Source organism: Staurois parvus, unplaced genomic scaffold (genome assembly GCF_062004578.1).
Source record: "Staurois parvus isolate SC_StPar_1 unplaced genomic scaffold, SC_StPar_1.0 ptg002849l, whole genome shotgun sequence".
NCBI lineage: Eukaryota > Metazoa > Chordata > Amphibia > Anura > Ranidae > Staurois > Staurois parvus.
The window spans coordinates 55001-176900 of record NW_028320645.1 but is presented as its reverse complement, the minus strand read 5'-3'; the positions used below and the strand labels follow the sequence as shown (position 1 = coordinate 176900).

The 121900-nt window shown below is 47.6% G+C and overlaps 3 protein-coding genes across 4 annotated transcripts; 2 read left to right on the top strand and 1 right to left on the bottom strand.

Moving 5' to 3' along the window:
* The first annotated feature begins 1850 nt into the window (after nucleotides 1–1850).
* LOC149429042 (cornifelin homolog) lies at nucleotides 1851–11643 on the top strand. Its single transcript, XM_089666798.1, has 3 exons — nucleotides 1851–2021; nucleotides 4658–4836; nucleotides 6059–11643. The coding sequence occupies exons 1-3, from the start codon at nucleotides 1889–1891 to the stop codon at nucleotides 6284–6286; spliced, it is 540 nt and encodes a 179-aa protein (XP_089522924.1). The 5' UTR covers nucleotides 1851–1888; the 3' UTR covers nucleotides 6287–11643.
* Nucleotides 11644–31441: 19798 nt separating this feature from the next.
* LOC149429041 (placenta-specific gene 8 protein-like) lies at nucleotides 31442–91568 on the top strand. 2 transcript variants are annotated; one of them, XM_089666801.1, is made up of 4 exons: nucleotides 31442–31547; nucleotides 74590–74710; nucleotides 85784–85962; nucleotides 90452–91568. In XM_089666801.1, the coding sequence occupies exons 2-4, from the start codon at nucleotides 74599–74601 to the stop codon at nucleotides 90632–90634; spliced, it is 474 nt and encodes a 157-aa protein (XP_089522927.1). In that variant the 5' UTR covers nucleotides 31442–31547; nucleotides 74590–74598; the 3' UTR covers nucleotides 90635–91568. The 2 variants fall into 2 exon arrangements, with proteins under 2 accessions (XP_089522927.1, XP_089522926.1); XM_089666800.1 differs by lacking the exons at nucleotides 31442–31547; nucleotides 74590–74710 and adding an exon at nucleotides 75606–75700.
* Nucleotides 91569–113035: 21467 nt separating this feature from the next.
* Nucleotides 113036–115684, bottom strand: LOC149429040 (E3 ubiquitin-protein ligase TRIM39-like). Its single transcript, XM_089666799.1, has one exon. The coding sequence runs from the start codon at nucleotides 115682–115684 to the stop codon at nucleotides 114134–114136; it is 1551 nt and encodes a 516-aa protein (XP_089522925.1). The 3' UTR covers nucleotides 113036–114133.
* Between the last annotated feature and the right edge of the window lie 6216 nt (nucleotides 115685–121900).

Sequence of the window (121900 nt, the reverse complement as noted above, 5' to 3'; positions counted from 1 at the left end):
TTATCCGAAAGTATGGGCGCTATGTCCATTCTTCTAGATCCAAATGTGGATATTCACGTGAGTACTGCCCCAGCTATCCGAAGGTATGGGCGCTATGTCCATAGTTCTAGATCCAAATGTGGATATTCACGTGAGTATTGCCCCAGCTATCTGAAGGTGCGGGCGCTATGTCCATAGTTCTAGATCCAAATGTGGATACTCACATGAGTATTGCCCCAGTTATCCGAAAGTATGGGCGCTATGTCCATTCTTCTAGATCCAAATGTGGATATTCACGTGAGTACTGCCCCAGCTATCTGAAGGTGTGGGGGCTATGTCCATTCTTCTAGATCCAAATGTGGATATTCACGTGAGTACTGCCCCAGCTATCCGAAAGTATGGGCGCTATGTCCATAGTTCTAGATCCGAATGTGGATATTCACGTGAGTACTGCCCCAGCTATCTGAAGGTATGGGTGCTATGTCCATAGTTCTAGATCCGAATGTGGATATTCACGTGAGTACTGCCCCAGCTATCCGAAAGTATGGGCGCTATGTCCATAGTTCTAGATCCGAATGTGGATATTCACGTGAGTACTGCCCCAGCTATCCGAAGGTATGGGCGCTATGTCCATAGTTCTAGATCCAAATGTGGATATTCACGTGAGTACTGCCCCAGCTATCTGAAGGTGCGGGCGCTATGTCCATTCTTCTAGATCCAAATGTGGATATTCACATGAGTGAATGAAGGACCATAGACTAAGGATGTGTGAAAGTTCATTGGCATAGTACAGTCTGGTGAATATCCACAATAGCAATAGAGCCATCACTAAGGTCCAGCTGCTCCTCCCGGTGTTGGTGAGCGATGATGGTGTGCGGTGATGGTGTGCGGTGATGGTGAGCGGTGATGGTGAGCGGAGATGGTGTGTGGTGGTGATGGGCGGCGATGGTGAGCGGCGATGGTGAGGGTAGATGGTGTGCGGTGATGGTGAGCGGTGATGGTGTGCGGTGATGGTGAGCGATGATGGTGGAGGATCACAGGGAAGAGTATTGATGTGGGGCCCTCAGTGGCAGAGGGTAGATGGTGAGCGGTGATGGTGTGCGGCGGTGGTGAGCGGCGATGGTGTGCGGCGGTGGTGTGCAGCGGTGGTGAGCGGCGGTGGTGTGCGGCGGTGGTGAGCGGCGATGGTGAGCGCCGATGGTGTGCGGCGATGGTGAGCGGTGATGGTGTGCGGTGATGGTGAGCGGTGATGGTGTGCGGTGATGGTGAGCGGTGACGGTGTGCGGTGACGGTGAGCGGTGACGGTGTGCGGTGACGGTGAACGGTGATGGTGAGCGATGATGGTGGAGGATCACAGGGAAGACTATTGATGTGGGGCCCTCAGTGGCTATAAGTGATGGTGGGTCCTCAGACCGCAGTGTAAGATGTGCTGGCTGACACCGTTGCCTCCGTGATGACGTCAGCTATGTTGGCAACGTGGTGACATACACTCCTACATGTTTCACCCAATAAACTCAGCCTTCTTCAGGGATCCCTCACTATGGTCTGAGAAGCCGCCATCTCCCTTCCCCCAGTGATCAGACTTTACATTGTAACTTTGTAGAAGGAGGAGGAGGCATTTCCTCAGTCTCCCCTCCCCCAGTGATCGTACTGTACATTGTAACTTTGTAGAAGGAGGAGGAGGCATTTTCTCAGTCTCCCCTCCCCCAGTGATCGGACTGTACATTGTAACTTTGTAGAAGGAGGAGGAGGAGGCATTTCCTCAGTCTCCCCTCCCCCAGTGATCAGATTGTACATTGTAACTTTGTAGAGGAAGAAGGGGAACTTCCATGCATGAGGATTTGCGGGGAGTTGCGGAGTTGCTGACACATGTTGTCTCTTTTCAGATTCTGTTGTCACCGGCCAGAAGATGATGACCAACGTGGCCATCCAGCCCATTGGGGCGCAGCCGGTGGCCGTCTCCCAGTCGGTGACCATGACCAGCATCCAGCCAGAAGCCTGGGGTTCAGGGATCTGCGACTGCTGCGAAGACATGGGAGTGTGTAAGTGACATCATCAGACCCAAGAAGAGGACTGCAGGGGTCCTTTGTGGGGTGACCAGCAACGCCCCCTAGTGTATCCCCCTATGTATAGCATATAGTGGAGCAGCATTTTCCATATCCAGTTCATCTCCAGGACATTTCTGGCACATTTTGTTTACATGATAAAATCTGTATTTTTTGCTAAAAAAAATGTCTTGGATCCCCCAAACATTTTTTTTTTAAATCAGAGGCCCTGGAAAAAAAATTGCTGGTTTTTGCATTTTATTTTATGTCACACGGTATTTGCGCAGCGGTTTTTCAAAAGCAAATTTACATTTTTTAAATTTTAGTGCAAAAAAATACAATATATCGCCCGATTTAAAAAAAATATATATAAATGATGATGTTATACCGAGTAAATAGATACCAAACTTGTCACGCTTTAAAATTGGCCACGCCCCATGCAACAGCGACAAACTACGTAAATTTTACAATTTGTAGGCGGAGCTTTTAAAGGCTTTTACAGGGGACCACTTTAGATTTACAGAGGAGGTCTGCTGCAGGAAGTACGGCGATCCCACTGACATTGTGTCACACCAGGCAGGGGCTGGACAGGTCAGGCATCTGTTCCTACCAGGCATGGACTGGACAGGTCATACATCTGGTCCTACCAGGCAGGGGCTGGACAGGTCAAGCATCTGGTTACATTAAGCAAGGGTTGGACAGGTCAAGCATCTGATAATATGCAGGGGCTGGACAGGTCAAACATCTGGTCACACTAAGCAGGGGCTGGACAGGTCAAACATCTGGTCACACTAGTTAGGGGCTGGACAGGTCAAGCATCTGGTCACACTAGTTAGGGGCTGGACAGGTCAAACATCTGGTCACACTAGTTAGGGGCTGGACAGGTCAAGCATCTGGTCACACTAGTTAGGGGCTGGACAGGTCAAGCATCTGGTCACAATAGTTAGGGGCTGGACAGGTCAAGCATCTGGTCACACTAGTTAGAGGCTGGACAGGTCAAACATCTGGTCACACTAGTTAGGGGTTGGACAGTCCAAGCATCTGGTCACACAAGGCAGGGGCTGGACAGGTCATGCATCTGGTCCTACCAGGCAGGGGCTGGACAGGTCATGCATCTGGTCCTACCAGGCAGGGGCTGGACAGGTCAAGAATCTGGTTACATTAAGCAAGGGTTGGACAGGTCAAGCATCTGATAATATGCAGGGGCTGGACAGGTCAAACATCTGGTCACACTAAGCAGGGGCTGGAGAGGTCATACATCTGGTCACACTAGTCACAGGTTGGACAGGTCAAGCATTTTGTCACACCAGATAGGGGCTGGACAGGTCAAGCATTTGGTCCTACCAGGCAGGCAGGTCAGGTCAAGTATCTGGTCACATTAGGCAAGGGTTGGACAGGTCAAGCATCTGGTCACACCAGACAGGTTCTGGACAGGTCTAGCATCTGATAATATGCAGGGGCTGGACAGGTCAAGCATCTGATAATATGCAGGGGTTGGACAGTTCAAAAATCTGGTCACACCAGGCAAGGGCTGGACAGGTCAAGCATCTGGTCACACCAGGCAGGGGCTGTACAACTCAAACATCTGGTTGCACCAGACAGGGGCTGGACAGGTCAAGCATCTGATAATATGCAGGGGCTGGACGGGTACAAACATCTGGTCACATTAGGCAGGAGCTGGACAGGTCAAGCATCTGATAATATGCAGGGGCTGGACGGGTACAAACATCTGGTCACATTAGGCAGGGGCTAGACAGGTCAAGCATCTGGTCACACCAGGCAGGGGCTGGACAGGTCAAGCATCTGGTCACACCAGGCAGGGGCTGGACAAGTCAACCATCTGGTTGCACCAGACAGGGGCTGGACAGGCCAAACATCTGATAATATGCAGGGACTGGACAGGTCAAGCATCTAGTCACACCAGACAGGGGCTGGACAGGTCAAGCATTTGATAATATGCAGGGGCTGGGCAGGTCAAGCATTTGGTCACACCACACAGAGGCTGGACAGGACAAGCACTTGGTCAAAGTAGTCAGAGAAGGAAAGGTTTTGATCAGACTATGATGGGACTGGAGGGGAAGGATCTAGTGCGATTAGAGAGAGACTGGAAGGTTGAAGTATCTGATCAGACTAGTGAAGGACTGGGATTGGTTAGACTATTCATCGATCAGGGATCTGATCATGCTAACCAGAAACTGGAGAGGAAGGGAATGAGTCATACTAAGCAGAGACTGGAGGGAAAAATCTGGTCAGACTAGGTAGGGATTGAAGGGAAGGGAACTGAAAAAACTAAAAGTCTAGAAGGGTGAACCATCTGACCAGAATAGGGAGGGACTGGAGTGGAAGGATCTGTCAGGTTAATCATTGACTGGGGGGGTCAATGATCTGAAGACTGGACAGGAACTGAAGTTTTGGTGAAGAATCATATTTTCTACGTCCAGAATTGTCAGGCTTAGTCTGTGAACAGGCAAGGTCTGGTCTAACAAGAGCCAATGGACAAGCTTCAACAACCAGAATACAAAAACCAGGGGAAGCCAAGTAGCTACAAGAAGCATTCAGGGACCAGGGCTAACAAGTTGATGGTGATCGCTATGCAGGCATTTTTCTTCAATCCCTCCTTCTTTCCCATGCAGGTTGCTGTGCCTTCTGGTGCTTCCCATGCTTCCAGTGCAGTACGGTCAGTAACTTTGGAGAATGTCTGTGCCTCCCTCTGCTGGATCCAGGATGTTGTGCCTATGTTGGGAGCAGCATGGTCTGTCCTCCCATTTCTATGGCCATGAGAGCGGCTGTGAGAGAGAGATACAAAATCCCTGTAAGTTTATATTTGGTGGAGGCTGAGGGTGCTATGGGTCTCAGAACTTCATAGAGTAACCATTTTTTAAAGTAGCAGAAACTTCTCATGGTGGAGCATTAGGAACATGCATATGAAGGAGACTGGGACTCATCCAGGGGAATTCAGTAAAGTATTATCAACACATTTCTGTTGATAGTTTCCTTTTAGAACTACCCGCACCTGATTCAGGAAAAATTTTGCGTCATTACAGGCAATGGCGAAAAATTCAGGTAGTTCTAACTACCACCATTTTAGGAACCTGTTGCTATGGCAATCACAGATTCTTAAAGAATTTCCATCTGTTCACAGATTTCTGGGGGTAATTTAGACCAGTTTTGAGCTGGTGCTCCAGTGATTAGAGTAGGATATGTCTATTCTAGGAAGCTGTCATGAATGTGACCACCCAGGGCCCCATTCAGGAGATTTCCTGGTAGAATGCTAAATGTAAACCAAGGGACTGAGTCTAGTAGTGATGTCATTGTCCAAATACGGTGGTCCCTGGGTGTCACTGGGTGGGCAAAGCCTGATGGGGAACACATCTCAGTCACACTTAGTCTGTTTTATTTTTGATTGACAGTATGTGGATCCAGAAGCCTTTGTTAGACAGAATAGCAGCTTTGGATTCACCCACTGCTGTGCTCTGTCAATCACCAGCAAGATGGACCTGCTGGGCAACTACTCCCTCAGCTCTCCATCAGGGTCTGCCCAGATAGTGGGTGGCTCAACAGCCAAATTGCTTGTAGAAGGATGAGACCTCATTGAAGTGTTGGGTTATAATGTTTAATACCCCTTTAAAAAAAAAAAACTATGCCTGGGGGCCTCTCTCTGAACACAAGGTGGTCAGATGAGGGTCTTCTGAGGCTGCAAAAAGATGGGACACAAATCTTAAAACGGATACATCCCATCCCATGGTAGGTCTGGTCTATTGACTGACTGGGACTGCCATGGAGCTGCCAGGACTGTAAAATTAATGGGTTCCTTTGTCATCTCATATTCTTTCTGTAAATTGCCTTGATGAATAAGAGCATCTCCTGGCTCTATTGGTTTGGATGTCAATTTTGTATCAAATGGATTTGAAAATGTAACTGAAAACATATGGGTTGTTTACTCCCTGATGGAGGCACCTTGGGTTCTTTATGGTTTAACTCTTTTTACATTGTCTTTACTTTGTCCGCTGACCTTCTTCTCTCCTTCTGGACAGGGCTCCATCTGTTCTGACTGCTGCATGCTCTACTGGTGCTTCAGTTGTACCTGGTGTCAAATGGCTCGTGAGATCAAGAAGCGCAAAAAGCCCGTCAACTTTGTGACAGCTCAGACAACCTCCGTGAGCGTGGCTATGAACCCTCAGCCTTACCCACAACCTCAGCCCTACCCACAACCTCAGCCCTACCCACAACCCTACCAGCCATACCCACAACCCACATACTAGAAAACTGCACACAACCCACCACATGTCACTTTAAGAGGTTACCATAAGTGTCTGTAAAATATGAGTGCACATCTAATCATAAACAACATGGCGAGATTTAGTGGGCTGTCTGGGTGCAGAATAACTTAACTCAACTTTTACTGAAGTGTATTTGTAGCCAAAACTTTTTTTAATTTTTTTTTAGTAGAGTAGGGTATTTCCATTAAGGTTTTCGTATATCCAGATCATGCTCTAGCTCACAGGTGTCAACCTGGCGGCCCTCCAGCTGTTGCCAAACTACAAGTCCTATGAGGCATTGCAAGACTGACAGTTACAAGCATGACTCCCAAAGTTAGAGGCATGATGGGACTTGTAGTTTCGCAACAGCTGGAGGGCCGCCAGTTTTACACCCCTGCAGTCTAGCTAATAGTAGTTGGTCTCATTCAACTTATCTGTTTCTGTGATGGTCAATACGTTTCACAACCTTTCCAAGTGGTTTCATCAATTGAGGAAGCCAAGTCCAATTCAAGGTGACTAACTTCAGGTAGCTGTAGGGTACAGTTAAAGCTCCTTCTATGTGCATTTCTATTTGTTGTCCCCTGACTGAGATACAACAGTAAATATGAGAAAATCTCAACAATGTCAAGGTCAACCGCCAAGTGTCCCCAATGGAAGACTGTCTCTCACATACTGTATTGATAATAACGGTCACATAGACCAGGGGTCTTCAAACTTTCCAAACAAAAGACCAGTTTACTGTTCTTCAGACTTTAGCAAGGCCAGATTGTGGCAAGTGGGGGTAGAAAATGACCCAGGCCTGGCATCAGAGGGAGTAAACAATGCCTTGGGTGTGGTGTCAGTTTCATAGCACCTATGGTCAACAGGAGGAGGAATAGTACCCCATTGTTGGCATTAGTAGCCCATCACTGGCATTAGTGGGAGGAATACTGCCCCACCATTGGTATTACAGAGAGGAATAAAGCTTTAGTAGTAGGAATAGTGCCCATCATTGGTGTCAGTGGGAGGAATAGTGGCCCATCATTGGTGTCAGTGGGAGGAATAGTGCCCCATCATTGGTATCAGTGGGAGGAATAGTGCCCCATCATTGGTATCAGTGGGAGGAATAGTGCCCCATCATTGGTATCAGTGGGAGGAATAGTACCCCATCACTGCTATCAATGGGCCACACCATTGGTTTCAATGGATGGAATAGTGACCCACCATTGGTCTCAGTGGGAGGAATAGTGCCCCATTGTTGGTGTCAGTTGGGGAGTTATGCCCCACTGCTGGGTCAGTGTTAGAAATATTGCCTCAAATCAGTGGAAGAAATAGTGCCTCAAGGGCTAGATAAAGGCTAGCAAAGGGCTGCATCTGGCCCTCAGGCCACAGTTTGGAGATCACTGACCTAGACAAATAGAAAGGTTTAATTTCCTCAATTAGAATACACAGATGGCAATATAAACCTCAAACAAAAATATTCAGCACACCAATGATGGGAAAGCCCAAACTTTTACTAAGATCTTAGTAGCAAAACTTAGACATTTCAGAAACACGATGATCTCCTATCCCACGGTGACACATTTAGATTCCCTAGCCCTGACAGTCTGTCACCTTGATAATACAGACCATCATATCTGAAACATCTGTGTATTTTACTGCACTGTATCTATGGTTTGCTACTAAAATATTATTAAGAGTTTGAGATCTGCCATCATTGCTATCAGGTTAATGTGGTAGTGAGCCCTTGTGGAAAGCCAACTCTGGGTTCCCCAGGCCACATAGTCCATGCCCCAGCCTTCTTCACCAGAACCCCTGAGGGTGGGGATAGACTTTCTGCAAGCTGGAATCAGGTCCCGGCCCCCAAGTTTACCCAGCTGACAATGCGGAGACCACTCACTTATGCAAAGTACAGATGGCAGGACACAGAAGAGGATCCAGGAAATAAACCATGGTCAGGGTGGGCAAAAACTGTAGATAAAGCCAAGGTCTGACCAGGGGCGGACTGACAACTCATGGGGCCCCCGGGCAATAGGGAACAATGGGGCCCCTGTTTCCTTGCCTAAACTCAAAAAAGCCTATGAAAAAGGTACCAGGGGCATCTCATGGGCCCCCTACTGACCCTATGCCTTCGGGCAGTGCCCGAGTTTCCAAATGGTCAGTCCGCCCCTGGTCTGTACACAGGAATTCAGACACAGAATACAAATAATACAAGGCAAAACAGGAGCTCAGATAAACTGGGAAGTTGCTCAGGCAGCACAAGCTGCACTCAGCATGCCAGTATATAGAGAAGCAGACTAGGAAGTGGGCCAGGATAGAAGGAAGAGGGATATAAATCCACAGTAGAGCAGGCAACACCCATGGGTGAACACAGAAGCCAGCAGCACATGTGAATGGAATCACAGGTCGAGCAGAAGCACTGCAGCAAGGAAGTAAGAATTTCACAAGCAGGAAACTCCAGGGTAAACCGTGACAGTTGGTTTGGTGGATATTTTTATTTTGGAATTTAGACAGTGTCTCCATTGGCTGTTCACCCTTCAAAAGAAACGTAAAAGATGAAGGTGCAGGATAGATACCTCAAGAAATCAAAGCCTGACAGAGGTTATAACCCTTCCACGCTTCAACCAAAATTAAAAAAATAAAATAAAAAGGCTTGACTGGAGATATACTTTAATTGTTTGAAACTAGGAAGATCAGTTACTTGAAATAGTTATAGTTGGTGTTAGTTAAACAGTAGTAGTCATAATAGTAGTAATAATGACAGTTTGTGTGAGCGAAGTAGAATTCAGGTGAAAACTGTACTCATCTCAGTGTCCATGGGCCTCCAGTTTACTTCTCCGAAGTCCTGATTCAAGCTGCTTCTTGAAATGGTAATGTAGGCCTGGCATGAATTATCCAAGTCATGGAGCCTATAGGAAGGCAAGCTCATGTTGCCATCAGGTAGCACACAATAACAAAATTGTGTATAAATCTGGACATTGTCTCCAAGATGGTGGAACAAGTAGAAGAATGATATGGTTGGACTTCATATCTGGTTCAGGAATGAGAAGCCATGGCTTGCTCCTAACATTTAACAGCACAGGAGCAACCACCAATAAGATCTGAGGAGAATCTATCAGATAACATGAAGGGAAGAGTCATACCATGCACGGAAAAATGTCTTCTAGCCCTGGAGACAAAACTGGATTCTAGGTTGAAAGGCAAAATTCTTAGAATTAAAAAATGATACAAGAGTCAATAAGTGGATGTGAAACGTTTGATGAGCTCAGCTCTTGTACAGGGTTGGAAGAAACTAGAAAGGTTTTGGGAAATACATCAGGAAGGAAGAGATAAGATGCACACCAAGATGGGGTGGATACAAATTTGCACAGAACCTTGTGTCTTCCAGTGCTCCATCCACTTCTTAAAGGGCAACATTGTTGCTGATAGAAAAACAGGGTTCTCAGGGGCAGAGACACACTTCGATTCTGAGGACAAATGCAAAATTTTGCATGACGTAATGACAATATTAGGTGGTGTGAGATCACAAAATTGTCTGAGAACATGTCGTCGCAGTTGTCAGCTCCATCACAAGCCTGGTGGTAGTGGTGACCCATCTCCTAGTCACCAACCTGCACCCATCTCCTCACCTTCCCCTGATATGTCATGACTTCAAATGAGGTGCCATAAAATTGATCCAGTGTCTTTGGATTTAGTACAACTACGCCAGAAACTCCCGTAGCTGACCAGTCTTCTGCTCCAGTACCAAGCAAGAAGGTATTAAGGGACTTTCAAGGCACTGTGCTAAAACATCAAAAAAATGTGAAATGTGTCTCTTACTTTTTGAAGGTTTGTTTCTTGTGGCACCTTTGGCCTATTCCCTGAGATGTGGGTTACCTTAATTTTTTCAAACAAGAAGTTATTGCCTCCTGCCAGTGAGTAACAAGTGAGCAAACCATTGAAACTTCAAGAAAGGAGACATACCCTCCCCCCTCGCCACCCTTGAATCATGGCAGCACTCGATCCTTATATGTTCTATGGCCACAGTGCTATATAATCTTGATAAAGCTTGCCGTGTCTTTTCATAGTTCCATGTACAAATCTGAATGCTGTAGGTTTGCTTTTGGTCCATGAACATACCATGTGCACGAAATTCCATAGGAAGATAGCACTGCAAAAAAGGGGGTGTGGCCAAAATATTGGCATTTGAAGAGGTGTGGTTTTATAGTGACATGCCTCTGAGGTTAAATTACAATAATACGGTCCTCAAAACAAACAGAGCTGACTTGGTCCCACACTGGCACAGATGGCACCACTATGGTAAATGGTGGTGATACACGAGCAAACGAGGTTACATGTGCTCACTACACACGAGCAACAAACAGGCAGTCATGGTAATAAACAACATATAGAAAACGGGGACAAATTGTGGGCAACAAACAGGCAATCATTGTAATATCTCGGAAATAAACAGGTGGTCATGATAATACAGGAGCAACATATGTAAAATTGAGACAAACTGTGGGCAACCAATGTGCATTCATGGGAATATGTGGGGAAACAGACAGTCATGGCAATTCTCAGGAAACAAACAGTTAGTCATGGCAAAGAATGGGCAACGTGAAAAATTTGGACAAACTGTGGGCAACAAATGGGCATTTACGGGAATATGTGGGAAACAGACAGTCATGGCAATGCTCAGGAAAGAAACAGGTAGTCATGGCAATAAAGGGGCAATATGTGGAAAATGAGACAAATTGTGCAGTCATTGCCGTTGCAGCACACGGGTAACCACCAGGAATCGCCTATGATACACTGAGAACAAAATGGCAGCGGTGGCTATACAATACAGATAACAATAACCAGAGTTCAGTCCGCCTCTGATTTGCCCCAACATACACAGGGCCCTTTGCCTTCACACGAGGACTCAAGCTGTGTATTGTAGCCCTTCCCTGGCTTCACACACCCTTTCCTTGGAGGAGGGAAGAGCTGGAGGTGGAACGTACACCAGCCACACCTCCTCTGGCTTTCCCCTCCTCTGAAGAGCTGGCTCATTGCTGTTGCAGACCATCAATCGGTGGCTGAGCCAGAGGGACCTCCCAGTGGATCAGTGACCTGATCCCGCTGATTATCTGAAGTTCCCAGATCGACTCTAGAGGGTTCCCAGGCTTTCCAGTAACATGTTTTATAGCACCGTTGTGTTGTTGGCTTTATTGCTATATGCTGAGAGTATTCTGTGATGTAGATGATATGTTGGTGGTATGTTGTGGTCCAACACTATCGGCAGACTCCGCCTCTATCTGCTCATGCGCACTATTCTGTATATATTATCTCTGCCTGTACAGTCACAATTGTTGCCTCAGCCGCACATTTCACAATAAATTGGTGACATTTCCTTTGTGCGTCATGTGACTACTTGTCTTTTTTTTTCTCCAAACACGGGACACAAGGCGTAAACCAGCATTAGTACCGAAGAAAGCTTTCATAGAAAACACCATGAAAGTCCTAGAGCAGGGTTTCTCAACCAGGGTTCCACCGAACATTAGGGTTTCTTCAGAGGTTGCTTGAGCAATGAGCAATTTCTGCCTCTCAGATAAGTTCCCGCTGACACCATTGATCTTTTTTGCTATCTTCCCAACAACCACAAGTGAGAGGAGCATTCTTCCCACTGACCATCACAGCAATGTGTCATGAGTTGTAGATATAGTCGTCTATAGCAGGGGTCCCCTGAGACCGAAAAGTAATTTCAAGGGCTCCTCAAAACTATATCTACAACTCATGACACCAATGTGTCATGAGTTGTAGATATAGTCGTTTTTAGCAGGGGTTCCCTGAGACCAGAAAGATATTTCAAGGGTTCATCTGCATTGACAAGGTTAAGGAATGTAGATCTAGAGCAGGGGTCTCAAAACGTTTTAAATAAAGGTTTTCTCCAGGGGTTTTAAGGGGTTCCTTGAACAATGAGAAATTTCTGCTTCTCAGATAAGTTCCACTGACACCACACCAATGTGTCATGAGTTGTAGATATAGTCGTTTTTAGCAGGGGTTCCCTGAGACCAGAACGATATTTCAAGGGTTCATCTGCATTGACAAGGTTAAGGAATGTAGATCTAGAGCAGGGGTCTCAAAACGTTTTAAATAAAGGTTTTCTCCAGGGGTTTTAAGGGGTTCCTTGAACAATGAGAAATTTCTGCCTCTCAGATAAGTTCCACTGACACCACACCAATGTGTCATGAGTTGTAGGTATAGTCATTTTTAGCAAGGGTCCCCTGAGACCAGAAAGTAATTTCAAGGGTTCCTCTGTGTTGAAAAGGTTGAGGAATGCTGATCTAGAGCAGGGGTCTCCAAAGTTTTTAATCAAAGGGTTCCTCCAGAGGTTTTAAGGGGTTCCTTGAACAATGAGCAATTTCTGCCTCTCAGATAAGTCTCCCACTGACACCACTGATCTTTTTTAGCTATCTTCCCAACAACCACAAGTGAGAGGAACATTCTTCCCACTGACCATCACACCAATGTGTCATGACTTGTAGATATAGTCGTCTTTAGCAGGGGTTGCCTGAGATCGGAAAGATATTTCAAGGGTTCATCTGCATTAACAAGGTTAAGGAATGTAGATCTAGAGCAGGGGTCTCAAAACTTTTTAAATAAAGGGTTCCTCCAGGGGTTTTAAGGGGTTCCTTGAACAATGAGCAATTTCTGCCTCTCAGATAAGTTCCACTGACACCACACCAATGTGTCATGAGTTGTAGGTATAGTCATTTTTAGCAAGGGTCCCCTGAGACCAGAAAGTAACCTCAAGGGTTCCTCTGTGTTGAAAAGGTTGAGGAATGCTGATCTAGAGCAGGGGTCTCCAAACTTTTTAAACAAAGGGTTCCTCCAGAGGTTGCAAGGGGTTCCTTGAGCAACAAGCAATAAGTCTCCCACTGACACCACTGATCTTTTTTAGCTATCTTCCCAACAACCACAAGTGAGAGGAGCATTCTTCCCGCTGACCATCACACCAATGTTTCATGAGTTGTAGATATAGTCATCTTTAGCAGGGGTTCTCTGAGACCGGAAAGTTTTTTCAAGGGTTCCTCTGTGTTGAAAAGGTTGAGGAATGTAGATCTAGAGCAGGGGTCTCCAAACTTTTTAAACAAAGGGTTCCTCCAGAGGTTGCAAGGGGTTCCTTGAGCAACAAGCAATAAGTCTCCCACTGACACCACTGATCTTTTTTAGCTATCTTCCCAACAACCACAAGTGAGAGGAGCATTCTTCCCGCTGACCATCACACCAATGTTTCATGAGTTGTAGATATAGTCATCTTTAGCAGGGGTTCCCTGAGACTGGAAAGTTATTTCAAGGGTTCCTCTGCGTTGAAAAGGTTGAGGTATGTTGATCTAGAGCTGAGGTCTTCAAAAATTTTAAACAAAGGGCCAATTTACTGTCCTTCAGGATTTGGGGGGGCCGGACGGTGGCCAGTGTGAGTAGAAAATGTCTCGGCATCAGTGGGAGTAAACACTGCCCCATTGTTGGTTTTAGCAGAAGGAATAGTGCCCCGTTGTTGGTATCAATGGTAGGCACAGTCCCCCATTAATGGTGTCAGTGGGAGGAATGGTGCCTCATCATTGGTGCAATTTGAGGAATAGGGTCCCAAGGGCCAGATAGAGTCAAGCAAAGGGCCGCAGTTTGGAGACCACTGATCTAGAGGATTGAACAGCGCTGTGTCTGTCCAGATCTTGAGACCAGCTGTCAGAGAATGCATGCCCGCGGTGACTAGCTGATCGAGGAAAGGATTTTCTTTGGTGTAGGAGGGAATGAGGGGGCAGTGGCGTCCTGAGGCAGGTGCGGGGGGGGGGGTGCGGTCCGCACCGGGTGACACCGACCGCACGGGGTGACACCGGACCCACTCCACAAGAAGGTAAGTTGTAAAGCAACCCGACGATCCCCTGCAGCATGGATCCGATTCATCCTGCGGGGATCGTCGGCTTTCTTTACAACTTACCTTTTCTTGGAGCGGGTCCGGTGTCACCCCGTATAGGTTGCATGCCAACGATTCTGCGGGGATCATCAGCATGCACCTTAATTTGGGGTGACACCGGACACGCTCCAAGAAAATGTAAGTTGTAAAAAAAAGCCGACGATCCCCACAAGATGGATCGGATCTGCGGATTGAGCATAATGGATCAAATCCAATCCATTATGCTCAATCCGCAGATCCGATCCATCCTGCGGGGATCGTCGGAGGGGGTGTCACCAAGTGTTACCGCATCGGGTGACACCAACCCTAGGGACGCCTCTGTGAGGGGGAGCTTACTTTGAGCAAGTAAAACCAGATGGGTTGGCCACACACAGGCAGACACAAATATTCCATGCAATCGGATGCACTCTAAGGCAGGGATGTCAAACTCCCCCGCCCTCCAGCTGTTGCGGAACTACAAGTCCCATGATGCATTGCAAGGCTCACAGTTCCAAGCATGGCTCCCACAGGCAGAGGCATGATGGGATTTGTAGGGTTGGGGAGCAGTCTAGTAATTAGCACACGCTTCTAGGACCCCTCAAGCTACCCTACAAGCTAGGATCCTCGAGTTAATCACTCCTACGGTCACTTGCCACCCCCATAGCAGTTTGTGTCCTGACCGGTCCACCAGGCACAATCTACGAGCAACCTGCCAACACACACTGCAACTGCATACAGATTAGCAAAGGAGCTCAGACCGAACATACAGATGCTGGTAACCCAATACAACGATCTCTCTGATGACGATGATTATTAATAATAATAACAATAATAATAATAATATTTGTATCATTATAACACCCTAACAAAAATAAATAAATAATACAACAATAAATAAAATATTAACTCCTGACCCAACCCCTAACCCTAACCCTAATCCTAACCCCTAATCCCAACCCCTAACCCTAATCCCAACCCCTAACCCTAACCCCTAATCCCAACCCCTAACCCTAATCCCAACCCCTAACCCTAACCCTAATCCTAACCCCTAATCCCAACCCCTAACCCTAACCCCTAATCCCAACCCCTAACCCTACCCCTAACCCCTAATCCCAACCCCTAACCCTAATCCTAACCCCTAATCCCAACCCCTAACCCTAATCCTAACCCCTAATCCCAACCCCTAACCCCAACCCCTAATCCCAACCCCTAACCCTAATCCTAACCCCTAATCCCAACCCCTAACCCTAACCCCTAATCCCAACCCCTAATCCCAACCCCTAACCCTAATCCTAACCCTAACCCCTAATCCCAACCCCTAACCCTACCCCTAACCCCTAATCCCAACCCCTAACCCTAATCCTAACCCCTAATCCCAACCCCTAACCCTACCCCTAACCCCTAATCCCAACTCCTAACCCTAATCCTAACCCTAACCCCTAATCCCAACTCCTAACCCTACCCCTAACCCCAACCCCTAACCCTAATCCTACCCCTAATCCCAACCCCTAACCCTAATCCTACCCCTAACCCCTAATCCCAACCCCTAACCCTAATCCTACCCCTAACCCCTAATCCCAACCCCTAACCCTAATCCTAACCCTAATCCTACCCCTAACCCCTAATCCCAACCCCTAATACCAACCCCTAATCCCAACCCCTAACCCTCATCCTAACCCTAACCCCTAATCCCAACCCCTAATCCCAACCCCTAACCCTCATCCTAACCCTAACCCCTAATCCCAACCCCTAATCCTACCCCTAACCCCTAATCCCAACCCTAATCCTAACCCTAATCCTAACCCCTAACCCTAATCCTAACCCTAACCCTAACCCTTAATCCTAACCCTAACCCTAATCCCAACCCCTAACCCTAATCCTAACCCTAATCCTAACCCCTAACCCTAATCCTAACCCTAACCCTAACCCTTAATCCTAACCCTAACCCTAATCCCAACCCCTAACCCTAATCCTAACCCTAATCCTAACCCCTAACCCCTAATCCCAACCCCTAACCCTAATCCTAACCCTAATCCTAACCCCTAACCCTAACCCTTAATCCTAACCCTAACCCTAATCCCAACCCCTAACCCTAATCCCAACCCCTAACCTTGCCTCTAACCCTTAATCTTAAGAAAAAAAAAATTATAATAAAAAAAGAAATAATAGCTGATGGAAAAGATTAAAACATCTTTCAAATCTAGGAACAAATGATGCAACTGATGATATTTTCTCTATTAGCTAATAAAATAACTCCAAAGCTCAAAGATGCCTGAAAACTGCTTTATGAAAATGCACATAAACGTGCAAAAATCACACGTAAAAAAAATTGCTCAAGTGTGAATGCACTTTCCCTCCTCAGCCTTGAGGTTGGTTCTGCCATGTGAAGTGACCATGGGTTAAATGGGCCATGAATAGTTTTGACGGGTGGCTCAGGGATAGGTTTTCCAACATCAGCATGCCGCAACAAGACCAATCAGCGCTTGGTATTTGCGTTCAGGGGATCCATACATGTGGGTTCTGTACACCCGACGCATACCTCTAGATGACGCATAGCTGAGTCTAAATGGGTCTACATGGAAGGTTCCCTGAGTTGGGGGTGAAGGTTCCCAGGGTTGGGGGTGAAGGTTCCCTGGGTTGGGGGTGAAGGCTCCCTGGGTTGGGGGTGAAGATTCCCTGGGTTGGGGGTGAAGGCTCCCTGGGTTGGGGGTGAAGATTCCCTGGGTTGGGGGTGAAGGCACCCTGGGTTGGGGGTGAAGATTCCCTGGGTTGGGGGTGAAGGCTCCCTGGGTTGAGGGTGAAGATTCCCTGGGTTGGGGGTGAAAGTTCCTGGGGTTAGGGGTGAAGATTCCCTGGGTTGGGGGTGAAGTCTCCCTGGGTTGGGGATGAAGATTCCCTGGGTTGGGGGTGAAGGCTTCCTGGGTTGGGGGTGAAGATTCCCTGGGTTGGGGGTGAAGGCTCCCTGGGTTGGGGGTGAAGGCTCCCTGGGTTGGGGTGAAGGTTCCCTGGGTTGGGGGTGAGGGTTCCCGGGGTTGGGGGTGAAGATTCCCTGGGTTGGGGTGAAGGCTCCCTGGGTTGGGTGTGAGGGTTCCCGGGGTTGGGGGTGAAGATTCCCTGGGTTGGGGTGAAGGTTTCCTGGGTTGGGGGTGAAGGCTCCCTGGGTTGGGGGTGAAGGCTCCCGGGGTTAGGGGTGAAGGCTCCCTGGGTTGGGGGTGAGGGTTCCCTGGGTTGGAGGTGAAGGTTCCCTGGGTTGGGGCAAAGGTTCCCTGGGTTGGGGCAAAGATTCCCTGGGTTGGGGGTGAAGATTCCTTGGGTTGGGGGTGAAGGCTCCCTGGGTTGGGGATGAGGGTTCCCGGGGTTAGGGGTGAAGATTCCCTGGGTTGGGGGTGAAGATTCCCTGGGTTGGGGTGAAGGTTCCCTGGGTTGGGGTTGAAGATTCCCTGGGTTTGGGGTGAAGGCTTTCTGGGTTAGGGGTGAAGGCTCCCTGGGTTTGGGGTGAAGGCTCCAAGGGTTGGGGGTGAGGCTTCCCCAGCTGAAGTTGACAGCGTTGACCTTTCAGCCTGTCCCCTTGCAGGTAGGAGAGGTCTACGTGTCATTGTTATCTGTCACCATGCTCAGCCATTGGCCACCTCCAGCTCTGACTTTTTGCATTCTCTATTGCTGTTCGATCCCGTGGGCCTCCATTGGAGTCACGCCGTACCTCATGCCGAAACCCCTCACATCATTGGATAATACGGTACATTTTTTTTTTCTATTAAAGTTCCCTCCACCACTAATGCAGGCTTGCTCCCTGCGTGACTCTACTCACCTGTCAGCTGGATTCCCCTGAGATACCAATGAAGGTGAAGAAGACACAGAGTGATGAAAGCGTTGATTCATGATTAACCCCAGATGTGCCTTCTCCTGCACGTAGCTATCATATGGACCTGAACATTTGAGACCCTTTTTGTATGAACTTTATTGGACTCTCTTGGGGTGCAGTAATTCTAATTGTTGCTCTACAATACATCTTTCCTTCTACTCATTGTAGGGCTTCCATATGAACTCGTTCAGGTCTCAGCTCCCATGTCATGAGCGTGTTTTGTGTGTACGAGATGTACTGCCCTGGAAACGCCAAGATTGGCACCTTCTAGTCCCAGGAGTGACGGGGCCCCGGGCTTTAGACTGAAAGAAGAAGAGACTTCAGAGCGACGATCCTCTCCCCAGAGTATATAGTGTTTGTAGCACTGGAGATTTGGGTCCCCCTTTAGTCCTGCACAGCCAGGAAACATGCATTTTCCACACACATTCCAGGGACAGTAACAGTCCTGAGATTGTTTTTCTTTTTACGTTTTATTACGGGTATTTGAACGTGGACGGGGTAAAGGGTGTGTGGGATGCCCAAGGAACAGCAAACTGAGGACAACGTCCTGGCAACTATGTAAAAGTCCACAATATGAAGTTCCCTTCATGTCCCGACCCCATGACAAGTCTCCTGCTTGGGGATTGGTCAAGATCCCTCAAGAGTACAGACTATTATTATTATTATTATTATTATTATTATTATTATACAGTATTTATAAAGCGCCAATAATTCGCTCAGCGCTGTACATTACAGAGGGGGACAGAACATGTGACAGAACAATACCAATACAATGCAAAACATGAGGGGATCGAGGGAGCTGGAGCTTACAATCTAGGAGGGAGGGGGTGGTGGCACAGGAGGAGATAGCTGTGGGGGATGGAGTGGTAGGAAGAGTGGAGGAGGTTGGCAAGTTAGCAGGGGGTGGGGTAGGCTTCCCTGAAGAGATGGGTTTTCAGGGTGCGCCTAAAGGAGAGGAGAGTAGGTGATAATCTGATGGGTTGGGGCAGGGAGTTCCAGAGGATGGGTGACACCCTGGAGAAGTCCTGGAGGCGGGCATGGGAGGAGGAGACCAGGGAACTAGAGAGAAGGAGGTCTTGTGAGGAGCGGAGTGTGCGTGCTGGGCTCCTCCTCACCCCTGCCCACTGAGTTCTAGAGACTTCTCCGAGTCTGTAGATCGGGGGGAGGTATCAGTGAGCTGATCTGCAGAGCCTCTCAGCCCTGACCTGAATGTTACCCCTCAGCCACCTAACCAATTAAATAATTAGCTAGCTCCCCCTGTCTAACTAGGAGGGTACTACATAATGGATATTGGTCCTGGAACCACTCTTACTACCGTGTGGCTAGACGCAGACTGTTACAGGGGGGGGATGTAGGTAGTGGCATCCCTAGGGGGGTGCGGGCCTCACTGGGAGACACCATCACAGGGGATGCAGGAGCAGGATGCTGGCACAGTGACAGCTGCCCTCGCACCGGTGCAGCGGTAAAATGAGTATCCCCTGAAGCAAAATCACATCCCATTGACTTCAATGCAAAACCACATCCCATTGACGGCAATGCAAAATCACTTCTTATTGAATTCAATGCAAAATTGCACCCTATTGACTTCAATGCAAAATTCCACCCCAATGACTTCAGTGCAAAATTGCTTCCCAATGACTTCAATGCAGAATTGCATCCCATTGGCTTCCATGCAAAATTGCATCACATTGACATCAATGCAAAATTGATTCCCAATTACTTAAATGCAAAATTGCTTGCCATTGACTTCAATGCAAAAGCGCATCCTATTGACTTCAATGCAAAATCACATCCTATTGACTTCAATGCAAAATTCCGCCCCAATGACTTCAGTGCAAAATTGCATCCCATTGAATTCAATGCAAAATTGCATCACGTTGACGTCAATGCAAAATTGATTCCCAATTACTTCAATGAAAAATTGCTTCCCTTTGACTTCAAAGCAAAAGCGCATCCCATTGACTTCAATGCAAAATTGTGTCTTATTGACGTCAATGCAAAATTGCATCCCATTGACATCAATGCAAAATTGCATTCCAATGACTTCAATGCAAAATTGATTCCCATTGACTTCAATGCAAACGCGCATCCTATTGATTTCAATGCAAAATCACATCCCACTGACTTCAATGCAAAATTTCCCCTTATTGACTTCAATGCAAAATCACATCCCATTGACTTCAATGCAAAATTGTGTCTTATTGACTTCAATGCAAAATCGCATCCCATTGACTTCAATGCAAATTTGCTTTCCATTGACTACAATGCAAAATTGCACCCCAATGACGTCAATGCAAAATTGCATCTCATTGACTTCAATGCAAAATCACATCCCATTACCTTCAATGTAAAAATGCCCCCTTTTGACTTTCATGCAAAATCGCATCCCATTGACTTCAATGCAAAATTGTGTCTTATTAACTGCAATACAAAATCGCGTCCCATTGACGTCAATGCAAAATTGCTTCCCAATGACTTCAATGCAAAATTGCTTCCCATTGACTTCAATGCAAAAGCAAAATGCAAAATTCATATTCATGTAAATTCATGATACTAAGAAAAAATATTAATATTAAACAAAAAATATATTTGAAAAAAAAGTCTCAGTTTCGGTTGTTGCCCAAGTACATTCTGAATTTTCAGTTTCGGTTGTTGACCTTGTGCAGCCTGAATTTTTGGTTTCTGTGGTCGGCTAAGTGCATCCTGAATTTCAGTCCAGAATTTTGGCGCACCACTAATATTGGCCATCAACTTGGCCATTTTTTTTAGCAAATTTGAGGTTTGTTTCAGCTCGTTTTTAGAAGGTTTGTTGATAACACCATAGAAGTGAGCGAACTCTACAAATCTGTCATCTGTGCTTTCTGGAATTCCCCAGTTTCTAGCATCTTAAACATTGGGGTAGAAATCAGCTGAAATGACCATCAATAGATCAAATGGATTGGTTACTTGTTAGGGAGTAGTCACTGAAATACGGGGGGGGGGGGATTGCTATGGGGGAAAAGTAACGAAAAACCTGCAGTACTGCCATACAATTGTATGCCCAGCGATGGTCCATTGAAGATCTATGATGGGTTTCTTCGATTCCCATCCATGACCATTCGTATGACTTTCCCATGTGGGTCTGGCTTTTCTCTAGGTGCCTCATTTTCATCCCACAATCCAAGAATACTCTGAGGGTTTAATTATCCAGATCTGTCATTGAAAGATCTGCAAATGTATCTGCATCTTGATCAAGAAACTCAATGGATGGTCATGACCAAAAATGGTCACCATAATGGGCATTGACTCAACTGCTCCAGATACGAGGCACCCCCCCAAAAAAAAACAATTTTGCAAAGGTGGGCCGCCATCGACATTCACGCCCACCAGCTGCTACGGACCACATAGGTTCACAATCCAAACCTACTCTGAGGGTTTAATTATCCATATCATTCATGGAAAACTCTGCAAATGTATCTGCATCTTGAGCAAGAAACTCAATGGATGGTCATGACCAAAAATGGTCACCATAATGGGCATTGACTCAACTGCTCCAGATACGAGGCACCCCCCCAAAAAAATAACAATTTTGCAAAGGTGGGCCACCATGGACATTCACGTCCACCAGCTGCTACGGACGACATAGGTTCACAATCCAAACCTACTCTGAGGGTATAATTGTCCATATCTGTCATGGAAACATCTGTGAATGAATCCACATCTTGCCAAGGAAGCGCAATGGACGGGGCGATATGGGGGTTGGTTAGCTCACAGGTTGTGAGTGTTTTTAAAGGGAGTCCATGTCAGTCAGAACTGTATGTAAGGGCACAGTAGGCCACTTATATTCCAAAGGAAAACAACTGGTTGCCCATGTAGGGGTCCTTCTCCAGCAACCAATGTTAGCCCACCTGGCTGCACTTCAGCAGCACCTCTGCTGTTAGTACTGGTGTCCCAGACCTCGGGTTCTCACACACCTCTCAGATACTCAGACTCCTCCCCAGTCCCAGTGGACTTGCTTGTCTCCTCAGTTCTCCCAGTCTCTCCAGACCTGCACAGCTGTCCTGACTTTCCTAGTCCTGTGAGCAAGAAGTCCCCTCAACATAGGGTCTCGTCTCCGAGTAGGTCACCCCTCCTGGTTGGAGCACACCACTATCTCCAGCCACTGCCCTGAGCTCTCATCAGGTTTGACGTATAACAACCCTGCACACCTAGGTGCTCACACACTGGGTGCATGTGGGCAGCGCCGCGCGTCCTGCAGGTGGGGGCACCTTTTACTCAGGCTCCTCCCCAGTCCCAGTGGACTCTCTAGTCTCCTCAGTTCTCCCAGTCTCTCCAGATCTGCACAGCTGTCCTGACTTTCCTAGTCCTGTGGGCAAGAAGTCCCCTCAACATAGGGTCTCGTCTCCGAGTAGGTCACCCCTCCTGGTTGGAGCACACCACTATCTCCAGCCACTGCCCTGAGCTCTCATCAGGTTTGACATATATCAACCCTGCGCACCTAGGTGCTCACACACTGGGTGCATGTGGGCAGCGCCACGCGACCTGCAGGTGGGGGCACCTTTTGCACAGATCACGCTCATCAATACCTGGGGCCAGGTGGGGACCACGTTCATGTGGAAATCAAATGTTAGGGCAGTTCCCTGGCTTAGAGACGAACCGTATACAGTGTGCAGTAGTTAATTACAGAGTTCCTCTGTAAACGTGCTCTCCTGCGTCTCTACATGCATTACTGTGATGTATGTTGCATTAGGAGGGACCCCATTGTGCCGGTGCCCTCTCCACCAGTCTAGCGTACCTCTGTCACCTCACTCCCAGTGACAGAATAAGTTCCCGTCGTGCTTAGCATGGTCTTCATGCCTATACTAGATTAACTTCTTCACTCTCTCGTACCATGTGGTTGAGTCATGGGTCCCCATAATGCAGGTTCAGTCAAGGAACCGACCACTGGGGGAGGAAGCCAGATCACCGACCCCCTCGCTACTGGAGAACCCTTCTCCATGCCAGGTACCACACTTGATGACTGGCTGCAGTGTACTAGTTCTTGGTTACCCGTTGCAACTGCGTTCCTCCTCCTTGTCTTTTCGAGTAAACCTTTGGTAGTGGCTTTGCTTCATACCCCATATGTGCGTTACTGACCCTGTTCTGTCATATGCCAGGGACCATCATGCACCGCTTTGAATGACCTCAGACCAGGCTTTACATAGTTCATGCAACTTTACATGAACATCTGCGAGTAATCCAACAAGAACATTTAGTGAATTTCTACATGTCCCTCTCTAAGTGAACCTCAGTAAGATGGTGGTAGTACATAGTTGGTATTTTCCCAAAGCTTGGCATTTTTCCGGACTCCCAGTGTCTTCTAAGAGACTGTTTGGCACAGTAGTCTCACTCATCATTCCACGATAGTGAGAGTGGTCCTTGAACCCATCCTCTCTCATTTTGTACAGGGTTGATAGACAGGGTCCAAAAATCCCGAGAGAAGCATTACGGAACGTTAACCCCTTGTCATTTTGAGTGAACCTTTGGTAGTGGCTTTGCTTCATACCTCATATGTGCGTTACTGACCCTGTTCTTTCATATGCCAGGGACCATCATGCACCCCTTTGAATGAACTCAAACCAGGCTGAACATCTGCGAGTAATCCAACAAGAACATTTAGTGAATTTCTACATGTCCCGCTCTAAGTGAACCCCAGTAAGATGGTGGTAGTACATAGTTGGTATTTTCCCAAAGCTTGGCATTTTTCCGGACTCCCAGTGTCTTCTAAGAGACTGCTTGGCACAGTAGTCTCACTCATCATTCCATGATAGTGAGAGTGGCCCTTGAACCCATCCTCTCTCATTTTTGTATCACAGGGTTGATAGACAGGGTCCAAAAATCCCGAGAGAAGCGTTACGGAACGTTAACCCCTTGTCATTTCGAGTAAACCTTTGGTAGTGGCTTTGCTTCATACCTCATATGTGCGTTACTGACCCTGTTCTGTCATATGCCAGGGACCATCATGCACCGCTTTGAATGACCTCAGACCAGGCTTTACATAGTTCATGCAACTTTACCTGAACATCTGCGAGTAATCCAACAAGAACATTTAGTGAATTTCCAGTGCTATATGTCCCTCTCTAAGTGAACTGGGCATCCCTCAATAAGGTGGTAGTACACAGTTGGTATTTTCCCAAAGCTTGGCATCTCTCTGAACTAATGGTGTCTTCCTAGAGACTGCTGGGCACAGTAGTCTCACTCAACATTCCACAATAGTGAGAGTGGCCCTCCAACCCATCCTTCCTCTTTTTTCTATCACAGGGATGATAGACAGGGTCCAAAAATCCTGGGAGCAGCTTTGAGGAATGTTAACCCCTTCCCCAGCCTGGGCCAGCCAACTACCATACTGTAGGAAACCTGCCCACAGACAGGCCTCCAACCAAACCTGGACACAGGATTGAAGGTTGCATCCCATCCGATACACTAGAGAACCTTCAAACTCCAGGCCCGGGATTACAAAACCTGGAACGCAGCTTTCTCTGCTCACAGTACAAGCACTGGAGCATCTCATACTGTAACTTAGAGTGTCCTGTCCATATTCATATCTATTTCTTCATCTCACACCGTGGCAGGGCCTCTCATGGACACAATGATCACGACCATAAATGGTCACCTTTTCTTCATGGAGGCTCAGCGTCACATGTGGGTGTTTTTATGGAAATGAAGCCTGCCTGGGAACACCCACTACCCCAGACCGATATCCACCCATTAAGGCAATCTCCATTTGCATAACTCCTCCCACTGCATGCATTAGGACTGAGGACTCTTGAGAGGAGGACTGAGGACTCTTGAGAGGAGTATTGAGGTAAGGTGCTGTGAGAAAGAAAGAAAAACATTTTAGTGCTCCTTTACCCAACTTCTTCAACGGGGGAGAATGGCCATTTAACTACCCAGAGTTCATTGAGCTCCCACAACCCCCTGGGTTCCCATCTTCCATTGGACTGTTGGACATACCCAGGGGATATAAATCCAGCCTTTTGGGCTCAGTAGGACCGCGGCTGATGGAGCAGCTGTGACCGGAGTATGTAGCTGAAACCATGTATGGGCCCTCGTGTCGGAGTTGGCCAGCCACCACTGTGTGCAGCCTGTGCAGGGTCCCTGTCCTCAGCTTCCTGTGACACCTATTGACGTCAGTCTTCTGAGAGAAGAAGGAGACATCAGGCCACCTGGAAGAACAACTATCGGAACACTGTACAGACTTGGTTCAAGTAAAACGGAACTTCTCTCTCTATCAACATTGACCATGTGTAATCCTTATGCTGCAAGCTACATTTCTTCACTTACTTCCTCCTCTCTGGCCTTGGCAAATTATGTCTTACATCTCAGGAGTCTTTATGGGAGGAGGGGCTTTCTCAGCTCAGCACACCTACCTGCCTGCATACCTGAGCTAGGGGCAAATAGATTCCAGGAAGGCAATGCTACAACTGCCCTTATTCAAGATGTCCATGGCTAGAAATGCTGGGGAGGGGGGTGGTGGGGGCGTTCAAAGTGATTTCTCAACCAAATAAAGCATGGAGACATGGATGGATGAACGGATGAATGGATGGATGGATGGATGGAGACATGGATGGATGGTGACATGGATGGATGGTGACATGGATGGATGGAGGGATTGAGAGAGATGAATGGATGGATGGAGAGATAGATGGAAAAAGGGATGGAGACGTGGATGGATGGAGGGATGGAGACATGGATGATGGAGGGATGGAGACATGGATGATGGAGGGATGGAGACATGGATGGCTGAAGGGATGGAGACATTGATGGAGACATGGATGAATGGATGGATAGAGACATGGTTGGATGGAGGGATGGAGACATGGTTGGATGGAGGGATGGATATGTGGATGGATGGATGGAGACATGGATGGATGAAGGGATGGAGACATTGATGGACACATGGATGGATGGAGGGACAGAAACATGGATGGATGGATGAAGGGATAGAGATATGGATGGAAGGAGAGATGGAGACATGGATGGATGAATAGATGGAGGGATGGTGACATGGATGGAGACATGGATGGATGGAGGGATTGAGACATGGATGGATGGGTGGATGAAAGGATGGAGACATGGATGGAAGGAGACATGGATAGATGGTGGGATGGTGACATGGATGGATGAAGGGATGGATGGAGAGATAGAGACATGGATGGATGGATGAAGACATAGATGGATGGATGGATAGATGGAGGGATGGAGACTTGGATGGATGAAGGGATGGAGGCATGGGTGGAGGCATGTATGGAGGTATGGATGGAGACATGGATGGATGGAGGGACGGACGGAGACATGGATGAAGGGATAGAGACATGGATGGAAGGAGGCATGGATAGATGGAGGGATAGAGACATGGATGGATGGAGAGATGGAGACATGGATGGATGGATGGATGGATGGATGGATGGATGGTGACATGGATGGATGGATGGAGGGATGGAGACATGGATGGAGGGATGGATGGAGACATGGATGGATGGAGGGATGGAGACATGGATGGAAGGAGGCATGGATGGATGGAGGGATGGAGACATGGATGGATGGAGAGATGGAGACATGGATGGATGGAGGGATGGTGACATGGATGGATGGATGAATGGATGGTGACATGGATGGATGGATGGAGGGATGGAGACATGGATGGAGACATGGATGGATGGAGGGATGGAGACATGGATGGAAGGAGGCATGGATAGATGGAGGGATAGAGACATGGATGGATGGAGAGATGGAGACATGGATGGATGGAGGGATGGTGACATGGATGGATGGAGGGATGGATGGATGGATGGAGGGATGGAGACATGGATGGAGGGATGGATGGATGGAGGTATGGGTAGATGGAGGGATGGAGACATGGATTGAGGGATGGATGGATGGAGGTATGGATGGATGGAGGGATGGAAACATGGAAGGAGGGATGGAGGTATGTATGGATGGAAGGATGGAGACATGGATGGTTGTATGGTTGGATGGAGGGATGGAGACATGGATGGATGGAGGGATAGGGATAGATGGATGGAGGGATGGATGGAGGTATGGATGGATGGAGACATGGAAGGAGGGATGAAGACATGGATGGATGGATGGATGGAGCGTGTTAGGTTTGCAGTGCTCAGGCGCAGTGTGTTTCTGCTTTAACTGGCAGTGTGTGCTGGCTTGTTCTATACTGCCACCTGGTGACTCAAGGTGAGAACCTCTTGTGACTTGTCCAGGACTAGATTCACTCCAGCTGCCTCTCTTCTGTTGGTACCGACCGATCAGCGTTGGTACTGATCCTGCTTTCTGACAGTAAATACCAAGTTCTTCATGATTGTGGGGCTGCTCATTTCTTCTGATAATAATCACATTGTACGAGGGGCGCTCAGGTCCAACCAGGCCTTCCATTTTCCAGGTATAAAGAGGGAGTCCGGCGTGGCGGTACTACACGTAGTAGTTGTGACGGGCATGGCGTCAGACCCCAGCCCTTCTCCCCAAACTCATGACCGAAGGACTAGTCAATCTAAAACCGTGCTGTCACGTACGTAACAATGCCACACCCAGCTGCACCCTGCACACCGACGTTCCCGCTAATTGGATCACAATCGATGTACCGGCAGCCTGAATTGCTACTGGGTCAGGTTAATTACGCAATTAACTCTTCACACTGCCACCACCTCCTTTTTATACAGAGAAAGAGGAAACTCAGCAATACACTAGGATGATTGGTTAACCGTCAGTATCCCGCTATCTCTACAGACCGGTTATACAGAGGGTTAAATACTCATAGTAGCATTCTTTAGCGGCAGAGACTCGTAAATTACATTCAGGAGCTATAGAAACAGTTCAACACTTTTAGAAAGTAAGATTTATTACTAAAAGGTCAAAAGGGTGCAGTAGAAATATTTACAGAAAGAAGATGTAACCAATATATATATAAATATACAGAACACAACAGCACAGCAAACAGATGACAGAGAGAAGTTTAGGTAAATACATACTTGCCAAATAAATGCCTGAGGTTAGGCAGCTTCAAGTCTGATGAGCTAAAAAAGGGATTTCTGGTCTCGCATTGGGTTTCGTTGTTGCCGCGAGATTCTCCTTTGCTTTCTGTCCGATAGATGTTATATCAAAGACGGTCCTCACTTGTCTGACTGAACACAAAACATAACACTTCTTTTTTCTACTCAAAATCTCTTCCCACAACGGACAAGCCAAGCCGTATTTGGCAAAGAATTGTTAGGCAGGGACTCAGCATCATACGCTGGTTGCACTCCTGAGGGAGGGGAATGAGGAGATACATGAAGCCTTCTTACTACAGGGAGAGTTGATATCTACAGCAGACTTCAAGCGCAGTACGGCGATGAGATGCTCAAGTCACAGTTGAATGGTAGAAATGTTTCTAAGATGGCCGTACATCCGTCAATGACCATCCTGGCCGTGGCGGTTCCCTTCCTGTGAACATTCAGCACGTGGAACGTCGGATCCTGGATCATCAATGCAGAACCTGTCCTGAAATCATACAAGAGATGGATATTTCTGTGGGAACGGTGAAGACCATGATGAGGAGGTGAAGCCGGCTGTCCTAGGAGGGTTCCAGCATTCTGACAAATCTTTCCATGCGGAAGCTTTCCAGGCATTAGTGACACGCTGGCAGAAGTGTATAAATGTAGCAGGGGAGGGTGCCAAAAAATAAATGCAGTTTCCACTCCTTGAAATTTGTTCTTTTATTGTATAAAGTCCCAGTTAGACTTGAACGCCCCTCCTATAATGAGGAAAGCATTTCATCTGAATATGCAGTCATGTTTGTACGGCAATCATTCACCAGCCATCATCGAGGAGGACAAGCACTTGATCCACTTACACCGGGATTTCAGAGGAACAGGATGTCTAAGTGGATCAAGTGCTTGTCCTCCTCGATGATGGCTGGTGAATGATTTCCGTACAAACATGACTGCATATTCAGATGAAATGATTTCCTCATAGATACAATGTTGCAGTTATTCTTGGTTTAACCACTTGGAGACCGCCAACAGTACCGCTGATGGGCGGCTCCACCCAGGCACCGTGGTGTAACCGTACATTGCGGGGATGATGTGTACTGGCGCACCCCTAAGGAGGTCCTGATTCCTCTATGTGGATCTTCATATCACTAGAGGGGTCACCGGCGGGAGGAAGGAGGTCCTGATTCCTCTATATAGATCTTTATATCACTAGAGGGGTCACTGGCAGGAGGAAGGAGGTCCTGATTCCTCTATATAGATCTTCATATCACTAGAGGGGTCACCAGTAGAATGGAGGAAGGAGGTCCTGATTCCGCTATATAGATCCTATTACTAGAGGGGTCACCAGCAGGAGGAAGGAGGTCCAGATTCATCCACATAGATTTTTATGTCACTAGAGGGGTCACCAGTAGAATGAAGGAGGTCCTGATTCCTTTATATAGATCTTTATGTCACTAGAGGGGTCACCAGCAGGAGGAAGGAGGTCCTGATTCCTCTATATAGATCTTCATATCACTAGAGGGGTCACCGGCAGGAGGAAGGAGGTCCTGATTCCTTTATATAGATCTTTATGTCACTAGAGGGGTCACTGGCAGGAGGAAGGAGGTCCCGATTCCTCTATATAGGTCTTTATATCACTAGAGGGGTCACCGGCAAGATGAAGGAGGTCCTGATTCCTCTATATAGATCCTATCACTAGAGGGGTCACCGGCAGGAGGAAGGAGGTCCTGATTCCTCTATATAGATCTTTGTATCACTAGAGGGGTCACCGGCAGGAGGAAGGAGGTCCAGATTCCTCTATATAGATCCTATCACTAGCGGGGTCACCAGCAGGAGGAAGGAGGTCCTGATTCCTCTATATAGATCCTATCACTAGAGGGGTCACTGGCAGGAGGAAGGAGGTCCTGATTCCTCTATATAGATCTTTGTATCACTAGAGGGGTCACCGGCAGGAGGAAGGAGGTCCAGATTCCTCTATATAGATCCTATCACTAGCGGGGTCACCGGCAGGAGGAAGGAGGTCCTGATTCCTCTATATAGATCTTCATATCACTAGAGGGGTCACCGGCAGGAGGAAGGAGGTCCAGATTCCTCTATATAGATCTTTATGTCACTAGAGGGGTCACTGGCAGGAGGAAGGAGGTCCCGATTCCTCTATATAGATCTTTATATCACTAGAGGGGTCACCGGCAGGATGAAGGAGGTCCTGATTCCTCTATATAGATCCTATCACTAGAGGGGTCACCGGCAGGAGGAAGGAGGTCCTGATTCCTCTATATAGATCTTTGTATCACTAGAGGGGTCACCGGCAGGAGGAAGGAGGTCCAGATTCCTCTATATAGATCCTATCACTAGCGAGGTCACCAGCAGGAGGAAGGAGGTCCTGATTCCTCTATATAGATCTTTATATCACTAGAGGGGTCTCCGGCGGGAGGAAGGAGGTCCCGATTCCTCTATATAGATCTTTATATCACTAGAGGGGTCACCGGCAGGAGGAAGGAGGTCCTGATTCCTCTGTATAGATCTTTGTATCACTAGAGGGGTCACCGGCAGGAGGAAGGAGGTCCTGATTCCTCTATATAGGTCTTTATATCACTAGAGGGGTCACCGGCAGGATGAAGGAGGTCCTGATTCCTCTATATAGATCTTCACTAGAGGGGTCACCGGCGGGAGGAAGGAGGTCCTGATTCCTCTATATAGATCCTATCACTAGAGGGGTCACCGGCAGGAGGAAGGAGGTCCTGATTCCTCTATATAGAACTATCACTAGAGGGGTCACCAGCAGGATGAAGGAGGTCCTGATTCCTCTATATAGATCTTTATATCACTAGAGGGGTCACCGGCAGGAGGAAGGAAGTCCCGATTCCTCTATATAGATCTTTATATCACTAGAGGGGTCACCGGCAGGAGGAAGGAGGTCCTGATTCCTCTGTATAGATCTTTGTATCACTAGAGGGGTCACCGGCAGGAGGAAGGAGGTCCTGATTCCTCTATATAGGTCTTTATATCACTAGAGGGGTCACCGGCAGGATGAAGGAGGTCCTGATTCCTCTATATAGATCTTCACTAGAGGGGTCACCGGCGGGAGGAAGGAGGTCCTGATTCCTCTATATAGATCTTTATATCACTAGAGGGGTCACCGGCAGGAGGAAGGAGGTCCTGGTTCAGGTTTGTCTTTATGGTGTCTATATTTGTGTTACAGATGGAGCTGAGATTTCATTCTTGTCCCGGCAGGAAGTTTGGTAGGAGTCTGGCACACATAGTGATCTGGGCGCAGGGAGGTGGAGAAGTATCTGGATGGAGGGGGTGGAGAGGGATCTGGATGGAGGGGGTGGAGAGGGATCTGGATGGAGGGGTGTGGCGAGGGATCTGGATGGAGGGGGGGTGGAGGGAGATCTGGGAAACAGCCCAGTAAATGTGATGTAAAGTTTGGGAAACGAAACTCAGAGTAGTCACAGATCATTTTGCACAGTGCTCCCCCGACCACAGGCTCAGCACCAGGTAAGAGGCAGAATATTACTTCTAACTGCGTTATCATTACATATTTTCTACTCTACCAAGACTCCATCCCTCAGAATCTGTACCCCCACAGCATCCTTTTTTTTAAAAGGGAGTCTCATTTCTCTTGCCACATTTCTTAGGGCTCATGTACGCTGCAGCTGCTAATCTGACATTTAGGAGCAGTTGAGCGTTTTGTTCAGCAGCCCCTGAACTCTCCTTGATGTTCTCCTTGGTGTCCGTGTACACATCGTCATTTACAGTCGTTCACAGGCAGTTGAGTTTACAGTCGTTGTCTTGAATACAACAAAATCGCATTCAGGAGCAGATTTTACCGGCGTTTCAAATGCCAAACTCTTGTAAGCGCGTGTAAACGCTTGTAAACTCGTTTATGCGTGTTTGTGTTTAGACGTGTTCTTTGGCTGATCCATATCCAGGGCACAATTCACTAAGCGGTATCTTAGCGCACCCGAGTATGGGGTACCAAGTCCTGCGGTATTTTAGTAGTGAGAAGCATGCGTTGATGTTTCAGCTCTCAGCGAAGTTCCCACTGACAGCTGAATATAAAAGAAAGAATTGCCGGCAATTAAAAAATAATAAAAAAAATGGCGTGGGGTCCCCCCTCCCATCCATACCAAGTGCTTCTGTCTGGTATGGATTTTGGGAGGAAGCCCCACGCAACATTTTTGAAAAAAAATGGCGTTGGAGTCCCCCTCAAATCCATACCAGATCCTTATCTGAGCATGCAGCCTGGCAGGTCAGGAGAGGGGGGGGGGGGCGAATGAGCACCCCATCTCCTGAACTACACCAGGCCACATGTCCTTAACATGGGGGGGTAGTTTGGGGTGGGGGGGCTCCCCACCCAAGCACGGACAAGGGCCTCTTCCCCACAATCCTGGGCTGTGGTCGTGGGGGTCTGCGGGCGGGGGGCTTATCAGAATCTGGAAGCCCCCAGATCCTGCCCCCCATGTGAATGAGTGTGGGGTACATGGTACCGCTACCATGTGTAGTGTGACAAAAGACAGGAGACATTCTTTGACAAGTCCTTTATTAAAAGAAGGAAAATAAAAGAATGTCCCCTGAAGTAGATCCAACGTCAATCACGATGCCCACCGCTCCCAACGCTGGCTCCCGGCCGTCTGCCTCTCCGCTGGCTTGACAGATCTTAAATATGTAAGGGGCGGGTCCACCGGTGACATCACCCATGTGACCCCGCCCCGTGTGACTTCATCGACTGGGGCATGCTAGGTCAATGATGTCACACGGAGGCGGGGTCACATACGTGATGGCCCTGCCCCTTACATATTTCAGAACTGTCAAGCCAGCGGAATTCTCATGGAGGGGGGCAGGGATCTGGGGGCCCCTCGCTAAAGGGGGCTTCCAGATTTCGATAGGCCCCCTGCCCGCAGACCCCCACAACCACAGTCCAGGGTTGTGAGGAAGAGGCTCTTGTCCCCATCAACATGGGGACAAGGTGCTTTGGGGGGGAAGCTCCCCCTATCCCAAAGCACCACCCCCATGTTTAGGGCATGTGACCTGGTATGGTTCAGGAGGGGGTGCTCACTTGCCCCCCCCCCCCTTTCCTGACCTGCATGCTTGGATAAAGGCCTGGTATGCATTTTTTTTTTACATTTTGGTGTGGGGCTTCTCCTCAAAATCCATACCAGACCCAAAGGACTTGGTATGGTTGGGAGGGGGGACCCCACGCTGTTTTTTAATTATTTTTTAATTGCCGGCAATTCTTTCTTTTACATTCAGCTGTCAGTGGGGAACCTCGCTGAGAGCTGAAACATCAACGCATGCTTCTCACTACTAAAATACCGCGTGACTTGATAAAATATCTCCTGCGGTATTTTAGTCGCCTTTTTTAGTGGATTCAAATGCTTTTTTTTTTAATACTATGCGGTATTCTTCCCCATACTCGGGTGCGGTAAGATGCCGCTTAGTGAATTGTGCCCTGGATATGGACCAACCAAAAACCGCATCTAAATGCAAACGTGCATAAAGGAGTTTACACACGTTTACACGCATTTTGCGTTTGAAATGCCAGTAAAACCTACTCCTGAACGCGATTTTTGTGGTTTCAAGACAGTGACTGTAAATTCAACTGCCTGTAAACGACTGTATGTACACGGACACATAGGAAAACATATAGGAGAGTTCAGGGGCTGCTGAAAAAAATGCTCAACTGCTCCTAAACATCAGTTTATCAGCTGCAGTGTACATGAGCGCTTGTACTAGGCATGTCCAGAGAGTGAAGGGTTAAACACAGGCTCCTCCAGGGGCGGACTGACCATTTGGAAACTCGAGCACTGCCAGGGTCAGTAGGGGGCCCCATGAGATGCCCCTGGTACCTTTTTCATAGGCTTTTTTGAGTTTGGGCAAGAACACAGGGGCCCCATGATCCCCTATTGCCCGGGGGCCCCATGAGTTGTCAGTCCGCCCCTGGGCTCATCCTTGTTTTCTTCAGCCATCACACAGCTGTAATGTAAAAGTAGACCCCCTTAAAGACCCCCATAAAGAGTACCTGCCACCTGCCCAATGTTATCACATAGGGGGCTTGTTAACCCCCCCTTGTTAAAGAAAAAAAAAAAGTAAAAAAGAAAAATTCATAATAAAATGTATAAAAAAACAAACAAATAAAACGTTGAACATGAACCCTGTTGGCTTGCACACACCCACAAACGCACATGTGTAAACGTATTATTTATACACAATCGGGTATAACATTGTGTGTTTTCACTAAAATTCATGTGTGCTAAAAACGTAAAAAAACAATCCCTCTGGAGGGGAAGCGGTTAAAACCAGTTTCTGTTGCTGAGTTGAAGGAATTTCACCACTTTTTGTCCTTGGCCAGTTCCAGCGGGTTGCTTCGTCCTTGGGGATGACCTGGTATCTGCAAAAGCAAAATGTCTTGTTATTATCTGCAGATGTTCTCCGACATTGCGATCTTCACACTTTGTTACATTCTCCCCGCAGAAAGGGAAGTGATTGTTACATTGTGGCCGCGGGTACAAACACTCAATCTACTGCACACGGCACGAGGCCAGGATCACATCTATGCAGCTTGCGGTTCATGCGTTTTTCTGCCACGTTTTGCATTTTTGAACACGTGTTGTTGATACGTTTTGCTTTTTTTTTCTCTTAATAGAAAAGTCTGACAGTTCTGTTCATGTGGTGTGACTTTTATGTGACTTTTATGTGACTTTTATACACTCTTTGGAACTCAAGTGGCATCAAAGTCACATGAAAGTAATGCAGGAATCTTTATGTGTCCAAAGTTGCATGTTAGGGTTCTGGTAAAGGGTTGGGGTTGGGGTTGGATGTTAACCTCTTGATGCCGACGTCACGCAAATATGCAGCCTCACAGAATGGGGCTTTTTTCTGTGGGGGCTGCATATTTGCGTACCTGTCTTTGTGCTGGGAGTGCGCCGCACAGCGCGTACCTGTCTTTGTGCTGGGAATGCGTCGCACAGCACGTACCTGTCTTTGTGCTGGGAGCAAGCCGCACAGTGCGTACCTGTCTTTGTGCTGGGAGTGAGCCGCACAGCATGTACCTGTCTTTGTGCTGGGAGCGAGCCGCACAGCGTGTACCTGTCTTTGTGCTGGGAGTGAGCCGCACAGCGCGTACCTGTCTTTGTGCTGGGAATGCGTCGCACAGCACGTACCTGTCTTTGTGCTGGGAGCGAGCCGCACAGTGCGTACCTGTCTTTGTGCTGGGAGTGAGCCGCACAGCATGTACCTGTCTTTGTGCTGGGAGCGAGCCGCACAGCACGTACCTGTCTTTGTGCTGGGAGTGAGCCGCACAGCGCGTACCTGTCTTTGTGCTGGGAGTGAGCCGCACAGCGCGTACCTGTCTTTGTGCTGGGAGCGAGCCGCACAGCACGTACCTGTCTTTGTGCAGGGAGCGCGCCGCACAGCACATACCTGTCTTTGTGCTGGGAGTGCGTCGCACAGCCCGTACCTGTCTTTGTGTTGGGAGCGAGCCGCACAGCGCGTACCTGTCTTTGTGCTGGGAGTGCGCCGCACACAGCGCGTACCTGTCTTTGTGTTGGGAGCGAGCCGCACACAGCGCGTACCTGTCTTTGTGCTGGGAGTGCGCCGCACAACCCGTACCTGTCTTTGTGTTGGGAGCGCGCCGCACAGCACGTACCTGTCTTTGTGCTGGGAGCGCGCCACACAGCACGCACCTGTGTATGTGCTGGGAGTATGCCGCACAGCACGTACCTGTCTTTGTGCTGGGAGTGCGCCGCACAGCCCGTACCTGTCTTTGTGTTGGGAGCGAGCCGCACAGCACGTACCTGTCTTTGTGCTGGGAGCGCGCCACACAGCACGCACCTGTGTATGTGCTGGGAGTATGCCGCACAGCATGTACCTGTCTTTGTGCTGGGAGCGCGCCGCACAGCATGCACCTGTCTTTGTGCTGGGAACGCACCGCACAGCGTGCTCCCAGCACAAAGGCCACAGTGTCACTGAGAGCACCGGGTCCTGTTCTAACCATCGGGACCCAGTTCTCCCAAATCCGGGTCACATGATCGCTGTGAGAGCCTCTGATTGGAGGAAATTAAATGTAATCTCCAAACACGGAAAGGTTTCTTCACAGTAAGAGCTGTGAGAATGTGGAATAGACTCCCTCCAGAGTTGGTTGTGACCAGCTCAGTGGATTGCTGTAGGAAAGTCCTGGATCCTTTCTTGGATACACAGAATATAACTGGATATAACATTTATAGGGAACGTTGATCCAGGGAATATCTGATTGCCTCTCGGGGGATCAGGAAGGAAATTTTCCCCTGCAGGAGCAGATTGGATCGTGCTTTGCTGGGATTTTTGCCTTCCTCTGGATCAACTGTGGGTGTAGGATTATAACTTTTTTTTTCTATGGTTGAACTGGATGGACTTTTATCTTTTTTCAGCCAGACTAACTATGTAACTATGAAAGATACATTATATCTCTCTAACTCCTGGCATAGAGGGTAAAATTTTTTTGTAAAAAAAAAAAAAAAGATAAATAAATAAATATCAAAACATAAAATAAAAAATGAAGAAAAAAATACCTAGGTCAAGGTTTAATCTAGCTCATTGCCAGGGTTAGTGTTTGGATCAAGGTCAGGGTCAAATGTCAAGGTCAAAAGGTCAGGGTCAAAGGTCAGGATTTTGAAAAAAAAATTGGTATCAGTGTCAGTTAGTGTCAATGTCAGTGTCAGTTAGTGTCAATGTCAGTGTGTTTTAGGTAAGAAAAGACAAAAACAAAAAGTGCACTATAGTTTCTGGGCTGTACTCCGGGTACAAACAACAAATAACATCCATCTATGGTATCACTGCGATTGCCAAGAGCTGGAGAATTTGGGGTTTTTCTTTGGTGGTAGGTTATGGTAGTAACAAGAAACAAACAGCTAAATTAAAAAAAAAAAATTTTACTATTTTGGTCCAGTTTTCCTTTGATAATAAAAAAAATCAGAAGATATCCATTTCCATTTACCACCAAATGAAAGCCCAATTTGTCCTGAAAAAAAAACGCGCTATAATTCACCTGGATGTACAAAGTAGTTGTGATGATACGGACGGTTTTACTAACATGTGTCAATGTTGCAAAATTGTGCTTATGCATTTAGATTTGTTTTACCCTCAGGAGTGAAGGGGTTAAGGTTAGGCATAGCAATAATTAACCCTAAAAACTACCGCTAAACCTAATCCTAACCCAAACTCTAACCTTAAACCTGATCTTATCTCTAACCCTAATCTAATCTCTAACCCTAACCTTGATCTAATCTCTAACCCTAACCCTGATCCTATCTCTAACCCTAACCCTGATCCTATCGCTAACCCTAACCCTGATCCTATCTCTAATCCTAACCTTGATCCAATCTCTAACCCTAACCCTGATCTTATCTCTAACCCTAACCCTGATCCTATCTCTAACCCTAACCCTGATCCTATCTCTAACCCTAACCCTGATCTTATCTCTAACCCTAACCCTGATCTTATCTCTAACCCTAACTCTGATCTTATCTCTAACCCTAACCCTGATCTTATCTCTAACCCTAACCCTGATCTTATCTCTAACCCTAACCCTGATCCTATCTCTAACCCTAACCCTGATCTTATCTCTAACCCTAACTCTGATCTTATCTCTAACCCTAACCCTGATCCTATCTCTAACCCTAACCCTGATCCTATCTCTAACCCTAACCCTGATCCTATCTCTAACCCTAACCCTGATCCTATCTCTAACCCTAACCCTGATCTTATCTCTAACCCTAACTCTGATCTTATCTCTAACCCTAACCCTGATCCTATCTCTAACCCTAACCCTGATCCTATCTCTAACCCTAACCCTGATCTTATCTCTAACCCTAACCCTGATCCTATCTCTAACCCTAACCTTGATCTTATCTCTAACCCTAACCCTGATCTTAGCTCTAACCCTAACCCTGATCCTATCTCTAACCCTAACCCTGATCTTATCTCTAACCCTAACCCTGATCCTATCTCTAACCCTAACCCTGATCCTATCTCTAACCCTAACACTGATCTTATCTCTAACCCTGATCCTATCTCTAACCCTAACCCTGATCTTATCTCTAACCCTAACCCTGATCTTATCTCTAACCCTAACCTTGATCTTATCTCTAACCCTAACCCTGATCTTTGCTCTAACCCTAACCCTGATCTTATCTCTAACCCTAACCCTGATCTTATCTCCAACCGTAACCCTGATCCTATCTCTAACCCTAACACTGATCTTATCTCTAACCCTGATCCTATCTCTAACCCTAACCCTGATCTTATCTCTAACCCTAACCCTGATCTTATCTCTAACCCTAACCTTGATCTTATCTCTAACCCTAACCCTGATCCTATCTCTAACCCTAACCCTGATCCTATCTCTAACCTTAACCCTTAACCCTAACCCTGACATGCGACTTTGGACACATAAAGGTTCCCACACCACTTTGATGCTACATTGATGCTATTTGAGTGCCAGAGAGTGTAAAGTCACATCAAAGTCCGTTTAAAGTCGCACTGCGTGAACAGAACTGTCGTACTTCCCTATTAGACAAATTTAAAAAAAAAGCAAAACGCATGAAAAAAAGCATTAAAAAACGCAACACTTCTGTTTTTTTGGTACGTGTCCATTGAAGTCTATTACACACAAAACTCAATCAGCTGCAGGAAAAAAGAGTCCCCGACCCTTTTCAAAAAAATGCAGCAAATCAAGACCCACAGGTGTGAACTGGATCCATAGGACTAGGACAAAGCGACTGTAGTGTGTTTCTGAAAAATGCACAAAGCACTAAAAAAAACGCATTTGTGCGAACCAAGAGTAAGTGTCAACTGTCCCAGATTTGCCAGGACAGTCCGGCATCTCAGCGCTCTGCCTCTCCCAGTGCTGTGACCGGGGCCCTGTCCTGGAATCGTAGCATCACCCTTATTTCAGTTACCTAGGAAAAGGCATAATTGTGGGAATCAGGACCACGAGTTCCTTCATATCTACAGGCAGGACCACCCCTGTAAAGTGGCAATGATGGACAATTAAATGTAATTACCGGATTTTTTTTTTTTTCTTCACTATAGCTCACAGAATCAGCTGTCACTTTCCCCCCCCAGCTAAAAGATACAAAGTTTCCTTTTAGTTTATTTCCGAGATAAAAGAAACAAAGTTTCCTTTTAGTTTATTTCCCGAGTTAAAGAAAGTTTCCTTTTAGTTTATTTCCCGAGTTAAAGAAAGTTTCCTTTTAGTTTATTTCCAGAGATAAAAGAAACAAAGTTTCCTTTTAGTTTATTTCCCAAGTTAAAGAAAGTTTCCTTTTAGTTTATTTCCAGAGATAAAAGAAACAAAGTTTCCTTTTAGTTTATTTCCCGAGTTAAAGAAAGTTTCCTTTTAGTTTATTTCCCGAGTTAAATAAAGTTTCCTTTTAGTTTATTTCCCGAGTTAAAGAAAGTTTCCTTTTAGTTTATTTCCCGAGTTAAAGAAAGTTTCCTTTTAGTTTATTTCCCGAGTTAAAGAAAGTTTCCTTTTAGTTTATTTCCCGAGTTAAAGAAAGTTTCCTTTTAGTTTATTTCCCGAGATAAAGAAAGTTTCCTTTTAGTTTATTTCCCGAGATAAAAGAAACAAAGTTTCCTTTAGCTTGGGGGAAAGTGACAGCTAATTCTGTGAGCTATAGTGAAGAAAAAAAAACCCAGTAATTACATTTAAAAATCAGCGCATTCATAACTTCATATTGCGAAACAATTTGTAAACCGAGGCGTTATAGTCAATGGATTTTCATTTGTAAACTGAAAATTATATTATCCGAGGTACATATATATATATATATTAGTAATGGCGGCGATCAGCGACTTATAGCGGGACTGCGGTGGCATTCTGACACTGGGGGGGGGAACTGACTAACTACCACTGACATCCTTAGTGACACCAATACAGTGATCAGTGCTAATAAAAAGCCCCGACACTGTACTAATGGCACTGGGCAGGAAGGGGTTAACATGAGGGGCGATCAAAGGGTTAACTGTGTGTGTTTTACTATGTAGATCATCTGCTTTGTATGGCTCGGCTATGCAGAGCCATACAAAGCAGTGTGCAGGAGCTGACAGGGGAAAGATCTGTATTGTCTACAAACAGACCACTCCCCCGTCAGTGTTCCTCAGTGATCGGCGGGTGCCGGTGGGGAATCTCCGGTGATTGATAGCTGAAGCCGCCGATGCCGGGCGCACGCCCCCCTACCCGGAAATACAAAGTTACGTATATAAGTGTGATTTTGCGCAGCCCTGCCGCCCTGTAGCAGTACTTCAGCAGTCGGGCGGTCGGGAAGCGGCTAGTCAATGGTTTAGCCGGATATATATGTGACAAGGAAGACAACTTAGTGTAACAACTGACCTCACATAGATTCTACGCTGATTGGATTGGCCTGTGTATGGTATTCCTGATCATGCCGAGGTACTCGATGAGCTTTGAAAATCTGGTTGTAGAGAGATGACGGGGACGATTGGTGTAGTCGTTGTCACGTTGCAGAGTTATTGATCGGTCCCTACGCTGATTGGATTGGCCTGTGTATGGTATTCCTGATCATGCCGAGGTACTCGATGAGCTGTGAATATCTGGTTGTAGGGAGATCACGGGGACGATTGGTGTAGTCGTTGTCACATGTTGCGGAGTTATTGATCGATCCCTACGCTGATTGGATTGGCCTGTGTATGGTATTCCTGATCATGCCGAGGTACTCGATGAGCTGTGAATATCTGGTTGTAGGGAGATCACGGGGACGATTGGTGTAGTCGTTGTCACGTTGCGCAGTTATTGATCGGTCCCTACGCTGATTGGATTGGCCTGTGTATGGTATTCCTGATCATGCCGAGGTACTCGATGAGCTGTGAATATCTGGTTGTAGGGAGATCACGGGGACGATTGGTGTAGTCGTTGTCACGTTGCAGAGTTATTGATTGGTCCCTACGCTGATTGGATTGGCCTGTGTATGGTATTCCTGATCATGCCGAGGTACTCGATGAGCTGTGAATATCTGGTTGTAGGGAGATCACGGGGACGATTGGTGTAGTCGTTGTCACGTTGCGCAGTTATTGATCGGTCCCTACGCTGATTGGATTGGCCTGTGTATGGTATTCCTGATCATGCCGAGGTACTCGATGAGCTGTGAATATCTGGTTGTAGGGAGATCACGGGGACGATTGGTGTAGTCGTTGTCACATGTTGCGGAGTTATTGATCGATCCCTACGCTGATTGGATTGGCCTGTGTATGGTATTCCTGATCATGCCGAGGTACTCGATGAGCTGTGAATATCTGGTTGTAGGGAGATCACGGGGACGATTGGTGTAGTCGTTGTCACATGTTGCGGAGTTATTGATCGGTCCCTACGCTGCATTTCCAGACTCTTGGTTCTAATCCTTCGATATTTGGAAGTCATTGCTGGTTTGAATATCTAATCATTATATTGGATGATCGTTCTGTTACTCTGAATTGATTATTATTGATCATCACCTATTAGATTTCATCATTTTGCACTGATTGTTATTATTAGGAAATAGATATTTTTGCACATTATTGCTTCTTATTTCGTTTTCAAATTAGTGCAAATAAAGGCCTCGGATATCAGTTGATTTATGAAGATCAGTAGGGAATCGCCTTCATTCCAGATCCCGCCTGTTTTCAGAAATTGTAGACGGATTATTTCCTCAGAGCTGAAGTCTCTGACAGGACCAACCCATAATGTGGGCGTGGTTTGGGACCCCATAGGCTTGGTTAGGATCCAGTGTTCTCAGGAGACATGACCACAAAAGGTTTTGGTTTGCTGAAGCAGTAGAGGCCGGTCACTTGTCCAAGTGAGTGTTACCGGGGGACTGGTGTTGTCTCCACGCCTCCTGTTGGTTTTTGCAGTGGGTGGAGACTACTGGGCCCCTCCCACAGCTCTGCTCTCTCTCTCCTTGTGTGGGGTGACTGGTCTTGTCTCCACTCCCTTATTTAGTTTCCAGCAGGCAGCCTGTGGTGGGAGGAGCCTACTGGACCACTCCCACAGCTCTGCCCTCTCTCCTTGTGTGGGATGACTGGTCTCGTCTCCGACCGCTCCTGTAGTTTTCTGTAGTGGGTGGAGTCTGATAGGCCACTCCCACAGCTTAGCTCCCACCTTGTGCAGGGTGACTGGTCTTGTCTCCGCCCCTCCTGTAGTTTTCTGTAATGGGTGGAGTCTGCTGGGCCACTTCCACAGCTCTGCTTTCTCTACCTGTGCAGGGTGACTGGTCTTGTCTCCGCCCCTCCTGTAGTTTTCTGCAATGGGTGGAGTCTGCTGGGCCACTCCCACAGCTCTGCCCTCTTTCCTTGTGCAGGGTAACTGGTCTTGTCTCCGCCCCTCCTGTATTTTACTGTAATGGGTGGAGTGTGCTGGGCCACTCCCACAGCTCTGCTTTCTCTACTTGTGCAGGGTGACTGGTCTTGTCTCCGCCCCCTCCTGTAGTTTTCTGTAATGGGTGGAGTCTGCTGGGCCACTCCCATAGCTCTGCTTTCTCTACTTGTGCAGGGTGACTGGTCTTGTCTCCGCCCCCTCCTGTATTTTTCTATAGTGGGTGGATTCCGCTGGGCCACTCCCACAGCTCTGCTTTCTCTACTTGTGCAGGGTGACTGGTCTTGTCTCCGCCCCCTCCTGTGGTTTTATGTAGGCAGCTTGTAGTGGGTGGAGCCTGAAGGACCCATCCCACAGCTCTGCTCCCTCCTTGTGCAGGATGACTGGTCTTGTCTCTGCCCCCTCCTGTAATTTTCTGCAGTGGGTGGAGTCTGCTGGGCCACTCCCACAAGTCTGCTCTCTCTACTTGTGCAGGATAACTGGTCTTGTCTCCGCCCCCTTCTGCAGTTTTCTGTAGGCAGCTTGTAGTGGGTGGAGCTGTTGGGCCACTCCCACAGCTCTGCTTTTTCTCCTTGTGCAGGGGGACTGGTCTTCTCTCCGCCCTCTTCTGTAGGTAGACAGCAGGTAGTGGGTGGAGCCTGCTGAGCCCCTCCCACAGCTCTGCTGTCTGCACAGGCTATGTACAGCACAGGGGTGATGTCACTGCTACTTTCACAAGGTATTATCTGAGTTTGCAAAGACATTTAGAGCACATACAGTGGATTTATATCATTTGTGACTATTGAGGAATACGTTTTTTTTTTGCTTTTATGCCCAGAGTTCAGCTTTAAGACATAAGGAGAAGCTGTGCTCACTTGTAATACCCAATCATGCCTTTGCAAAGAATCCTGCTGGCGTCATTTCCTGGCACACGATTGGATGTTCAAACTGAACTCCACCCTCTTTACTAACATTTCCAAAGTGAAGGGTTTCTGCTCCTCCCGTTCACACCAGAGCGATGCTTCTGCGTTGTGTTTTTCGTGCATTTTTTGTGTGTTTTCATGATGCACTTTTGCAGCGGCACCATTCATATTGAACGGCTTCCCTCTCCAAAGGAGCTCATATGCCAGATTCTGGCACAGAGCCCGGTGCGTTTTGCTGTGATTTTTGTCACGCGTCGGTTGCGGTGAAATCGCACCACAGTTGGGGTGCACGTAAGAAATAAGCGCACCTCATTGCGCATTTTGCCGTGATTCTGGAGTCACAGGCAGGTTTGTGAGATTCTGCCCACGATTCCAATCCGGGACTTTAGGGAAGGGTGTTTGTAGATGTTGGTGTGTTTATTTTGGACATGTTGTGTAACCTCACCAAGCGGCATGCCAGAACGCAGAGCAAAGTCTGAGCATGGTACACAATGGAGGAACAGGAGGGTGGGGGATGGGGGATCTGGTGGCAGAGCTGAGAAACGAAACTAAGCTTTATAAAGACATGATATAGCCGACTTCCGCATCAAACGGCGAGGCGTCCTCCAGCAGCAACAGCCAGAAACAGCGCAGCATCAGGTATGAAGGACGATACTATACCGAGAATTCCACCGGATATTTGGGTGGGTGAAATGCCGAAACCTGGGCAGAGCGTTCACCTGTTTACAGAAGGGTTCAACTTGAACCTCATGGTCGACCTTAACCCAAAGCTCATCATGGGGGACCTTCGGAGGGGTCTGTGTGGGGTTTTTTTCCAAAAGAAGTTTGCAATGAAATGTCATTTACTGGCAATTCTAAGCACTTCCTGAGCTCATCCTGGATGAAAAAGAGCTGCATAGACCCCCCCGAATGCATGTGAGACCCCGTGAGTCTGGTGTAGATCTGAAGAGGGGATCCCCACAAACAAAGTGCATGAGGTCATCAAGGACATCAATAGCAGACCCTAAAGGGGGGGGGGCTCCACGCAACAAAAAAAAGTGCATGAGGTCATCAAGGACATCAATAGCAGACCCTAAAGGGGGGGGGGGCTCCATGCAACAACAAAAAGTGCATGAGGTCATCAAGGACATCAATAGCAGACCCTAAAGGGGGGGGGGCTCTACGCAACAAAAAAAAATGCATGAGGTCTTCAAGGACATCAATAGCAGACCCTAAAGAGGGGGGGGGCTCCACGCAACAACAAAAAAGTGCATGAGGTCATCAAGGACATCAATTGCAGACCCTAAAGGGGGGGGCTCCACGCAACAACAAAAAAATGCATGAGGTCTTCAAGGACATCAATAGCAGACCCTAAAAGGGGGGGGGGCTCCACGCAACAACAAAAAAATGCATGAGGTCTTCAAGGACATCAATAGCAGACCCTAAAGGGGGGGGGGGGGCTCCATGCAACAACAAAAAAAAATGCATGAGGTCATCAAGGACATTAACAGCAGACCCTAAAGGGGGGGGGGGGGGCTCCACGTAACAAAAAAAAGTGCATGAGGTCATCAAGGACATCAATTGCAGACCCTAAAGGGGGGGGCTCCACGCAACAAAAAAAAAAGCATGAGGTCTTCAAGGACATCAATAGCAGACCCTAAAGGGGGGGGGGGGCTCCACGCAACAACAAAAAAATGCATGAGGTCTTCAAGGACATCAAAAGCAGACCCTAAAGGGTGGGGGGGGGGGGCTCCACGCAACAACAAAAAAATGCATGAGGTCTTCAAGGACATCAATAGCAGACCCTAAAGGGGGGGGGGGCTCCATGCAACAACAAAAAAAAATGCATGAGGTCATCAAGGACATCAAAAGCAGACCCTAAAGGGTGGGGGGGGGGGGCTCCACGCAACAACAAAAAAATGCATGAGGTCTTCAAGGACATCAATAGCAGACCCTAAAGGGGGGGGGCTCCACACAACAAAAAAAAATGCATGAGGTCTTCAAGGACATCAATAGCAGACCCTAAAGGGGGGGGGGGGGGGGGGCTCCACGCAACAACAAAAAAATGCATGAGGTCTTCAAGGACATCAATAGCAGACCCTAAAGGGGGGGGGCTCCATGCAACAACAAAAAAAAAATGCATGAGGTCATCAAGGACATTAACAGCAGACCCTAAAGGGGGGGGGGGGCTCCACGTAACAAAAAAAAGTGCATGAGGTCATCAAGGACATCAATAGCAGACCCTAAAGGGGGGGGGGCTCCACGCAACAAAAAAAAAATGCATGAGGTCATCAAGGACATCAATAGCAGACCCTAAAGGGGGGGGGCTCCACGCAACAAAAAAAAGTGCATGAGGTCATCAAGGACATTAACGGCAGACCCTAAAGGGGGGGGGGGGGGCTCCACGCAACAAAAAAAAATGCATGAGGTCATCAAGGACATCAATAGCAGACCCTAAAGAGGGGGGGCTCCACGCAACAAAAATAAAATGCATGAGGTCATCAAGGACATCAATAGCAAACCCTAAAGGGGGGGGGGGCTCCACGCAACAAAAAAAAAATGCATGAGGTCATCAAGGACATCAATAGCAGACCCTAAAGAGGGGGGGCTCCACGCAACAAAAATAAAATGCATGAGGTCATCAAGGACATCAAAAGCAGACCCTAAAGGGTGGGGGGGGGGGGCTCCACGCAACAACAAAAAAATGCATGAGGTCTTCAAGGACATCAATAGCAGACCCTAAAGGGGGGGGGCTCCACACAACAAAAAAAAATGCATGAGGTCTTCAAGGACATCAATAGCAGACCCTAAAGGGGGGGGGGGGGGGGGCTCCACGCAACAACAAAAAAATGCATGAGGTCTTCAAGGACATCAATAGCAGACCCTAAAGGGGGGGGGGGCTCCATGCAACAACAAAAAAAAAATGCATGAGGTCATCAAGGACATTAACAGCAGACCCTAAAGGGGGGGGGGGGCTCCACGTAACAAAAAAAAGTGCATGAGGTCATCAAGGACATCAATAGCAGACCCTAAAGGGGGGGGGGGCTCCACGCAACAAAAAAAAAATGCATGAGGTCATCAAGGACATCAATAGCAGACCCTAAAGGGGGGGGGCTCCACGCAACAAAAAAAAGTGCATGAGGTCATCAAGGACATCAATAGCAGACCCTAGAGGGGGGGGGCTCCACACAACAAAAAAAAGTGCATGAGGTCATCAAGAACATTAACGGCAGACCCTAAAGGGGGGGGGGGGGGCTCCACGCAACAAAAAAAATGCATGAGGTCATCAAGGACATCAATAGCAGACCCTAAAGAGGGGGGGCTCCACGCAACAAAAATAAAATGCATGAGGTCATCAAGGACATCAATAGCAAACCCTAAAGGGGGGGGGGGGCTCCACGCAACAAAAAAAAAATGCATGAGGTCATCAAGGACATCAATAGCAGACCCTAAAGGGGGGGGGGGGGCTCCACGCAACAACAAAAAAATGCATGAGGTCATCAAGGACATTAACAGCAGACCCTAAAGGGGGGGGGGGGCTCCACGCAACAAAAAAAAATGCATGAGGTCATCAAGGACATTAACGGCAGACCCTAAAGGGGGGGGGGGCTCCACGCAACAAAAAAAAATGCATGAGGTCATCAAGGACATCAATAGCAGACCCTAAAGAGGGGGGGCTCCACGCAACAAAAATAAAATGCATGAGGTCATCAAGGACATCAATAGCAAACCCTAAAGGGGGGGGGGGCTCCACGCAACAACAAAAAAATGCATGAGGTCTTCAAGGACATCAATAGCAGACCCTAAAGGGGGGGGGGCTCCACACAACAAAAAAAAATGCATGAGGTCTTCAAGGACATTAACAGCAGACCCTAAAGGGGGGGGGGGGCTCCACGCAACAACAAAAAAAAATGCATGAGGTCATCAAGGACATTAACAGCAGACCCTAAAGGGGGGGGGGGCTCCATGCAACAACAAAAAAAAATGCATGAGGTCATCAAGGACATTAACAGCAGACCCTAAAGGGGGGGGGGGGGGCTCCACGCAACAAAAAAAAGTGCATGAGGTCATCAAGGACATCAATAGCAGACCCTAAAGGGGGAGGGGCTCTACGTAACAAAAAAAAAAAATGAGGTCATCAAGGACCAAAAAAAAAATGCATGAGGTCCCCTTAGAAACACATAATCTGAGCATGCAGCCTAGTCCAGGAAAGGGGGGACAAGCATGTGACCCCCCCCCACATGCCACCAACACATGTGGGGGGATACCTTACTGGCTGATCATTTTGTCCCCATGTTAAAGAGGGCCTCTTCCCCTCAACCCTGTCCAGTGGTTGTGGGGGCTTCAGGATGGGGGCTTCTTGGAATCTCAGACTCCTCATTACCAATAAGGGGCAACCAGAAGTCATTTGCTAAAATTAAAAACCCCACGAAGTACACAGCGATGTATTTATGTTTTGTGCTGCCCTGGGCAACACAAAAATTGATGCCCCCCCAGTGCACCCCCACTGTCTCTACTGCACCAACGTTTCCTGGGTGGAACTTAGTGGTCAGCCACATCTTTCTGTGAAGGTGTCAGTAGTGGTATGAGCGGTGTGAAGGTGTCAGTTAGTGGTATGAGCAGTGTGAAGGTGTCAGTAATGATATGAGCGGTGTGAAGGTGTCAGTTAGTGGTATGAGCAGTGTGAAGGTGTCAGTTAGTAGTATGAGCAGTGTGAAGGTGTCAGTTAGTGGTATGAGCAGTGTGAAGGTGTCAGTAATGATATGAGCGGTGTGAAGGTGTCAGTAGTGGTATGAGCAGTGTGAAGGTGTCAGTTAATGGTATGAGCAGTGTGAAGGTGTCAGTAGTGGTATGAGCAGTGTGAAGGTGTCAGTAGTGGTATGAGCAGTGTGAAGGTGTCAGTTAATGGTATGAGCAGTGTGAAGGTGTCAGTTAGTGGTATGAGCAGTGAGAAGGTGTCAGTAGTGGTATGAGCAGTGTGAAGGTGTCAGTAGTGGTATGAGCAGTGAGAAGGTGTCAGTTAGTGGTATGAGCAGTGAGAAGGTGTCAGTTAGTGGTATGAGCAGTGAGAAGGTGTCAGTAGTGGTATGAGCAGTGAGAAGGTGTCAGTAGTGGTATGAGCAGTGAGGTGTCAGTTAGTGGTATGAGCAGTGAGAAGGTGTCAGTTAGTGGTATGAGCAGTGTGAAGGTGTCAGTAGTGGTATGAGCAGTGAGAAGGTGTCAGTTAGTGGTATGAGCAGTGTGAAGGTGTCAGTTAGTGGTATGAGTGGAGACAAGGTGTCAGTTAGTGGTATGAGTGGAGACAAGGTGTCAGTTAGTGGTATGAGTGGAGACAAGGTGTCAGTAGTGGTATGAGCAGTGTGAAGGTGTCAGTAGTGGTATGAGCAGTGAGAAGGTGTCAGTTAGTGGTATGAGCAGTGAGAAGGTGTCAGTTATTGGTATGAGCAGTGTGAAGGTGTCAGTAATGGTATGAGCGGTGTGAAGGTGTCAGTAGTGGTATGAGCAGTGTGAAGGTGTCAGTTAATGGTATGAGCAGTGTGAAGGTGTCAGTAGTGGTATGAGCAGTGAGAAGGTGTCAGTTAATGGTATGAGCAGTGTGAAGGTGTCAGTAGTGGTATGAGCAGTGAGAAGGTGTCAGTAGTGGTATGAGCAGTGTGAAGGTGTCAGTAGTGGTATGAGCAGTGAGAAGGTGTCAGTTAGTGGTATGAGCAGTGTGAAGGTGTCAGTAGTGGTATGAGCAGTGAGAAGGTGTCAGTTAGTGGTATGAGCAGTGTGAAGGTGTCAGTTAGTGGTATGAGCAGTGTGAAGGTGTCAGTTAGTGGTATGAGCAGTGTGAAGGTGTCAGTTAGTGGTATGAGCAGTGTGAAGGTGTCAGTTAGTGGTATGAGTGGAGACAAGGTGTCAGTTAGTGGTATGAGTCAGTCACCTGGCAGTCTCTGGTCAGTCTCGGTCAGTCACCTGGCAGTCTCTGGTCAGTCTAGGTCAGTCTCTGGTCAGTCACCTGGCAGTCTCTGGTCAGTCTTTGGTCAGTCACCTGGCAGTCTCTGGTAGGTCTCTGGTCAGTCACCTGGCAGTCTCGGTCAGTCTTTGGTCAGTCACCTGGCAGTCTCTGGTCAGTCACCTGGCAGTCTCTGGTCAGTCTCGGTCAGTCTCTGGTCAGTCACCTGGCAGTCTCTGGTCAGTCACCTGGCAGTCTCTGGTCAGTCACCTGGCAGTCTCTGGTCAGTCTCTGGTCAGTCACCTGGCAGTCTCTGGTCAGTCTCGGTCAGTCTCTGGTCAGTCACCTGGCAGTCTCTGGTCAGTCACCTGGCAGTCTCGGTCAGCCCCCCCCCCCCACATAGTATACATGGTATACCCAGCAGTAGGCATGGAGGTCACTCAGGCGGGGCGGAGACCGAGTGGGGGGCATGTATTGCCCTCGCAGCTGCATGTCCCTTCCCTCTTCCACCCCTGTGACAGAGATTCCTGTCTCTCCTGGACACTGCCATCCTCCGGGATCATCTCTCCTAGCACAGCCTGTTGGGATTGTAGTTCGGGGCGGCGGGGGAAGGACAACTCCCAGCATGCAGTGCGCCCGGCCAGGCTATAGGTTGCTCTGAGGATCGGAGCTCCTGGAGCTCTCTGCAGTGGATGGTGGTGGGGATCCAGAGAGATGATCCCGGGGGATGGCAGTGTCCAGGGGAAGCATGATTCTCCCACTCCTCACTGGATTCCTCTGCTGTAGTGACATCAAAGACGTCCCTTCTTCCTAGGCACGGCGCCGCCCCCCTATGAAGTGCCACCCTAGGCAAGTGCCTTGATTGCCTCGTGGCAAATACGCCCATGGATGTACATCCGCCATCAATCACATCGTCCAGCAATTACAATACCCACTGGTGCTGCTGAGACACGTCTGATCCCTTCGTTTGCCTCCCACTGAATGACAGGTCTAGTAAATGACAGTTCTAGTGAGTGACAAGGGGTGATGTCATTGACCATGTTTATATATGATGATGTCACTGGGACTTGGGACATCATTGATCATATATGGTCATGTCCATGAATGTATTCAATGACATTACCCAGTAGACTCCACCCCCTTTTATATAACTTCTCTCATTCACCTTACCTGTCATTCAACAGGAGGAAAGAGAACAGACATATCTTGGGGGCATTTTGTTTCTTTTGGAGGGTTGGTGGGCATCGTAAGTGACATATATCTACATCGCTGGATGATGTGATTGACGGTAGAAGTGCATCATGGGACATTTTTAGAGGTTTTTATTAAAGGACTTAAAGTAAAATTGTGCTTGTGATTGTTTTACTGTTTACATGTTTTTGTGAATAAGAGGGGTACTATGTACCACATACTCATCCACATGGAGGGTGCAGGATCTGGGTGCGCCCTTACCGTTAAAGAAGGCTTCCAGATGCCATAAAGCCCCCCTCCCCCCACCTGCAGATCCCCACAACCACCAGCAGCCAGGGTTGTGGGGAAGGGGCCCTTGTCCCCATCAGCATGAGGACAAGGTGCTTTGCTGGGGTGGGGTGCCCCCTGACAGGATACCACGTTGAGGGCATGTGGACTGATATGCTTTGGGAGGACACACCTTTACCCCCCCCCCCCCCCTCTTTTTGGCAAGCTGAGCTGCATGCTCATATTTAGGGTCTGGTATGGATTTTTAGGAGGATCTCACTTTAAAAATCTGGTATAAAATAGGGAATGGGAGGGTTCACGTCATGTTTTTGGTATTTTTGCATGGGGTCCCCCTTAAAACTCATACCAGCTCAAAGGACCTGAATTGGGGATGAATTGGGGGAGAACCCATAACGTTTTTTTTTTCAAACTCTCCTGCCTTGTAAGTGAATGGGGCCAATGATGTCACTGGCTGGTAGGCACTCATGGCTTCTGCAACTCAAGTAGGAGAGGCTGTGGAGGAGGAGGTTGTGCTGCATCAGAGCCCTGTACTGCTTCATTGGGGCAGACAGTGAGAGGCCACTTCTGGGTAGAGGTAGAGAGCAGACGGGGAGTGAGACGCAGACCGCCACATGACCGAGTGCGCAGAGCCTGGGGAACAGGAGACACATGCTGGCTGCCGGACTGAGAGATTTCTATCAGCATTAAAGCGGAACTTCACCCAAAACCAGCCTCAGCAGCACAGTGTATAGGAAGCAGTAGGGCAGTGTACAGGGGATCAGCAGGGCAGAGCATGGGGTCAGCAGTTTGTAGGGCAGTGTACAGGGGATCAGCAGGGCAGAGCATGGGGTCAGCAGTTTGTAGGGCAGTGTACAGGAGATCAGCAGGGCAGAGCATGGGGTCAGCAGTTTGTAGGGCAGTGTACAGGGGATCAGCAGGGCAGAGCATGGGGTCAGCAGTTTGTAGGGCAGTGTACAGGGGATCAGCAGGGCAGAGCATGGGGTCAGCAGTTTGTAGGGCAGTGTACAGGGGATCAGCAGGGCAGAGCATGGGGTCAGCAGTTTGTAGGGCAGTGTACAGGGGATCAGCAGGGCAGAGCATGGGGTCAGCAGTTTGTAGGGCAGTGTACAGGGGATCAGCAGGGCAGAGCATAGGGTCAGCAGTTTGTAGGGCAGTGTACAGGGGATCAGCAGGGCAGAGCATGGGGTCAGCAGTTTGTAGGGCAGTGTACAGGGGATCAGAAGGGCAGAGCATAGGGTCAGCAGTTTGTAGGGCAGTGTACAGGGGATCAGCAGGGCAGAGCATAGGGTCAGCAATTTGTAGGGCAGTGTACAGGGGATCAGCAGGGCAGAGCATGGGGTCAGCAGTTTGTAGGGCAGTGTACAGGGGATCAGCAGGGCAGAGCATAGGGTCAGCAGTTTGTAGGGCAGTGTACAGGGGATCAGCAGGGCAGAGCATGGGGTCAGCAGTTTGTAGGGCAGTGTACAGGGGATCAGCAGGGCAGAGCATAGGGTCAGCAGTTTGTAGGGCAGTGTACAGTGGGGTGTCAGGGCATTGTACAGGGGTTAGAGGGGCAGAGAGTTAGCAAGGCAGTGTGCAGTGGGTCCGCAGGGCAGTGTACAGGGTTCAGCAGGGCAGAGTATGAGTTATCAGCAAAGGAGTGTACAAGAGTCAGTAGGGCAGTTTACAGAGGGTCAGTAGGGCTGAGGATAAGGATCAGCAGGGCAGAACACAGGGGTCAGCAGAGTAAATGAAAAGGGGCCAGCCAGGTGGAGAGCAGGGGTTATCAGGCCAGAAGACAGGGGTCAGTAGGACAGTGTACAGGGGTCAGCAGGGCAGAGGAGAGGAGTCACATGGGCAAAGAACAGGGATCAGCAGGGCAGAGGATAAGGATGTGCAGGGCAGTATACAGGGGTCAGCAGGCAATCAGGATGGCAAAGAAGAGGGGTCACAAGTGCAGAGGAAATGGGGTCAGCAGTGCCAAGGGAAGGGGCCAGCAGTGTGGAGGACAGCAGGATGGAGGATGGGGTGAGTAGGATAGGGGGCAGGAGTCATCTGGATAGAAGACAGGAGTAAGCAGGATGAAGGACAGGAGTCAGTAGTGAAGAGGACAGGGGTCAGCAGGGTGGAGGACAGGAGTCAGCAGGGAGGAGGACAGGACTAAGGAGGATGGACAACAGGGACCAGGAGGATGGAGGACAGGGGTCAGGAGGATGGAGAACAGGAGTCAGGAGGATGGAGGACGGGGTTAACAGGATGGAGGACAGGGGTCAGAAGGGCAGAAGATAGGAGTCAGCAATGCAGAAGAAAGAAGTGCGGATGATAGACAGGAGTCAGGAGGATGGAGAACCAAATGTAATATCTCCTGCGCTCCGGGACCCAGGCCGGTGGTGAGTAGATGGAATCAAACTCCAAAGAGAAAAGAACCACCGGAATAAACAAGGTCGTGCAGCTCCACATCAAGGCTGGGGAAGCCCAAACAAAACTGTGAAGGAGAACAACAAAAGAGAAGCGCACCAACCTTGCGCATTACCTCAGTAACCAAAAAGTTATTGAATAAAAGAATGGTACTCACAAACAGCGAATAAAAACAAGCATGTAAGTCCTCAAAGGGACTTTAGAGGCAAGATGCCAATGCGAATCCCATCATGGAGGAAGCCACTCAGTACAGCTGACGCGTTTCGAAGGACATGCCTTCTTCCTCAGAGCTGACTGGACTGAGAGTGTGTGTTCCCATTTATGCCTCTGGAGGCATAAATAGGAACACACACTCTCAGTCCAGTCAGCTCTGGAGGCATAAATGGGAACACACACTCTCAGTCCAGTCAGCTCTGAGGAAGAAGGCATGTCCTTCGAAACGCGTCAGCTGTACTGAGTGGCTTCCTCCATGATGGGATTCGCATTGGCATCTTGCCTCTAAAGTCCCTTTGAGGACTTACATGCTTGTTTTTATTCGCTGTTTGTGAGTACCATTCTTTTATTCAATAAATTTTTGGTTACTGAGGTAATGCGCAAGGTTGGTGCGCTTATCTTTTGTTGTTCTCCTTCACAGTCAGGAGGATGGAGGACAGGGGTCAGCAGGATGGAGGACAGGGGTCAGCAGGATGGAGGACAGGGGTCAAAAGGGTAGAGGACTGGGGTCAGCAAAGCAGAAGAAAGAAGTCCGGATGATAGAGGTCAAGAGTCAACTGGATGGAGGATAGGAATCTTCAGGACAGAGGACAGGGGTCAACAAGATGGAGGACAGGGGTCAACAAGATGGAGAACAGGGGTCAGCAGGACGGAGGACAGGGGTAAGCAGGATGGAGGACAGTGGTCAGCAGAACAGAGGACAGGGGTCAGCAGTGCAGGGTACGGGGGGTAAAATCCCCTTCTCTGGAGCTCAGGGGGGAAATAACTCAATTAGGAGATTGCACAGATCACCTTGAATCAAAGTTTGACGAACTGGTGCAATATGTGCATGTCCTGGAGGAGGATAACGCAAATTTGAAACATTCCTTTTCCCAGTTACAGCTCCAGCAGGAGGACCTGGAAAATAGGGAGCGCAGCCAGAATATTAGTATTCATGGCATTTCTGAAACGGTCCCTGACTCCCAACCCAAACGCTACCTGCTATCTCTGTTTACAATGCTGGCACCTAAAGTCCCAGATGTTGATTGGCATATGGATTGGTCCCATAGATCATTAGGCCTGAGGCCTCCTGAGGGGACTAGGCCCAGAGACGTTATTATTCGTTTCCATTACTTTGGCAAAGAGACGTGTCTTAAAACTGGTTACCACTCAACCGCACCAAATCGCTTACTGGTGGGGATATCCTTTTAAGCTTGTCTCCAAAGTTAATTCCCAAGTCTTCCTCCATGATCTCCATGAAGCGGACTCCTTCTTTAAACAGTTGTGATTCCCTCCCTTACTGGAAGAAGCCTTTTTGCAACCTCCTACGCCATCCAGGTCTTTTGCTACTCCACACAAAATCTGGACACCCGCTAAACCCAGGAGGAAGAGGTTTCCACTCCCCAATGGTCTCGACTTCCTGGCTTAGAGGGCCTCACTACCTGACTCTTCCAGTTATCAGGTTCCCCGTCCTGATAAATGAGCTCTTATGTTCCCATGTGTGCCTTAGAAATTGTCTATTACCCCTCCCTCATTTGTATGTCCTGATCACAGCTGTTAAATGGTTATCTGAGGTAGGCACCTGTCATTTAGGGTCAGCTGCCGTGTTGCCCCCTTGTGCGTCAGGCTTGTGCGTCAGGCTTGTGCGTCAGTGCGTCCGATATCCCGGGTACATATCGTTGATGATATCTTTGTTTCTGGCCGTAGTCTCTGTGACCTCTGCTTTTTGTGATACATTTGTTTGCACTAGGCCTGTTGCCATGATAATCACCTAGTTTTCTGTTTCTGTTGTTTTTGGTTTTGTCTCCTCGATGATAATTTCTGTGTATTCTCAGGTTACGCAGCAGATATATCCTTTGCTGTTTCATGATGGCTTTAAGGCTGTTGTCGTATAATGTCAAAGGCCCTAATTCAGTCCAAAAATGGTGGATGGCCCTGAAGGAGTTCAGATCCTCGGGAGCAGATATTATATTCATTCAGGAAAATCATTTCAAACAGGAAGGATCTTTTCGCTTTGCCTCCAAGAGCTTTCCACAAACCTACTCGGCCTTTGATCCCTCTGGGAAAGCCGGTGTAGATATCTTGATCCGGAAAAACTGCTCCCTGAGCATCTCCTCCTCTTGAATTGATCCACATGGTCGCTATGTGTTGCTGGAATGTATGTATGTGGGCCCTGCACTTATACTCTTGAATTTGTATGCACCCAACTCTGGTCAATTGCTATTTCTCTCTAAAACTTTAGACAAGTTATGCTCGACATCAGCTCCCTGGATGATCATTGGGGGTGACTTTAACTTAGTCTTCCTGTTCTGCATCGTACTCTCCAACTCTTTGGGGCTTTGTCTGGTTATAAGGTTAACACGTCTAAAACAGAAGCTTTACCACTCCACATACCCCCTGCCATTCTCTCTTCTCTTCAGTCAAATTATCCCTACCACTGGTGCCCCCACTCCCAGGGGGCGTATTTACCACAAGGCAAACAAGGCATTTGCCTAGGGTGGCATTTTTCAGGGGGGGCAGCACCTCCCCCCAGAAGAAGGGATGAAAGAAGGGACATGCACACCATGGGAACCAGGTGGGATCCTAGAGAGGCTATGGTCTGCTTGATGGCATATGTAGAGCCTGACTCTCATTCCCGGGGATGTCCCCCCCACTCTCCCGAGTGGGGGGCAGGGGTGTTGTTGGTAAATGTCATGCTTTCTCTGCAGGAGGGGGAACGGGGGGGGGGGGGGGTTGTGTTGGTTGGTGTCTGTGGGGGCAGATGATTTTTGTGTTGCCTAGGGCAGCACAGAACCTAAATACACCACTGCCCACTCCTTGAGGTATTTAGGTACCAACCTTACCTCTTCTTACAATTCCCTTTATGAGACTAATTTTCCTCCCCTTTTGCATGCTATTTGTCAATCCTTAAAATCTTGGGACAACTTTGCCATCTCCTTTCTCGGAAGGATTAACGTACTGAAAATGAGTATACTGCCCAAGCTTTTGTATCTGTTTGAGACACTCCCTGTTCCTGTCCCTATGTCCAAGCTCTGTTCCCTTCAAAATCTTTACTCCACTTTATCTGGCATAACAAATCTCACTGTATTGTCCGCTCGGTTCTTCTCTCAGCACGACCTCGTGGGCCCCGAATCTCGTGTTGTATTATTTGGATACTCACCTCCCTACTCTCACCTCCTGGTCTTCTCAGTGTCCCCCAACAAATGGTTTGAGATTGAATGGCTGCAGCTATGTCTATTGCACCCTTGTTCTCTACTCTGGTCGGTGACCAACACTGAAATCTCCTCCTATAGGCATTTACTGTTTGGGCCCATGCTTTTTACACTGTCTATATGGAGGAGGTGTAGGGGCAGATTTGCCCTGTCCTCTTCTTGTTCACCTCTGACCAATGTTATCCTTAATCCTAGTCTTCCTGATAATTTGACCCCAGCCCCATATAAGTCCCTGGGCTACAGCCAACTTATTCCAACTACGACACCTGGTCCACCCAGTGACCCGAAAGCTTAGACCTTTTATCGTATTACAAAAAGCTTCCCGCATGCCTCCCCATCAGTATTATGCTTACTTACAGATACGGCACTTCTTCTCCAAGATTCCCTCCCTGACCCTAGAGAAACCTACTCTTTTCGAATGTATCTGCATTCAGGGTCCATACCAAAGGGGCTTAATCTCCTCTCTCTATAAGTTGTTTCAAGACTCTTGCCCCCTTTCTACTGAAACACATCTTTACATGCAAAAGTGTCCCTGAATCCTCCAACAAGATATTCCCTTAGATCAGTGGTTCTCAACCTGTGGGTCGCGACCCCTTTGTGGGTCGAACGACCCTTTCACAGGGGTCCCTTGAGACCATTGGAAAACACATATTTCCGATGTGTAAAGAGCAGCTACTGTGTAGAAAGCAGCTACTCTGTTAAAAACAGCTACTGTGTTGAAAGCAGCAGTATTGGAGGTAAAACGACACTCATGAATTATAATTACTGGGTAAATAATTTTATGGTTGGGGGTCACCACAACATGAGGAACTGTATTAAAGGGTCTCGGCATTAGGAAGGTTGAGAACCACTGCCTTAGATCAATGGAGTAGGATTTGGGAGGCTGCCTCCAGATCTTCTATATGTGTGGTATATAAAGAAAATACATATGAAATATTGATGTTCTGGTACAAGACTCCTGAGGTTCTCCACGCTCGCAATCTTTTGCGGTTACTTTTGCAGGTCCACATCCCATTTGACCCCATTCATTTTTTACTGGGCCTATCTTTTACGGGTCTCTCTAAATTTGCCAAGAAACTATCTTCTCATATCCTAACAGCGGCCATGAGAACCATTCCTATGCAATGGCTTTCTGCTACACCCCCTACTCGGTCGGAATTGGTTATACTTGTTGCTGAGATTAGAAGAATGGAGTACCTCACTGCTATGTATGCTAATCTTGTCCCCCCCTTTGAAGCAGTGTGGGGACCATGGGATCTTGTCATTTCCGACATGTCTACTCAGATGTCTGATATTGCTAGCTAATCCACTGGTATGCACTGACATTGTATATACAGTATCTCTCAGAAGTGAGTCCCCCCCTCACATTTTTGTAAATATTTGATTCTCTCTTTTCATGTGACAACACTGAAGAAATGACACTTTGCGGGTGTGTTAAATTTGGTGTTATCACTCTCACTCTCTCATACTGGTCACTGGAGGTTCAACATGGCACCTCATGGCAAAGAACTCTCTGAGGATCTGAAAAAAAGAATTGCTGCTCTAAATAAAGATGGCCTAGGCTATAAGAAGATTGCCAAGACCCTGAAACTGAGCTGCAGCATGGGGGCCAAGACCATACAGTGGTGTAACAAGACAGGTTCCACTCAGGACAGGCCTTGCCATGGTCCACCAAAGGAGTTGAGTGCACGTGCTCAGCATCATATCCAGAGGTTGTCTTTGGAAAATAGATGTATGAGTGGTGTCAGCATTGCTGCAGAGGATGAAGGGGTGGGGGGGGGGGTCAGCCTGTCAGTGCTCAGACCATACACCACACACTGCATCAAATTGGTCTGCATGGCTGTCGTCCCAGAAGGAAGCCTCTTCTAAAGATGATGCACAAGAAAGCCCACAAGCAGTTTGCTGAAGACAAGCAGACTAAGGACATGGATTACTGGAACCATCTCCTGTGGTCTGATGACACCAAGATTAACTGATTGGGTTCGGATGGTGTCAGGCGTGTGTGGCGGCAACCAGGTGAGGAGTACAAAGACAAGTGTGTCTTGCCTACAGTCCAGCATGGTGGTGGGAGTGTCATGGTCTGGAGCTGCATGAGTGTTGCCGGCACTGGGGAGCTACAGTTCATTGAGGGAACCATGAATGCCAACATGTACTGTGACATACTGAAGCAGAGCATGATCCCCTCCCTTCAGAGACTGGGCCGCAGGGCAGTATTCCAACATGAGAACGACCCCAAACACACCTCCAAGACCACCACTGCCTTGCTAAAGAAACTGAGGATAAAGGTGATGGACTGGCCAAGCATGTCTCCAGACCTAAACCCTATTGAGCATCTGTGGGGCATCCTCAACTGGAAGGTGGAGGAGCGCAAGGTCTCTAACATCCACCAGCTCTGTGATGACATCATGGAGGAGGGGAAGAGGACTCCAGTGGCACCCTGTGAAGCTCTGGTGACCTCTATGCCCAAGAGGGTTAAGGCAGTGCTGGATAATAATGGCGGTCACACAAAATATTGACACTTTGAGCCCAATTTGGACCTTGTCACTTAGGGGTGGAGTCACTTTTGTTGCCAGCGGTTTAGACATTAATGGCGGTGTGTTGAGTTACTTTGAGGGGACAGCAAATTTCCATGTTATACAAGCTGTACACTGACTACGTCACATTGTAGCAACGTGTCATTTCTTCAGTGTTGTCACATGAAAAGAGAGAATCAAATATTGACACAAATGTGAGGGGGAGAGGGGACTCACTTCTGGGAGATACTGTATCTGCATTTTCATCGATGAACCTGTTTCCTCTCTTTTGTTGATCGGTGAATGTTACCTCACAACTCTATGCAACTTTTTGTATGTTGTATGCCTTTGAAACTCAATAAAAACTACATTATAAAAAAAAAAAAACATTCCAATTCCCCCTCTTAGTGAAAATCTCCCTAATCCCCCCTCCTAGCACAAGTCCTCACCATTCCTCTTACTAGAATGAATCTTCCCCTCTCCCTCATATTACCTTTTCCATTATAAACAGCTCACCTTCCCCTCTCCTCCACAAACCTCTCATCCCAGCCACAAATGATTGTACGCCCCCCCCCCCCCCCCCCTTATTGTGTTCACAGTATAATTGACTCTCCCTCCTGCCATAACTGCACCCCTACATAGAGCAGATGTCACGGGATCGCTGATTCAGACCATACACACAGTGGATGATTAGCAGTCTATGTCCTCCAAGGGTTGCTTATCTCCCGGGAGCAGGCGGTGTGGCAGGGGGCCATGAACACACCGTGTACTGTCCAATGTACGCATGATCCCGTGATATCTGCTCTATGGAGGAGCAAAGCTTCGGTATATCTCATTACTGTTTTGCAGAACGTTTATGAAGGCTTTGAACGGTTGTGTTGTTTACAAAGGTCTATATATATGGTGGGAATATGACATTAAGGGGCGGGGCTTGGTTCATTTTCTGAGCACTGATTGGTGGATGGTCCTTTAAATAGTTTCTCTGTTTTATCACAATTTGTCACATGCCTGATGAAGGGGTCCTGCGTGGCCCCGAAACCTTGCTCTTGCTGTAACTATGTGATGGCTTATTAACCACTTCCTGTCCGGCCGTTGTATATAAACGGCTGAACGGTGGCAGTCCAGGGACGGTTGGGCGTTTATAAATGGCTTTCCTGGCCCCCTGCTTGTGTGTGCTCCCTGGGAGCGCGCAGCATCGCGATCCAGTGCCCGCTGTGTCCTCTGGACACAGGGAAACACCGATCGTCGTATGGGACCTCTCTGCGAGGTCCCGATCATGTGATCACTGATTGGCCAATCAGTGATCACATGCAGAGTAGTAAGCAAGATGTCACTTCTGACATCATTGCTTACCAGGGGCGGACTGACCATTTGGAAACTCGGGCACCGCCCGAGGGCCCAGGGTCAGTTAGGGGCCCCATGAGATGTCCCTGGTACCTTTCATAGGCTTTTTTGGGTGTGGTTTGACTGTGGGCAAGCACACAGGGGCCCCATGATCCCCTATTGCCCGGGGGGCCCCATGAGTTGTCAGTCCGCCCCTGTTGCTTACTATGTGTGAAATCTGTGAATGATCACAGAGGTCACATGGTACAGGGCTATTCACAGCAGCCTTGTACCATGTGACAAGCAAGGGGCGGACTGACAACTCATGGGGCCCCCGGGCAATAGTGGATCATGGGCCCCTGTGTCCTTGCCCACACCCAAAAAAGCCTATGAAAAAGCCAATGAAAGGTACCAGGGGCATCACATGCGGCCCCCTACTGACCCCAGGCCTTCAGGCAGTGCCCGAGTGTCCACATGGTCAGTCCTCCCCTGTGACAAGCTGTGACCAATCACAGCTCACACAGTAGTTCTCAATGGCTTCAAGAATGCAGCCAAAGCAGGGGCGGACTGACCATTTGGAAACTTGGGCACTGCCCAAGGGCCCGGGGTCAGTATGGGGCCCCATGAGATGCCCCTGGTACCTTTATCATAGGCTTTTTTGAGATTGGGCAAGGACACAGGGGCCCCATGATCCCCTATTGCCTGGGGGCCCCATGAGTTGTCAGTCCGCCGCTGAGCCCGAGAGAAATATTTATTTATTATTATTACAGGTACTTATATAGCGCAATTTACGCAGCGCTTTACATATATATTGTACATTCCCATCAGTCCCCGCCCCCGAGGAGCGTACAGTCTAAAGTAATAAAGAAATGATTCCTCTTACAGCCTTTATGGGTGTAAAAGCAGGGGGGTGAAAGTGGACTGGAAGGGGGTGAAAGTGTCCGGACTGGAAGGGGGGGAAAGTGTCCGGACTGGAAGGGGGGGAAAGTGTCCGGACTGGAAGGGGGGAAAGTGTCCGGACTGGAAGGGGGGGAAAGTGTCTGGACTGGAAGAGGGGGAAAGTGTCCGGACTGGAAGGGGGGAAAGTGGACTGGAAGGGGATGAAAGTGTCCGGACTGGAAGGGGGGAAAGTGTCCGGACTGGAAGGGGGGAAAGTGTCCGGAGTGGAAGGGGGTGAAAGTGTCCGGACTGGAAGGGGGGGAAAGTGTCTGGACTGGAAGGGGGGGAAAGTGTCCGGACTGGAAGGGGGGGAAAGTGTCCGGACTGGAAGGGGATGAAAGTGTCCGGACTGGAAGGGGGGAAAGTGTCCGGACTGGAAGGGGGGAAAGTGTCCGGAGTGGAAGGGGGTGAAAGTGTCCGGACTGGAAGGGGGTGAAAGTGTCTGGACTGGAAGGGGGGGAAAGTGTTCCGGACTGGAAGGGGGGGGGGAAGTGTCCGGACTGGAAGGTGGTGAAAGTGTCCGGACTGGAAGGTGGTGAAAGTGTCCGGACTGGAAGGGGTTAAAGTTTCACCTTTTTCTGCTGTGACCATTGGAGGGTCAGCTTGGCCTTGTGCTTAGGGTCATTGTTGTGCTGGGAAGTCCAAGTGTGCCCCATGCCCAGCTTCCATGCAAAGGAATGAAAATTGTCTGCCAGCATTTTATGACAACACTGCTATCATGGGCAGCACAGGGACTACATGGTTAGCACTTCCACCTGGCAGTACTCGGGTTGTTGGTTTGAATCCCAACCATGGCACCTCCTGCCTGGAGTTTGCATGTTCTCCCTGTGCCTCTGGGGGTTTCCTCCCACATGCCAAAGACATGCTGGTAGATGAATTGTATCCTGTCTAAATTGTCCCTAGTATGTGTATGTATGAAAGTGAGTTATGGATCCTAGATGGTACGCCCCTTGAGGGTTAGGACCTTAGACTGTACGCCCCTTGAGGGTTAGGGACCTTAGATTGTACGCCCCTTGAGGGTTAGGGACCTTAGATTGTACGCCCCTTGAGGGTTAGGGACCTTAGATTGTACGCTCCTTGAGAGTTAGGGACCTTAGATGGTACGCCCCTTGAGGGTTAGGGACCTTAGATTGTACACCCCTTGAGGATTAGGGACCTTAGACTGTACGCCCCTTGAGGGTTAGGGACCCTAGATTGTACGCCCCTTGAGGGTTAGGGACCTTAGACTGTACGCCCCTTGAGGGTTAGGGACCTTAGACTGTACGCCCCTTGAGGGTTAGGGACCTTAGACTGTACGCCCCTTGAGGGTTAGGACCTTAGACTGTACGCCCCTTGAGGGTTAGGACCTTAGACTGTACGCCCCTTGAGGGTTAGGAACCTTAGATTGTACGCCCCTTGAGGGTTAGGACCTTAGACTGTACGCCCCTTGAGGGTTAGGGATCTTAGATTGTACGCCCCTTGAGGGTTAGGGACCTTAGATTGTACGCCCCTTGAGGGTTAGGACCTTAGACTGTACGCCCCTTGAGGGTTAGGGACCTTAGATTGTACGCCCCTTGAGGGTTAGGGACCTTAGATTGTACGCCCCTTGAGGGTTAGGGACCTTAGATTGTACGCTCCTTGAGGGTTAGGGACCTTAGATGGTACGCCCCTTGAGGGTTAGGGACCTTAGATTGTACACCCCTTGAGGATTAGGGACCTTAGACTGTACGCCCCTTGAGGGTTAGGGACCCTAGATTGTACGCTCCTTGAGAGTTAGGGACCTTAGATGGTACGCCCCTTGAGGGTTAGGGACCTTAGATTGTACACCCCTTGAGGATTAGGGACCTTAGACTGTACGCCCCTTGAGGGTTAGGGACCCTAGATTGTACGCCCCTTGAGGGTTAGGGACCTTAGACTGTACGCCCCTTGAGGGTTAGGGACCTTAGACTGTACGCCCCTTGAGGGTTAGGGACCTTAGACTGTACGCCCCTTGAGGGTTAGGGACTGATGTGAATGTACAATATATATGTAAAGTGCTGCATAAATTGATGGCGCTATATAAGTACCTGAAATGAATAAATAATAATACATCTTGCCATGGATTTCCACAAGATTCCCCATGCGTTTAGAGCTCACCCCCCCCCCAAAACCTCAGTCAACCACCATGCTTCACAGTGGGGATGGTATTCTTGTAGCTGTTGACCCCTCTCCAAACATAGTGTTCCATTTTGGTCTCGTCAGTCCAGATTACAGTGTGGCAGAATCTGTGAGGCGTGTCACGGTGTTGTCGGGCATATTGTAATCTGGCTTTTTGTCGCATTGGCGCAGTAAAGGCTTCTTTCTGGCAACTCGACCATGCAGCTCATTTTTGTTCAAGTATCATCATATTGTGCTCCTGGAAACAACCACACTGTTTTTCTCCAGAGCAGCCTGGATTTCTTCTTTGGTCACCTGTGTGTATTTCTTTGTATCCCGAACAATTCGTCTGGCAGTTGTGGCTGCAATCTTTCTTGGTCTACCTGACCTTGGCTTGGTATCAAGAGGTCCCCAAATTTTCCACCTCTTAACCTCTTCCCGTCCGCCCTATAGCAGAAGTACTGCTGCAGGGGTGCAGGGGTGCACAGAGTCATTTATATATACATGATTTTGCATTTCTGGATAGGGGGCGTGCAAGACGTGTCCTACCCGTGCTGCTATTCGTGGCCGCAGCTGTCAATCACCAGGTCCTGGCCGGTGATTACTTACTGCCACCCGGTGATTGCCAAGCATCTCTGATGGAGGAGAACTGTTTGTGAACAGTACAGATCTCTCCCCTGTCAGCTCCTGCACACTGCTTTGTATGGCTCTGCATAGCAGCATGCTTACAGTGAAGCACTCCCAGCACACGGGTAACCCTTTGATCGCCCCTCATGTTAACCCCTTCCTGCCCAGTGCCATTAGTACAGTGTCAGGGCTTCTTATTAGCACTGATCACTGTATTGGTGTCACTGGGGATGTCAGTGACACCAAGTCTGTTCCCGCCGCAGTCCCTCTATAAGTAGCTGATCCCCGGATGTGGGGGGGGGGGGGGGATTTGTGAATAGGAGAGGGGATTGGGGGGATTTGTGTGAGGAGAGGGGGATGGGGGGAAATTTGTGCTAGGAGGGGGATAGGGGGGATTTGTGCTAGAGGGGGATGGGGGGGATTTGTGCGATGTGGGGAGGGGTTACTTTGGTGACCACAGACCTCCATCCACTGAATCAATACACTAAGGTAGGTGGGGGGGGGTTACTGATATAAGGGGGATCCTTTATATCCATGTCCCCCCTTACCTTAGTGTATTCATTCCCTCCTTACATCAGTGACCCCCCCCCCCCCCACCCGACTGTGCGGGGGAATAAAGGCAGAGGAGTGATGCTGGGAGGATTGATTTGGGGGGATTTGTGCTAGGAGGAGGGATTTATGCTAGGAGGAGGGATTTATGCTAGGAGGGGGGATTTGTGCTAGGAGGGAGGATTTAGGGGGATTTATGCTAGGAGGGGGGATTTATGCTAGGAGGGGGGATTTAGGGGGATTTATGCTAGGAGGGGGGATTTATGCTAGGAGGGGGGATTTAGGGGGATTTATGCTAGGAGGCGGGATTTATGCTAGGAGGGGGGATTTAGGGGGATTTATGCTAGGAGGGGGGATTTATGCTAGGAGGGGGGATTTAGGGGGATTTATGCTAGGAGGGGGGATTTAGGGGGATTTATGCTAGGAGGCGGGATTTATGCTAGGAGGGGGGATTTAGGGGGATTTATGCTAGGAGGCGGGATTTATGCTAGGAGGGGGGGTTTAGGGGGATTTATGCTAGGAGGCGGGATTTATGCTAGGAGGGGGGATTTAGGGGGACTTATGCTAGGAGGCGGGATTTATGCTAGGAGGGGGGGTTTAGGGGGATTTATGCTAGGAGGGGGGATTTATGCTAGGAGGGGGGGTTTAGGGGGATTTATGCTAGGAGGGGGGATTTATGCTAGGAGGGGGGGTTTAGGGGGATTTATGCTAGGAGGGGGGATTTAGGGGGATTTATGCTAGGAGGGGGGGTTTAGGGGGATTTATGCTAGGAGGGGATTTATGCTAGGAGGGGGGGTTTAGGGGGATATATGCTAGGAGGGGGGATTTATGCTAGGAGGGGGGGTTTAGGGGGATTTATGCTAGGAGGGGGGATTTATGAAGGATGATTTGTGCTGGGGTGGAACATTTGAGGAGGATGTGTGCTGGGAGGGGGGAAGTAGAACTATAGGTGAAGTTGTATTTTATTTTTCATTTTCCGGGGTGGGGGGGGTCTTGCCTGGGGCACAGAATAGTGTAGCTCCGGCCCGGCAGGCCACAGGAAGGGTCATCAGATCTCTGCGATGGATCTTCTCTCTAAGCTGCAAAGCTCACAGCATAGGAAGTCATGATTCTCATCGCTGTAGCCATTGAACACCGCCGAGTGTGATGGAGCCATTGAACACCGCCGAGTGTGATGGAGCCATTGAACACCGCCGAGTGTGATGGAGCCATTGAACACCGCCGAGTGTGATGGAGCCATTGAACACCGCCGAGTGTGATGGAGCCATTGAACACCAGCGAGTGTGATGGAGCCATTGAACACCGCCGAGTGTGATGGAGCCATTGAACACCGGCGAGTGTGATGGAGCCATTGAACACCGCCGAGTGTGATGGAGCCATTGAACACCGCTGAGTGTGATGGAGCCATTGAACACCGCTGAGTGTGATGGAGCCATTGAACACCGGCGAGTGTGATGGAGCCATTGAACACCGCCGAGTGTGATGGAGCCATTGAACACCGCTGAGTGTGATGGAGCCATTGAACACCGCCGAGTGTGATGGAGCCATTGAACACTGCTGAGTGTGATGGAGCCATTGAACACCGCTGAGTGTGATGGAGCCATTGAACACCGCTGAGTGTGATGGAGGCATTGAACACCACTGAGTGTGATGGAGCCATTGAACACCGGCGAGTGTGATGGAGCCATTGAACACCGCTGAGTGTGATGGAGCCATTGAACACCGCTGAGTGTGATGGAGGCATTGAACACCACTGAGTGTGATGGAGCCATTGAACACCGGCGAGTGTGATGGAGCCATTGAACACCGCTGAGTGTGATGGATCCATTATATATATTCCGGAGCCCTGCACTCACGTTGAGCCATGATTTTTATGCCCGGTGATGACGGACAGACAGGTAATGGAGAGTGGATGAGACACAATAATAAGCACGGTGTCACACATTTGATTTAGGTCGGAGTCATCTGATCCGTCCAAACATGAATGTCTATACTGTACAGGATCCAGGGAGGGCTCCCATATTACCGACACACTCAGCACCGCACGGCATGCTGAGCGCAGAGAGGGAGGGGCCCAGAGTGTGGAGGATCTCAAACATCTGCAGGAAATGACACCGAAACCGCAAAATGAAACTTGTACAAACACTTCGCTGATTTCCATAACACAGCAAGACGACGTAATGACCAGAGAGGAACAACATCTAACAATCTACTGCTGGGGGGGGGGCGACCTACCAAGCAACATACACATCACATCCAATAGGAGCCCTGCTTTTATCAATGTATGACACGCTACAATCATTTACTATTTGTGTATAGCTCTGACATACACCGCAGCGCTGTACAGAGAACACTGAGCCAGTCACATCAGTCTCTGTACAGAGGAGCTTACACTCTAATGCCCCTCCCCCACAGTCCCATCAGTCTCTGCACCAGAGGAGCTTACACTCTAATGTCCCCTCCCCCACAGTCCCATCATTCTCTGTACCAGAGGAGCTTACACTCTAATGTCCCCCCCCCACAGTCCCATCAGTCTCTGTACCAGAGGAGCTTACGCTCTAATGTCCCCTCCCCCACAGTCACATCAGTCTCTGTACCAGAGGAGCTTACACTCTAATGTCCCCACCCCCACAGTCACATCAGTCTCTGTACCAGAGGAGCTTACACTCTAATGTCCCCCCCCCACAGTCACATAAGCCTCTGTACAGAGGAGCTTACACTCTGATGCCCCCTCCCCCACAGTCACATCAGTCTCTGTACTAGAGGAGCTTACGCTCTAATGCCCCTCCCCCACAGTCACATCAGTCTCTGCACCAGAGAAGCTTATGCTCTAATGTCCCCTCCCCCACAGTCACATCAGCCTCTGTACCAGAGGAGCTTACGCTCTAATGCCCCCTCCCCCACAGTCCCATCAACCTCTGTACAGAGGAGCTTACGCTCTAATGCCCCCTCCCCCACAGTCCCATCAACCTCTGTACAGAGGAGCTTACGCTCTTATGCCCCCTCCCCCACAGTCCCATCAGCCTCTGTACAGAGGAGCTTACGCTCTAATACCCCCTCCCCCACAGTCACATCAGCCTCTGTACCAGAGGAGCTTACGCTCTAATGTCCCCTCCCCCACAGTCACATCAGTCTCTGTACCAGAGGAGCTTACACTCTAATGTCCCCTCCCCCACAGTCACACACTATTATACATGTATATAGCTCTGACATATACCGCAGCGCTGTACAGAGAAGAGTTGGACATATCTGGGAACATTCTGTATATGGTCTCCTTGTACTGGGGGTCAGTGGTGGCCCCAGGATGGTCCTGGTGGTCTCTGACAGAGCGATGTGAGGGTGGGGCAGCAGACTGGAAATGTTCGGTGTTCCCCCCTCTGTACTCTGTTCTTGCAGTGTGTGTGAAGGAAATGCTGTGTCTGGATTGGTTGGTGAAGGGTGGTGTTTGTGTTTGCAGACAATGAGACATAGCTGAGCCCCGGAGAGGACAGGCAGATGGTGCAGCAATTGTACGTACAAATATGGACACGAATATCCATTTTGGTAAAGACCCTCCATCTTGTATCATTTCTCACTCCAAATCAGCTCCCCCCTCCCTCTCTTTTGAGTGCTGGGTTCAGGAGTGCACAGGACACAGCTGGATATCCTTCATGGTTGTAAACCCAATTAGCTGATTCCAGTGTGTCTGTCTTACTCTTGCTCTGAAGCTGATTGTAAAGCTACAAACCCGTCAGTCACTGGACTTCAAACGCATTCCGAAATAGCAGTAAAACCTGCATCCCCTGTGAAAACACTTTTTCATACAATTTCATAATTTCTCGTAGGTAATACATACCATGAAACAAGACATATATTCAGAGAGGTCATTTTAATACAAGTCACCTGATACCTTACACCTCTAGATTACGTCTGCCCGAGAGCAGAAAGCGATATCTCCTTAACCGTCCCAGGCAGATATGTCATATGTGATGTCTGGGCGTTCAGAATATCATTCTGCATATTATCCTGCCAGTGGATAGGATGCCACATGTACCTACGGAAGGTTATTGACCATGATATAAACTGTGAGGGATTTGGTCATAGCCTGGGTCTCCACCTAAACTAAACCCCCCTCCTCAAATGAGGTGATTGGTTCTCTGCTTTACGGAGACACCCTGCTGGGGTCCTAGAAAAAGGCTATTATGCTTGGAGAAGTAAGATGAAGAGATCTCCCTTTTAACATCGGAACCAACTTGGGAGACGGTACCCTTTTGTTCTTACACTTGAACGCTGCTTAAACCAGGATTTCTGCAAGTATTCTACCTTCTTAAACTTCTTTCTTTATCTCTTTGCTGTGTTATTGCTCTTTGTATATTTATATATATATATATTGGTTACATCTTTTTCTGCAAATATTTTTATTGTTCCATTTTGACCTTTTTAGTAATAAATCCTATTTTCTGAAAAGTCTTGAACTGTTTCTAAAGCTCTTTAAAGCAAACTAAGCACCCCTGTCTCTGAAGAGCGCTACTGTGTGTTTTAACCCTCTGCGTACATCTGCCTGCGGTGACAGTGGTATACAGACGCTTATTCAAACATCATAGTGTTATTGTTGATATTGCTGAGTTTCCTCTTTCTCTGTACAAAAGGAAGTGGTGGCAGTGTGAAGGGTTAATTGCGTAGTTAACCTGACCCAGTAACAATCGTTCTCAGGTTGCAGTACATAGATTGTAGTCCATTAGCTGGAAAATTGTTGTGCAGGGTGCAGCTGGGCGTGGCATTGTTACGCATGTGACAGCGCGGTTTTAGATTGGCTAGTCCTTCGGTCACAAGTTGGTGAGAATGGCTGAGGGCCTGACGCTGCGCCCGTCACAGATGGGGGTTGTAATGATCATTGAACTTCCAGAGCTCGGACGGTTCATTTTTCCTTCCTCTCGCATTAAAGGACGACTCTACTGCACGTTTCCACAGCTGACCTCATTAGTCGCCTTTATAGTCAGGTCAGAAATCCCACCCTGTGCTCGTTCCCCGGGTTCTGTCACCTGCTGGGCTGTACTGCATTCACACAACCTCCTGGAATCGGACCTCACACTGGGAATCGAACATTTGTTTCCCGTCTCCTTCGTTTGCCCGTCTGGGCTTAGTGAGATGCCAAACCTTCCGAGAATTGTCCTCTACGACATGTGGAGCGCTCACTTTTCCCTTGCTGTGTGTCGGATGCAGTCCACACCCACGGGTGACATAGCTGGTCCACGGCCACCAATGGGCTGAGACCTACCTTGTAGGATGCAGAAGGCTTTAAGATCTTTGAGCAGAGAGGAAAAATCTGCCTAAACATCGAATATATAGCGGAGATGCGTGTGCTTCCAAGCTCCTCCCCCTACGCTCATCTCAGCACCCCACCCCCTCACTCTGCAGAGCACAGCCACTGCAGGGTCCATCTATCACCATTGGACAGTTATTTTTAGGGTCACTGAGGACCAGTTCTGGATGTGCTACTGTGTGGGGGGGCATTTGATAAAGGGGTACCCCACATATATATTGTACATCCACATCAGTCCCCGCCCCTGAGGAGTGTACAATCTGAGGTCCCTAACTCACATTCATACATACACATACTAGGGACAATTTAGACAGGAGCCAATTCACCTCCCAGCATGTCTTTGGAGTGTGGGAGGAAACCGGAGTATCCGGAGGAAACCCACGCAGGCACAGGGAGAACATGCAAACTCCAGGAGGGTAATGCCGAGGTTGAAATTTGACCCGGCAACTTCTTTATTAACACTGATCACTGTATTGGTGTCAATGGGGATGTCAGTGACACTAAGTCAGTCCCCCCCCGGGGCGGACTGACAACTCATGGGGCCCCCGGGCAATAGGGGATCATGGGGCCCCTGTGTCCTTGCCCAAACTCAAAAAATCCTATGAAAAAGGTACCAGGGGCATCTCATGGGGCCACCTACTGACCCGGGGCCCTTGGGCAGTGCCCGAGTTTCCAAATGGTCAGTCTGCCCCTGCCCCCCCATGTCAGAATGTCTGCCGCAGTCCCACTATAAGTCGCTGATTGCCGCCATTACTAGTATAAAAAATAATATCTCAGTATCTTTCCCGCCATTTGTAAACGTTATAACTTTCATGTAAACCAATTAATTTACACGTATCGGGATTTTTCTCATCAAAGACACGGAGCAGGAAACATTTTGTTTGAAATTTATGAAGTAATTTGATTTTTTCAAATTTTTTACTGGACGTGTTTTATGGCAAAATGTCAAAAAAAAAATTTTTTTCTCAAAATTGTGTCTTTTTTTGTTTATAGCACAAAAAAATTAAAAACGCACAGGGGATCAAATACCACTGAAAGGAAGCTCTATTTGTAGGAAAAAAAGGATGTAAATTTCATCTGGGTGCAGCGCTGCATGACTGCGCAATTGTCAATTAAAGTAACGCAGCGCCATAACGCAAAATATTGGCCTGGTCAGGAAGGGGGGGGGGGAATCCTCAGGAGGGAGAGGGGTTATAAACATTGAAGAGACGGAAGATGGAGAGATACAAACATCGTTCAGAGTGGAGATAGAGAGATACAAAGTAACATTGTTTATAAACATTGAAGAGACGGAAGATGGAGAGATACAAACATCGTTCAGAAGGGAGATGGAGAGATACAAAGTAACATTGTTTATAAACATTGAAGAGACGGAAGATAGAGAGATACAAAGTAACATTGTTTATAAACATCGATCAGACGGGAGATGGAGAGATACAAAGTAACATTGTTTATAAACATCGATCAGACGGGAGATAGAGAGATACAAAGTAACATTGTTTATAAACATCGATCAGACGGGAGATAGAGAGATACAAAGTAACATTGTTTATAAACATCGATCAGACGGGAGATGGAGAGATACAAAGTAACATTGTTTATAAACATCGATCAGACGGGAGATAGAGAGATACAAAGTAACATTGTTTATAAACATCGATCAGACGGGGGATAGAGAGATACAAAGTAACATTGTTTATAAACATCGATCAGACGGGAGATAGAGAGATACAAAGTAACATTGTTTATAAACATCGATCAGACGGGAGATGGAGAGATACAAAGTAACATTGTTTATAAACATCGATCAGACGGGAGATAGAGAGATACAAAGTAACATTGTTTATAAACATCGATCAGACGGGAGATAGAGATACAAAGTAACATTGTTTATAAACATCGATCAGACGGGAGATAGAGAGATACAAAGTAACATTGTTTATAAACATCGATCAGACGGGAGATGGAGAGATACAAAGTAACATTGTTTATAAACATCGATCAGACGGGAGATAGAGAGATACAAAGTAACATTGTTTATAAACATTGATCAGACGGGAGATAGAGAGATACAAAGTAACATTGTTTATAATCATCGATCAGACTGGAGATAGAGAGATACAAAGTAACATTGTTTATAAACATCGATCAGACGGGGATAGAGAGATACAAAGTAACATTGTTTATAAACATTGATCAGACTGGAGATGGAGATACAAAGTAACATTGTTTATAAACATTGATCAGATGGGAGATGGAGAGATACAAAGTAACATTGTTTATAAACATCGATCAGACGGGAGATAGAGAGATACAAAGTAACATTGTTTATAAACATCGATCAGGCGGGAGATGGAGAGATACAAAGTAACATTGTTTATAAACATCGATCAGACGGGAGATAGAGATACAAAGTAACATTGTTTATAAACATCGATCAGACGAGAGATAGAGATACAAAGTAACATTGTTTATAAACATCGATCAGATGGGAGATAGAGAGATACAAAGTAACATTGTTTATAAACATCGATCAGACGGGAGATAGAGAGATACAAAGTAACATTGTTTATAAACATTGATCAGACTGGAGATGGAGAGATACAAAGTAACATTGTTTATAAACATCGATCAGACGGGAGATGGAGAGATACAAAGTAACATTGTTTATAAACATTGATCAGACTGGAGATGGAGAGATACAAAGTAACATTGTTTATAAACATCGCTCAGACGGGAGATAGAGATACAAAGTAACATTGTTTATAAACATCGATCAGACGGGAGATGGAGAGATACAAAGTAACATTGTTTATAAACATCGATCAGACGGGAGATGGAGAGATACAAAGTAACATTGTTTATAAACATCGATCAGGCGGGAGATAGAGATACAAAGTAACATTGTTTATAAACATCGATCAGACGGGAGATAGAGATACAAAGTAACATTGTTTATAAACATCGATCAGATGGGAGATAGAGAGATACAAAGTAACATTGTTTATAAACATCGATCAGACGGGAGATAGAGAGATACAAAGTAACATTGTTTATAAACATCGAGCAGATGGAAGATGGAGAGATACAAAGTAACATTGTTTATAAACATCGATCAGGCGGGAGATAGAGATACAAAGTAACATTGTTTATAAACATCGATCAGACGGGAGATAGAGATACAAAGTAACATTGTTTATAAACATCGATCAGATGGGAGATAGAGAGATACAAAGTAACATTGTTTATAAACATCGATCAGACGGGAGATAGAGAGATACAAAGTAACATTGTTTATAAACATCGATCAGATGGAAGATGGAGAGATACAAAGTAACATTGTTTATAAACATCGATCAGACAGGAGATAGAGAGATACAAAGTAACATTGTTTATAAACATCGATCAGATGGAAGATGGAGAGATACAAAGTAACATTGTTTATAAACATCGATCAGGCGGGAGATAGAGATACAAAGTAACATTGTTTATAAACATCGATCAGGCGGGAGATAGAGATACAAAGTAACATTGTTTATAAACATCGATCAGACGGGAGATAGAGAGATACAAAGTAACATTGTTTATAAACATCGATCAGACGGGAGATGGAGAGATACAAAGTAACATTGTTTATAAACATCGATCAGACGGGGGATAGAGAGATACAAAGTAACATTGTTTATAAACATCGATCAGATGGGAGACGGAGAGATACAAAGTAACATTGTTTATAAACATCGATCAGACGGGAGACGGAGAGATACAAAGTAACATTGTTTATAAACATCGATCAGATGGGAGATAGAGATAAAGTACAATTCCTCATTTTTTTAACTAACGTATTTTATTCATCAGCAGATCAAAGAGTTATATGTGTGATTTCCACTAAAGCAACCTGACAAGTACAAAAAAAACAAAAAACAAAAAAAATGAATGGTTAAAATGAAATAAATACATAAATAAATATTGCACATATATATAATATTAAATAAAATCGTTCCCAATGTAACCCTTATTAATCCTTTGTTTATCCTAAAACAAAACAACCCTAAATAACTCTCACTTCCTTTTCTCTCTTCAACAATTTATTTCTGGCTTTTTCTATGTTATTAGTAAATACTGTATAGAAACCGGTTTTGTTTTCTGTTTTAATTTTGTTAATTCATTTTTTTTATTGTCACATAAAAAAATGCAAAATAATAAAAATAAAATCTTTATTTCTTTTGTAAATAACTTTGAAATTCTATGTTCCTGAATCCTAATTTAGTGTACATTAAATTGTACAAATTATAGAATAAAATGTAGCCGTATTGGTGCATTTGGGACAGAAACAATGGAGTCCTGAGTGATACTTTGTTTATTTGCACTAACATGCAATTTTGAGGACAAGCTTTCGGGGTGCGTTCCCTTCTTCAAGGTCCAGGCAGTACTGCAAGAGTAGAATAAAATGTACGCTGTTTATCTACGGTAATTTTTTTTTTTTTTTACTACCACTTACCAAAAAACAAAAAATACGTTTTTTTTTCCCCAGTTTTTTTTGTTAATGAATTGCATACCCACAGCTGCATGATGCAGATCGGTCCTGACTTCTGGAGTTTCCAATATTCTGGCCTTAGAACGGTCACTATAAATAATGACCCCCAACCCATCTGATCATTGTGTGCCGGTATATATATATATATATGTATGTATGTATCTCTTATGTCTTTCTTTCTCTGTACAGGAGTAGAAGATGCAGACGGTCACCACTCAGCCCGGGGTTGTCACCACGCAGACGGTGACGGTCAGTCAGGGGCCACGATGGAGCACCGATATGTGCGACTGCTGCGATGACTGCGGCATCTGTACGTATCCCATCCCCCAACGTATCCCACCCCCCAACGTATCCCACCCCCCAACGTATCCCACCCCCAACGTATCCCATCCCCCAACGTATCCCACCCCCAACGTATCCCATCCCCCAACGTATCCCATCCCCCAACGTATCCCACCCCCCAACGTATCCCACCCCCCAACGTATCCCACCCCCAACGTATCCCACCCCCAACGTATCCCACCCCCCAACGTATCCCACCCCCCAACGTATCCCATCCCCCAACGTATCCCATCCCCCAACGTATCCCATCCCCCAACGTATCCCACCCCCAACGTATCCCACCCCCAACGTATCCCATCCCCCAACGTATCCCACCCCCCAACGTATCCCACCCCCCAACGTATCCCACCCCCCAACGTATCCCACCCCCCAACGTATCCCATCCCCCAACGTATCCCATCCCCCAACGTATCCCATCCCCCAACGTATCCCATCCCCCAACGTATCCCATCCCCCAACGCATCCCATCCCCCAACGTATCCCATCCCCCAACGTATCCCACCCCCCAATGTATCCCACCCCCCAACGTATTCTACCCCCCAATGTATCCCATTCCACCACGTATCCCATCCACCAACGTATCCCATCCCCCAACGTATCCCATCCCCCAACGTATCCCATCCCCCAACGTATCCCATCCCCCAACGTATCCCATCCCCCAACGTATTCCCATTCCCCCAACGTATCCCATCCCCCAATGTATCCCATCCCCCAACGTATCCCATCCCCCAACGTATCCCATCCCCCAACGTATCCCATCCCCCAACGTATCCCATCCCCCAACACCCTTCACAAGGCTTTGCTCAATTTATAAAATATTCAAAAATCCCACCAGAGGGTGCCTGGCACCCCAATCCCACCACTCAGCCCGGGGTTGTCACCACGCAGACGGTGACGGTCAGTCAGGGGCCACGATGGAGCACCGATATGTGCGACTGCTGCGATGACTGCGGCATCTGTACGTATCCCATCCCCCAACGTATCCCACCCCCTAACGTATCCCACCCCCAACGTATCCCATCCCCCAACGTATCCCATCCCCCAACGTATCCCATCCCCCAACGTATCCCATCCCCCAACGTATCCCACCCCCCAACGTATCCCACCCCCAACGTATCCCACCCCCAACGTATCCCACCCCCAACGTATCCCACCCCCAACGTATCCCACCCCCCAACGTATCCCACCCCCCCAACGTATCCCACCCCCCCAACGTATCCCATCCCCCAACGTATCCCACCCCCAACGTATCCCATCCCCCAACGTATCCCACCCCCAACGTATCCCACCCCCAACGTATCCCACCCCCAACGTATCCCACCCCCCAACGTATCCCACCCCCGAACGTATCCCATCCCCCAACGTATCCCATCCCCCAACGTATCCCATCCCCCAACGTATCCCACCCCCAACGTATCCCATCCCCCAATGTATCCCACCCCCCAACATATCCCATCCCCCAATGTATTCCACCCCCAACGTATCCCATTCCACCACGTATCCCATCCCCCAACGTATTTCCATTCCCCCACGTATCCCATCCCCCAACATATCCCATCCCCCAACGTATCCCATCCCCCAACATATCCCATCCCCCAACGTATCCCATCCCCCAACACCCTTCACAAGGCTTTGCTCAATTTATAAAATATTCAATAATCCCACCAGAGGGTGCCTGGCACTGCAATCCTGTATAGGGCGTCCCCTAGTGGTGTCTGCACAGGAATGCACAGGGACTCACTTAACCTCCCTGGCAGTATTCCCGAGTGTAGCTCGGGGTAACATTTCAGTACCACAAGCGGTAACCCCCCCCCCCCCCCGAGCTACACTCGGGCTTACCATGCGGCGTTGCTCAGGGATTCCCTGCAGAACTTACCTTGTCCTTCGCTCCCGCGATGTGTCCCCTGCAGTGTCCCCGGCCATCTCCTCCGGCCGATGCAGGCATCCGGCTTCTGTGTTCCGGTCCCTGTGACTTCGGGACGTACGGGCGCTGGAACTTGAAATTTTTTAAAAAATGATATTTTTTTAAAAACAATTATTTCATAGTAAAACATTCCTGTATCAAACCATTTCACATACATTTTGTCCCGAGTGCTTTGTCCGGCGCCCTGCCTGCATTATTACCGCCCTTTCTGCCTGGAAACTGAGAAACATCCATGGCGTCCAAAAAGCGTCCCTTTAGGTCAGACGCGGTTTTAGATCAGCTAGAGAACAGCGATAGTAAATCAGAACCACTTGCAGAATTGAGTGATAATGATTGGTGGGGGAAATTCCTCATCAGACACTGAAAACGATTCTGCGACTTTGCTCAGCGATGTGCGAACTTGGCGCTCTATTTCACATTTCAGTGTTTTTGGTTTGATTATATTATTGAATTACATTTATTATTATTATATTATTATTTTTATGATTATTTATTAAATTAGAATTTATGATTTCGTGTTTCAAATTTTATCCTCCCCGGGATGTTTACTAGACTCTTGTTCAGACAGATTTCAGTGAGTGATTCCTAAGAATTACAGCCTACAATAAAAAAAATACATATTTCCATGCAAAAAAAATGTACCGCTTTTGGTACAAAATTCCTGACATAATCAGACCGCCAGGGAGGTTAAAGGAGAAGTTTGCTGCACTTGGGGTGCCTTTAACATCTAATGATAACATGAACACCAGGATTATTTCCATCGTTTCTGAAAGGCATGGCACAGCGTGCGTTTTCTGTGCATTTTCTGTGCGTCTTCTATGCATTTTCTGTGCGTCTTCTATGCATTTTCTGTGCGTTTTCTATGCATTTTCTGTGTTTTCTATGCATTTTCTGTGCGTTTTCTATGCATTTTCTGTGTTTTCTGTGCATTTTCTGTGCGTTTTCTATGCATTTTCTGTTAGTTTTCTGTGCGTTTTCTGTACATTTTCTGTGTTTTCTATGCATTTTCTGTGTTTTCTATGCATTTTCTGTGTGTTTTCTGTGCGTTTTTTGTGTATTTTCTGTGTTTTCTATGCATTTTCTGTTAGTTTTCTGTGCGTTTTCTGTACATTTTCTGTGTTTTCTATGCATTTTCTGTATTTTCTATGCATTTTCTGTGTGTTTTCTGTACGTTTTCTATGCATTTTCTGTTAGTTTTCTGTGCGTTTTCTGTACATTTTCTGTGCGTTTTCTATGCAGTTTCTGTATTTTCTATGCATTTTCTGTGTGTTTTCTGTGCGTTTTTTGTGTATTTTCTGTGTTTTCTATGCATTTTCTGTGTATTTTCTGTACGTTTTCTATGCATTTTCTGTTAGTTTTCTGTGCGTTTTCTGTACATTTTCTGTGTTTTCTATGCATTTTCTGTGTTCTGTGCATTTTCTGTGTGTATTCTGTGCATTTTTTGTGCATTTTCTGTGAGTTTTCTGTGTTTTCTATGCATTTTCTGTGTGTTCTTTGCATTTGTTGTGCATTTTCTGTGAGTTTTCTGTATTTTCTATGCATTTTCTGTGAGTTTTCTGTGTTTTCTATGCATTTTCTGTGAGTTTTCTGTGTTGTCTATGCATTTTCTGTGTGTTCTTTGCATTTTTTGTGCATTTTCTGCATGTTTTCCATGCGTTCATAAACACACAGATGTGAACGGAGCCTCATCGGTCTGTGTAAATTCACCAATTTCACTTTCCGGCCCCATTCACCCTGAGATTAGCGGGAAGGCATGGTTTTATCTCGCTTGTCCAGTCACACACATAGGGCAGCCGGATGACCCCAATGGGCTGCACTACACGTGGCATAGTAACTCACACCATACACACCACACGCAGAGCTGCCTTATTCACTGAAATGGGTCATGCTTGGTAGGTGCCACACTCATCAGCCATGACGGGGCGTGTAACTCCTGCTGCGGCTGCGACATGTCCACATCCCTGGCCACTACAGCTAAAGGGGTTGGGGTGGTTGTGATGGGGGTGGAAAAAACACATCTTAACTATGGGGTTTTACCATCCCCCAAACTGCAAATGTAAATGAACCCTTACTGTTTTGAGCCCCCCTATAAGGCTCCTTTCACACTGATGTGCTGCGGTTTACCTGCACCGCAGAGGGACTTTCCTGGGTTTACTGTACTCTGCAATAGACTTCTGATGCATCCTGCAGGCACAGCGCACTTTCTGAAAGAGCATCAAAACTCATACAATTAAACGTTTTGGTAGACTTTCAGAAAGTGCGCCGCGCCTGCGGGGGATATACAGAAGTCTATGGATAAGTGCAGCAAACCCAGGTACACTGCACTACATCCGCGGTGTGGGGAAACCGCAGCAGATCAGTGTGAAAGCAGCCCTGTACTATTATGCCCGGTGTATTGCTTCACACTGACCTGAAGATCTCTTCTTTCCTGGTGCTGGCACCACTCTGAAGGCCACTATCCGGGATAAGAGGTGGGGTGCAGTTGGTGTCAGTCGTCATGGGACAGGAGCCGGCACTACAGAGGAGACATCGGCTTATGCGGCTCTTGCTCCCTACTACAGCTTTACAAGTAGGGATGGGCTGTAAGTTTGACTCGAAAATGGGCTGTTCATGTGTTCGCTGAACACATAACTGGCAAGGGCTTTTATTGGGCTGTTCGCCCGCCGCACCCCACAATGCACTGCGCCCTGACAGTGCATTTCGATTGGTCAAAGCAATACACCTGACCACAAATCAGGTGAAATGCATTGACCAATCACAGTGCATGATGATGTCACAAGGAGGCAGGGTAACCCTGCCCCTTGTTACACCATCACACTATTTAACCGCCTCCCGCTCACCATATAGTCCAATGACGGACACAAGGCAGTTCTCTCATTCTGGGAGGAGTCATATGACGTTGTCCCATTCTAACAGCGCATGCGTGGCTCCGGGAGTGCGCAGCGCGATGATCCGTGGTGCGCTGTGTCCATCAGACACAGCGGATCACCAATCCACAGAAGGAGCTGAAGATGCCGGCTCGGTCATGTGGTGTCCAATCACAGCTGATTGCATGTAAACAGGGAAATGCCAGTTATCAGCATTTCTCTCCTCACGAGCTGTCACGCTGACAGAGGGGAGGAGAGCTGGTAATCGGCATTCCTCAGAGGGGACAGGTGCACTGATCATCAGAGCACTGATGATAGTGCGCCCTGATGATCTGTGTAGCCCCAGCAGTGCCTCCTGTCAGTGTCCATCAGTGCCAGCTGTCAGTGCCTATCAGTGCCACATCAATGCCACATATCAGTGCCCATCTGAGCTGCCTTTCAGTGTCACCCATCAGTGCCACCTATCAGTTCCAGTCAGTGCCGCCTATCAGTGCCCATCAGTGCTGTCTATCGGTGCCGCTTAACAGTGCCAGTCAGTGCCACCTATCAGTGCCACCTATCAGTGCCATATATGAATGCTGCCTTTCAGTGCCCATCAGTGATGCCTGTCAATGCCCATCAGTGCCACCTACCAGTGCCACCTATCAGTGCCATATATGAGTGCTGCCTTGCAGTGCCCATCAGTGAAGCCTGTCAATGCCCATCAGTGCCACCTACCAGTGCCTCCTCATCAGTGCCCATCAGTGCCGCCTATCAGTGTCCATCAGTGCCACCTACCAGTGCCTCCTCATCAGTGCCCATCAGTGCCGCCTATCAGTGTCCATCAGTTCCACCTATCAGTGCCCATCACTACAGCCTCATTAGCGCACATCAGTGAAGGAGAAAAATCACTTATTTACAAAATGTTGTAACAAAAACTATGAAAAAACTTTTTTTTTCAAAATGTTAGTGTTTTTTTGTTTGTTTAAGAAAAAATAAAATCCCTGAGGTGATTAAATACCACCAAAATAAAGTTCTGTCTGTCACAAAAAAATGATAAACATTTCATATGTTTACAGTGTTGCATGACCGCGCAATTGTCATTCAAAGTGTGACAGTGCTGAAAGCTGGAAATTGGCCTGGGCAGGAAGGGGGTAGAAGCGCCCTGTAGGCAGGAAGGGGGTAGAAGTGCCCGGTAGGCAGGAAGGGGGTAGAAGTGCCCTGTAGGCAGGAAGGGGGTAGAAGTGCCCGGTAGGCAGGAAGGGGGTAGAAGTGCCCTGTAGGCAGGAAGGGGGTAGAAGTGTCCTGTAGGCAGGAAGGAGGTAGAAGTGCCCTGTAGGCAGGAAGGGGGTAGAAGTGCCCTGTAGGCAGGAACGGGGTAGAAGTGCCCTGTAGGCAGGAAGGGGGTAGAAGTGTCCTGTAGGCAGGAAGGGGGTAGAAGTGCCCGGTAGGCAGGAAGGGGGTAGAAGTGCCCGGTAGGCAGGAAGGGGGTAGAAGTGCCCTGTAGGCAGGAAGGAGGTAGAAGTGCCCTGTAGGCAGGAACGGGGTAGAAGTGCCCTGTAGGCAGGAAGGGGGTAGAAGTGTCCTGTAGGCAGGAAGGGGGTAGAAGTGTCCTGTAGGCAGGAAGGAGGTAGAAGTGTCCTGTAGGCAGGAAGGGGGTAGAAGTGTCCTGTAGGCAGGAAGGGGGTAGAAGTGCCCGGTAGGCAGGAAGGGGGTAGAAGTGCCCTGTAGGCAGGAAGGGGGTAGAAGTGCCCTGTAGGCAGGAAGGGGGTAGAAGTGTCCTGTAGGCAGGAAGGGGGTAGAAGTGCCCTGTAGGCAGGAAGGGGGTAGAAGTGCCCTGTAGGCAGGAAGGGGGTAGAAGTGTCCTGTAGGCAGGAAGGGGGTAGAAGTGCCCTGTAGGCAGGAAGGGGGTAGAAGTGCCCTGTAGGCAGGAAGGGGGTAGAAGTGTCCTGTAGGTGAGGGGTTAAGAACTGTCATCGTGGCACAGCTGTCAGATGGTGGAAGTCAGCATGGAGAGAGGAGCAGATTTTTTTTTGTTTTCTTTTTTTCGGGTTGGAGGCGGCAGGCACTGTTATTGATGTTGGATCTACTTCGGGGACATTTTTTAAATGTTTCCTGTCATTTTTACACTACACTTTTTTTTTGTGAATGGGTAGTGGTACCATGTACCCCATACTCATTCACATAGTGGGGGAGCTGGGATCTGGGGGCCCCCTTGTTAAAGGGGGATCTGGGGCCCCCTTGTTAAAGGGGGCTTCCAGATTCCAATAAGCCCCCCACCCGCAGAAAGCCACAACCACTGGCCATGGTTGTGGGGAAGAGGCCCTTGTCCCCATCAACTACTCTACCTGACCTCGGTATACCTGATCTCTCTACCTGATCTCTCTCTCTCCAATCTTTCTCTGCTCAATCTCTCTCTCTCTCTCTCTCTCTCTCTCTCTCCACCTGAGGCCTCTCTCCAATCTCTCTCCACCTGATCTCTATCTGATCTCTCTCTCTCATCCTCCAGGACCCCCGGTCACATTGTAGCAGGAAGTGGTCCTCATCATCCAGGACCCCCTGATCATATTGTAGCAGGAAGAGGTCCTCATCCTCCAGGACCCCCTGGTCACATTGTAGCAGGAAGAGGTCCTCATCCTCCAGGACCCCCTGGTCACATTGTAGCAGGAAGTGGTCCTCATCCTCCAGGACCCCCTGGTCACATTGTAGCAGGAAGTGGTCCTCATCCTCCAGGACCCCCTGGTCACATTGTAGCGGGAAGTGGTCCTCATCCTCCAGGACCCCCTGGTCACATTGTAGCAGGAAGTGGTCCTCATCCTCCAGGACCCCCTGGTCACATTGTAGCAGGAAGTGGTCCTCATCCTTCAGGGGCCCCTGGTCACATTGTAGCAGGAAGTGGTCCTCATCCTCCAGGGCCCCCTGGTCACATTGTAGCAGGAAGTGGTCCTCATCCTTCAGGGGCCCCTGGTCACATTGTAGCAGGAAGCGGTCCCCATCCTTCAGGGCCCCCTGGTCACATTGTAGCAGGAAGCGGTCCCCATCCTCCAGGGCCCCCTGGTCACATTGTAGCAGGAAGCGGTCCCCATCCTTCAGGGCCCCCTGGTCACATTGTAGCAGGAAGTGTCCCTCATCCTCCAGGACCCCCTGGTCACATTGTAGGCACAGTGTACTCTCCCTGGGTTTGTAGGTCTGTCTGTGCCATCCTGATTGGATTTCCAGGCTGTGGGCGCTCAGTCTGTACCGGCTCAGGGTCTGTCTGTCTTTGGGGTTTTGTAGTACTTCCAGTTTGTAGTCTCCCTGCAGTGACTGGAAAACAGTTTGATTCTTAGAGTTTATTTCATTTCTCCATTCCTCAACGTATTTGTCTTGGGAATCATTCATTATGTTCTTTGTTTGACATTTAGTCAGGCCAGATTGTTGGGTGCTTGAAATGGAGAAGGCGCTGATGAGTTGTTGCAGGCCACATGGCTTCCACTGGTCCTTATTGGTCATTAGGGCCTTGTGGTGGTAGTGTGTGGAGTTAGGACTGCTCTTTTGTAGGTAGTCCCAGTATGATGGCGCCCTCTTCTGTACTGCGAGGAGCAAAGGAAATCTGCCAAGCTCAGACCGGCAAGCACTGTTGGAGGAGCTCCGATGGACTTGGAAGTGGTGCTTGCAGAATTCCAGATGAAAAATTTCTGGCTGGCTGGAGTCCCATTTGGACTGGTCTGGGTGGGTGACAGGACCCCAAACTTCACTGCCATAAAGAAGGACTGTGGTGATCTCTCTCTTCCCAAATTCTCTGTGCTTAATATCTCTTTCTACCTCTCTTGTCTTTTTCTCTCCCCATCATCTGTCTCTCTACCTCCAGATCTCTATCTCTACCTCCCTCATCTCTTTTTCTCCCTGGTCTCTCTATCTCTTCTCAATCTCTCTTTCTCTCTTGCTGATCTCTCTCTACCTCCCATTATTCCTCTCTCTCCGATCTTTCTCTCTCTCTTTACCTTCCTTATTTTTCTTTTTATCCCCCAACTCTCTCTTTCCCTAATTTCTCCCACACTAATTGAAAGAAGCTTTCTCAGCAGGACCAAATACATTTTAGTATAGCCACAACATTTCAGGTTTTATGGGTTGGATGGGGGTGGGGCAGAATGATTGACATTATTAGCAGTAAAAGATGATACCTCCTCTCCCTCTCATCCTCTCTCTTTTCTTTCTATTCACCTCGCTCTTCTTTCTATACTTTTAGATTGTAAGCTCTTATGAGCAGAGCCCTCTGAGCCCCCTGAGCCCTCTGAGCCCTCTAAGCCCTCTGAGCCCTCTGAGCCCTCTGAGCCCTCTATGCCCTCTGAGCCCTCTATGCCCTCTAAGCCCTCTGAGCCCCCTGAGCCCCCTAAGCCCCCTGAGCCCTCTAAGCCCTCTGAGCCCCCTGAGCCCTCTATGCCCTCTGAGCCCTCTATGCCCTCTGAGCCCCCTGAGCCCCCTAAGCCCTCTGAGCCCCCTGAGCCCCCTGAGCCCCCTGAGCCCTCTAAGCCCTCTGAGCCCCCTGAGCCCTCTATGCCCTCTGAGCCCTCTATGCCCTCTGAGCCCTCTATGCCCTCTGAGCCCTCTATGCCCTCTGAGCCCCCTGAGCCCCCTAAGCCCTCTGAGCCCTCTATGCCCTCTGAGCCCCCTGAGCCCTCTATGCCCTCTGAGCCCCCTGAGCCCTCTGAGCCCTCTATGCCCTCTGAGCCCTCTATGCCCTCTGAGCCCTCTGAGCCCCCTGAGCCCCCTAAGCCCTCTGAGCCCCCTGAGCCCTCTAAGCCCCCTGAGCCCTCTAAGCCCTCTAAGCCCCCTGAGCCCTCTGAGCCCTCTATGCCCTCTGAGCTCTCTAAGCCCTCTGAGCCCTCTATGCCCTCTGAGCCCCCTAAGCCCTCTGAGCCCTCTATGCCCTCTGAGCCCCCTGAGCCCTCTATGCCCTCTGAGCCCTCTATGCCCTCTGAGCCCCCTGAGCCCTCTATGCCCTCTGAGCCCTCTAAGCCCCCTGAGCCCTCTGAGCCCTCTATGCCCTCTATGCCCTCTGAGCCCCTTGAGCCCCCTAAGCCCTCTGAGCCCTCTATGCCCTCTGAGCCCTCTGAGCCCCCTGAGCCCTCTAAGCCCCCTGAGCCCTCTAAGCCCTCTAAGCCCCCTGAGCCCTCTGAGCCCTCTATGCCCTCTGAGCTCTCTATGCCCTCTGAGCCCTCTAAGCCCTCTGAGCCCTCTGAGCCCTCTATGCCCTCTGAGCCCCCTATGCCCTCTGAGCCCTCTGAGCCCTCTAAGCCCTCTGAGCCCTCTGAGCCCTCTATGCCCTCTGAGCTCTCTATGCCCTCTGAGCCCTCTAAGCCCTCTGAGTCCTCTGAGCCCTCTATGCCCTCTGAGCCCTCTATGCCCTCTGAGCCCCCTAAGCCCTCTGAGCCCTCTATGCCCTCTGAGCCCCCTGAGCCCTCTATGCCCTCTGAGCCCTCTATGCCCTCTGAGCCCCCTGAGCCCTCTATGCCCTCTGAGCCCTCTAAGCCCCCTGAGCCCTCTGAGCCCTCTATGCCCTCTGAGCCCTCTATGCCCTCTGAGCCCCCTAAGCCCTCTGAGCCCTCTATGCCCTCTGAGCCCTCTGAGCCCCCTGAGCCCTCTAAGCCCCCTGAGCCCTCTAAGCCCTCTAAGCCCCCTGAGCCCTCTGAGCCCTCTATGCCCTCTGAGCTCTCTATGCCCTCTGAGCCCTCTAAGCCCTCTGAGCCCTCTGAGCCCTCTATGCCCTCTGAGCCCCCTATGCCCTCTGAGCCCTCTGAGCCCTCTAAGCCCTCTGAGCCCTCTATGCCCTCTGAGCCCTCTAAGCCCCCTGAGCCCTCTGAGCCCTCTATGCCCTCTGAGCCCTCTGAGCCCTCTGAGCCCTCTGAGCCCCCTGAGCCCTCTGAGCCCTCTGAGCCCTCTATGCCCTCTGAGCCCTCTGAGCCCTCTAAGCCCTCTGAGCCCTCTATGCCCTCTGAGCCCTCTAAGCCCTCTGAGCCCTCTATGCCCTCTGAGCCCTCTGAGCCCTCTGAGCCCTCTATGCCCTCTGAGCCCTCTGAGCCCTCTATGCCCTCTGAGCCCTCTGAGCCCTCTGAGCCCTCTAAGCCCCCTGAGCCCTCTGAGCCCTCCTGTATTGCATTACATGGTATCTGTACAGTCTCCCTTACTGTGACCTTGCTGCTCGAACTGTTGGTTCTGCATAAATCTTGTACAATAACAGTGATATTCTATCCCTCCTTCTCTCTCACCTCTCCCCGGTCTCTCTTGGCAGGTTGCTGTGCTCTCTGGTGCTTCCCCTGCATGCAGTGCAACACGGCCAGTGAATTTGGAGAGTGCTTTTGTCTGCCCTTGATGGATCCGACCCTCATGGGATATGTTGGCTGTAGCGGGGTCTGTCCTCCTATAACTATTGCCATGAGAGCCGCTGTCCGAGAAAGACACAAGATTCATGTAAGTCTGATGCATGTTGGGGAAGTAGCAATACTTTTAGACATTACACCAGTTTTATTTCTGATACAAGTTTAGGGACCCAGCCCATGCTCTGGGTCACTGCCGCCATCTTGGAGGGTGGTCATCAGGTTCCTGAAGCCAGCAGATGTGGTGCCATAGTGCTCGGGGATGTGCAGAATTTGACTTATTTTGGTGTTACTAAGGTGTAGGGCTCACTATTAGTGATGAACTGAATGTACCCGAGTTCAGATCCAGCAGAGTTTAGCAAAATTTATGGAAGTTTGGATGCTGAATCTGAACCCCATTGAAGTCAGCAAAAATGGAATCTTAGAAATCAGTAATGATCATTTTCTAGGCCAATAGGGAAGGAATTATCAACAAAGGGCATGGGGAACTGGACAATACCATGGGAGACATGTACCAAGAAAAAATAGTTTAAAGCACATATTTTAAACACAAGGCCCACAGGCCGACTCTGGATGGCCAGACCATGTCATGTGGCCCCCTCACCCTCCGCTCATCACTCTCCACTGTCACTCGTAAACACATAAATCTTCTATGTTTACAAGGACCGATTTGTTCTCAGCAGCTCCCGGGCTCTAACAGATCCCTGCAGGCATGGTGAGGAACAGATCTCCTGAATCTGACAGACAAAATGATCTCCCAGCAATTCCCACCACTCCTTTTCACAGTTGGGAATAGTCAGCAAGTGCAAGGGAAGGCGTTGCATAAAGACAGGATGTACAACACACACTTGTTATCTATATATACAGTGGGGGCAAAAAAGTATTTAGTCACCACCAATTGTGCAAGTTCTCCCACTTACAAAGATGAGAGAGGCCTGTAATTGGCATCATAGGGAGACCTCAACTATGAGAGACAAAATGAGAAAACAAATCCAGACAATCACATTGGCTGATCTGGAAAGAATTTATTTGCAAATTATGGTGGAAAATAAGTATTTGGTGACCTACAAACAAGCAAGATTTCTGGCTCTCACAGACCTGGACCTTCTTCTTTAAGAGGCTCCTCTGTCCTGCACTCATTACCTGTATCAATGGCACCTGTTTGAACTTGTTATCAGTATAAAAGACACCTGTCCACAACCTCAAACAGTCACACTCCAAACTCCACTATGGTGAAGACCAAAGAGCTATCGAAGGACACCAGAAACAAAATTGTAGACCTGCACCAGGCTGGGAAGACTGAATCTGCAATAGGCAAGCAGCTTGGTGTGAACGAATCAACTGTGGGAGCAATAATTAGAAAATGGAAGACATACAAGACCACTGATAATCTCCCTCCATCTGGGGCTCCACGCCAGATCTCACCCCGTGGGGTCAAAATGATCACAAGAACGGTGAGCAAAAATCCCAGGACCACACAAGGGGACCTAGTGAATGACCTGCAGAGAGCTGGGACCAACGTAACAAAGGCTACCATCAGTAACACACTACGCCGCCAGGGACTCAGATCCTGCAGTGCCAGACGTGTCCCCCTGCTTAAGCCAGTACAAGTCCGGGGGCCCGTCTGAAGTTTGCTAGAGAGCATTTGGATGATCCAGAAGAGGATTGGGAGAATGTCATATGGTCAGATGAAACCAAAATAGAACTGTTTGGTAGAAACACAACTCATCGTGTTTGGAGGAGAGAGAATGCTGAGTTGCATCCAAAGAACACCATACCTACTGTGAAGCATGGGGGTGGCAACATCATGCTTTGGGGCTGTTTCTCCGCAAAGGGACCAGGACGACTGATCCATGTACAGGACAGAATGAATGGGGCCATGTATCGTGAGATTTTGAGTGCAAACCTCCTTCCATCAGCAAGGGCATTGAAGATGAAACGTGGCTGGGTCTTCCAACATGACAATGATCCCAAACATACCGCCCGGGCAACGAAGGAGTGGCTTCGTAAGAAGCATTTCAAGGTCCTGGAGTGGCCTAGCCAGTCTCCAGATCTCAACCCCATAGAAAACCTTTGGAGGGAGTTGAAAGTCCGTGTTACCCAGCGACAGCCCCAAAACATCACTGCTCTAGAGGAGATCTGCATGGAGGAGGAGATCTGCATGGAGGATGGGCCAACATACCAGCAACAGTGTGTGCCAACCTTGTGAAGACTTCCAGGAAACGTCTGACTTCTGTCATTGCCAACAAAGGATATATAACAAAGTATTGACATCAACTTTTCATATTCACCAAATACTTATTTTCCACCATAATTTGCAAATAAATTCTTTCCAGATCAGCCAATGTGATTGTCTGGATTTGTTTTCTCATTTTGTCTCTCATACAGTTGTGTCCAAAATTATTCAACCCCCAATGCTGTAAAGGGGTTTAGGGACTATAGTGTACATTTGGAATTGTATTCAGAATCAAATCCTACAAGGACGTTGTAACTACCCAAATGCAACTAAAATGACATCAATTGTTTATGTAATACAGTAGTAAATGGTTCTTATGTGGTTTCTTCATTGCCACAATTATTCAACCCCTTAAAGACTACCACTCTGAAGAACAGAGGTTCATACAGGTGCTTTCCATCAGGTATTGAAAACACCTGTGGATGTCACCGAGCAGCAATCAAGCATAATAAGCACCAATTAGGCAGCTTTAAAATGACTGTGATACTCAGCTCCTTCTAGACATTTACTGGTGTGGTTACAAACATGGTGAAGGCAAGAGAATGGTCCAGGAAGACAAGAGAAGAGGTGATTTCTCTTCACAGGAAGGGCAATGGCTATAAGAAGATTGCAAAGATGTTAAACATACCAAGAGACACCTTAGGAAGCATCATTCGCAAATTCAAGGCAAAGGGCACTGTTGAAACGCTACCTGGTCGTGGCAGAAAGAAGATGCTGACTTCGACTGCTGTGCGCTACCTGAAGCGTAGAGTGGAGAGAAGTCCCCGTGTGACTGCTGAGGAACTGAGAAAAGATTTGTCAGATGTGGGTACAGAAGTTTCAGCCCAGACAATAAGACGCACACTGCGTAATGAAGGCCTCCGTGCCAGAACTCCCAGGCGTACCCCCTTGCTGTCTCCAAAGAATAAGAAGAGTCGACTGCAGTATGCCAAAAGCCATGTGGACAAACCACAAAAGTTGTGGGATAGTGTTCTGTGGACTGATGAAACAAAATTAGAACTGTTTGGGCCCATGGATCAACGCTATGTTTGGAGGAGGAAGAACAAGGCCTATGATGAAAAGAACACCTTGCCTACTGTGAAGCATGGTGGAGGGTCAATCATGCTTTGGGGCTGTTTTGCTTCTGCAGGTACAGGGAAGCTTCAGCGTGTGCAAGGTACCATGAATTCTCTTCAGTACCAGGAGATATTGGATGGAAACGTGATGCAGTCCGTCACACACCTGAGGCTTGGGAGACGTTGGACCTTTCAACAGGACAATGATCCCAAGCATACCTCCAAGTCCACTAGAGCATGGTTGCAGAGGAAAGGCTGGAACATTTTGGAGTGGCCATCGCAGTCACCAGACTTAAATCCGATTGAGAACCTCTGGTGGGACTTAAAGAAAGCAGTTGCAGTGCGCAAGCCTAAGAATGTGACTGAACTGGAGGCCTTTGCCCATGAAGAATGGGCGAAGATACCCGTAGATCGCTGCAAGACACTTGTGTCAAGCTATGCTTCACGTTTAAAAGCTGTTATAACTGTAAAAGGATGCTGTACTAAGTACTAAGATTGAATGTCACTTGGGGGTTGAATAAAACTGATAATGCTGTGAGCACAGAAAAGACATTTGTGGTTATTTCATTATAACTGTTATGTTATATTTGTCTGACCTACAAGTGCCTCTTTAATGTAAATGTAAGCAAGATGACTGAATGATCAAAAGCAATGTCAAACTGGCCAAAACACTCAATTTCAGTGGGGGTTGAATAATTTTGGACACAACTGTAGTTGAGGTCTCCCTATGATGCCAATTACAGGCCTCTCTCATCTTTGTAAGTGGGAGAACTTGTACCATTGGTGGGGACTAAATACTTTTTTGCCCCACTGTATATTGGTGGTAAATCTTTAATCAGCTCAGACCCCCTCTCTGGTTGGGGAAGGAGAGAGAATTATACTTCATCAGATCTCCTCCTGCAGAGGAATGAAGATCTCATTCTGCCACATGTGTACTGAGGCCGTGTGCTGGGCTTCTCCAATACTCTCTCTATAGCTGTAATATTCCATGAAAGCTCTGTGTATATTGAGGGGTTGGGAACCTCTGGTAGGCTACAAAGCTGGCCACCCACCTCCTTGATGTCACAAAAGCACACCAGTGGCAGGGGATTCTTGAGTCTGTGTTTTTGGAAGCACCCCTGCTGGAGTTGGGTCTTGAGGTGAATCCCCTTTCCATATCCACTGGGCCTACAGGGGTGGTAAAACTGTGCCATGGCAGCGGTGTTGGACGTGCTTTATGCAGACACCTCAATGTTACAAATCCTTCCCCATAACATCTCATTTGACATCCCTTTCCATCGGTCTCATTTCAGGGTTCGATCTGTGATGACTGCATCCGCTCCTGCTGCTGCTACTCCTGTACTTGGTGTCAGATGGCCCGGGAGATCCGGCGGAGGGGGAATTGGTCCACTGTGACCACCGCACAGACCACCATCCTGAGCAACGCACCCATGATGCCCCAGGCTCACGGCTATACTCCTCTTACTGAATACTGAGTTGCAGTAACCCAAGTCAACCGATCAGCGCTCACCTTCATTCATCTGAAAGCTGATTGGTTGCTGGGCTGCTGCGCTTTTCACATCGAATTATACACTGCCTTATAGAATTGTCTCATTGGATCAGTGTGTGACCAATCTGAATTCAATTTCCAGAGTGTTGATGGGACCAACTGATTTCTACGGTAGTCTCACCTTCCCACAGCTCCCTCATCTGCCGTTCTGACACTGCCATGTTTGCGGCCGTGTTGAGGGAAAATTTAAAGCTACGCTGGAGATCTGAAAAAAATAAATACTCTTGTTCCCCTATCATTGCAAGGGTTAAATGCTCATTTTGCCTAGGATACTGAGAGCCCATTACTGACCTTATCCCTCACTCCTCCAGCAGCCGACGCTCACTTCTCTCTGATGCTTTGCCTTGTAGACGGGTTCTCCATGTCCTCACTACAATGGGAATGATAGTTCTGCATGTATGTGATGATGTCACAGCCACCAGCCAGGACGCTGAAGAGAAGAGGCTGCGAGGAACCGGGTGCATGGAAGGGGGAGGGACAACGTAAGTAATAAGTCTTGGTAGCCTAGGCAAGGCTGAGCATTCAAACCCTTGAAGTCCTGGAGGAGTCCCACTGCAAGGACAGTTCTTTCAGTTCTCTGGAAGTTCAGCTTTAATACGTCTGCAAAGTTCATTTTTTGTTTTTTTAATACCAGTTTAGCAGACAGGAAGTGAGTGCTAAAATGTTGTCAGCAGGACAGCAAGTGAGGGGAAGTCTCCCCAACAGATCTCTAGATAGCAATAATACCTGACAGGAGATCTAACCCCCACTACATGGAAAACTAAGGAAACGATGGGCTGAACATACACTTCAAGCATAGCTTCCAGCTGTCCATCTTATGGAACCAAGTCCCTATCCTCCTCAGTTGTCCCTCTTATGGAACCAAGTCCCTCTGTCCCCATCTCCTCTTCAGTTATCCCTCTTATGGAACCAAATCCCTCTGTCCCCATCTCCTCCTCAGTTGTCCCTCTTATGGAACCAAGTCCCTTTGTCCCCATCTCCTCCTCAGTTGTCCCTCTTATGGAACCAAGTCCCTCTGTCCCCATCTCCTCCTCAGTTGTCCCTCTTATGGAACCAAGTCCCTCTGTCCCTGTCCTCCTCAGTTATCCCTCTTATGGAACCAAGTCCCTCTGTCCCTGTCCTCCTCAGTTATCCCTCTTATGGAACCAAGTCCCTTTCTCCTCTTCAGTTGTTCTTTCTATAGAATCAAGTCCTTCTGTCCCCATCTCCTCCTAAGTTGTCCCTCATATAGAACCAAGTCTCTCTGTCCCCATCTCCTCCTTGGCTGTCCTTCTTATGGAACCAAGTCCCTCTGTCCCTTTCTCCTCCTCTGTTGTCCTTCTTATGGAACCAAATCCCTCTGTCCCCGTCTCCTAATTGGTTGTCCTTCTTATGGAACCAAGTCCCTCTGTCCCCATCTCCTCTTCTGTTGTCTTTCTTTTGGAACCAAGTCCCTCTGTCCCTGTCTCCTCCTCAGTTGTCCTTCTTATGGAATCAAATTACTATGTTTCTGCTTCCTCCTCCATTTGTCCTTTTTTTATGTAACCAAATCCCTCTGTCCCCGTCTCCTCCTCAGTTGTCCTTCTTATGGAACCAAATCCCCCTGTCCCCTTCTCCTCCTCAGTTGTCCCTCTTATGGAACCAAATCCCTCTGTCCCCATCTCCTCCTCAGTTGTCCTTCTTATGGAACCAAATCCATCTGTCCCCATCTCCTCCTAAGTTATCCTTCTTATGGAACCAAATCCATCTGTCCCCATCTCCTCCTAAGTTATCCTTCTTATGGAACCAAGTCCCTCTGTCCCTGTCTCCTCCTCAGTTGTCCCTCTTATGGAACCAAGTCCATCTGTCCCCTTCTCCTCCTCAGTTGTCCCTCTTATGGAACCAAATCCATCTGTCCCCTTCTCCTCCTCAGTTGTCCCTCTTATGGAACCAAGTCCATCTGTCCCCATCTCCTCCTAAGTTATCCTTCTTATGGAACCAAGTCCCTCTGTCCCTGTCTCCTCCTCAGTTGTCCCTCTTATGGAACCAAATCCATCTGTCCCCTTCTCCTCCTCAGTTGTCCCTCTTATGGAACCAAGTCCATCTGTCCCCATCTCCTCCTAAGTTATCCTTCTTATGGAACCAAGTCCCTCTGTCCCTGTCTCCTCCTCAGTTGTCCCTCTTATGGAACCAAGTCCATCTGTCCCTGTCTCCTCCTCAGTTGTCCCTCTTATGGAACCAAGTCCATCTGTCCCCTTCTCCTCCTCAGTTGTCCTTCTTATGGAACCAAATCCCTCTGTCCTCATCTCCTCCTCAGTATAAAGAAAAAGTTGCCATAAAAAATAATTTGTGTGTCACCAATTTTTTTTTGCATATTATTTCTTTGTGGTCCAAAGGGGCGTGTCCTTATCTGACATACTTTGCACATAAAGCGTCTCACTTCCTCATCTCAGGAACATGGAGGTACGACTTTAAGGTTCCATGATTGTCCTAAGAAGGATTTTTTCTTAACCACCTAGTCTCTCCTCTGCAGATGGTCCCCTAACAAGTGAGAGACTGCATTCCCCTCCAGGACACTTTACCTATCAGTTCCTGGCCCACCTACAGTAGATGGAATACCAGTGACACCTTCCCCTGTGCCATATAGTTACACTGCATCACCACCTAGTGGACAAACGCAGGAACTGTTTCTTGTTTTCCCGTTTCTCGGGACACCTTCTTTTTATACCCCCAGTTTAATACTAGTTATATCTCTTTGTATATTTTTGTATACAGTCCGTAAAGGTGAAATAAACAACACTGTGTGTCAGTTCCCTGACTGTTACTGCTGCACAACACTATCATTTCACATCCGTATTTAGTGCCACAGTCACTTGTACTCAGTTTCAATATTTCCTGCTGCTTGTTTTCCCTTCTGTTAGCCCCGGTTCACATATATGCGGCCGTGCGGGCCACGTTTTGTGTGGGCACGAGAGCCCGTTCATTTGAATGGACTCCCATGCCCCGTGACACGCAGGGAAGAAGTCCCCGCACTTCATATGAAAATGCAGTCCACGTGGGAACCTCGGTTCTCAGTACGGTTGTGTTTTCCAGTGCGGGCGGCGGGCCAGTAGAACTAATGGCACCCCCCCCCCCGCGGGTCCACATTTCTCTGTGCAGGTTTTGCGGCTGCACAGATTTACATGCGGATCCGCAGCGGAACCACCCGCACAGATGTGAACCCAGCCGTAGTGTGAACGGCACCAGCACAGGAGAAAACCCACATTCCTGCATAGAGCTCATAAATCTGCCAGCTGACATATTGCCAAGGGACCTTTGGGGCTTCGTCTTCGGAAACGTCCCACATTTCTGCCTCTGTTTGTATTTACAATAAAGTTTTTTGTATTTTTACCACTCAACATCCTGTTGCTGTTGTGTATTCTATTGGCTTTTACATGTGTAACTGAGGATAAGGTGTTCAAATAGAAAGTATTTTTATTGACCAACAGACTGAATATTCTGTGATGGTGTCCTTATACAACAGTGGTCTCCAAACTGCGGCCCGGGGGCCAGATGCAGCTCTCAGCTTGCCTTTATTTGACCATTGGGGCACTTTTACTCCCACTGACACCAAAGATGGGGAACTATTCCTCCCACTGATACCAATGATGGGGCACTATTCCTCCCACTGAGACCAGCAATAGGACACTATTCCTCCTATTGACACCAAAGATGGGGCTCTGTTCCTCCCACTGAGACCAACAATAGGACACTATTCCTCCTACTGACACTGACAATGGGGCACTGTTCCTCCTACTGACACCAAAGATGGGGAACTATTCCTCCTACTGACACCAACAATGGGCAACTGTTCCTCCTACTGACACCAACCATGGGGCACTATTCCTCCGACTGACACCAAAGATGGGGAACTATTCCTCCTGCTAACACCAACAATGGGGTGCTATTCCTCCCACTGAGAAAAACAATATGACACTATTCCTCCCACTGACACCAACAATGGGGCACTATTCCTCCTACTGACACCGACAATGGGGCACTGTTCCTCCTACTGACACCAATAATGGGGCACTGTTCCTCCTACTGACACCAACCATGGGGCACTATTCCTCCCACTGACACCAACAATGGGGCTCTGTTCCTCCCACTGAGACCAACAATAGGACACTATTCCTTCTACTGACACCAATGATGGGGCACTATTCCTCCTACTGACACCAACAATGGGGCACTGTTCCTCCTACTGACACCAACCACGAGACACTATTCCTCCGACTGACACCAAAGATGGGGAACTATTCCTCCTACTGACACCAACAATGGGGTGCTATTCCTCCCACTGAGACCAATGATGGGGCACTATTCCTCCCACTGACACCAATGATGGGGCACTATTCCTCCCACTGACACCAATGATGGGGCACTATTCCTCCCACTGACACCAATAATGGGGCACTATTCCTCCCACTGATACCAATGATGGGGCACTATTCCTCCCACTGACACCAATGATAGGGCACTATTCCTCCCACTGAGACCAACAATATGACACTATTCCTCCCACTGACACCAACAATGGGGCATAATTCTTGCTACTGACATCAACAATGAGGCACTATTCCTCCTACTGACACCAACAATGAGGCGCTATTCCTCCTACTGACACCAACAATGGGGTGCTATTCCTCTACTGAGACCAACAATAGGACACTATTCGTCCCACTGACACCAGCAATGAGGTGCTATCCCTCCAACTGACACCAACAATAGGACACTATTCCTCCTACTGACATCAACAATGGGACACTGTTCCTCCTACTGACACCAACCATGTGGCACTATTCCTCCCATTGAGACCAGCAATAGGACATTATTCCTCCCACTGACACCAATGATGGGACACTATTCCTCCCACTGACACCAACAATAGGACATTATTCCTCCCACTGACACCAATGATGGGGCATAATTTCTGTTACTGATATCAACAATGAGGCACTGTTCTTTCCACTGACACCAACAATGGGGCACCATTCCTCCCACTGACACCAATGATGGGGAACTATTCCTCCCACCGACACCAACAATGGGGTGCTGGCCTCCATCCAGGAAACATTCAAGGTCAATTCTGCATCCACCCCCCAACCCAGGAGCCCCCTGCTGCTGTAAATTTTCATTTTGCTTTATTATAGTCATGTTTCATATGACTTCAAGTCAGTCACATGATATTCTGGCTCCCTTTCAGTACGTCCCCAAAACTAGGATATCCTCAATGATAATATCAGAGACTTCTGCTTCATTATTAAACTGTGAGTGCAGGGCAACATGGTGATGCCCCCTTCGGGAAGGGAAGGTCCATGACCCCCTGCACTTATAGGATGTCTTGAGTCTTCCAAGTTGAAGGATGCAAGGTGTCATTTACCATGAAATCCTGAGGACAACTAGTGGTGTAAAGGAATTACTGCATGGAATATTGCTAGAGATGAGGTCAGCACTGTAACTGGAAATGCCTTGCCGTCCAGGCTTTGTCAATTAGGTTCAATAGGACTCTCAGGGCTTGTTCTGTGCAGGATTGCAGTCTCTTGTCACATGACTGCAAAATTCAATTTCCTCTGTGGGAACGGCAGAGCTTGGCCGCCAAGCTGTCCTGTTGCTAAAAATGTTTTTTACGGCTGTGTCTCAGTTGCTAAGCCTCAATCCTCTGTAGAAAATAATACTGGCCTTATGTCTCCAAATCTGCAAACGTTTCATTTGCCCGTGTACAGTCTTACCACTGGAAATCATTTTTTGCAATTGTATCTCGGATGCTACAATCTCATTTTCTTGCAGGTGAACTTCTGGCATGTATCTCCAAATTCGTAGCCTATTTAAGCTGCCCGTGTACTTTCCTGCCGCTGGTCTATTTTTTCACAGCTATATCTGTTTTTAGCACTACCCCCTTAGGAGTCACTGAGTTTTGGGTACCCCTATAGTCCTGCACAGCCAGGTAACACGTATCTTCTTCAGATCTTGCACACAGGAGACAGTAGACAGTCCTTGAGCTTGTTTTTAGGGTTTTTATTAGGGGTATTGAACTTCGATGGGGTTGAGGGGTGTATGGGATGCCCAAAGGAACTGTAACTGAGGACAACTTCTAAGGAACTATGTACAAGTCTCTATACAGCAGATCTCTTGTTGGAGAGCTCTCCAGCCTCTCCTGATGTACCACCAGAGACCCCAGATTAATTATTTTCTCATCTAGATGTTCTGAGGGACTCCTAGAGCAAGGGATCCCAGAATCTGCCACTTTAAATGCACAGTCCCAGATGGGGGCTAGTCAGGTTTCCCACCAGGAAAATCTGGCCCAAGGGGTGTAGGATTACTCACCATTCCTCGCCTGTAGGCTGGTTGGGTTTGTAGCTGCCTTCAGGCCTCCTACTGGGCTGGCACCTTCCCTGGCTCTACAGGTGGACCTCTCTCTGTGGACTGGTGAGCTTCAGCAATCCTCTTTTCCAGCTCCTGCTTGGACGTTGGCTCCTTCCCACAGGGCCCTCTCCCAGGCTCCTGCATCCAGCCTCTCACTCCATCTTCCACTCAAACTCTCCTGCTGTTGAGCAGGCTCAGTCATACTAAAGGGCTGTCCTGGCCCCATACCAAGTCTCTTGCCTGGGTATTGGTCAGGATCCCATAAGTATGCAGATCAGCCCTTCCTCACCCCCAGCCACTGCCTTCTAGAAACTTCTCAAGTCTCTAGAGCAGGAGGAGGTATCAGGGAACTGATCTACAGAGCTCTCATCCCTGACCTAAGAGGACCTGGATGACTCATGCCCAGGCTGCTACATGGCCTTTATCTGAAAACCTATGTAGCTCCCCCTCGCTAACTAGAGGGGTTCTACATACACTTTAGTTAGTATTACAGGAAAACCCCTGAATTCTCTTTCCCTAGTAGTGTCCTGTTTTTAATGACGTATTCTCTGATCGTGTGTTGTTGGTCATTGTTTGGAGTTGTGTCTCTGATGTTACAATTTAATTTTTATTATTATTATACAGGATTTATATGGCGCCAACAGTTTGCTCAGCGCTTTACAAAATGAAGGCAGACATAACAGTTACAATACAGTTTGGTACAAGAGGAAACAGAGGGCCCGGCTCATTAGAGCTTACAATCTAGGATATCCCTGGAAAGCATCTGCCTTGTCCCTCCCTCATTATTTCCCCCAAATTAAGCTGCTTTCACATGGTCCTGCCACCGCTGGTCAACCTTGACCCTCAACCTCTAACCCAATATATGTAGCAGCATGGTGGGGTGCTTTAAAGCCAATCCTCTACCCGCTCAGCTGTTTTGTGTTGAGTATGCACACTGGAGTGATCCCAGCATAATGACCAAGTTGTTACTGACAGCTCCCAGTAACTGCTTATGATCAGGAGCCAGTGGGATGGGCTTCTGATCATGTGACCGCTGTGTCAGCCAATCACAAAGATCAGATGATTGAGAAGCCAGATTCCAACTCCTGGCATTAAGAAGCGCTTAAAGGGACCTTGGGAGCCAATGTCAAGGGGTGTAAGGGATTTGGTTGTTGCATATTACCCTTTAAAGCAACTTAAATAGGACCCTCTCCCCACTGTACGTTTTGTAGTTTTGATATTAGTACATGTCTCCCAGGGTAATGCTTCCATGCTTTATTTGTTACAATTTGTTATTAGCCCTTAAAAGGTCCTCTCTCCAGACTTCCAAAGGATATGAAACAAAGATCATGTCTCTTGAATTTCAAACAGGAACCCCCGCCTCTCAAACCTGGACTGCTTCACTACCCTCTGGTCATATTTATTTCTTATCAATAAATTCTAAAATAATTTTTTTTTAAATTAAACATACATTTCCAAAAAGAGAATTCATTAAAAAAAAATCACAAATCAATACAAAAACAAAGAAGGAGTCTCAGCTGAAGGTCCAGTATATCAGGGATGTCTTCTACAATGTAACAGGAAGTGAGACGACCTCATTATTCCTCATATATCTTCCAGAGATTTCCCAGAATTCTGCCCTCTATGAAAGAGACGTATACTACCAGAACTGAAAACTGCCGACGTTGACAGAAACAGGAAAATGAGGAAGAAAATACCCGTCACCGATTATTATTACCACGAAGGGGAACGTACTCTGGAATACAAATTATAATAGAGAAATCTGTATGAATTAATATTATTATTGGCAAACATTTCCAGGGAAAAAAAACCTCAACTCTCAGATCAGCAGACGCCGTCGCTGACAGCAGATCTTAGTAAATGTAAAACTGCAGATGAAGCGGTTCCAACTCACCTGCACTGGATGAAGTTACGCTGATATCTCACTTTGCTTTTTGAGAACTTCTTGATGGACGGTCAGATAGGCTCCAGGATTTGTTTTAAATTTACACTCATGAATGAAATGAGAAAAACATGTTTTATTGTTTTGTTTCTTAACTTGAATGGCCCAGAAATATGAAAGAAATAAATGTTTAAAAATAGAAGTAATTCCTCCCTGGACACATTTGCTCCCCTCATTACACACAATTAGGCCCGACGTCTACAACCCCAGCAAACAGCTCTTGGGTGGGTGTGGAGTAAAATCAGGTCGCTGCAAGATGTCGTCCTTTATACAGCTGCCCTCTAATCATGTCATTCCTCTTCATCATTCCCATAAACACCCTCTCATCCCGTCCTCATCAACTCTATTCTACCTTTAACTCTCTACTCCAGGGGTATGGAATTAAAATTCAAGGAGGTCCGGTCACTAAAACTTTCTTCTGGCCGAGGTCTGAATAGGGTGTGCCTATCAGTGTGCCCCCCTTACATCAGGTGTGCCCATAAGAGTGCCCCCTTACATTAGGTGTCACCCTCAGAATGCAACTTTACATCATGTATTCCCATCACATCAGGTGTGCCCATCAGAGTGTCCCTTTACATCAGGTATCCCCATCACATCAGATGTGCCCATCAGTGTGCCCCCTTACATCAGGTGTGCCCATCAGAGTGCCCCTTTACATCAGGTATCCCCATCACATCAGGTGTGCCCATCAGAGTGCCCCCTTACATCAGGTGTTCCCATCAGAGTGCCCCTTTACATCAGGTATCCCCATCACATCAGATGTGCCCATCAGTGTGCCCCCTTACATCAGGTGTGCCCATCAGAGTGCCCCTTTACATCAGGTATCCCCATCACATCAGGTGTGCCCATCAGAGTGCCCCCTTACATCAGGTGTTCCCATCAGAGTGCCCCTTTACATCAGGTATCCCCATCACATCAGGTGTGCCCATCAGTGTGGCCCCTTACATCAGGTGTGCCCATCAGAGTGCCCCTTTACATCAGGTGTGTCCATCAGAGTGCTCCTTTACATCAGGTATCCCCATCACATCAGGTGTGCCCATCAGTGTGCCCCTTTACATCAGGTATCCCCATCACATCAGGTGTGCCCCCTTACATCAGGTGTGCCCATCAGAGTGCCCCTTTACATCAGGTGTGTCCATCAGAGTGCTCCTTTACATCAGGTATCCCCATCACATTAGGTGTCGCTCATCAGTGTGCCCCCTTACATCAGGTGCTGCCATCAGAGTGCCCCTTTACATCAGGTGTGTCCAGCAGAGTGCTCCTTTACATCAGGTATCCCCATCACATTAGGTGTCGCTCATCAGTGTGCCCCCTTACATCAGGTGCTGCCATCAGAGTGCCCCTTTACATCAGGTGTGTCCAGCAGAGTGCTCCTTTACATCAGGTATCCCCATCACATCAGGTGTGCCCATCAGTGTGCCCCCTTACATCAGGTGTGCCCATCAGAGTGCCCCTTTACATCAGGTGTGTCCATCAGAGTGCTCCTTTACATCAGGTATCCCCATCACATCAGGTGTGCCCATCAGAGTGCAACTTTACATCAGGTATCCCCATCACATCAGGTGTGCCCATCAGTGTGCCCCCTTACATCAGGTGTGCCCATCAGAGTGCCCCCTTACATCAGGTGTGCCCATCAGAGTGCTCCTTTACATCAGGTATCCCCATCACATCACGTGTCGCCATCAGAGTGCAACTTTACATCATGTATTCCTATCACATCAGGTGTGCCCATCAGAGTGCTCCTTACATCAGGTATCCCCATCACAGTGCCACTTTACATCAGGTATTCCCATCAGAGTACCCCCTTACACTCAAAGTACCCCTTTCCATCACATTTCCATATCAGAGTGCCCCTTTACATCATATTCACCATCAGAGTGCCCCTTTCCACAGTATGTGCCCATCAGAGTGCCCTTTAACATAAAATGTATCCATCAGAGTGCTCCTTAATATAAAATGTATCCATCAGAGTACCCCTTAACATAAAATGTGCCAGTCAGAGTGCCCCTGTAAGACTCCACCCTACCACGTGGGTAGACAGGAGCTGTGCCGGGATCCTTGCTGAAGGATGCTTGTGTACAGGCAGGGAGTGGGATCTGGAGAGACAATGAGCTGTAAAGGGGCGGAATGCACATGTGATGTCATGTTGCCATGACGACCACCCTGCTCAGCAGCGGATCTGTCATTGCGGGCTGGCGGTCCAGAAGGGAGATCTGCTGGGGCCGTTCTCGGACCGTGGTCCACCATTAAGTGACCCCTGCTCTATTCCATCTCCCACTGCCACCACCCACCATCTCATGCACTGTGCAGGATATTGGCAATCATTTCAACAATAAGATAGATGTCATTTGTGATGAGGTCACCATTGTCCAGTCATCTCAGCCAATTAACATACTATCCCCATCTATAGAGAAAAGCTTGTGGGGCCATTCCAAGCTGGGAAGTAAAAGGTCACCCCACCGGTATGTGGAAAAAGGAGTCCCGGAATGATTCCAGTGATTCCAATGTAGTGGGGGACAGACGCCACTCAACCCAGCCCAAAGAGTCCAGTGTGTAGGATGTGTAGAATGGCAACAGGGCTACACCTTCTGATGCATTTTGGCCCACCCACCGGGGCTTGGTCATAGATGGTGGTCGAGGTGAAATGCGTCAGATTCATGGCCGGAGCGTTGGCTGAGGCCATTCTACACATCCTACACACCATACTATCCCCACCACCACATCCAACCATGACCCTGTCACTATCCCAGATGATGCTAAGTGTTTCTTTGATGCTCTCCACACCTCCTGCCCCCTGGACCCCATTCCCACACAACTCCTCTGCCCTCTTTCTTTTTTCTTTCTATCCTCCCCTTCTCACATTTTCAGCTTCGTTCTCCCCACCAACATCTTCCTCTTCTCTCTAAAGTATGCACTGGTCACCTCCATGATTAAAACCCCCCACTGGATATTTCTAGACTCTGTATCTGTTATGAGTCTTTGTCCCATTAATAAGGACGAGATTCTCTGCCTGAAATCTGTAAAATATTTATATGATATCTCCAAACATTTACAGACTAATTTAATGAAGGTAAATCTGCTCCCCCTGTCCCCCAGAGATAGGGGCCTCCTCTCCAAAAAGGGTACAAAATCTGTGCTGCCAAGTACTTGAACATTTTTCCATCTGCTGCATAAAAAAAAATAAATGAATGGTTGTGACGGGAGTGACTTTGGGTAGGGGGGCCCATACAACACAGCCCCCTTTGGAGAGGTGGGGAGACCCCGTCTCAGCTCCCCATATCCCTCTTATGTGTAAGTCACCCTGTGCCTGTTAGGGGTGCAGGGTGATCTTTCCTAATATTGTGTAGACATGTATAGGTGGGGGGGTGGTTGTCCATTGTTCACTGCCAAGTGCTGCATCCCATTGTTCTATTGTGTGGCTTGCTTGAGAGAAAACTATTATGGGATAAATGTGTTTGTACTGGCTTGGTTGGGGATGTTTCTGGCAGCCCTTCCTCCTGATGGGACGGCCTGCTGATGTGTTTTCTGTTCCTGGCTGTATTTTCCCGCCCTGTGTATATACAGTTGTGTTCAAAATACTAGCAGTCAGACATTACTAACCGGATCAGTCACTGTTTTTGGTGGAAATGATATTTCTACATGGCAAATAATTTCCTAGCAGGTGTAGTAGAGTAATAGAAATCCAACAGACCCAACAGTCATGACATGCATGCTGCTGATTCTGTGTCATTGAATCACTCATTGAGGGGCGTGTTCACAATAATAGCCGTGTGGAGTTCTATTAGTGACGTCATTCATTCTTTGAAGAACAGGCAGCAATTATTGCCCTTATTTAAGGAAGGAAGGCAGCAAATGTTGGACATGCTGGTTACAGTGCATTTCTCTCTGAAATTCTGAGGAAAATGGGTCGTTCCAGACATTGTTCAGAAGAACAGCGTAAGTTGATTAAAAAGTTGATTGGAAAGGGGAAAACATATAAAGAAGTGCAGAAAATGATCGGCTGCTCAGCTAAAATGATCTCAAATGCTTTAAAATGGCAACCAAAACCTGAAAGACGTGGAAGAAAGCGAAAAACTACCATTGGAATGGAGAGAAGAATAACCAAAATGGGGCGGACTCCGCCAACAATCAGCTCCAGGAAGATGAAAGAAGGTGTGACGTTCCCTGTGAGGACTCAGCCAACAATCAGCTCCAGGAAGATGAAAGAAGGTGTGACGTTCCCTGTGAGGACTGTTACAATTAGAAGACGCCTATGTGAAGCCAAGCTATCTGCAAGAAGTCCCCGCAAAGTCCCACTGTTGGAAAAAAGACGTGTGCTGAAGAGGTTACAATCTGCCAAAGAGCACATTGACTGGCCTAAAGAGAAATGGGGCAACATTTTGTGGACTGATGAAAGTAAGATTGTTCTTTTTGGGTCTAGTGGGCGGAGACAGTTTGTCAGACGACCCCCAAACACTGAATTCAAGCCACAGTACACTGTGAAGACCGTGAAGCATGGTGGTGCAAGCATCATGATATGGGGATGTTTCTCATACTACGGTGTTGGCCCTATTTATCGCATACCAGGGATCATGGATCAGTTTGAATACATCAGAATACTTGAAGAGGTCATGCTGCCTTATGCTGAAGAGGAAATGCCCTTGAAATGGGTGTTCCAACAAGACAACGACCCCAAACACACCAGTAAACGTGCAACATCTTGGTTCCAGACCAACAAGATGGACGTTATGGAGTGGCCAGCCCAATCCCCGGATCTTCATCCAATAGAAAACTTGTGGGGTGACATCAAAAATGCCGTTTCTGAGGCAAAACCAAGAAATAGAGAAGAACTGTGGAATGTGGTCCAATCATCCTGGGCTGGAATACCTGATCACAGGGGCCAGAAGTTGGGGGACTCCATGCAACACAGATGTACAGCAGTTCTCAGAAACAGTGCGACTCCAACCAAATATTCATGAAGTCATTCAAAGGAAAGCAAAATCTTCAAACATTTCTCAGTTTATATAGTGAATGTTGGAGTTTGTAAAGAAGAATACAAACACGGCCATTTTTTTGAACCGTCTAATATTCACTTTTCTTCATGTTTTTAGAGGAACAACACAAATTTGATGTATTTTTCTTCATGTTGTGATTTGGAATAGAATGTGTCGTGTTCCCAATGCATCTGTGTGGATGGAAATAAAAGCTATTAGAAGGATTTTCAGCTTTAGTCACTTTTTTCAACACACTGCTATTATTTTGAACATAACTGAATCTTGTATCTGTGTTAAAATAAAGCAATCCACTTCCTGTTTTAAGACGAGTCTGGTGCTGTTTTCTCTTGTATGGTCAGCGGTGGTGTCCGTGGATCTGTGTTTGGACAGGGAAGCGGGAGTCTAAAGGAAATACCCTAGCGCAGTCGGGGTCCGGTTCCATTACAATGGTAAAATAAAGGGCAGCAACACAGAATCAGGCAGATGGGCAGACCACAGAGCAAATCCAGATGTAGGCCAAGGTTAGAGCAGGTAGCATTCAAGCAAGGTCAGAGTAAGCCGGGTTGATAACAGAAGTCAGTACAGGATCGGATGCAGGAACACAGATACGAGTTGTACATCAGACAGCACGGGCTAATAGAAGTGCAGTTTAAATAGTCCCATTGGAGCCAAAATTAGTGGTGAGCAGCCGCGGGTGCACCAAAACGCATTCACAAACGCAACTGCGTACTGTTATGCAGAGAAAGATGAGCACCTACATAATTGTGTTTGTCTAGATCAGGGGTGTCAAACTTCATTTCATCATAAGCCGTATCAGCATTATGGTTGCCCTCAAAGGGCCGTTTGTATCTCTAACACTAGATGTCCAGAGCTCCCCACTCCCCCATTACATCAGATGTCAAGAATCCCACACCTTCCCTAAAATCACCGTGCACCCCCTTTGAGCTGGAAAGCAGAAAGTGCAGGGTCTGGTGGAGGACCAGAGGAGGAGCGGAGTCAGTTACCAGAGTCTGCTGAATGCTGAGACCAGAGATGAGGGGTGCTGGACATACACTGAGAGGTGCAGGATTTGTCAGAGGAGTTCTATTTTCCTCTCTGCTGCTAACTACTGAGACAAGGTGGGGGCAGAGACAAGGAGGTACCTGCAGGAGAGGTACAAGGGCCACATGAAATGGCCTGGAGGGCCGTATTCAGCCCGTGGGCCTTGTGTCTGACACCTGAAGTCTAGAGGCTTCGGCTGTACTATGGCTAGTACCTTCCTGACACTAGGCTTGCAGTCTCCAGGTCTGAGGGATTCTTTTGATGGCTTTTGAGATGATGGGTGTCCTTCCCAATCTGCACACAAGTCTTCAGGATTCTATCAGAGATTGGTTAGCAGAGAAGAGTGAGCTCAGGTCAGAAGGCCAATTCAATTTCCAGACTATGAGCATTAGGATGAATTAGGAACATGCTGTATCTTGTATTATTATCATCTTACTTGTATATTTCATGTCACAGTTCCTTCCAATTCCAGATATTTCCCGCTGCTTGTGTTCTATTGTGTCTATTAATATGCAGGAGGAATTTCACATTTCAGCAATTATTTATATGGACCAGCTGACTGAATACTATATGGGGTGTTTACACCATATAATACTTTGGTGTTGTTGATGGTGTTTGTATATGGGAAGGTGCTGAGTATCTGTATGGGAAGATGCTGAGTATCCGTATGGGAAGGTGCTGAGTATCCGTATGGGAAGGTGCTGAGTATCTGTATGGGAAGGTGCTGAGTATCTGTATGGGAAGGTGCTGAGTATCTGTATGGGAAGATGCTGAGTATCTGTATGGGAAGATGCTGAGTATCTGTATGGGAAGATGCTGAGTATCCGTATGGGAAGATGCTGAGTATCCGTATGGGAAGATGCTGAGTATCCGTATGGGAAGATGCTGAGTATCCGTATGGGAAGGTGCTGAGTATCCGTATGGGAAGGTGCTGAGTATCTGTATGGGAAGATGCTGAGTATCTGTATGGGAAGGTGCTGAGTATCCGTATGGGAAGATGCTGAGTAAACTCCAGCCTATCCAGGAAACATTCAAGCCAAATTCTGGGCTCCTCCACCTAGGAGCTCCCTGTGTCTCTATTGTTTTAATTTTTATTTTTATTAATCTGTTTCATTGTTTACTTGCCAATTTAGTCTGTTCTCTTACATCCGGGATCAGCAGGAATAGTAGCGACTCTTACAATATATAGTTTCCCTTTCTGGGAAATGCAGAGGTTGGCTGCTAAGCTGCCCATGTACTGTCTTGTTGCTGGAAACTCGTTTTTAGAATTGCAGTTACTAAGCTCTAGTTCTTCTTGCAGGAAAAAAAAAAACACCAGCTCTATGTCTCAAAATCTGCAAACTATTGATGTGCCCATGTAAAGTCCTACCATTGACATTTTTTTTTTTCGCAATTGTATCTCTTAGATTGTAAACTACAAGGAGCAGGGCCCTCCTATCCCTCTTGTATTGAACTGTATTGTTGCTGTATTGTCTCCCGGTTTATTGTACAGCGCTGAGCAAACTGTTGGCACCATAAATCTAACCCCAGAAACCACTAAACAGCTCATCCACTCCCTCATCGTATCACGACTCGATTACTGAAACTCCCTCCTCACTGGCCTGCCTCACCACAGGCTATCCCCACTTCAGACGATCCTGAATACGGCTGCCAGACTCATTCACCTTTCCAACCGCTCCGTTTCTGCCACCCCCCTCTGCCAATCCCTCCACTGGCCTCCACCCCCCTCTGCCAATCCCTCCACTGGCCTCCACCCCCCTCTGCCAATCCCTCCAATGGCCTCCACCCCCCTCTGCCAATCCCTCCACTGGCCTCCACCCCCCTCTGCCAATCCCTCCACTGGCTTCCGATTGCGCAACGGATCAAATTCAAAATCCTAACACTGACGTACAAAGCCGTCCACCATACTGCCCCGAACTACATCACTGACCTAATATCCAAGTACCACCCAACACGCACACTCCGCTCCTCACAAGACCTCCTTCTCTCTAGTTCCCTGGTCTCCTCCTCCCATGCCCGCCTCCAGGACTTCTCCAGGGTGTCACCCATCCTCTGGAACTCCCTGCTCCAACCCATCAGATTATCACCTACTCGCCTCTCCTTTAGGCGCACCCTGAAAACCCACCTTTTCAGGGAAGCCTACCCCACCCCCTGCTAACTTGCCAACCTCCTCCACTCTTCCTACCACTCCATCCCCCACAGCTATCTCCTCCTGTACCACTATCCCCTCCCTCCTAGATTGTAAGCTCCAAGGATCAGGGCCCTCGATCCCCTCATGTTTTGCATTGTATTGGTATTGTTCTGTCACATGTTCTGTCCCCCTCTGTAATGTACAGCGCTGAGCGAACTATTGGCGCTTTATAAATACTGTATAATAATAACAATAATAAAAATAAATCCTGTATTGTTATTATTATTATACAGTATTTATATAGCAACAAAGGGTTTGCTCAGCGCTGTACATTACAAAGGGGGACAGAACATGAGACAATACAGTAACAATACAATACACGAGGGGTTCGAGGGCCCTGCTCTTTGGAGCTTACAATCTAGGAGGGAGGGGATAGTGGTACAGGAGGAAGTGGCTGTGGGGGTTGGAGTGGTAGGAGGAGTGGAGGAGATCGGCTGTTAGGAGAGGGCGGGGTAGGCTCTCCTGAAGAGATGGGTTTTCAGGGTGTGAATAAAGGTGAGGAGGGTAGGTGACAGTCTGATGGATTGGGTTAGTGAGTTCCAGAGGATGGGGGAAGTCCTGGAGAAGTCCTGCAGTCGGGCGTGGGAGGTGGAGACCAGGGAGCTAGAAAGTAAGAGGTCTTGTGAGGAGTACGGAAGAGTACGGGTTGGGTGGTATTTGGGTATCAGGTCGGTGAGGTAGTTTGGGGCAGCGTGATGAATGGCTTTGTATGTCTGTGTTAGTAGTTTGAATTTAATGCGTTTGGCAATCGGGAGCCAGGTTGTTCAGGTCGGTGGGGTCCAGGGAGGGTTTTTTGAGTATGGGGGTGATGTGCGTGTGCTTTGGAAGGAGGGGAATGCGCCAGTGGAGAGGGAGAGATTGAAGATGTGGGTGAGGGAGCATAGGATGGAGGAGGAGGGTGACCAGAAGAGTTGCGTGGGGACAGGGTCAAGGGGGTAAGGGGTAGTAATAATGATACTATCTCAGATGCTACACTCTCAAGTCTCTTCCATGAGAGTGTAGCATCTAAAATACAATTGGAAAAAAACATTTCCAACGGTAGGACGTTTATGGGAACACTCCTGTCTAGCATTTCTGAAGTGGTGGACTATTCCGGCGGTCTATAGGCCTCTCATACACTGTCCTGCCACTGGTCATTTTTTTTTCAACTGTATCTTTAATGTTATCCTCTAATTGTTTTAGCTGGAAATCACTTGACACGTCTTTGCCTAATGCTGGCCTGTTTTTACAACAAATTTGCTGTTTATATTCTGTCCTGTTGCCAGTCAATGTTTGCAACTGTGTATCTGTTGTTACGCAAAAACATTTTCTGGAATTCCGTACCCTGGCTTTATTGATTTGGGTCCTATTCAAGCTGCCACGGGTCATTTTTTTTCCTGATGTTAGTTTTTAATTTGTATTCCTGGAAACCACCTTCCTGGTCTCTCCCCACTTTGTGTCTTAATCAAGTTGCTCACGTACCCCCCTGGTCAGCCTCAACCCTGACCACCTATGTCTAACCCTACTGTATCCTAGACTTTACTCTATATTTATTTTTTTTTTGTAAATGAGAATTTTACAATTTTAAAAAAATACAAAAATAATGCTCCAGAATTTTTAATGCTGGAAAACACCCTTCTATTCTCTTCCTATTTGTGTTTTTTATTTGCAACTGTATCTTACGTAACTTTTTTATTGCCGGAGAACATTTGCCTAGTTTTTCCTAATGTCTGTTCTATTTGCTCACATGCTGTCATACTTCTGCTCATTTATTTTGCTACTTCGTCTCAAATGTTAGGCTAAAGTTTTTATCGGCAAATACCTGCCTTGTGCCTCTGATTTCCGGTCTATTTTAGAATTTCAGGAATTCTCCTGCCAATTCCTATTTACAGAATGTTTGTCCCAGGTTGGTGACACAGCCAGGCAACTATTAGAAGAAGACCTGTGTGACGGAGGAAAGGCAGGACAGAGTGGATGGCAGACGCACAAAGCTTTATTGAGACAAACAGACGGCAGTCCTTCAATACGTTGGGTGTCAGAGAGGGTGGATTTGCCACTAAAGGGTAATGAGGGGGCCCCACCCACTTATAGTCCACTAGGAGAGCCAAGGGGGTGTCCCTGTAACAGGGGTAGTCCGACACAGGAGAGGGGTGCGAGGAGTCACCACGGCAACAGCTCAGGTAACACAGTGGGGAAGCAGGTACTCACGGATCCAACAGGGTGCCTGGTCTCCCAGGGGTAGAAGCAGAACGCAGGTACCTGTGGAGTCCGGGTCAGGCGGGTGGCCTCTGGCTCTGGCAGACGGGCTGTGGTAGTCTCTCCCCCTTCTGTGGGGTCTCTCGCAATCGCAGGCAAGCTTTCTCTGGTTGTCTCTTCCCTCCTGTGGGGTCTCTGTGAGGCTGGGGTAGGCTTGCAGAGTCTATTCACAAGGGTCTCGCCGGAGCTTGAGATCCCTTGCACACTACACAACAGAATGAATAGGAGCTCCCAGCATCCACCTCTTAAACTGCTGCAGGACGCTCCCCGGTCGCCTTGGCAACTGGGAGGGGGAAGGGAACACTAGACCCCAGGGAGAATCAGGCTGGTGACAGGGACATCCTGGGGGGGCAGGGATGCTGTCTGCATAGATGAAAAGCAGATTTGGAGGTCTGCAGAGAGCTCCCAGCCAGCTGGCCAGGAGGGTGGGGGTCCAGAGTAATTTGATATGGCCATTTGGCCTAGTGACACAGGGGACAATTGGAACACTACAGAGCAGGACACTGAGGGCATGTGATACAAGGCATTAATAAGGGGATTAATAATTGGCAGGCTCCCACACCGTGACAACCTGTAATGTCAGCCCTCATACTTCTCCCATGACGGAGTCACAATTTCCTCAACGCTTAGGCTGGACAATACACCAATACCATCACCATCACCATTTTTAATTTTTTTGTGAATGAGAAGGAGTACCCCTTACTCATTCAGGAATGGAATATAGGAGTAGTATCTGGAGTCTGTCTTATTATCAAAGAGGGCTTCCAGATTTTAATAAGCCCCCATCAGCAGACTCCCACAAACTCTGGCCGGAATTTCAGGAACTCTCCTGCCACTGGATTTTTTAAAACACACCTGTGTCTGAGTTGATGCTCTTTGTTGATGTCTTTGCATTTCATTGTGTTCTTGCTGATAGAAACATTTCTCCGGCCATACTGAACCATATATTGCAAGATTCGAGTGTAAAGGGATGGGCCTCAGTTTGGTACTATGAAAAAAGGAGCTGACAAACTCTACCATCAGACTCCTTTGCCATTGTTCAAATTTTACTAAACTTTACATGGGGGCTTTATTTATACATTTTAGGGCACTCATTTATTCCACTGGTCAAAGCAGTCTTAGAACCACACAATGAAAAAAGCACAGGTCTACTGCTAAGATTACCCAATGAATAATGAACCTCTTCACGCTGGCTCCTTCCGGCCCTTTAAGGGGTTTCAGATGCGGGGCGGGGTTTTAGGGTCATTTGACCACCATGATTCGCTGTCACAGCGGTCACAAGATCAGGAAAGGTCCAATCGCAAGGGGAGATTGGGACCTTTCCATGGAACACCGACATATGTGCTGTGAGCGAGCAAGGCATGGGCAATCAGCACATATGTGTTTTAAAATGGTATGCAAATATGTGGCCACTCGGCATCAAGGCCCAGCCACCGAGAGGCCACATATTTGCATATTGTTGGCATCAAGGGGTTAAAAAAATAAATAAATTATATCTAAAATGAATAAGTCTGGGGAGGGACGTCAAGCTACTTGTACAACAAAAAGCTCAAATCCTCTAAATATGTGCTGCCAGAGTACTTTGTCTTTGAGGATGTGGTAGACCACAAGATTAATAATGGCAAGCTGTGGTTACTATAGTGAGCAAAATCCTCTCCATGTATAATACATAAGGGGGGATATGATCTCCATGTATAATACATAAGGGGGGATATGATCTCCATATATAATACATAAGGGGGGATATGATCTCCATGTATAATACATAAGGGGGGGATATGATCTCCATGTATAATACATAAGGGGGGGATATGATCTCCATGTATAATACATAAGGGGGGATATGATCTCCATGTACAATACATAAGGGGGATATGATCTCCATGTACAATACATAAGGGGGGATATGATCTCCATGTACAATACATAAGGGGGGATATGATCTCCATGTATAATACATAAGGGGGGATATGATCTCCATGTATAATACATAAGGGGGGATATGATCACCATGTATAATACATAAGGGGGGATATGATCTCCATGTATAATACATAAGGGGGGGATATGATCTCCATGTATAATACATAAGGGGGGGATATGATCTCCATGTATAATACATAAGGGGGGATATGATCTCCATGTATAATACATAAGGGGGGATATGATCTCCATGTATAATACATAAGGGGGGATACGATCTCCATGTATAATACATAAGGGGGGGGGGATATGATCTCCATGTACAATACATAAGGGGGGATATGATCTCCATGTATAATACATAAGGGGGGGGGGGATATGATCTCCATGTACAATACATAAGGGGGGATATGATCTCCATGTATAATACATAAGGGGGGATATGATCTCCATGTATAATACATAAGGGGGGATATGATCTCCATGTATAATACATAAGGGGGATATGATCTCCATGTATAATACATAAGGGGGATATGATCTCCATGTACAATACATAAGGGGGGGATATGATCTCCATGTATAATACATAAGGGGGGATATGATCACCATGTATAATACATAAGGGGGGATATGATCTCCATGTATAATACATAAGGGGGGATATGATCTCCATGTATAATACATAAGGGGGGATATGATCACCATGTATAATACATAAGGGGGATAGGATCTCCATGTATAATACATAAGGGGGGATATGATCTCCATGTATAATACATAAGGGGGGATATGATCTCCATGTATAATACATAAGGGGGGATATGATCACCATGTATAATACATAAGGGGGGATATGGTCACCATGTATAATACATAAGGGGGGGATATGATCTCCATGTATAATACATAAGGGGGGATATGATCTCCATGTATAATACATAAGGGGGGATATGATCTTCATGTATAATACATAAGGGGGGGATATGATCTCCATGTATAATACATAAGGGGGATATGATCACCATGTATAATACATAAGGGGGGATATGATCTCCATATATAATATATAAGGGGGATATATCATTTGTAGGTAAAGTTGATCCAGGGAATATCCGATTGCCTCTTGGGGGATCAGGAAGGATTTTTTTCCCCTGCAAATTAGATTGTGCTTTGCTGGGTTTTTTGCCTTCCTCTGGATCAACTTTGGATGTAGGTTTATAAGTTTTTTTTTTGGTTGAATTTGATGGACTTTTGTCTTTTTTCAGCCAGACTATGTAACTATGTCTGTTAATAGTATACTGTTCAATAGCACTGCTTACAATTTTACGGTATGGCCAAACTTACAATGCAATTCTGGCAGTATGAGCTCCTGGCCACAGGGCCCTCGATCCCCTCATGTTTTGCATTGTATTGGTATTGTTCTGTCACATGTTCTGTCCCCCTCTGTAATGTACAGCGCTGAGCGAACTATCGGCGCTTTATAAATACTGTATAATAATAATAATAATAATATGGCTATTGTGACAGCGAATCACAGTGATCACATGATCACCAACCCCTAAAGGGATGAAGGTGACAAGGGGTTAAAGGATTTTTTTTTCGTTTATTTTACCCTCAAAGCTTTTTTGAAAACGACCCCCCACTCCCCATTATTTGATATACATTTTATAGAAAAACATTAAAAGAAACAGGAAAATGAGAAATAACAACTGCCACAATTGCTAAAATTGTCACTAATTAAGAAAAAAAAATCTGTACATAATAATAGTAAAAGCAACATTCCCAGGGACAAACCTCTAAATTCCTGTCTTTGGAATCCAGACAGACCTGGCAGGTATAATCATGTCAGGTAATGAATGACATTTATTATATTTAAAGAGCACCTGTAATGAGAAAATCACAGGGCTGCCACTGCTAAGCTTTCCCTTTGAGAATGGCTAGTTCCCTGGTTGCCAAGCTGGTGCTTTGGCTTCAGTACCCATTTTTTTTTTTAATCTGGGACAATTATAGAGATAAGAAAATCAATTTTTCCAATTCTTATTTTCAGAATGTTTGTCCCAGGTTGGTGACACAGCCAGGCAACTATTAGAAGAAGACCTGCAATGGCAGCCCTCATACTTCTCCCATGACGGAGTCACAATTTCCTCTACGCTTAGGCTGGACAATAAACCAATACCATCACCATCACCATTTTTTATTTTTTTGTGAATGAGTAGGAGTACCCCTTACTCATTCAGGAATGGAATATAGAAGTAGTATCTGGAGTCTGTCTTATTATCAAAGAGGGCTTCCAGATTTTAAGAAGCCCCCATCAGCAGACCCCCACAAACTCTGGCCAGGGTTGTGGGGAAAAGGCCCTTTAATAAATAAAATAATTAATTTGGGGACAAGGTGTTTGTCCGGAAGGTACCTTGCAAAGAAAAATCACCCCCCGTGTTGAATGGTATGGTTCAGGATGGGGGGGGGGGGGGGGTGGTGCATGTCCTCTTTGCCATTAAGCATTTAAAAAAAATCACTGTTCTTGACTGAATGGATTTCTCTTTTTTTTTTATATTTCCTCCCCAGGGCAGTGCCCACCCCCATACTATTTTTTGACACCCCCTTACCTATTAGCCTAAAGAATAGGAATTTTTTAAAAAGACTTTTACAGATTTAGTTCTCATGACTTTCAGTGGGGTTCGGGTTAAGCATCCAAACCGCTTTGAAGTTCGCCGAATCCTGCTCCAACTGAACCCAGAGAATTTTAGCTGATCTCTACTGGTGACCCCCACATATCTTTATACAACCTTCCCACACACATACCCCGGCATGGAGGGGCTCAGTGAAGGTGGTGGTGAAGGTGTGGAGGTGTCGGATCGGGTCACACAGATCATAAAAGGAGATCTGCCCGGCCTTATAATCCAGATCTATCCTGACTCTGGTACTGGAGATATCGGCAAGTAAGGGCATCCTATTTCTTTCATGTATTACCAAATACTGATTACCATCCCTGTACAATCCCCAGGACTTGTTATTATATCCAATCAGTGACTGCAATCCTCTCCTGTCTATACTGGGGTAACACATCCCGACTTTCCATCTATTTGATTCCCCGACATCCACTTCCCAGTAATGTCTCCCTGAGGAGAAACTCTGACTGCTCATCACCTGAGGATAATACTGGAATCTCTCTGGTGTTTCTGACCAGGATGCAGTTTTCCTGTCATCTGATATATGTAGATTATTGTGAGCTGTGTTTCCATCCAGTAATATGTCCTCAGCCTCCTGTATATAGAAGGATACATTTACCCCTGTTATTATATCAGATAATGTGTGTAACATGTGTAGGACACCAACCACATCCAGCCCCCCTCCATCATGGAGGAGTTCCTCATGTCTCTCTCTGTCCTCATTATCTCCATCCTCAGTATCACACAAGTCACCTGTGTCTGATTTCTGTAGGACAGTCAGTGGATCCGTCATGATACACATCTCCTCAATGTCACGTATCTTTCTGGACAGCTCCTCCTTCTTGTTTTCCAGATCCCGGATGGAGATGGAGACCAGCTCTGCCCGCTCTGATATTTCCTTCAGAACTCTCTTCTCCAGGTCTTCCAGACGTCTCCTGAGATCTATAAACAGGGCAGTGACTCTCTTGGTGTCACCAGCTGCTTTTTCTTCTACTTTCCTCCTGTGTTCCTGCAGACTCTGGACACTTTCCTCCATCTCCTTTCTCTCTGTCAGAAGTTTCTGCAGAACATTCCTTAGTTTCTCCTTCTTCTTCTCAAAAGCCTCATCCAGTGACTCCATCTCATGTCCTTTATGTCCTCCAATCATACAACAAGACACACAGACACAAGTATCATCCTCAGTGCAGTAATACTCCAGGATCTTCTTATGGACGGAGCATTTCCTGCTCTCCATGGACAAGGTGGGGTCAGATAAGATGTGTTCTGGGGACTTTTTGTGGACTCTCAGGTGTTTACCGCACAGAGAAACCAGACAGTGTAGACAGGATCTAACAGCAGGTACAGGAGAGTCCACACAGTGAGCACAGAAGACCCCGGACTCCTTTTGATCTGGCTGAGCAGACAGGAAATTATCCACTATGTTATGTAGGTTCATGTTCTTCTGCAGAGAAGGCCGATCTGGAAACTTCTCTCTGCATTCAGGACAGGAATATCCTCCAGACCCCTCCTGTGTATCCAGCACACGATCAATACAGACCCGGCAGAAGTTATGCCAACATCTCAGCATTACAGGATCTGTATAAATCTTCAGACAGACGGAACATTCTAGCTCAGCTCTCAGATAAGCAGACGCCATCGCTGACAGAAGAAGAGAAATGAAAATGAAAATCTCTGTAACTAGAAATGTACTTTACTAGTTGCAGCTTGTCGGAACAGGGCGAGGCTGAGCTGATCTCACAGTTCACGCCTTTAAATCCTTTTGATACCAGATTATCACAAGCCCTGTGATGGTTTACAACTAAAGTGTTTGTAAAGGCTCTTTTTTTAAACGTTATACTTACCTGCTCTGTACAATGGTATTGCACAGAGTGGCCCCAAAACCTCCTTTTCTAGGGTCCCCCACTGATGTTCCAGGTTCCTCCTATTCCTCCTATTCTTAATGTGCTACCATAGGAAGCCGCTACCAATGGGGGCACATCTGTGGGCTCACTCACAGCAACCCACCTCCCACTCTCTGCTCGTAGATTTGATTGACAACAGTGGGAGCCAAAAGCGTCCATTGCTGCCTCTCTGTCCTGTGAGGAGAGGGAGAGAGACCAGCACCTCTGCAGATGGGCAAAGCAATGGATCGAGATAGGACTCAGAAAAGTATAAAGGAGATGGGGCAGGAATGCTGGACATGCATTAAGGTAAACAATGATCTGTCTTTTACTTGGATTGTCCATAAAGTACATACAAATAGATACTTAAAAAAATAAGTGTTTCCATATTAGTTTTCCACCCTCCTAGTTAAGTGCTAGGTGTTGTAATCAGAAGAAAGGGATCGTCTATTTTGGTTTGCTGTGGCTCTACAGGTTGTTAGATTGATTACTCTCCCCCTAGTTCTGTTGAAAATTTTCCAGAGGGTGGAAGATTCATTTCTCAGCTGGAATATTTACTACCCTCTTACCATTCCCTGAGGACTCCCAGTAGGTGACCAGGGAAGGGAGAAAATAGGCTAAAGCCTGGTCAGAGTAGTTAGTTGGTGCCTGGTCCTACTTGCCGGGGGATATACTGCTGATGCTTCAGGGGTTACTTTCCCCTGGAGCTATCTAGGACTGGCTGCTGGACTACTCAGCACTATGGACAGAACCCTCAAATTCTGGATCTGTCTAATCAAGTCTGTGAAAAGAGCTTGATTACTGTGCTGCAGTCCCCTTGGCTCCCTGCTATGGATAGTGACTGTTCCACTTAGCCCTGAATTTGTTCAAGATTGTTCATGGTTCTCAGATGCGAGAGTTTTAGACTGCTTCGTTCTACTTCAAACTATGCTAAAAGCCCTTTGTTCATGGTCTTCAGCTGTGAAGGTAATGACTGTGCTGCTGCTATAGAAAGAAGTGTCATCATCCTGCATTTGAATTCAAGCATTTTGGAGTATCCCATTCCCCAATGTTCTCCTTCAGTTCAAAATTACAGCAATAATCCTCAAAAAAAGAAAAGACATCCCTTGGACTGATTATTGAGACAGAATGAGTGAACTGTTGCTGTATGCCTGGTTGGCCTCTGCACTGTATAGGAAAACTTGGGCTAACCCAGCGGCTCGTTCGGGGTTAGCACTTTATATGGGGGCTTGTCCGGGATTTCTTTCCATGCATGTGGTTATTGTCATTAGCAACCACTAGTGGACCTGGAGTTGGAATACTATGGAGACTATCTGTTATGTGCTCATGCAAAGAGAAGGAGATGAGATCACTATATTGCACTGAAATTATTTCTGTTGCTAAGGAAACTACTGCCAATGTTGTGGCATTTTGCACTGCAAAGTAAGGAGTTAATCCATGCAGCGGGAGGGACACATTGTGTGGAAAGTGCATCTGACACTGAAAAGACTAGGAGGAGAGAGGCAGAGCTGCTGTACACCCAGGAAGTGGAGCATAGAGCTGAGGTGAACATGGATGATGGGGGTGCACATTCAGTTTTTTAGATGTTGGAGATAGTGCCCAGGAGAGACATGACAGTGTAGCGTGTAGATTGGTTAGCCAAGTGTAGGAAGCAGATGGTGGACAGAGGAGTGTGGCTTGTCCACAGAGGCGGCTTCATGCTGGGGAATGTGGATGCAACTGAGTGGCTGTGCTTAGTATGTGCCAAATGTAAAAGACCAACAGCGCTGGTGAAAGTGTGGGTTCACTGTGGACACTGTAGTGAACCCCTGTGGGCCTTGCTGCCTACTACCTATGCGGTAGACTGGAGTACTGGTTACTGCATGGAAGTTTCAGAACTATTTCAGCCAGATGGAATGCACTATGGAACAGTGAGCACCTTTAGCACTGTGGAGCAGGGGAGAGCTGATTGAATCCCAGGGCCAGAACTGATGTCAGGCAGCTATACCTGACACCATGAGTTAGGAGCCATCAGGAGGGTGATGGAGGCTCTCATGTTAAGCAACAAGGTGGAAGTTCTGATAAAGCACAAAACTGAGAAACTGGCAGCAATGGTGGTCCCAGTGGCCCGTACAGTGGAGCAGCCAGAAGATATTATGAAGTGAGCCTGGTGGGGAGGAGGGGAAGTTGGAGTCCGTCCCAAAAATGTTCCAAGGTGGACGGTGACAACAAGATTAGTGACTGGGACTCATCTAAGAGAGTTTCAGTCAGAGTGGTTCTGGGCAGATGGCAAGGAGGAACAGGTTGCAAATCCCACCCCTATTCAAGATTCTAAGGAGGCAGGACCAAGAGCAGATAGCCCACCTGTACATGGTGCAGAGGGGCTGCACATGGAACAGTTATATGGTGAATGGGGCCCTGAGACATCCCCACCCTGCATTCTAGCACAGGCCTAGCCTAGGAACAGGCTTACCAAGAGTTTGTAAAGAAGGCAGACAATCCATATGTCCCTCTGGGAAGGGGGGATAAGTCAAAGCTACCACGTTTTTCAAGGCTCCAAAAGGTCATCCAGAAATGGGCAGCCTAGACTACTAATATGACTACCCCTGTCTGTCCATGGAGTTGATAATAGGTGGCAGGGCTGGGGTGACAGAGAAATATGGAACTTCTTGAGCATTACTAAGCCCTACCAAAATTCCAACTCCCCCGGGGTTCTGGAAAAGGTTTCAGGACATTAAGACATTAAGAGTAGCTGCAGCCTGGGGAGGTTTATGTTCAAGGACAGGGTGGTCATCCAGAAGCTGGCAGATCCCAGGTGAAGGCCATTAATATTTGAGGTCCTGACAGACATATCGTTCAGGTGCCTGACACCAAATTCTATACTTAACATTGGCTGTGGCACTTTTAAGGATAACCACCCTACAGTGAGCTGGCTGTCCTATAAAGAGTTGAACTGAGCTGTTACCCAAGTCAGAGGGCAATCTAATATTTCAGTAGGATGAGTCATCTCAAACTACAACATGAAGTTTGAGGTGAGGAACCTCCCTCACCTATCTTCAGTCGTGCTGAACTTTTGTGCTTTTCGATGGTTACAGGAAATGTTTTTCTGTTCTCTTGCAGTGACATCAGTTTTTTTGGGGTTCTTTGGACTTTCAGTCTCACAAAGTCAGGACCCGCATGCACATAGAGACCTCAGGTTGTTACTTTTGTGACTTGCGTAAACCCCTGGTTATGGAATTGTTGCTGTTAGGCAGAACGCAAAGTATTCTAGTGTTTAATTAGGGTTAGTTAGATAAGATGTATCTCTCATTGCTTTCTTGTCATCCCTCCAGGGATGATGCTTCATCTGTTGACACTGTGTTTGTTGATCATTTCTTTAACTGTTTATTCAAAAGGGTAACTTCACCAGGAGTGCCTATCAACATTCATTGCACTAACTGTGTTTATGAATTTAGGTAGGAATAGGGTTTATGGATAAAAGAAGAAAAAAAAGACTATGTAAATTTCCTCTGTGTAAATGTTAAATTACATATACTAATTGTATTACTTTTGCTGGACTTCTTTATGGTGTGGAAGGCCATGTGTGTTGAATGTTAAGCCGCTTATCTCCCCTTTCCCCTCTCTCTTTAGTGAGATACTTTGCCATGAGGGCTATTTTTTTGCTATGGCCAATGAGGACAGTGTTTTTTGGGGGGCTCAATCTGTCATCAGTGGAGTGCGGTTGTCTCTTCTGGTCTGCTGTGAGATTGTTTCCCACTAATTCTGTTGAGAATCTTCCAGAGCCTGGGGCTGGCAGATTCAAATCTTCAGCTGAAATATTTCCTACCCTCTGACCAATCCCTGGGGGGTATGCCCAGTAGGTGGTCAGGGAAGAGGGTAAATAGGCTAAAGCCTGGGCAGTAGTAGATGGTGCCTGGTCCTACCTACATGAGAATGGACTGCTGATGCTCCAGGGGATGCTTGCCCCTGAAGTCATCCAGGACTGGCTGTTGGACTATTTGCTGCTATGGACAGAACCTCTAAATTCTGGATCTCTCTAATCGGGTCTGTAAGTAGAGCCTGATTACTGAGCTGCAATCCCCAAGGTCCCCAGCTTTGGATAGTAACTGTTCCAGTTAGTCCAAAATTTTTTCAAGATTGTTCATGGTTCTCAGCTGTGAGAGTTCTAAACTGTGCCAAAACCCCTTAGTTCATGGTCTTCAGCTGTGAACATAGTGACCATGCTGCCATTATAGAAAGGTGTTGTCACGTACCTTGCTTGAAGGCCGAGCTGGCGAGAGGGCTTCTCTTGCGGCTCTGGTCCAAGCACCCCTGAATGTGGTGACAGAGATGCAAGGTTCAAAGAAGCATGGGTGCCGATAGCTTGATAGCAGGTGATTGCCATGGTCAGAGATGTAGTCAAGGTGAGCCAGGGTCATAAACAGTGAGACATCAGCATGGGCAGGAGACAGGCCGGGGTCAGTACCAGGTTAGCAAGCAGAGTGAGGTCCAGTAGCAAGCCGAGGTCAGCACCAGGGGATCAGGCAGAGAATAGTCAAGCAAGCCGAGTTCACAATCCAGAATCCATAGAACAAGGTCAGGAGCAAGCTGGGTTAGCAATGGAAGATCAGATCAGTCAGTACAAACAGGAACACAGGAACACGGGAAGCTGAAGAACATCCAGCCATTAGTACACAGCAGAGTCTCCTTTAAATAGGCAGCTTGGCACCAATGCGGGAAGACATGCGTGTCAATGTGCAATGGCGCTTAGAAATGGACCTATGTATCAGTGCAAGCTGGATATTAGCATGGGTTTGTCTGTGTGCTGGTAGATGAGCACGAGCATGTACTGCACAGAAATTGGAATTATCTGCAGTAGAATTAGCATTGACTGTAGAAGAATTAGCATTAACTGCACTAGTTTCCTGACAGGAGTCCTCAACCTGTATTTGCATTCCAGCACTTTGGAGTATCTGATCCACATTGCAGTCAACAGGAACCAATTATCAAATAACAGCAATGGCCATTGTTTAGGCTCATAGGCAAGGGATTGTCAAAAAATGCTGTGGGTGGGGGCTGAGCACTGCCCTGGGGAACATGTACAAAAGCCACATTTTTTTAAAAATTCTGATTTGCTGGTAGTATCCATAGCATTAATTCTAAAATTAAAACTATAAAATGAAAAACTCAATCTAATTAACTTCCTTGGAAGATGCTCTGACCCTGGCTGTGTAGTGGTAAAAAACAGCTCCCAGCTGGTATATTCTGTTTGTAAAATAAAAAAGCCTTCATTTGTATCAGACCCTTACCCTAGATGGAGGTCTGGAGTAGATGTTAGCTGGGGACCCCCCACAAAATAAAAAATGTTGCAGGAGTTCAACATAATTCATACTAGGCCCTTCAAGTCTGGTATTGCTAATAAGGGTGACTGTACTCCAAAAAATTGTGTGAGGCCCCCAAAATCCATACATACCGGACCCTCACCTGAGAATGCAGACCAGCTTCCAGGATGGAAGGCCAGGAAGAGAGAGAAATGGTTTCAGCCATTGTTCTGCTAGGTGACCACGCTAAACACTGATGCTTTAGACCATGCAGAAACAGTACCAGCTTAAAACCACTCAAATATTACCCACTCTACTGCATAGAATATGGAGCTTCTCCCAAATATCTACCTTCAGATTTTAATCTACATACATGGTATATCAAGGATACAATCAAAATATCCTTTTTGAATATCTTGATTCTTCTTCGTCATCAATACCTTCAAAACCAATTATGATACCAGCATGGCTGTCACTATGTCTGATGACAGATCGTAGAACCATATTAAAATCCTGGACATCACCAAACGCTCCAAAACTAACTGCTTCTGAAAAGAGAGCTGAAATCTTTGATGTATATAGAAAAAATGGACACAATAACACAAGCTTTCAGTTCTACTAAGTGATTCTTTCACCGTTGGCAATGCTTCATGGAACACTCATTGTCAATATCTGAAATATCCCAAATGATGA

What these genes read in the sequence shown, in the direction of transcription:
- LOC149429042 (XM_089666798.1), top strand. Translation starts at nt 1,889, where the DNA reads ATGATGACCAACGTGGCCATCCAGCCCATTGGGGCGCAGCCGGTGGCC. An exon ending in CTGCGAAGACATGGGAGTGT is followed by an intron (nt 2,022 to 4,657) that starts GTAAGTGACATC and finishes TTTCCCATGCAG; the next exon opens with GTTGCTGTGCCTTCTGGTGC. An exon ending in GAGAGAGATACAAAATCCCT is followed by an intron (nt 4,837 to 6,058) that starts GTAAGTTTATAT and finishes CCTTCTGGACAG; the next exon opens with GGCTCCATCTGTTCTGACTG.
- LOC149429041 (XM_089666801.1), top strand. Translation starts at nt 74,599, where the DNA reads ATGCAGACGGTCACCACTCAGCCCGGGGTTGTCACCACGCAGACGGTG. An exon ending in CTGCGATGACTGCGGCATCT is followed by an intron (nt 74,711 to 85,783) that starts GTACGTATCCCA and finishes CTCTCTTGGCAG; the next exon opens with GTTGCTGTGCTCTCTGGTGC. An exon ending in GAGAAAGACACAAGATTCAT is followed by an intron (nt 85,963 to 90,451) that starts GTAAGTCTGATG and finishes GTCTCATTTCAG; the next exon opens with GGTTCGATCTGTGATGACTG.
- LOC149429040 (XM_089666799.1), bottom strand. Translation starts at nt 115,684, where the DNA reads ATGGCGTCTGCTTATCTGAGAGCTGAGCTAGAATGTTCCGTCTGTCTG.